At 40.8% G+C, this 144,179-nt stretch overlaps 1 protein-coding gene across 2 annotated transcripts; it reads right to left on the minus strand.

Annotated features, from left to right (window-relative positions):
- Nucleotides 1-696: 696 nt before the first annotated feature.
- On the minus strand, nt 697-120,179 carry NECTIN3 (nectin cell adhesion molecule 3). Of its 2 annotated transcripts, XM_073306147.2 has the most exons (9): nt 119,812-120,179; nt 83,862-84,200; nt 78,131-78,427; nt 74,060-74,177; nt 64,409-64,560; nt 47,831-47,969; nt 38,574-38,658; nt 9,121-9,183; nt 697-8,540 (listed from the first exon to the last, which is right to left on the minus strand). In XM_073306147.2, the coding sequence occupies exons 1-9, from the start codon at nt 119,966-119,968 to the stop codon at nt 8,364-8,366; spliced, it is 1,527 nt and encodes a 508-aa protein (XP_073162248.1). In that variant the 5' UTR covers nt 119,969-120,179; the 3' UTR covers nt 697-8,363. The 2 variants fall into 2 exon arrangements, with proteins under 2 accessions (XP_073162248.1, XP_073162238.1); XM_073306137.1 differs by lacking the exons at nt 697-8,540; nt 9,121-9,183; nt 38,574-38,658; nt 47,831-47,969 and adding an exon at nt 52,090-55,078 and having other exon boundaries at nt 119,812-120,173.
- Nucleotides 120,180-144,179: the final 24,000 nt, after the last annotated feature.

The raw sequence follows: 144,179 nt of genomic DNA on the forward strand, positions 1-144,179 counted from the left end.
CCAGATTTTACCTAACATCAGATTCACTTTTACAGGTGCCTTTCCTAGCAAGCTTTCTTTAGGTAGCCAACCTGCTAAATATGGTTAAGGCAGCCAGTAGCACTCCTTACATGACCATGTGTAACTGACTCCTGGAGGGAGGATGTTCCTCCCTTTCCTTGAGCTCCTACTCCATTTTCTCTGGCTTTCCTTATCACTATATCCAAAAGAGGTGGATCACTTTCGTTTACTAAACATGGTTAGTCAATTGTAGATGTTAAACTAAGGTATTTGCCATGAGGATCTTTGATTTTATTATATGAATGTTAAGCATATTTCTCCAAAATTTACTTGTTATTTTGGGGGCCCAGTTTAAGAAGCCTTAAAGGGGCAGGATTTTCAATAAATGCTGAGTGCCTGCTATCTGAGACTCAAGCCCCCTTCAAGACATCTCAAGACACCATGAAATCATGCATCACTTTTGGAAAAAAAGAATTTAGCTAGCATAGGTGTTGTGTGAGTATAGGCATGTGGGGTCATATATCAAAGAGCAACCCTCCTTGATGAAATTATAGCAAACCTTTGTTTTCTCCTATATGCACATATTTAGGGATTGTTGAATTAAGTCACTACACCTTCTTGTAAAATATAAAAATTCTGCCAATTATTAGATTTGCCATACAGTGAAATATAAGATGAAAACCTTTGTTCTGGATATTTTTATTCAAAACAAGTCTAATACATACACTTCAAAAATGTGCAAAGTAAAGGACTATTTCTTATAGCTTAGGATAGCCTACAAATTCAACAATGTTGTTGTCCTTATTTGTGATCTCAAAATAATACATCTATACTTTTTTTCTGTTCTCTCCAGGTATTCTGAATTTCTCCCCCATGACCTCCCACCCACATTTCTGAGTTGTGTGCTAATACTAAATAGTAACGTAGGCAACATTTCACAACTCAATATTCTAAGCCTCACTGCATGCATTACTGAAATCCTTTTTGCTTGGTACAGGTAAAGTCCTTAATAATGTACCTGCCTAATCATTATACTTGTAAACTCCACATTAGTACACAATTTGCATTACAAAGTTATTTGCAATTTGTATGTCTACGTACCTTGAGCAACCTACTTTAACGCTAATATTTTTCAGAGACTTATTTGCATGTCTATGAACCAGAGTAACAATGGAACATTATGCAATTTAATGGTAAAAGCTAACATAGAAGTGCAGCCTTGTTGATTAAAATCTCCCTTAAAGAAAAAGTTCTGTTTGGCACTTTGATAGAACCCTCGATTTCTAATTTGCAAAACTGAAATCAAAGAACTTCAAAGATGAATCCACATCAGAAGACTATAAGGGTAGTGGATTGTTTCCTGAATATTGTAAGCAAAATGAAAAGGTGTAGGATAAAAAATTATTGCATGTATTCAATTACCCATGACTGAACCAAACTGCTTCAGTAGTAACAGTAAACATGGCAAATATAGCAACAGCTTTGAAACCTGCTGTACTATACATTCAAACTTGCTTTTCCAACCAATAATGAAGTTGATAAAATGAAGGATTTTTTTTTAAAAAATAATATTCATAGCCATTGTACTTAATCTGTTGCACCTGAAATTTCATTCTGTTCTTTTGGTGCTTTGTTGTGTGCTTAAACAGAAAGGATTTTTTTACATTTAGCACTTGAAAACTGCCAGCCACTGAGATTTTCCAGCCAAGGTCTTCCTTTTTCTATTTTACATAAAAAGGAAATAGAGAATAAAAAAAGTTTGCTATTGGCATGGACCCACTCAATGCTTCACAGCAAAGGTTCCCAACTTGTGGCCCATGGAGCATTGGTGGTCTACATACAGTTGCTGCCCGCATGGTTCTGGCTCCTCTGGGTTATTTCCAGCTTTCAAGTTGATTAAGAAAATAGAATAAATAAGATTTTAGTATTACTTTTCCACATAAGCAATTGCTGCCCTGCCATGGTGATGCTATGCCATTATGAATGATATGAAAAGTTGCCACAAAAATCAAATGCCATGACAAAACCACAAAACTCTCCCTGTATTACACGGTCCACAGTATGAAAAAAAATCAGTTTACATATTGTATTGTACTGAGATATGCTGGGTCTCAAGCACAATGACAGTGAAAAGCAAGACAGACTTGATTTGGAAACCACCCTTCTCAGACCCACTACTTTCAGGGCCAGCAATAATCTTTGATCTCAGTCCTTGCACGTACACAACTCCCACCAAAATTTAGAGTTATCCTTGTATGATGCTACCAGATTGGTATCCAAGTGCACTGTAGAGATATGGTGGGGATTGGTGGAGAAGATGACATACTTGTCTGATGCGGAGTGGGGAGGGATTGTTAGAGGACTGTTAATACGCATCTCAGAGGAATCTACACATTAAATTGTTATATGGAATCCACACATTAAGTTGTTATATGGAATCCAGAACCATGATGGAAACATTTTGCTGGCAAATTAGGTAGTTAGTAGAAAGATTAAAGTAAAGTTTCTCCCCAGAAACAAAGCCATGGACCAGTCTATGATCTGATGCTCAGTAGGGCACTGTACTACAACTGACAACAAGAAGTTCACTTCATTGAACAGCCATTGTTATATTGAACAGAATAATATTTTGTTTAAGCCAAAGAAAATGTGTATCTGCATTTTCCACCCTGCTTCCGTGGATTCATTAGTCAGTGCTTTCACTCAAACTTCAGGCATCAATTAATATACCACTTGGATGTTTCTGTTGCCAAGCGGTTGGTAGCTTCCAAAAATAGGATTATCAGGGACTAAGGCTGTCTGAGACGACTAGGGTAGTAAAAATGAGCTTTGTGATCAGATCAACTACACAGATCCTTGAACTCCTGTTTACTGGTTAATAACTCCTAAATTATGCAAATACCGGAGACTTCCTGGATACCATCAAGTTGAGATGCAGAAAACAAGGGAGCAGGTAGAAGTTGGCTGTACTCTCCAGATGCAACGAGATTCACCAGTGCTTATTTTAGGAAGTTCCAGCTCTCAAATGCAGTCAAGTGAGAAATCCTTATTTGAAGCAGCTCTGACAACTTTTAGTAGGATTGTTGGACTTGACTTGGGAGGATCATAGAGACTCAACTGACTCTTTACCAATCCGTATAATGTTATTGCATATGACCCATACTACTGTTTAAGGTAGTTATCAGTATTCTATTGCCCCCTTGCCTCTCAATTATTAGGCAAGTGATGTGCCGTGACTTCTGCTTTTCTACCAAATTATTTGTTCTATTGTTGCATTATCCTCCGATCTTCCCCACCCCCACAACATTGATCAGTTTAATCCATCTGTTGTGTTCTCTGACAAGTAGAATTGTGAGCAGTCTGTGACAGGGCTTGTTCTCTCTTCATCTTTAGTACAATGCCTGGCACACTAGTATCCTGATCCTTTACTTAAGTTCCTAGGTGCTACCCATAACAAACAAACAAAGGTAATTCCTTATTGTTACTATAGAAATTATCTTTTATACCACAAATATTCAGTTTATCCAACTTCACATACATAAAGCATAGAGAAACTTTAAGGGCAACGGCATAACCCCCTTCACCCTCAACTACAATAGTACCCTACTTCACCAATCAGCAAGCCTGCTAGGCTTCTGTAACACACTGGTTATCTTCCTCTCCTTATGTACCCTAAGATTTAGCAGTGGAAGGCTGTGGTGATACTGCATATTACTAACATGAAACAGGCAGTTTATTTACTTCTACACTTTGTCTAATTCTGTAAGTTTTAGCTACATTTTCCCAAATCCTTCCTATGCGGTAACATTTATTTTATTGTTTTTATCTGATTATTCACTAACAGAATGCTACTCAAAATCAACAACAGCCGTAAAGAAAATTCAATTTAATACATTATACCAATGGTAATAAGTAGGCAAATAAATTAATCACAATCCATATGGTAATTAAAAATATGGGGTTAATAGTAACCTAGTATTAGTCAAATGTTATACTAATACTGGTATATTTAGACTATTAAATTGCAATTAAGATCATGAGCATATTGATATAGAGATGTATTTGCACATTTATCAAGTGCTTCACAAATTGAAGTAATCTACCATAAAAGCCCCAGCAAGTGTGAATTAATGAGGTTCACACACAACCTTACATACCAGGTTTTCCAGCTTTCAGTATTTGTTTGATTAGATTTGTTTTTGGTTTTAACATCTATATTCATGAACAAGTGCCTTAAATATCTGTTGCTTATATAAATCCAACTTTCACAAATACTTTGTCAGCCATCTGTCTCATCTGTGTCTTGCATAAAATTTTTCTTTAATTAAGAGTACAGTAGTACAAGAGTACTTCAGCCAGATAACATCCGACAGCAAATATACGTTTTATTTAGGATGTGTTTGAACCACAGCCCTCGATCCAAACACACTTCATCTTTGGGGCAACGGGAATCCAGATCTAACTTTTGCAGCTCTGCTTACGGGGATGAATGTAAAAGGGCAAGTGGTAAAACTTTAGTTATCTAAGCTCATAAATGGACCACTTTTGTTGTGAAATGCATTCCTCTTGTAACTCCATCAGCTTCAGGGTAAGTACACTAGAGACTTGGCCTGTAACAAACAAAACTTCCATTCACATGTATAACGATAATTGTCTTAAGGACAAGATGATGTGGGGGGCACTTTTCCTAGCAGCCTGCGTATCCAAGTAACGCCACTTAGCAATGTATCAGAATTTGTTAGCGGGAGTTAAGGAGGCAGAGACCTCAGTGGCCACAATTCAGTTGGAATCTGCTCCACTGAGTTGTTGGGCAGCATTTGTCACAGCGGCAGCACTGTTTTAACAGTGGATGAGTAGGTGCTGCAGTACATTTTCCTGCACCTGGTTTTATTTCATTATTTTCCTCCAGCACCTCCAACCATGGACTTGAATGTTTAAGTTCTGTCCGAGATGTTATCCCAACTTCTAAAGGGTTATACATTGCAGCAGCTATTTTTTTCCTGTATCGACCTTTTCAATACCGAGTCTCCGTCGGTATGCATTTCCTCTCACATCAGGAGGAAGTCATCAGTAAGTACCCAGCCACTTATTTCCCCCACCCACTAGCTTTGAGATCTACAGCTCAGGAGGGCTTCGTAAACGCAAATTGTTTCTATTCGGACCCTTAAAAGATGCCTGAAGGGGAAACAGATGAAAAGTCACCAACATCCTTTTATGTTCCCAGAACTAAGAGTGGTGAAGACATTCTCTGCCCGTCAAGTTCATGCCTGCTCATTTCGTCCTTGTTCTATTGTCTCCTGGGCCCTCGCGAACTGAAGTTTTAATCAGTGAGAAATGAAGCAACAAGCCACGCTGCTTCATCTGCCATCATGCAAGGCAGAGCGAAAGCACTGGGATCATTGCAGAGAAACAAGTGAGAGAAACTCGCACAGCGAGAATTTTTTTCAACTGAAAACCGCTCTGTGTCTTCTCCCCACTTCTGTTTCTCACCACCACATGTATTCCGCATCTATGCACTGGTGGCAGAACTGCTGCTTTCTCAGGTTTTCCCACTCTTCCCTATTTTTCCAATTGCCACAGTGCATCGCACACAGTATACACGGACATCATATAAACTGGTGTTCAACTCAAAATGCCTGCACTTCAGGCCCCTTACAACAATGCTGGAAGCCAGACAGTCTCCCTACTTCCATCTCTGACAGGCTATACACAAGGGCTGCAAAATGAAAATCCCCCTTCAGTACTTGGAACCAATCTTGCTGCCCTCTTCTGCCACCACAGTTAATTGTTAATGACTCATGTATGAGAACAAAGATGAAAAGTTAATGGGTTACGGGCAAACACACTGGAAACCTTCATTTTTTGGAGAGAATTTTCACTCTAAGCAGACTTTTCATGCTGCATTTCATTGTGATCAATCTCAGCTTTCATTCTGCTGCATTGTCAATGAAATTTCAGTATACCAGTTCCCAGTAGCTATATTCTCAAGGCTTAAATGCAGCCAGAGCCCACCAGAGAGGAGCCCTGGTGCCCTCTTCCCCGGGGAGCTAAAGACCTGAGCCCTGGTGCCCCCATCTCTCCTCAGGGCTAAAGCTCCAAGACTCAGTGCCCTGCAGCTAAAGCCTGGAGCCCGCATGGGGTGTGTGTGTGTGTGTGTGTGTGTGTGTGTGTGTGTGTGTGTAAGGAGGCCCCCTGGGAACTAATCTCAGAATTGAAGCCCTATACATTTTGCTGTGTTGCAAAGCAAGTTGTTACAATGGTAACAATACAAAGAGCATGTTAAGGTGGTAGTTGTTGAGCTGGGAAACCTGACAAACGTATGTTTAGAAAAAAACTAAGAAAACTTTAGGAGAGATAAAGACGCAACTCCTTTTTCAAACCGGTGGCTCAAGGCATGAAGAAACCTTTAGAGTGGGAACCATGCTTTGATTACCACCCAATATGTAACTTTCATTATTTAAACATTCATTTTATGAAAGGCTGGAGATACTACAGTAAAATAAATTACCCGACCATCAACCAGCACTAATTAGTCAGTTACTTATAAAACTCATGTTTTAGATGATTTGCTAGTCACAATTTTAAGGACAGACAATGCATGCCTGTGATTCTGTGCCATATGATTTGCTAATACAGCAGCTAAAAAATACTCCAGTATCTTTGACTGTCTACAAAACCAGCAGTAAATCCATTGTCTGAGACGAGCGTGCACACTTGGAATGAAAATTAGCTCAAGTGGGTAAATGCTCAGGGGGATTACTCTTTTCAAAATGTCCTAGTAAGTTAGCTATGGAATAAATTGTCTAGTGTCTATTGAGACACTTCCTTTGTATTCCAGAACACTCACTCCCCTTTATGCCCTTGTATCCAAGTTAAAGTCTTTAAAGTCATCTGTACTCAGTGTCCCATTTCTTGCCCTGTTAAATTAGACAAATAAAAAAATTCTCAAATTGACCACACAGGCTTATCTGTGCAGGTTCTTTAACTGACAGGAAACTTATTTGTACTCATCAAGAGCACTGCGCCTTTTCAACACAAATTGTATTTGCACACAGGTTTCCACGGTTACCAACACCAGTGCAGTGTCACCTGTGTTATTACTAGCTTGGGCAAGCCATTCACATGCTATTTCACAACACTATTACTCCCATCTGCTCTGGGCAGGGTTAGAAGACAGCGTGAAATTTGCCCACAGCTAGAGTAAAGTTCTTTCCCCCACCCCCATTGCTACTATTGGAATTTATATTGTCAGCAAACAACAGAGTAGATATGGCCCTAGCGAACAGATAGCTTGCTTTTCTTCTGTACTGAGCACCCACAGCTCCTAGGGACCACTGAGAATTAGGTCTTGGTGTCTGGAGTTCTGAGTGGGCAAGATGGGGGTGCACACGTGCGGTTTTTGGGAATGTTTTAAACCAGATAAGAAACAGGTATGATCTGATTCTAGCAGCTAGATTTAGGTTTGGTAGACTGAGTCTGGGGAGGTGTGAACTGGGAGCTAAGGGAAGAAAAAAAAAGAACATGCGACCTGAGACTCATGGCAGAAAAGAATTGAACAGCACTTATGAGGTGGGTAGACAGGCAGTACTGGTCCAGAAAGCACAGTAACAGACCAGCACCTGACTGTTTATTGGAATGGGGAATAGAGGTAATGGGGGAGGGAACCAGAAGCTGTGGTCAAGTTCTGTCAGTATCTCATTAAAATTATTTACCAGTAGTGATGCTTCTGAAGTGTCTTAAAAGATTAAACAAAACCCCACAACCTAGACACAAATTTCTCACTTGACACAAAGGATGTACATTTTCCCTCCAGCTCATCCCTCATTTTTTGTACACAGGAACTGTAATTGTATTAAGCACATTCACTTTGGGGGTGGGCGGGAGGGAAGAGAGAGAGAAATCCCTAAGAATGAATTAGGGAAATAGATTCTAAATTCATTTAACACACATTTGAATTACAGATGAATGGGCTGGCGTTTCTTAAATCTGGTGAGGTTAACACAGGCAGCTGAGGCTCTTCTTCTGGAGGATCCCTTCAGCTATCAACACACACTGGGATTTTAAAAGTACAATACAGATAAGCACTATGCTACTGAAAAAGTAAATCCACAATCAAAGTCACAAATGCAAGAGTTGTTCCAGAAATACGTATCTTTTCTGCCTGCCTATTTCTCACCATCTCTCACCACACACACACAAAGACTATTAATTGGCTCTGTACCTACTTCTTTAGGAACTGCTAAAACACACCGGGGTACGTACTTGTCCTATAATCAACAAGCGTTAAGCTTGCAGACTTCTCAACATTTTAAGTTATCTAACACCAATTTATTCTGTATAAAAATTCACAGCAGGAGAAGCAATCACACATAGTGTTCTCTAGGATTAATGTAGATTCTTCCAGTTCCTGGGTTTTGATGGTACTTGCTGCTCCAATCTTTGTAACATATCTGCTTGTGAACTGGGTACATCTGCTGAAGGTTGTCTTGGCTCAATGGATTTTCATCTTCGTAATTAGGATGCCTGCCATTTACTGATTTCTAAAATTACAAACAACTCCATACATTAAAAAGCATCAACAATTTCATTCTTCAAATACTGCTTCCACAGCACATCACGTGAAGACTAATTACTATCATCAGCACCCACCTTTTATTCTGCCATAAGCCCCTTATAATAGTTTAATGCACTTTCCTTAGTCACTAGTGATTCAATGAAATAACTTACATTACAAAAAGGGGACATGGAAAATATCTTCCAAGAACTTAGATACATTACGACTAAAATCAATTTCCAATTAAAGGAAAACTAACAAAAAAGACTATGAAAAAAGCACAGACATTAAGCCAACGACAAAATGACATGAATGTAAGTATTGGCTTTGGTCTTATTTCCCAGCCATTAACTTTTAGTTCATGCTGTTTGAAACTCAGATGCCACATGGACAGCAATTCAACTTGTTTAATTGTTACTGAATAGGATGGACAAGTAATCTGGAGCTCTTTGTGTCAAAAAAAAAAAAAAAAAGTGAAAAACTCACTGTAAGAACCAAGATCAGTCCACTGATTCTTTAATGAAGGCTCAGTGCTCTGGCTCAATACATATAGTCATATTACTTACTATGTTCTGCAAATTTCCAGCTTCTTTCTCCCTGTATTGGCTTTGCAAAGGGAAGCGTTCTCTCTGCAGGGAACAAAATGATAGTGAAAGTTTACATTGCAATACTGGAGAAAGGTTTGACAAGTGCTTTCTTCAAAGCAATAAAATGAGAGGAAGCATTCTGCCTTGACAAGTGTCTGAATAGAGCATCTTTCAGGAGGAAAAGGAGGTTGACTAGGCTTGCTCAAATGGAGTAATTCAAGGGTACTAACTCAAGCTAACTATTGCAGTGAAGACAGCCCTAATAAGTTTAAAACTCACTGAAGTTCCTTAACTCAGCAAACAACATTTCAGTCTCAGCTTCGTAGTTCACTGGACTTCTGCAGAGGCTAGTCAACCCAGAGGAATCGTATTCATGGCACTCCTGGAAGCCAAGTCATAACAAATTTCCACACACTATAATAGGGATAGAGTGCCACAGAATTTCATACCAATACTTCGCCCTAGGAGAAGGTATTCAAATGTTAACTACTTATAGTAAAAAGGGACTGCTGGTTTTCTGATATTTAACTTTAATCAAACTAGGTAAAAGTGTTGGAGTGAATTAGGAATTGGAGTTCTTTTTAATGGTAAACTCCCAAATCACTCTGGTGCTTCTGAAAATTTTACTTAATGTACACTACACAAAGCAATAAATTTCTTTTGTGACTGCATTTACGAGCCTAACAAAGCAACATTGTTATGGTACTTAGTGATTTGTAAACTAAAACCCCAATATTGAACAGTTTTTCAATTACTCAAGACGCTTTTATTGCACTTAGAGTATTTTACATGGTCAATATCTCCCAGAAGACTATTTAGTTTTGCACATATTTTTTGCATGTGTGCTTTTTTTATTCACAAGTTTGTCACAAGTAAGGCACACGCTCAGTTAGTGATTTCAGATTGATGAATGCATTCCTTTGACCACACAGTCTCATTAGGTAATTAAATCAATTTGCACAACAGTGCTAACAGAATAAATTCCTTAATTTTCTTAACAGGTAGCTATCACAAAAGTGTCCTAGTTTTAAGAAAAGGACAATAGTAGAGAGCAATGAAGACAAGCAGAGGAAGAAAGAGTAAAGAACAAACAGACAACAGAAAGGTAAACAGAAAGAGCCTCTATAGCAAGAATAGGAACTGAACAAGCACAACACATCTGAGGTTTACAAGAGTTTAGGCAGGTATCTATTATCTAGCATACTGTAGGGAAGTCATTAAATCTTACTAACTATATTACAATTACTACTATACAACGAGGCTTAAATTAGAACTATACTAGTTCAAGTCAAGGTATACTGTGATGCTTTATCCTCCCATTTGCTTACTATTACATAAAGTTACACATAACTATTACATAAAATTACATAAAGTGATGCATCCGATGAAGTGAGCTGTAGCTCACGAAAGCTTATGCTCAGATAAATTGGTTAGTCTCTAAGGTGCCACAAGTCCTCCTTTTCTTTTTATAAAGTTACACAGCCAGCAGTAGATCTTGGTTGGTAAACCAGTATCCCCTACATGAAATCATTTATCTATTTGTAAGATCTGACATATTTAAAACTTGTTCATAGGAAGATAACACTATTTCCACACTATATACAATAGACTATCGGATTACTGCAACTATTTCCATCTGATGAGCACCTTAGGTTGAAACAGAAGCTATCTGAACAACTCTCAAATTACATGTAAAGTAAACTCTTAAGAATTCTCTGTGCAGCACAGCATCTAATCTTAATCACACTGGCCTCTTTTCCAAGGAGACCGACTAGAATTGGTAAAAGCTCCTTTATTCACTCTCAGCCTGATGCACCCAAGAGCGTTAAGAGAAATGTATCTAACATCTCTGTACACCAACAGATGTCCAGGTGTTGCAAGGATTGTCTGGGATGGTGGGCAAGAAGTGGTCTGACTATGGGTGTCCTCACAGGTGACAATGTCTGAGAAACTCACTATCAGTATGCCACCACAGGCCCCTTCACAGAACCTCTTGTGTAGCCTCCTTCATCATCCTAAGGTTTTCCCTTTCAAGTTCCCTGTGCCTGGTTTTCCACCAGTTTCTGGGCTAAATACAATCCCTACAACAAATACCAGCAAAAGCTAGCTGTTGAGAGGCTGCCTAAGCACTCTCTTCAGCTTGGTACTCAAATTTGCTAAGGTAGCCCCCGATCACTTGTTAGAGATCGTGATATTTTGGCCTGAAGCCCCAAGTGTTGAGAAGGTATAGCCTGTAGGAAGAGTTGTTTTTCTCCTAGAAATGGGGGCAAGTAAGTTACTCAGGTCAATACACCACTGTTGGATGACATTCTTGTGTTAATACACAGAAATACCATTGATTGCTGTGTTAGACCATTAGCTTGCGAAAGCATTTTGTTCCCATTTGAGTCTGTGGAAAAATTCATATTGACTATAGTACTAAGACTAGGCCCTCAGTTATTGAAGTTTCATCTTGTTTATTTAAAAATGCCTCTTTTCCAAACCCTATCTGAAATTCTCTTATCCAATTAACACCTCTCATTTAAATTATCGTGATAATCATTCCACCGTGGTAACTTGCATAAGGTCTCATTCCCTCTCTTTTCTGAATTCAAATGGAAATAGCCCTTTGCAGGTCATGTGCCAAGTAACCATTTTATGCTACATAACCTAAGATTATCACCCCCCCCTTATTTATACAGCAAAAATTCATATTGCTGTATAAAAGGGATACCATCCTGTACTAGATCTACTTTTGCCATTACAACAGCTTACATCGTCCTCCTGCAAGTTTTAAAAAACAATTATTTAGGACAGCTTAGTCACATGAAATCCATGTAGTTAGGAAATAATGCATTAAACCCCAGCGCTTTCCTGTGATAAATCTGCCATGTGGTGAATTCTAGCTCTCAATTTGGCAAATTTGGACAGCAAGTGCTTTAGGATGGAGATTATGTGCTCTAATGTGTTTTGTGCAACACCAAAGCACACTGCTGGCTCACTTTATTCCATTCCCTTTCCCCTCACATATCTTCCCGTGACTACAGTTCATCTGAGGCAGTCACTCTGCTTCACTTTGCAATCTTCAAGCCCAAAGAGACTTCATAGCACTAACAAACAGTGTTCATAAACTAATCCATCTATTCAGCTAACTCTAGGAAACATGAATTTTGAGAAAGTCAGGCATAGGCTCGTCTCATGCTACATCTACGGTTTGAACTGGGAGTCTGATATCTAGATTGAGGAGACATACCCAGCCCAGAATAGCTCTGATCAAGCTAGCACACTAAAATTAGAGTGTAGACACAGTACCACTGGGATCAAGCCTCTCAAGTACATCCCTAGTGTCTTGGGTAGGTCTGTACTTAGGGAAGCTATCCCCTCCCCACCACCACCGTGGCTACCCTCTATTTTTAGCGTACTAGCTGAGCTAGTTAATGACGATAGGTCTCCTCAAGCTGGGACTGCCACCCGCATCCCCCTCAGCAAAAAGTGCAGACGTACCCTCCTCTTAGATAAAGTTATTGGTTGTGGAGAGATCCAACATATTGACACAGCCCCAACTACTTTAGAATCTGAGTACCCCATCATCTTTAATGTATTTATACGCTCAGCACCTGTGAGGTTAGCCAGTAACTAAAGCAAACCACAACTGAGCGACTTGCCGAAGGTCACACAAAGTCTGTGGCAGAGCAAGGAATTGAACCTGGGTTTCCCAGCATCCGAAACGAGTACATCTAGTCACTGGGCCATCCCTCCTACCTGGTTTAAGAGTCAACCTGGACCCCATTTAGAGACAACTAAGTTCTGTGTGACAGTCTAGTCTCAACGTCCTCCCCATCTTTCCTTTTAAATCAACACTGTAGAAGGGATGGGGGGCCTGGGAGGAGAATAATAGCGGAGATCTCTGCATAATTGTTTTTTGCCTCTGTGTAAACCATGTACTATGCATCCAAACTGCACAGTTGGGTGGTATAAAAATGTCAATGGAAAAACTTCACTGTACTGTTTCAGTAAGTACATTTTTTTTTCCTTTATAAACAAATCCATTTAGAAATATAAATACAGGACCATGCCAGCACCTATGTACTAATGAGAACTCAATACGTACTTGTTCAAAGTAGTACAACTTGCTTATTTCACTAAATTAGGTGAGCTAACCGTGGTACTTTCTGAAAAGCTCACGAGCAGCTGCTTCTGGGTGATGACCATTCTGACATTGTTGCTGACCTTCACACAGAGTAAGGAAGCCTGATATTAAGTAGTAAAATTAGACAGGCCACAGTGCAAGAACCCATGATTTAGGATTTGAGTTTTATCCTAATCCATATTTCAGAGCCAGATTATACATGATGTGTTTGGGGAGGAGTAAGTTTAAATTTCAAGCAGAACCATCCTTCCTAATTTATGAGCAATTTGTCTTTGACAAGTTCTTCTTCTCTCCCCCCATTCAGTGATTGCAGCAACTGGATACCCCTTTTGAAAACAGGATGTTGTCTAGCAACCAGTGAATCTAATCTGTGGCTTTGCTGAAATTTGACTAAGGCAGAGTGTCAGAAGAAAAATTTGTTAGATGATCATTAGCAATAGAGCTCACAAAAACCCTTAAATTTTTTCCCTGTGCAATATTAGGGTCAACAGGAGAAAGTTGTTCACAAGAGAGCAGCGCTTGCCTCATGCCACCACCCCTCCCTGTGAAGCCCTGCTTTACACCACAAATTTGTTTTACACTTTTTTTGACAGCAGTTCATGTGTTTGAAGGTAAACTCTCAGGTTTAGTGATTGATGGCATTTAACTCATTGAGATGGAAAATAAAAATCGATAAAGTTGACACAGATAGAGAAACCCTTATCACCTCTTGGGGAAGATGCCAGAAATTGAGGAGAGGTTGAGAATAAAGGATGGTGTGCGACAAGAACAGGCATCAATATCCTTTTGACTTCCCCACGAAGTTATCTGGCATTAGTTTCTCTAACTGTCTATTATCTACTGAAAATATGATTATGGGTTTGTTTAGATGGATATGAAAACACATTGTTCTCATCAAAAAAGAAAATATAATCATATACAAAATCCAAGTGTGTATGTTGGGGGGAGGGAGCGCTATGCTTCAGACTTTGGTGGAACCACTAGAAAAATTTTCCATGATTCTCATTTATACTGTAGTTTTCCCTGGTGAAGATTTTTTAAAGGCCTCCAAAGCCATATCACACAATGCAGCAGATCACATCACATGACACTGGTCACTCCCTAAAGAGGGTCAGATTGGTTTAGTACTAAAATGGAATATCTCCCTGGAGGCAAACACCTGAAGTAGCTATATTGTGATTCAGCAAGAGACATTGCTTCCTCTTCATCACAGCTGAGCCAGGCTCTAGTGGGTGTTATTGGGTACGGTGCTGTTGGTGATAGTGCTGGCTAAAAAAAAGTCAAAGAAATAAACCTGTTCTTGGTTGAAGAACCATTAAAAATGTGCTTTTCACGAATAGGCACTGAACCAGCAAGAGAGGATGCCATTTTAGATTTGGTATTGGTAAGTAGTGAGGACCTCATAGAAGAGCAACCTTGGTTCAAGTCATCATGAGCTAATTCAGTTTAAACTAAACTAAATGGAAGGACAAACAAAAATAGATCTGGAATTAGGGTCCTTGATATCAAAAAGGCTAACTGTAAAAAATTAAGGGAATTAGTTCAGGAAATGGACTGGACTGAAGAACTCAAGGATCTGAATGTGGAGGAGGCTTGGAATTACTTTAAATCAAAGTTGCAGAAACTATCCGAAGACTGCATCCTAAGCAAGGGGAAAAAATTCACAGGGAAAGGTGGCAGACCAAGTTGGATGAGCAAGCAGGTCATCAAGAGAAAGAAGAAAGCCTGTGAAGAATGGAAGATGGGCTGGATCAGCAAGGAAAGCTACCTCTTGGCATTTAGAAAGTGTAGGAATAAAGTGAGACCTGCCAAAAGCCAAGCAGAGTTAGACCTTGCAAAGGAAAGTAAAGCCAACAGTAAAAGGTTCTATAGCCATAAGGAGAAAAAAAAAAGAAAAGAAAAAGAAAACATGGAAAGAAGAAGTGGGACAACTAAGCATTGAGGATGAGGTAGAGATGAAAGTTAATCTAGCCATGGCCCAAAACCAAAACAAATACTTTGCCTCAGTTTTTTTTATAAGGCAAATGAAGAGTGCAGGAGTAGTGGCTGAGTGGTGAATGGGAACAAGGGTATGGAAGTAGAAATTACCATATTTGAGGAGGAACTCAAACTCTTCGTAATGGGACTTAATCAGTGGCCTGGATAATCTCCATCCAAGAATATTCAAGGAACTGGCACATGAAATAGCTCAATAGCAAGGATTTTTAATAAATCTATAAACTCAGGGGTTGCACTCTATGAATGGAGAATTGCTAATGTAGTTACTCTTTTTAAGAAAGGGGAAAAAAGTAATCTGGGAAACTAGAAGCCTGTAAATTTGACCTCAGTTGTATGCAAGGGTCTTGGAACAAATTTTGAAAGAGAAAAATAGTTAAGGCCAGAGAGGTGAATGGGTAATTGGGATAAAATACAACATGGTTTTACAAAAGAGATTTTTCCAAACCAACCCAATTCCTCTCTTTGAGAATATAACTGATTTTTTTTTTAGACAAAGGAAATGCAGTAGATCTAATCTACCTGGATTTCAGGAAGGCATTTGATACAGTTCCATGTAGGAAATTAGTTAAATTAAAGAAGATGGGGATTAATATGAGAATTCAAAAGTAGATAAGGAAATTGTTAAAGGGGAGACCACAAGAAATCATATTGAAAGGTGAAATGTCAGGCTGGAGGGCATTTACTACTGCAGTTTCTCAGGGTCTGATCTGACACAAAACGTGGGAGTGTGCTAATAAAATGTGTGGATGACACAAAGTTGGCAGTATTGCCAATAAGGAGGAGGACCAGAATGCCATAAAAGATCTGGATGATCTTGTAAACTGAAATAGAAATGGGATGAAATTTAATAGTGCAAAGTCAGACACTTAGGGAATAACAACAAGAATTTTTGCTATAAGCTTACTCCTGGGAGAATTCTGCACCCAAAAAAAAAAAAAAATTCTGCATATTTTAATCAAAACAACAATATAATCACACCAGTTTCAATTATTTTGGTAATTCATTTCAAAATACCCGTCAGCAAGTATGTCTGTAACAATACAGACAAAAAAAGATTCAGGAAATGTTTTTTGACAAATAGATTCCTTACTACACATATTAATACAGAACTCTGAGTAATAATTCATTTAAACTACAATACGGAAACGTATTTCCTGCACCCCTTAGATGCCATGCAAAGGCTTGGGGGAGTCAGGAGTAATGGAGGAGCTGAGGGAGAGGGAAGTAATTGCTGGGAAAGAGCCTGCATGTGAACTTGGAAGGTTGCTGGATATGGGTGGGAGAAGTATGCAACAGGATTTTTTTTTGTGGGGGTGGGGGGAAGAGAGGATTGTTAGGCAGCCTCCCCTATGCAGACCCTGGCTGACCCCTAGCCTCTCTCATTCAGTCAGGAACATCTGTCTCCATACCCATGTGTCCCTGCACCCCAACTCAGCCACCCCACTTCCCCTTTTTACATTTTTTTTTTGTATCAGTAAATTTATCTTCCATAGCCACTATGATCTGAACATTTGACACATGCATCCATGAACATCTCTGAATGAAAAGTACAGTCTGGAACTGCAAATTCAAGTAGTTATTAGTATATAAAGAAGGATGTGGGTGGTTAATGGCATTTTTTTTTTTTTAGTTATTGACCTCTACTGCTGCTATGGTTTCTCATTTTCAACACAAAAGGGAAAGTATGCAATTTGTACCATCATAACTGAGTGATGGAAGCTAACAGTTCTGTCCAACCAACTGCCCTGTATAAAGATTACTGCCTACTTTTATCTCACAGTTTAGAGAACTATGTTCATGAATACAGTGTTCATGAAGAATAGCAGGCATTCAATAAATACATAGGACAATCCCAGATCTATCTGGGCTAAGTCAGTGCAGCTTTGTTGACATGAATGCGGCTAAATCAATTTATGCCAGCTAGAAATCTGTCACACTATGTGCATGGAGAAGGATGAATTGTTTGTAGCAAAATGTGGGTCAAAAAAGCTGAAGTAACACAGCAAATTCATAGTCACTGACAATGGAAAAGGGAGAAGAACAAAACTTGCAGAGAACAAAGCAGCAAGGAAACAGTGGCCAGCAGAGTACACAGGGGAGAGATTGAGCTTGAAAAAAGGAAAGAGCACGCAGAGAAAGTTAAAGAAAAAAATGCTGTTTTGAGAGGAGAATCACAGCCTGCCAGGATGTAGTACAGGAGTTGACATTTGGTGGGGGCAGAATACTATTTACAGGGAAAGAAAATTTAAATGGTTGTAACAGAAGGAATTCCTGTTGTGCTTCTGAACAGGTCATAGTACTGCCACCGGGGAGTCAATAATACTGCCAACTCTGGTTTTGGACTGTTAAGCGTTGGGAGCACTGTAGAAGTGAGACATTCACCTGCTGTCATCATACCTGTGAGTAAACAACTTGTTCAGAGATTCCTGCCTTGCCATCCCAGCTATAGTAAACAATGTCTCAACTTGAGTCCATACAAGGAGGAACATGCTTCATCTTTCCTCCAACACACATCATGTCTTTTGTAAGTGACCGGTATGCAATGTCATGACCATTTTTCTATTATTGCCTTTGTCTTAGATCGTTTCCAACAGGCATTCCTCTGTAATTATGGCTGTACACATTGAAAGAAGCCACTGGGATTCAGAATCAAAAGCATGATGCTGGGAAGACCTTATGCTATAGTAGGAGATAGAAACATGTAAAGGGTTATGCAGAACATGAACAATTATCTAGTTCACAGAAAGCAAATCTACCTATAGTGATGTTCACAAGTAGGGGCACAAAGTTCAATAATGTTAACATCTGTAGTACATAAAAGAAGAATTACATGAGAAATGTAGGTCACCTGTTTACCACAGCAAAGGATGGTAACAAACAGAAAAAAGTTATTTCCTAATCGAACATTATAGGCTACGTAAAGGGTTGAGATCACCTGAAATGTTTTTGAAATGGCAAATGCTGAAAAAGGAACATACTTATGGCTCAGTGTGCAGGTTAGAAAGGAAAATGATTTTTCTGACCAAGAACATGGAAGTTTACTATACATCCAAGTGATGACCTAGCAGGGAACATTACCTAAAAATGGCAGAGTAATGCAAAGGCAGCAGGAAAATGAATAAGGTTATCACATATAGCCACGTGGAACACCACCACGTTTTGAGAAAGGAAAGGAAATTCATACAGTAACAGATTATGGAATGGAAAAATGGTAACATCATCTGGATGAGGCTTTATTACAAGTCTAAGATCTCCAATATTAATGGAAGGAGGATTACATGACAAAGTGCAAAGAAGATGACCATGTGTGGACACACATATGGTGCCTGTATAAACACTGGGAAGATTAAGTGTCTGAAAGGAGACGGGGAAGACTGCAAGGCATGAAGAAGAGCAGCTGCATGAACAGGAATAGAATTTCCAGGATGGTAGAGAAGGAATATTCTCTTCCAAATGTGATCACTATAAGTGTTAGTATACTCTGTATTGCCATATTCTGTGCTATGTCAAGATACAAAAACAAAGTAACCATGTAAGAGAATGCTGGGGAAGAGCTAACTAAAAAGCAAGCAAGGATTCCAAGAGAGCAGCCACTGAAGTTAAATATCTGCTTACAAGGAAGTGTTAAGGATTTCAAAATGATTGTAATCTGAACAGTAATCATCAGCTTCCATGCCTGACTTCTAAAAAAGGGTATGGATAAAACCAAGAGATACAAGGAAGTCAGCCACCAGACCTGGAATGGCACAGTGTTACTCGGTTCATACAAGTGTGTCATGAACAAAACCAGATTACAGTCTCCCTAGCAACAGAAAAATAGGCAATATGAAGCAGTCTCTCACTTCTTTAGAGATGCAAGTACATCACATAAATCTTGAAGAAATTAGAGATACATTCAATATCTAGATAGTCATTAAGTAATATAAGATTAATTAAACTTACATTGTAGAACTGTTGCAGATTGTGTTCATGTAAACTATCGCAGTTTGAGGAGAAAATGTTAAGTGGTGAAGTCTTATTTTTAGGACAACCTATATATACACAAGTACATAGGGAAATGTATGCAGTTGGAAGCCAGAAAGACCTGATAGACTTAATCAACAACTTGTATTGGCATACTGGAACTAGATAATGAAGAGAACCTTATACATCTTACATGTTTTTAGAATCCTCTAATAATTTCCCGCCTGCTGGTATGGGAGAAAATGCAGGTTTGATTACGATGATTTTAACCACTGTGCAGAAAAAAAAAAAAGGGCGGGGAAAGAAGGGGACAATTGAAAAGGTGCCACAAAAACATGACGGATTAGGAAAAATAATTTTTTTGAACTAAGCATTTTAACCCTAGGCGAAAACCTGATGACCAAAACCAGAATATCTTGCAGAAGGATTTGACGCAGAAGCTTTATATCCTTCAGAGTTCCTCGTCAATTACAGGGGACATAGACAACATACATTCTGGGGATGTGGATATCCGCAAACCGTGTCTGCCGATTGGATGCAGATACAAATATTTTATCTGCGCAGCGCTCCAGTTATGGCACTACCTGTTGCACACCTTCACCAACGTGGAGTAATGGTCTTTCCCTGTCTCACCAAGTGGCTCTTCGAGGTGTAGTCCTCATGTCATGGCCAGATCCCAGCTCTTGCTTATGTTCGTAATAGCGTGCAACTGTGTCACATCACACCTTAAAACTGCTTGCATTTGTTCTGCTTCAGGTCAGTCTATATCCCCAACAAGGACAATCTGAACAAATTGGTCTCCGTCCCTCAAAGCATGTTAGTGGAAGTATCTGAACGAGATGTGCTATGGGGGTTCCTTTCGATCATTCCCCTCCCACTCTTACATCAGTTTTGGATGCATCTCTCCTTGGACTGGCAGGTCAACTACAGGATCATACTGTACAGGGCATGTGGACCACCTAGGAGTCCACCCTTCATATCAATGTTCTGGAACTCAGGGTTGTAAGGTACATTAGCCAGCACTTCTTTCCCATGAGAATAGAAGATCAGCATGTTCACATACCAGACAACAGGGCCAGTATGTATTACATAAATTGAAAGCAGGTGGTGGGGAGAGGCCAGTTTAAGGGAGTTAGAGATTTGTTTAGGAGACCCGAAACATTTGAAGTTTGAGGCTAGGTACTGTCTTAACTAGTCCTGCTGGAGACCCTTCCCCCCATCCGCCGCCCATTTTCTGCTTGGAAAATTAACAGCTGAGTGGAAGTTCAGTGATTATAAACACTTTTCCCCCATTGACACTCTCTACTCATTCCTTATCGAAAAAATTCCCTCCAATGTTCCTTATTCACTATCCCCTCTACCAATCCATCCAACTCATTCACTTCCCCTCTCTCCTAGTTGTCTTCTCCTTCCTCTATCTAGGCTCTTCACTCCTTTGGCCAGCAGGATCAGTGGTATACATGAAAAGAATGGAAGTCTACAGATCCTTACACACAGAAAGAAAATGCCTTCTGATGAAGCTGCTCCCAAAGCTATTGGACACTGCTCAAACAGATGCAGTCATACACCACTTCAGACAAACATTACTGGGGATTCGGCAGCTTGATGGCCCTAAACTATGACCCTATTGGCCCTTTCATTACTCCATCTTATTTTTGCTAAGGCTTGAGATGAGCATAACTTTTCTAGGTGATTAAAAGGTACCTTCCTAACACATAGCAGGGAACTACTTTCCTTTTATTGTCACAGAGTTAGTGACAACACTTAAGTTCCACTCAGAAATTGTCTGTTAGATAAATGCCTATTTTTATTGCAAGTATTAATATACCCAGGTATCCTGTTAATTGATTTGGGGCCTTAAAGGTTTACTTTGATTCAAATTTTATTTCCCCATGTTTAAAATTGTGTTTTCTAGGCTTCTAAAATCAGAGATGCTGCAATACATCATTTCTTCAGTCACTTTGCTTAACGCAAGAACAAAAAGAAAAAAAAACCCACCACTTCAAAAGTCCATACCATGTTCTCCCTCATCCATGTTTCTTACACACATGTATACTCTCTCAAATATTCAAATCCTATGATAGCTGCAGTTTCTCCCTCCCCCCACTAATGCCTATCATCTTGTTTCCTAGAATCCATTCTAAATAGGTTTATCCTTATGTCCTTCTTTATCTTTATACAGAAGCACTTACAGGTAGTCATTCTAAAGAACATCAGGGACATTTTAGTATTCCATTATGAAGTCTTTTTGGTTTGTTAATATAGACAGGCCTCTATCTGCATCTCTTTTTCAGATCTATACTGAGGTAACTGGTTTTTCTAAATAGCTCTTTAGACTGAAAAAATATTGTGGTAGCGGCCAATAATTGCCTCTCATCTGATATGAAATTAATTATGATAGTCGGGAATATGACCTATCCTTCATTTTCATTATAAACAGCATTTTGTGACCCTAAACAGAATTGATGCCCCACTATGCTACAGACTTTACCAATATATTGTAGAGGATGGTTTGCTGTACAAAACTGTCTACTGATGCTGCATGTTAACAATTCACTTTGACTTAGACAAATCTCATCCTATTCCTTTTAATTGGTATGATTATAAATTTAGCTATTATATTGCTGTTCTATATTAACAGCAATACAGTAACATTACACTTTACAGCGGTTACTGTTGCGGAATCTAAACTTAATTACCACAAAGTGTTATTTGATCTAATCAGCTTTTCCCTAGGCTGAAATCAGTATTCAGTAACCTAACTTTTTAATGGCAGACACTATAATTTTTAATTAGAAACGTTAAAATAACCTTTATTAAATAATTTGGTAAGAATTTCCATTAGTCAGGTCTCACCAACTACCATGTGTCCCTACTCATGTTCATTAGTATTAAGAATTTGTCCAAAATATTTTTCAGTTATCTGGACTGTTTACTTGCTATTGAAAAGAATTTGCTCCATTATTTGTATCTTTTCTCCTTTTGCCTGTAATCTCAGTCTTTTTAAAGACAAACCTATCTGACAAGATAGTTGGCCTAACATCTGGAGAGAATGCCCAACAGCTTTTAAAGTAAGAGAGTCTTCATAAACCAACTTCAACTGATATTTCTGGGCTTCTTCTCTTCAGTTTAGTGCTTGTTGATGCACAAAGTCTAATACATCCCTCAGAGTGCTCTCAGAGTGCTTAGAATCAGACCATCTACATGTTGCTCGATTTCTGTGGTTAGTCTTGAAAGGGACAATGTGCAATAATCAGTTTTAATTACCCTAGTTACATGGAATTAAATGGTCTCCCCTTCCACAAAAAGTTAGCTATACATTCCTATTCCAGCATGTAGCTGGATGATCACCCCACTCCAGCCCTGAAGGGGTTAAAAGCAGCCCTGGAGAGGGCTGCAGCTGGGAAAAGGGATTAAGAACAGCTAGGGAAAGCTGACTATGTAGCTGACCACAGGTGTGGCTGGCTTAATCAGGGCCCAGCTGGCCCTTATAAGCAGGCTGTGGGCCAGAACCTGGGAGGGGAATCTCACTCTAGTCCTGCAGTGGGAAGGGCTAGCTGCTTGGGAGCAAAGTACCTGAAGCAGAGCAGAGCTGGGGAAGGGCAAAGGGAGCTGGGGAGCTCCAGCCTGGTAAACCCCCAGGCTGCAGGCCTTGTTGAAGGCCTTCAAAAAGGTACTGGGGCTGCAGCTGGGGATAGGCAAAGGCAGCAGGTCCGAACCCCTTGCCAATGATGAGCGGCCATTACAGACTGCAGTCTGCCCCAGTGAGCGGGGGCTTGATGATGACTGGCAGTAGCCACTGAGGCAAGGTGGATTTGGGGGGAGGGGTTCCCAAGGGAGGGGAGACCCAGAGTGTGGGGGTACTGCTTGGGCAGAACCCCAGGGTAAAGGGCACTGAGGTCTGGGAGGAACATAGGGCCAGCAGCAGGCGAGACACCGGCCTGCAGAGGGCGCTCCGTAAGCTGGAAAAGAGCCAATTCCCAGATGACCAGCAGGAGGTGCTGCACTGGTGAGTCTTCACCTCACTACACAGCACGATTGGAGTTTAACAGAAACTATTTGTTTTAGTTGGGTTCTATATCCTATAATTATCCATGTATTACTGTGACACAAGTTAAACCAGAACACAGCCATTCACAGGGCTGCCATAATTAAGTTTTATTCATCAGTAATGCAACAAGATACTTGTAAAACTTCCAGAGCCTACATAAAAAGTATTTCCATCCACTGACCAGCTTGTCGCCCAAAAATAATTCTAAAAAACATATAACTCTGAAAACAAGACCTTCATCTCAGTCTGACTTAAAGATTATAATGCTGTCTAGTACTGTATACAAAAGGGCTAAATAATTTATGAGCAAAGAGGTTCAATTTAATTATACTAAAGTTTTATGTGACCACTAATAGCAAAGTTATTACTCACTCATGTTAAAAAAGTACAAGGACAAACATTAATTCAGACAGTTTTGGTAGTCCTGCTTCTATTTCCAAGCTCTGTTAAGTGGTTAGATGTCTTACTGTTCACATACTTCTTCTTTTCCCACCTCACCTTCAAACCTGCATCCAGATATGCCAGGAGATCAGGACACACTAGATGCGGTTTAATTAGGCTACAACTTTATTCCTAAATGTCAGGGAGTACCCAGCAGATAAAAGTATACCGTGCAGGTAATTCCCTAATCATTTACCCATCCTGATCCCACCCAAGCAGGTGCTGGGACCTCACCACTTGCCTGGTCCAGGTAAAAGAGGGCTTTTCCTGTGCCGACATGGACCTAAATAGTCCTCCATCTCTTCGTGTCATCAGGGGAGGAATGGGTCAGCATCCCCAGGCTGAAGCTGCTGCAGCAGCAAGTCACTCTCTGGCTATCTAGACCTTAAAAGGGCCATACACCTTTTTCTACAAGCCAGACAATGACCCCCCACTGCTTAATGTGTGGTGAGGTCATTTCCTAAGTTTTTGTTTCTAACTATCCCAGTGACAATAAGTAGTCTGGTTTTATTCCCACTTAAAAAATGATACCAATATTATAAGAAGTGCTAGCGTTGTTGCTATTCCACACCATGCATATATTTCTTAATAGGTTGTCTTCACAGGATTTAATCAAATTGGACATTATTTCGGCAGTCACAGCAAGACAGAACCTGACTATGGTATTTTGTAATTAAAGTTAAAGTGAAAATTAAGGCAGTAGAACACTGACCATCACATTCTGTGCACACTTCTGGAAGGGAGAATACTCATTATATAGAAAGCTTCGCTATGCATAAACATAGTACAGCCAAAATTTTGGCTTAGCAAGTTAGCTTTTTAGTCATGAGTATTTCACAACTTCGGCCAGATGTTTGACTACTACCCTCACCCCCAGGGGTAGCTGAATTTCAGTGTTCAGCTGCTGGAAAAAAAAACAAATGAACAGTAGTTGAATAAAAATATGAAGTCAGACTTCAGTTCATTTTTAACTTCCAATCAACATTTCACACCAACTCTCTATCATTAGGTTACTCAGTTAAATTTTATAATTTACTGTTATTTTTTATGCACTGAAATGTTTCAATTTAGTGTTCTGTTTCTAATGAAAAATTGCAACATTTTAAGGTTTACAGTGGGTGCTTTTCAGAAATAAATTTGTTAACAGCAGATGGACCCATTATGCAACTCAAGACCTAAGACACAATGCCTTCAAAATTTAGAGAACATGCAGTCTGAGTTTCATCTTTGTGGCACTGACCCATCATCTTTAATTATAATCAAGGGTGATTTAGTATTTTAAAATTCCAACCACTTAAAATCAGAATACAGTTACTCGAGACATTTGCTTTAGTTAGTAATGTAACATTTAGATGCTGAAGAGCTGGTGCTGATCAAGCAAATGAAAGATTACAGCTTCTTCAGACTGTCAATTCGTAATCCACATCTTTAGAAGTATTTCCATGTAAAGCACACTTTGTGAAGTCTCGTGATTTTCTTTAATCTAGCCTAAAAAGTCCTACTATTAACTTGTTGAGTCTCAGCTAATAGATACTATGCCTTTTGCATTTGTAGCATCTTCATTTGATTCAAGTTCTACATTTAGAATACTCAAATTCAGTCAGTAAACTGTACGAGACTGAATTATTTATCTTTATTAAGTTCAAGGGCCAAGGACAGCATCTAGAAAGAGAAGTAGATTTCCCATCACCCTTCTTAGCAGTCCATTTCTTTTTCAAACAATCCAGAGTGAAGTTAATTTTTTATCTCAATATCACCATTTTCAACATTTAATAGTAGTTAGTGTTAAGTACAAACTGTATAGACCAATATAGAGATATTCTTACATCATTTCTGAAACAGAGGAAAGCACCTGAATACTATTTGATGCATCTGAAATGGCCCAAGTCAAAACCCACTGGCCAATGTCTCAAAAACATCTATCGATTTCTTTGGATGCTTTAGCCCAAAATTGTTTGGTACATTACCTCACCTCTGAAAAAGGAATATATTATGTAGAGGAAGGGGGAAGTATTATGTTTAAGACATTTCTGGTAGCAATTTACCACTCACCCACCCTTGGCTTAATTCTCTTCCCATGGAAGTTAATAATATAATTCAAGATGACTAACAAAGAAAGAGTTAAACAAATGCTTAGTATTTTTATGTCCACCTTCAATCTGAAATATTTGTAAAAGCAAATGTCAAGTAAACATATTTAGGATCATGTACACTGTTTTTAAATATTTTAAAATAATGCCCTAGTAACGATTAGGATCTATACCATTTATTCTGGTCAAAAAGCCTCTCCCTACTTCATTTTGGACACATTTGTTCCTCAGATAGCACAGCATACCTCCAATTCAACTAAAATACTTACTCAGGGAAACGAAGTATAAAATATTCAAGACCACAGGACTAAACTAAGATTAGTGTTCCCTTCATCAAGCTATTGCCAGGATTAGCTGTAAAATGTGCAATACAGCAAACCTGAAACATTATTTAACTAATATTTTGCACTTCTAAAGTACTGTGAAGGTTCTTGTATACATACATGTTTAACTTGCAAGGAGACTTCCATGGTTCTTGGAAAACTAAGTTTGAATAGAGCTTTATATTTCTAATCAGAGCATCCTCTACTTAAAATCAAGAGTTTTAAATCTTAAATAAAACTACAACATGAGTATCAAATAAATCTCAAGATTTTATGTACTGATCAATTCTCAGATTTGAATAGTCAATTTCATTATTTAAACTCAATACAACTTGAGTCAATTAATGGTTATTTGTTATATTAGCTTTAGAAATAACTGTGGCTAGAGAGATTCCATGAAATTAGCCAAGTACTTATTGGATCGTCCATTCTGGTACAAAGTAATATTTTCATTTGAGGGGTTTCTTTTAAACTACTACTTGCACTCCCTTTTATAGAGTAGAGTGATATCACTGTTTCAAGATCTCTTGGGCACTCTCCTCCCAAATGACAGTTTTTCAAGGAAGTTCTGCAGCTTGAGGCTGGGTGCCATATCACACATCTGGGAATACAAGACAACTCTCAACAAGAAGGTTCTTCTTAAATCATATCATTTTACGAGAGATTACGAAAGGAAAGAATCAGCCTCTCTCTTTCTCCACCACTAAAGCCTGGTTCATCTTTCATTTCAGATCAAGTTGGCTCCTCTGAGTTGCTGACATAACTCCAATATGCTTATAAAATGATGATTTTTCTTCTCACACACTGGTGACATCCCCTCTCTGAGCCCCAAACTTCCATATTTTGATTTCAACCATCTTCAGCTGCAAGGTTCTGTTTAACTGCACACTGTTGTCTGTTTTTGCTTTTCCTCTTATTCCATATACTCCTGAACATCTTACTATTCCTCTTATCTCAGTCTCACTTTCTGCTTTGCTCTTACATGCTCTCCTTTTTTGCAGTAGTTCTATTTCATGTATACCCAGCATCTTTACTCACTCTGTCCAATCCACTTTGATGAAGATATCCAAACACAAATCTCCATACGCATTGCCTTTAGAGGCACTTGGGCTTTGGCTTAATCTATGTATCTTGTATAATAGAGTCCTGCATCAGAGAAGACCTCTTTGTCTTATGTATTGATGTGCCAGATACAACTTATAGCCATCTACAATAAGAAATGTTTCACCAAATCCTTGAAAAGAAGAACATTAGGTTCTTAAGTGGCAGTATAGTACTCAACCCACCTTAGACTCGATGGAGATGGAAAATCATAGCCTCTGTAAAAATATTCTTTATAAAACCATGAGTTTCTCTACTTAACATTTCACCAGTAAAGAAAAAGTGATAAATTTAATGACATGTACGTTTACAGTCACATTATTCTGCCTGTCCTACATTATCCTTCATTTCAATGTCGTCATGACTTTAGCAATCTATGTTTCCATTAATACCAGGAATTTGAATTGTAGGGCGTTATTGCATGTGCCTTAGTCTCCATGTTTTTTGCCTGGAGTAATTTGCACATACAAAAAAAAAAAAATCAAGAACTATGTGGAAGTCTGGCTCAAGCGCTATATTCCACGTGAAATTTGGCATTATAATTTTTCAGATGGAGTGACACACTTAATCACTGTATTGAAATAAGAACAAGCAATAGGTTGGAATTCCAGTGTGAGCAAATAGAGAGGCAAGAGTAGTCTCTAAGGTGCCACAAGTACTCCTTTTCTTTTTGCGAATACAGACTAACATGGCTGTTACTCTGAAACATATAATCTGAGTGACATTTTCAAATCTGAAATTTTCAGCATTCAACATCTGCAGAACACTGACTTGTATCCCTGGTCTTTTTAGACCTTGAAACAGCCCTTATCCTTCAGATTATGCAAGGACACACAGGCCATTGATTACTGACTGATTCTTTTAGCATCTCAAGTGTTTTGGGCTAGTGTGCCCAAATAAAAGACATGATTAATCACATCCGATTGGACTGTGTCTACCACTGGACTAAATGTCAGCATAGTTTAGTTCAATTTTATTATTCATACTCTGACTTTAAGGACAGAAGGGACCACTGTGATCATCTAGTCTGACCTCCTGCACGTTGCAGGCACAGAACCTCACCCACCCACTTGTGTAATAGACCTCTAACCTGTGAGTTACTAAAGTTCTCAAATCATGTTTTAAAGATTTCAAGTTACAGAGAATTCACCATTTACACTAGTTTAAACCTGCAAGTGACTCATGCTCCATGCTGCAAAGGAAGGCGAAACCCCCCCAGGGTCTCTGCCAATCTGACCTGGGGGAAAATTCCTTCCTGACCCCAAATGTGGCAATCAGTTAGCCCCTGAGCATGTGGCCAAAGCCCACCAGGCAGATACCTGGGAAAGCATTCTCTGTAGTAACTCGCAGCCTCCCCATCTAGTGTCCCCTCTCCAGCCATTGGGGATTTTTGCTACTGGCAGTTGCCGATGTTCAAGCGTATTTATCCCTCTGATACATTTATAGAAAGCAATAGTTTCTCCTATCAGCCTTCTTTTGGTTAGGCTAAACAAGCCAAGCTCGAGTCATCTCCTAAGGTAGGTTTTCCATTCCTTGGATCATCCTAGTAGCTCTTCTCTGCACCTATTCCAGTTTGAACTGATCTTTAATAAACACGGGAGACCAGAACTGCACACAATGTACTACATGAGGTCTCACCAGTGCCTTCTAGAATGGTACTAACACTTCCCTGTCTTAACTGGAATACCTCATCTGATGCATCCTAGGACTTCATTAGCCTTTTGCATGGCCACATCACACTGTTGATCATAGGATGACTATGAGCGGCCAAACAGACATACGTCTTTCTCCTACTCTGCCACTTTCCACTAAAATCCCCAGCTTATAGGAAAATTCTTGTCGTTAGTCCCTAAATGCATGACCTTGCACTTTTCACTATTAAATTTCATCCCATTTCCATTACTGCAGTTTACAAGGTCATCCAGATCTTCTTGTATGTTATTCTGGTCCTCCTCCATATTGGCAATACCTCCCAACTTTGTGTCATCTGCAAATTTTATTAAATTCTATTATCTTGATTTAGGGCTCGTCTCTACTACCAGGGAGATCGACGCTGCTGCAATTGATGCAGCAGGTGACTATTTAGCAGATCTAGCAAAGACACACTAAATCGATGACAGAGCACTCTCCAGTCAACCCCAGCACTCCAGCTCCCCAAGAAGATTAAGTTAAGTCAACGGGAGAGTGTCTTAGGAAAGTAGACTTACGTTATGTCGACTCCAGCTACATGAATAACGTAGCTGGAGTCGACATAACTTAGGTAGACTTACCCTGGTAGCGAAAACAAGCCCTGAAAGAAGTACAGGCTCAATAAATGCCAGTTATTCACCTGATTTATAGGCAAAATGATAATCCCATGGTTACTCAAGTGCTGCATGACAATTCCTGAAAATGGCATCCTAGGACCAACCAGACTATACATTTTATAGGCTTGTCAGCCTGACATCGATCCCACATAAAGATAATGGAAAGGCTGATATGGGACTCAAACAAACAACTGAAGGCAGACAATGTAATTAATGCAAATCAACATGGGTTTATGGAAAACAGATCCTGTCAAAACTTACCTTTTTTTGGTAAGATTACAAGTTTGATTGATAAAGGTAATAGTGTTGATGTAATATACTTAGACTTCTGTAAGGCATTTTACTTAGTACCACACAACATTTTGATTAAAAAACTAGAATATAGAAAATTAACATGGCACACACATTAAATCAGTGATACTCAATTAGATTGACCTGCAGGCCAATTCGAGAATTTCATGACAAGAGGCAGGCCATTTGTGCAGAAAGCTGACCAAAAAAAACCCCCCAAAACCACAAACTTAGGCTGCCAATAAATGAAGACTGATTGCCACAAACACGGGTGGTAATGTTGATTATAAACTTTATTAAAAGATAAACGTTGCAATCTCTAATGGGAGAGGAGACATTGACGATCTCTGGCAAGCTTTGTGAAGAGTGATTTGTAGGAGGCCAGGGCAACATGAATGCACTGGTGAAGATGCTCATCTGTCAGGCAATCACAGTGTTGGTTTATCATATTTATGGTAGAAAACCCAGATTAGCAGAGAGATGTTGATCCAAGCATCTTTTAAAAAGATAATTACTAGATTCTGGCTATTCTGAAACTGGTCAGCCTACTGAGTCCAGAAATCACAAAGTCCCACTACTCTGAATTTTGCCTTCAAGACATCAGAGCTCTGGAGCCTTACAATTTCTAATTGAAAGGCACCTTCATCAGCTGAATCAAGATTGTTCTTTGCTTCAGAAGGCCAGTGTTCTTTGCTTCAGCAGAGACAACAAAATGCATCACGAACAAATAAAAGCAAATCCTTCAGAATTTTAAAATTCTGAAATCTCATTTTAAAATTTTCGCTCAGATTGTTTAGGAATTCTTGTATCATTTTCACAGACCTTTCATCTGTAGCTACTACGTGCAATGTGGGAAAGTGCAACATCTCTCCTGTCGTCTCCCCGAAAGATTACAAGATTCCTCTGAAAGGCACATACTTTTTCAAACAGATTCCTGACACTGCTTGCATGGCCTTGAAGTTGCAAGTTGAGAAAATTCAAGTGACCAGCAATATGGCACAAAAAGGCTACTTGTGACAGAGGGAACATCATTCATAAATTGCAGGAACTTGCAAGTCTTGTGGTTTGAAAGAAATTCTATTATTTCTTTTTGAAGTACACAAACATCTCTAACACACTCCCCCTCCTTAACCAGAGAAACTAGTCATGCTGCAACAGGTCTCCGTATTCAGCCAAAATGTCTTGTAAAAAAGCTTTAAAAAGACGATGATGCAAGCTAGAAGTTGAGTGTATGTGGTTCACATACACAATGTAATCTAATTACAACACCATTGTTTTTTTTCATGTCCCCAGAAAACTTACTGCACAGAATAGTCTGGTAAATGATGCAGTGAAGTATATTTAATGAAGCATGTATTGCTGCCAAATGTGAAGCAAAGCCCTTCTCTTTCCCTGTCATGGAGGGACATCAGTCTGTAACAAGCAAGTTAACTTTCTCCAGGTCTAAAACTACTATTTTTTTTTTTCAAAAAAATACTTTTACCTTTTCAAAAATTATCTCTTCTGTGGTGTAGGTTTCTAATTGTATTATGCACAAAAATTTTCATAGAAGATCATAAAATCTAAAACAGCGATAGCTGGGCAGTGTCACTTAAATCACTTGATCATCCACTGCAAGAAACCTATATTTGGCATTTTTTTAAATTGGAAAGCAGTGCTCACAACCAATCCTCATAAATTACATCCAATCTTCACACTGCAGTGGAATCAGACAGGGGATCTTGCTTCACATGGTGCACATCATCTTTGCTTTTATCTTCAACAAAAAGCTCTTCCAGCATTTCCAATGTTCACTCTTTCACAAACATCCAGGAAAGGCTCTCCTTTTAACCAGTACCAACATGATCCAAAGAGAAGGAAGTGTTGCTTTTTCTTGTAGATTGGCTGATGCTGTGACAATAAAATTTTAAGTGTGATACAAAGACTTCAGATTTTCCATTTTGTCACATCTCACAACACTGCCAGGAGGATAGGCCACGTTGAAGTTACTGTGGTTTGATTCAAAGTGGTGCCTCATGTTGACAGCCTTACAGACTGATGCAGTCATTTGGCATATTAAAACACAAAGGTTTTGCATTTAAAGGGGGTAGTTTAATAAAGAAAATCTGCTGTCCAGTGTGGATTAAAAGCTTGGTTTTGCTGTTGACTGTGTGACATTTACTCCCAGTTGTGTTGATTTTTGGCTCTAACTAAAAAAAAAAGGACACAATTGTATCGCTATTGTGAGAACTTAAGATCCAGTAACAAATGCTTAATTTGCACTGGGGATGAGCCCTCGCACCTCTGGGCTCCCAGCCAGCATCTGCCATTCCCTGGCTGACCAGCAGCAGCAGCGCACAAGTAAGGGTGGCAATACCCCATGCCACTGTTACTTCCGCCACACTGCTAGCGGTGGCATTGCCTTCTGAGCTGGGCAGTCAGCAAGCAGCTGTTGCTCTCCAGCCGCCCAGCTGGTGCTTAATTTGTCCCAGAGCTGAGCCCCGGCACCTTTTTCATTACAAATTAAGCACTGCCAGTAAGTTACTTACTAAGGAAGTCATAGACAAATGATAGGCAGTGCATCACTGTTCGTGAATGTAATTCTAAACATTTTTTAAGGTGAGCTAGCAGGTCACGCTGGAAGCCTCGGTGGGCCACATCTGGCCCATGAACTTCTCACTGCATATCTCTGTATTAAATGGATTAACAGTAACGGGCTAACTGATAGGTCTCAAAATGTAATTGTAAACAAGGAATTGTTACTAAGCAAGTTGTTTTCAGTGGGATCTGTAGACATCAGTTCTTAGTCCTATGCTATTTAGGATTTTTAATCAATGCTGGAAGAAAAAAAATCACCACTGATGAAATCTGAAATGGCTTGAAAACTGTCGGCGTGGTAAATAATGAAGACAAGTCACTGATATAGAACACTCTAGATCGCTTGGTAACAGGGGTGCAAGAAAATAATATGTATTTTAATATGGCTAAATGTAAATATATACATCTGGCAACAAAGAATTTAGGTGATACTTACAGAATGACTATCCTGGGAAGTAGTGACTCTGAAAAACTTTTGGGCGTCATGGTGGATAAGTCAGCTGAACACGAGCTCCCAGGGTAATAACAGTGGCCAAAAGATGGATCCATCAACAAGGGAATCTCAAGAACGAGTGGAGGGGTTATTTTACTAGTGCACCAGTGCAACTGCTGTGGGAATACAGTGTTCAGTTCTGGTGCCCACAATTCAAGAAGGATGATCAATTGGAGGGGGTTCAGAGAAGAGCCATGAGAAGAATTAAAGGATTAGAAAACATGCCTTATACTTATAGACTCAAGGAGCTCAATCAATTTAGCTTAAGACAGATAAGGTTAAAAGGTGACTTGATTACTGTCTATAAGATGGGGAACAAATATTTAGCAATGGGACTCTTCCATCTAGCACAGAAAATGTAACCTGATCCAATGGCTGGAAATTGAAGACAAATTCAGACTGGAAATAAGGCAAACTTTTAATGGTGAGAGTAATTAACCATTGGAACAATTTACCAAGGGTTGTGATGGATTCTCCATCACTGAATTTTTAATCAAGAGTGGACTTTTTCCTAAATGATATGCTCTCGGAATTATTTTAGGGAAGTTCCATGGCCTGTGCTATACAGGAAGTCAGCCTAGAGGACCACAGCAGTCCCTTCCAGCCTTAGAATCCATAAAGTACTGTGAGATTATGTCTAGCCAGCATATTATAAACTACAGTAGTTGTAGGAGATTGATTACAATACATTGTCCAATAGAAACCCATCAGACGTACTTGATTCAGTAACTGCTCAATTTTTTTCATCTTTCACACTCAAATTAGTCAATTAGTTGAAGTTCAATTTGTGCTTTTCCTGTTTTAAGTAAGCACATATGACAACAGTACTGCTGCTTTTCCAATATTCCCCATAAAAACACCAGGCCTTTTTCTTAATGACCCCTAACAAAAAGTAGAGGCAACAAGTGGTACTAATGTCTTCTGTAGAGCTTGGTAAAGTTTTTTTTTTTTGACAAATAGTTTGTTTGCCAAAAATGCAGTTTTGATCAACCCAAAGCAATTTGTTAATTTGACCAATAGTTGCAGCAAGTTTCTTTTCCCTGAGACCTACAGGCCATTCACAGAATACCCAACGGAGAGAGGTGGTGGCAATGGTCATTCAGTGTGGCAATTAATAGAATCACTCAGCCAGAAACCTGGCATGACTCTGTAGCATTGGATAGATCATTCACCAAGGACGTAGGACACTCATGTTCAAGTCTATGCTCCAATGACTAATTATTATTTATTTACACATAATTACACCTTCACTAGGAGACTCTGACAAAGCCCCCGCCAGACTATTCCATATTCCCCGCCAGACTCCTGCAACAAGGGACAATGAAATTCAATTCCCCCCACCAATTCACATGGGTGAATTGAACCCCATCTCCCACACCATAGGTGAATGTCCTAACCACTGAGCTACAACTTACCAAGGAGGGCAGCAGCACTATGCTCACCTCTGGCCGTTTTGTGAATTTAGCACTTTAAAAATGCCTGAAAATATTAGTTTTGGTTTCAACTAAAGAGATTTCATTTGATTTGATTTCTTTTGGATTCAGTTTTCCTGAACACTCGAGAGGTCGAGGTACCTTGTGTTGTGTGGCTGTTCATGTGGGCTCTCCAACCTAACAGGGATGGATCTGTAATAACGCTCCTGTCCAGAGTGGAAGGGAGAAAAGAGAAGGTGACTCACCTTGTGCAGTAACTGAGGTTCTTCAAGATGGTTGTTCCTGTGGGGGGTGCTCCTCCTCAGGTGTCTGTGCCATTTCAGGCACAGGGAGCACCCACACCTAAGGTGGAGCACCCACAGGAACACTCGAAGAAGGGACTCCCATGCATACCTGATGAGGGTTTGTCCATCACAGCAGAGAAAATACTACTTTGACTGGAAATGTCACCAAGAGGTTCATGGAATGGCAATTTAGAGAATATACTGACTGCAGCTGTGTTTGAAAGCAACAAAGAGAGAGTCTTCTGAATGGGGTGACATAGGTGCATGAGGCCATATGACCTAGGAAAGAGACAGACATGACTTGACCGGTACTCAAAGATTGTTTGGGACGTGAGCGATGATAGTTTTCATGGCTTGGAACCTGTTCTTGGGCAGATATGCTCTTGCAGAGGTAGAATTTGAGGTTGCCCTGATGAAGCCCAGAGGGGGGAGGAGGGTTCCCATTCTGGGTCCGATTGAGGACACATGGTCTTCTCCATGAGATATCTGTGGAGACAAAAGTTCCTGCCCTTCTCAGGTATGGCTAGGGAATGACTGGGAAATACTGCACCTCGCCATGATGTGGACTTCCCCAAGGTAATACAGGCAGTGCTGGTGCTCATCACTGACCAAGAAGAATCGCAGACAGGAAGCAGAGTTTGATGCCTGGAGTCCTGGGCCTAGTCTGACACCCAAACAGGGTATGGGGGTCCCCTCAGGAGACTAACACTAACTGTAAAAACTCTTAAAAATGTTAACTATTTATGAACTAAGTAATTCCTATTTTGTAGAATGAAGCCAAAGCCATGGACGCTGAAGGTTCTCATTTGGTGGTGAGAAGGAACTGGAGAGGCAGTTAGTATGACCTGCCCTTTATTCCCTCAGACAGAGGCATGAGGTGAACCAGAGCACTTGCACAGACCAGTGGATGCTACTTTCAAATTCTCCAGCTCTGAATGCATGGTGCATATGCGTAACCCCACAATGCAATACAATGGGGACTAGCATTTGAAGAAGCAGCACTGCTTTCTCCATTAGGACCTTTAACTTTAAGACAGTGTTTTTAGTTAAAGTTCTTCTATACCTTCATTCCAAACCTCCTCTTCTGCAAAGAAAATTTGCATCTCAATATCTTAGAGATCTTTGAATATGTCAATGAAGTAATGGATAAAGGATAAATGGATAAAATATATTAATTTCAGCTTCCAAATATTCTCTGACAAGATTCCTCATAAGTTACCACAAAAAGTCCACATGGTCATCACATGAGAAAGTAAATTTTGTCATGGTTCAGTAACTGACTAGGAAACAAAGTCAAAAGTAGAATTAAATGGCTGATTTTTCTTATGGTGAAAGATTAACAGTAGAGCGCACCAAGGTTATATACCAAGGCCAAGAGTTTAATATATTTGTTAATAGTCTGGAGTAGGGAGAGAGGCCAGTAATGAGGAAACAAAATTTACAGTTCATATGAAGTTATAGATTAGTGAGAACCACAAAGGACTGAGGATTTTCAGACGGACCTAAACAAGTTAGGTTATTTGGCAGCATGACAGTAGGTGAATGCAATGTCAAAAAATGCAAAGAAAAGCACACTGTATGGAAAAAAAAAATCAAGAATTCTCTTACAATTCCCAAGGGTCTAAATAGACTTAATCTTCTTACGAAAGGGGCACAGATGTCAATGTTGGCCGCTCAATGAAGACCTCTACTAAAGGTAGATACATGGTTTAAAAAAAAAAAAAAGGAAATGGTATCAGGATGCCTAAGGAATAGGATAGCGACTAATACAAAGGTTTTATATAAGAACATTGCATACATCACTTGTGTGGCCTCAACTGAAACAGTGGATGCAGTACTGGCCACCACATCTCAAAGAAAGGTCTATTGCAGAATGCAAAGGGTTTCAGAGAACAGTGGTGAGAATGATCAAGGGCATGCAAAAATATTAGGATTGTTTACCATAGAACTAAAAGGAATAAGAGCAGACATGATAAAATTTAAATAATGAATGGAATAGAGAAGGTAGACAGGGAGGACAGAAGTTCCCAGTCTCATTACACAAGAACAAGTAGACATTTAGCGACACTATTGGACAGCAAATTCAAAATTGAATTAAGGAAATAACTTTTCACACAATCTGTGATTAGATTGTGAAACTGATTGCCTCAAGAAGTTGAGGTCAAGAATGTTCAAATTTTAACAAGGGACTGGACATTTACATCAATAAGAGCATCAGTTTTCATAATTAATACTTTTGCAAGACACTAAGCCTTGATGCTTAAAGCAATCTCTATGAGATATCAGAGTGAGACCGAATTGTGTGTGTATGGGGGGGGGGGGAGCAGGAGGAGAGGGAGAAGAAGTTTTCATCAGGCTTACAATGTTATTGGTCTTACAGTGGTCCATAACTCCATAATTAAGGACTTCACTATTTAACTAGGGTGAAGGAAATGCTGTTTTTTTGCAGAAATTTTCCTTCAGGCAATTCTGAACAAAAACTATAGAATGTGTGAACCAAGTGGCAAATCTGCATTCAGTGTGAAAACTCAGCTTTGTTCCAAAGCTGAAGTCTTCTCCTGGTGCCCAAATCTCCATCACCCTTTTCTTCCCATTTCACCTTAAGTCCCGTTGCTTTTAAACCCAATTCATCTCAGTGATTCTGTGTGAAAGAAAAAACAAAGGTCTAACAGATGCCTTCCCTGCTATTTAAGGTACAAGACAGTCACACAGGTCTTTTTCTCCCCTTAACACATAACTAGAGCCTTAATTATTTCAGGCTATCCCAGCTGCATCTTCTCTCTCTCTCTCATCTCATTGTGGTAAAATGAGCAGTCAATATTCAAATGGTAGTATCTTGTGTATCAAAGTTTTCTTGCTTTATATGGTTAGTAAGTTAAGAGGAAGGAATTACAGAAAAATTTCAGCCCATTGACTGAATTTGCAAAGTATTTTACAAACCTGTATTACAATGGAGCTTGATATGGTAAAGCTTTAACAAAAATTTCATTAAATACTATGGATACTGAAATACTGAACTGAAGCCCAGATTAGAGCACTCCTAATGAATGAAACTCTAGGTAGAGTGAAGTCATTTCTGTTATTGACTTCAATGGGACCAGGATTTCACTCCTGGTCTGAGGTTCAAAATCCACATCCAGCCTCAGTTTTGAGGCTCATAACACCTCTAAATTTTATGAGGGGGTTGGGTATAGTGCATTACATAAAGTTAAATACTAATATTCCCCATTGAGGATGCTTTCAGTAATGAATGTTAAAATTAGTTGTATGTATGTTGCTTAATACAGAACAAACCTTTCTAGTAAATCAACCAAGTCTGACTGACAGCAGAGTTGACTAGTTCAATTATGACAAAGGTACTCAGGGGCCTATACTGCCGCCCCCACTCCCCCAATCACAGAAGCCATCATTGTAAGGCACCTCCGCTACTGAAAGACCATACACTAGGCTAACAGGATGGCCACTCCTGTGGTTCTTCCATGGCAGGGGGCATTATTAATTCATCTGTGTAAGGAAGCTTACACTGACAAACCATTAATACTTCTAACAATGCAGTTCTGTCCCCATCTTTTCAGGTGCACTAAAATATTCTGAAGCATAAAATAATCAACTATCATTTACGAGTTATTTTGCTTTAGAGCAGCTATGGCAGTTGTGTTTAATACATGCCAATTTCAGCAAATTACAGCATTTCCATGTAAAGTTAATATATTATAGAGAAAACAAATAGCTAATTAAAATTAAACCCTTTTAATGCTTTAATACTTCAGTAAAATAGTTGTTTCTTCCACTTAAGTTTAAATCAACATCATGTTGCAAAAATCCAACGTTAGTCAATTCCCGTTACAAGGACCTGTACATATAACACTGAAGTATTCTTGTAAGCAACATAATGTTAGTTAGCACATGCTTATTCTCTGTTTTGAAATGTTAAAATTACTCATTCACCTACCTGAAGCATGACTTCTTTCTGAGATACAGAAAGGGCTCTTTCCTCATATGAAGGTGGTGGTTTGTGTGTGGGTGGAAGATCAATCCTGCATAAAAAGATTATACAGTTTAACTTGGCATATTTGTGAAGACCAAATGAACAGTAACGTCAGTATTCTCCACAGTAATACCTTCACAGAAACGCCCTGGATACATATTCTACAGTTTGTTTCCTCGCACCACTAATAGATCTACAATGAAACTGAGTTTTGTAAACGTAACTTATTGGCAACCACCAATTACATGCACCTTCGTATTCTTTAACTCTACTTATTCTTCCTATGGTATGTGTTCTTTGTAATCAGATTTGCATACGAGATGCTTACTTTGGATAACTGTCTGCAGTACAGAAAAAAAGTACTAATTGAAACAATGGGAATTATTTGATTTCTCTATGTTCAAATTAAAAATATTTTTTTTAAATTATGGGAAAGACTTCAGTGTACTAAGAACCTTAACTATGAATACTCAAATGTTAGGGATATAATTTCTAGCTGAGGCCTAGCCTGACATGAGTAATTAACACACACAGGGAGACCTCATTCTTTGGAAGACAGGATTAGGTAGTAACAATCATTGGACTGAAAACAGGACATATGCACTAAGGTAAGTATATAGGTCAGTAAACTAAAAAGAATATCTGAGCAAACTAACCTAAGAGGGAGAACACAGTGAACTATTTGTTATGACCTACATAAGAGACAAATAAGCTAGGAATGTAGAGATGAGATAAAGAGGAAGCCGAACCATGGACAGAGCATGGACAATACATGCTGTACGGGCACTGGTTCTCGCAAAGTAACCAAGCCAATACACAAATATGTGATGTAATGCATAGTAAATGCAAAGGGATGTGTAATGTATATAAAAGTGAGAGAGTAACTTTGGAGCTGTGAAGTACCCTGCATCCAGCCCCCCGCTTTTGAGTCTTATCAACTCCGCATAGCACTATTGTACGCCAAATAAAAATACCTGAGTGATGAAGTGGAATTGAGTTCTTGGGAAGCTGATGGAGAGAGGTCTGAGGGAATCCCAACATTATCATCCTTAATGAATTTTGTTAGATTTGAGTAAATCTTAAGGTAAGTGCTTACTTTGAAAGTTACCTCTTCTCTTCTGAGAATACCTAATTTGTGAATCTTCATTAATTAAGATAAAGTATTTCCACACAGAAAAGGAGAGAACCAAAAAAGTAAATGTGTTCTCTACATCTGTCTCCAAGTACCGGCATGGAAGGGGAAGTTGGAAGCTGGAGCTCATAATATATACTAAGGAAGACGTGAGTGTGTAGGTGCTAGGCAACTGGAGGAGCTGTTAAATCTTTACTGTCCCAGAACAGCCAAAGTAAACTAGAATGATTTTAACAATGCATTGCAGACCTGAAAAAATAAGACTGAACTACACTTGTTTATATTACTTTTCATTTAACATGTAGTTTAAGGATTCTTTTAGTGATGAAGAGTTAGTCAGTTAAGTCCCATCTGACTAGTACCTCATGGATTTATTTTTGTCCACTTAATATTCATGATGATCCCATGAACTTCAACTGCAGTTAAACATCTGAGCCTAGAGTTTTGTTTTCTATGTTACTGTAGTGTGTAGTTCAATTACGAACAAGTGAAGCAGCACCTAAGAATGAACGTATGATTTAATGCAAATTTTCTATTCTATCCAGATAAACCCTTTGTAGGGACCTTGGATTTTCACTAGATCAATCCTTGGCACTCCCTCCCTCCTCAAAACAGTCTATTTTTTAAACGTTAAACTGAGCACCAAGTAACTGAAGCACTTTTCAAGATTTTGTTCTTTGTGCCTGGGTTAGTTAAGTGTTTTAGTTTTTGATTAAGTATTTCATATGTAATGTTCCTGAGGGGGAAAAAAAATGCCCCTTTTAGTCTGCGTCTAATCAATTCATTTCATTTGAGGTACCCAGATAATTCCTTTAATTCATTGGGACCCAACCTTATTACACAGGAGGGCCTCAAACCTTAGCACAATGTTGTGTGGGCCAAACAGATTATACATATTTTCACAAGATTTAAAGTCACCTGTATTAATTTATATTTTAAGTTCAGCTTGTTTCATATCTACTTAGATAATAACAACCTCTATACAGTATTGTGTATTTACACACTTGTAAAATGATGTAAACATGAGGACAAAACGCTAATGAATCATCTCTTATTGTGCTCAGCAGGCCACGGGCCTTATGAAACGCTCTGGTACACAGTGTACAGCCTGCAGGTTGGGCACCCCTCATTTCATTAGCATCAATTTACATAATATAGCAGTTTAAGACTATATAGATAGCTGATTTAAGTGTTTAATCCACATGAAAGTCAAAGAAATTTAAGTTACATATTTATGTGGTTAAATTTGAGATGGAGAAGTGTAAACTCAAGAATGAGAGACTATGAATTGTTGATTATCATCACATGGTACTTAAAGCATTTAAGTCAAAGAGCAACTTCTGACTTCTTACCACCCTGTTTATGTTAACTTAAATTTCTATTGTTTCCCCTTCAACATGAAATGTAGTTAAACGGCAGAGTTGCAAGACAAGGATTTCCCTTCACTTTTCAGGAAGTCTCTATTTAGTTATATTTATATAAGTCAACTAAGTTGTTTTTAAGTTTCTCTTGTAACAGTGACTTAAAGCATTAAATTAAATTTAGACCTTTACGTACATTTTAGTGGATATTCTCTTTTGTGTAACAAAGACATACATATGTGTATGTTCATTAGAAGTCCTTAATTTAAGTTTGCTTAAACTCTATTTTGTCTTTTAAAGCCTACGTTCTTTTTAAAAAGTTACCTCATACGGGGATACTTTTGTAAGATAGGCCCGTACAATGATTGACATGACTATCAGTCACCTCCTAAAATTTGCTTTCTTAAAAATCCAAAGTCACTAAAGCCCTGGTCTACACTACTAGTTTAGGTCGAATTTAGCAGCGTTAGAGCGATTTAACCCTGTCCACACAACGAAGCCATTTTTGTTGGCTTAAAGGGCTCTTAAAATCAATTTCTGTACTCCTCCCTGACAAGGGGATTAGCACTGAAATCAACATGGCCGGGTCGAATTTGGGGAAGTGTGGATGCAATTCAATGGTATTGGCCTCTGGGACCTATCCCAGCATGCTCCATTGTGACCACTCTGGACAGCACTCAACTTGAATGCACTGGCCAGGTAGACAGGAAAAGCCTTGAAAACTTTTGAATTTCATTCCTGTTTGGCCACTGTGGCAAGCTGATCAGCACAGGTGACCGTTCAGATCTCATCAGCAGAGGTGACCATGGAGTCCCAGAATCGCAAAAGATCTCCAGCATGGACCGAACGGGAGGTACTGGATTTGATCTCTGTATAGGGAGATGAATCTGTGCTATCAGAATTTCCAAAAGACAAAATGCCAAAATATTTGAAAAAAATCTCCAAGGGCATGAAGGACAGAGGCTATCACAGGGAGCAGCAGTGCTGGGTGAAACTTAAGGAGCTCAGGCAAGCCTATCAAAAAACCACAGGGACAAATGCCTGCTCGGGGTCAGAGCCCCAGACACGCCGCTTCTATGACGAGCTGCATGCAATTCTAGGGGGTGCCCCTACAGCTACCCCACACCTGTACGTGGACTCCTGCAAGGGAGCCTCACACAACAGGGATGAGGATTTTGGGGACAAGGAAGATGAGGAGGAGGAGGAGGGGGAGGGTAAAGATAGCACACACCAGGCAAGTGGAGAAACCACTCTCTCTGACAGCCAGGAACTGTTTATCACCCTGAAGCCAATACCATCCCAACCCGGGTTCCCGGACCTTGAAGGCGGAGTGTACCTTTGTAAATAAAATACACCATTTAAAAGCAAGCGTGTTTAATGATTAATTTGCCCTGAAGCCTTGGGATGCATTCGCGGCCAGTACACCTACTCAAAAAGTCTGTTAATGTGGCTGGGGATGGAGCGGAAATCCTCCAGGGACATCTCAATGAAGCTCTTCTGGAGGTACTCCCAAAGCCTTTGCAAAAGGTTTCTGGGGAGGGCAGCCTTATTGCATCCATGGTAGGATGCTTTACCACGGCAGGCCAGTAGCATGTAATTGGGAATCATTGCATTAGAAAGCATGGCAGCATGTGGTCTCGGTGTTTGCTGGCATTCAAGCAACATCTGTTCTTTATCTCTCTGTGTTATCCTCAGAGTAATATCATTTATGGTCACCTGGTTGAAATAGGGGAATTTTATTAAGGGAACGTTCAGAGGACATTCCTGCTGGGCTGTTTGCCTGGGACTGAAAAGAAATCCTCCCCACTGTTAGCCACGCGGTGGGGGGAGGGGTGAAGCGATCATCCCAGAGAATTGTGTGTGTGTGTGTGTGTGGCGGGGGTTAGTTCGGTTTGTGCTGCATGTTAACCTGAAAATATCAGCTCCTCCTTTTAAATGGCCAATGTGTCTTTTTCAATTTTACTCTCTTTTTTTTCCTCCCACAGCTGCAAGTGTTTCAACACTGCAACTAGCATTTCCCTCCCAGAGGCGAGCGCAGATGAGGCAGTGAAAACAAATGCACTCGTGATGAAATGTTCTGAGCTCATGCAGTCCTCCTGCACTAAAAGAGCTCAGCAGAATGCGTGGAGGCAGACAAAGGCAGAATCCAGGCAGCACAAAATGAACGCAAGGACAGGAGGGACGCGCGAGAGGAGAGATAGGTGAAGCAACAGGAGAGGTGGCAGGATGCAAAGCTGAGGCTACTGGAGGATCAAACCGAAATGCTCCGGCATACGGTTGAGCTGCAGGAAAGGCAGCAGGAGCACAGACCACCACTGCAGCCCCTGTGTAATCAACTGCCCGCCTCCCCAAGTTCCATAGCCTCCTCACCCAGATGCCCAAGAATGCGGGGGGGGGGGGGGGGCAGAGGGAGGAACCCAACCACTCCACCCCAGAGGACTGCCTAAGCAACAGAAGGCTGGCATTCAATAAGTTTTGTAGTGCTGTGTGGCCTTGTCCTTCCCTCCTCCCCCACCCCTCCCGGGTTACCTTGGCAGTTATCCCCCTATTTGTGTGACGAATTAATAAAGAATGCATGAATTTGAAACAATGACTTTATTGCCTCTGCAAGCGGTAATCGGGGAGGGGAGGGCGGTTGGCTTACAGGGAAGTAGAGTGAACCAAGGGGGCAGGTTTTCATCAAGGAGAAACAAACAGAACTGTCACACCATAGTCTGGTCAGCCATGAAGCTGGTTTTCAAAGCTTCTCTGATGCGCAGCACACCCTGCTGTGCTCTTCTAACCACCCTGGCATCTGGCTGCGTGTAATCAGCGGCCAGGCGATTTGCCTCAACTTTCCACCCCGCTATAAACATCTCCTCCTTACTCTCACAGATACTGTGGAGCGCACAGCAAGCAGTAATAACAATGGGAATATTGGTTTCACTGAGGTCTAACCTAGTCAGTAAACTGCACCAACACGCTTTTAAACGTTCAAATGCACATTCTACCACCATTCTGCACTTGCTCAGCCTATAGTTGAATAGCTCCTGAATATTGTCCAGGGAGCCTGTGTACAGCTTCATGAGCCATGGCATTAAGGGGTAGGCAGGGTCCCCCAGGATAACTATAGGCATTTCAACATCCCCAACAGTTATTTTCTGGTCTGGAAAGTAAGTCACTTGCTGCAGCTGTTCAGAACTCTGGTCTGTATGAAGATGCGAGCATCATGTACCTTTCTTGGCCATCCCACGCTGATGTTGGTGAAACATCCCTTGTGATCCACCAGTGCTTGCAGCACCATTGAAAAGTACCCCTTTCGGTTTATGTACTGGCTGTCTTGGTGCTCCAGTCCCAAGATAGGGATATGCGTTCCATCTATTGCCCCACCACAGTTAGGAAATCCCATTGCAGCAAAGCCATCCACTATAATCTGCACATTTCCCAGAGTTACTACCCTTGGGTTGGTGATTGCATTAGCTACTTGGATCACAGCAGCCCCCACAGTAGATTTGCCCACTCCAATTGATTCCCGATTGCCTGGTAGCTGTCTGGCATTTCAAGCTTCCAGAGGGCTATCCCCACTCGCTTGTGAACTGTGAGGGCTGCTCTCATCTTGGTATTATTTCGCTTCAGGGCAGGGGAAAGCAAGTCACTAAGTTCCATGAAGGTGCCCTTATACTTGTGAAAGTTTTGCAGCCACTGGGAATCATCCCAGATCTGCAATACTATGCGGTCCCACCAGTCTGTGCTTGTTTCCCGGATCCAGAATCGGCGTTCCATGGCATGAGCCACCAGGATGGCTAAATTGCCTGGGCCCGTGCTTTGAGAGAAGTCTGTGTCCATGTCCTTATCATTCTCATCACTGCACTGCTGTCGCCTCCTCACCTGCTTTTGCAGGTTCTGGTTCTGCATATACTGCATGATAATGCGCAAGGTGCTTACAATGCTCATAACTGCTACAGTGATCTGAGTGGGCTCTATGCTTGCTGTGGTATGGAGTCTGCAGGAGAGCAGACTTGCAGGGGACACAGAGGTTGGATGACCAGTTTTGCAGACCTACTGCACCATCTCCTGCCAGGACACAACAGCTGAGTGGGCCACATGTTTGCCATGGTATGGCGAGACAAGAGCAGCTGAGCAGAGTTGCAGCAGAAGCAGCAGATGACGATGGTCATATAGAGGTTCTGCGGGACCACCAGGAGAGCAGAGTGGCAGCGGTTGTTGGATGACTACTGTTTGTGGACCTACTGCACCCGTTTGATGAAAGCAGTATAGCGCCCACATGGGAAAAAAGGCACAAAACAATTGTCTGCTGTTGCTTTCACGGGGAGAGGGACGACTGACAACATGTATCCAAAACTACCCGCGACAATGTTTTTGACCCATCAGGCATTGGGAGCTCAACACAGAATTTCAATGGGCAGCGGAGTCTGTAGGATAGCTACCCACAGTGCAAAGCTCTGAAAGTCGACGCTAGCCTCGGTACTGTGGACACACTCTGCCAACTTAATGCGCTTAGTGCGGACACACACAAATCGACTGTATAAAATCGCTTTCTAAAAAATCAACTTCTATAAATTTGACCTAATTTTGTAGTGTAGACATACCTTAAGATAGTATTTTGGAGAAAAGGGAAACAGAAAAAAAGGGGGAAAGAGTGACGTGATATTGATCAACATGTAGCTTTCAAGTAATAAAAGCTGCTATTTTTAAATGAGACATTCACCCAAATATTAAGTTAACTTCAATGGGAGGTGGGTACCTAGTTTTCTTAAGCTCCTCCCCCCGCACCTCCCCAAATAATCCAGCTAAAACCTGGCTCTAAGGGCTGGTCTACACTACTGCAGTAAATCGATCTAACTCATGCAACTTCAGTTATGTGAATAATGTAACTGAAGTCAATGTAGTTAGATCCGCTTACTGCAGTGACTACACTGCACTGTGACTTCCCTTACACTTCTCCGGGAGGTGGAGTACACAAATCAATGGGAGAGTGCTCTCCCATCGATTTAGCAGGTCTTCACCAGACCTGATAAATCAACACGCGCTGCATCAATTGCAGCAGTGTCAATCTACCATTAAGTGTAGACATGCCCTAAACGTGCATCTTCTAACCCCAGGCTCTTCCCTGACCGTCAGCTTGCCTGTTATTAAACCCATACATTTAGTCTCATTTGGGACAAATGATAGAATTTCTTACATTTTCATTATAGTTTCAAGCATTAGAATGTTTATCAGGCTTTTTTTTTTTAAACGTTGAAACTGTAATTTACTGTTACCTTATGCTATATACTTCAAAGTCAACAACTTTTTTCCTTACTACTAGTTACCTCTAAGAGGACCTTGTCCCTCCTTTTAGGCTTTGCTAGATTTCTATCAACTCCTAAACCAAAGCTGTTTTTATTATGTCTGAGGTAACAATTGTTAGGTTAACTGGCAACAAATGTTTTAAAAACACTAACAGATTATAGGTTGCTTGAAATACTAAGGTAGTATGCTTATGCAATTTACTTCAACTTACTAAAACAGTGTCCTGAAGCATTTTTTAATCCATTACTGCTTTATCATCTTTAAAAGGAGTTCATGTAAAAAAGCATAGGCAACTAATTTGTGGAGTAGGCATGTCTAACCTTTTTTAAAAGTGAGTTTTTCCAGTACTTGTTTGCTGTAACACTGACGAAGAACTGATTCCCCCCCAAGGTATCTTCAGAGTACCTCGATGTTTAAGGATATGTGTCTATTCAATTACCAGCTATATTTGTTCTATTGAAGGGCACAATCAAATCCTTGTAAGCATTTTTTCCCCCAATTTAGGACTACTTCCAGGACAACTGTTTCACCACCATATGAGCAAAGCTCCCAAGTATATAAGAGCTTGTAAAAATTACTCCAACAACAGGTTGGGCCACATTTTAACCATGTACTAAAATGTCAAGAATATGAAATTTTCAGCCTAAAAGTTGTTTTTTTTCTCATTTCAAGTACATGATCTCAGGGGATGTAGTTTTAATCTTAACTATGACACTGCTCCTTCAGTGCTGTTATTTCAGAGAACATGTAACTGCCACTTGGAGGTGGGGAGGCTTCTTAACTTCAAACTAGGCAACCTTAACTCAACCCCTCCTAGGGATGACAGTTATCACCCTTGAACTGCCATTCTGCACACAATTTTTGCACTTACCTATCTACTACTAGAACAAGTTACTACACTAAACATCCGTAATTTATACTGTTGGAGAAAAAAAACCTGATAAATGAATGTGCAGAAAGGTGACTCAAGGTAAGTTTGAGATTTGTCATTTGCTAGGTAGCTGTGGCAATAGTAAGTTGTATGCTTGTGGGTGGGGGATAAATGTTATTTACTATTAGGTACGTTAGTTCTTTGATTTTTTTATTTGTTGTGTTTTGTGTATGACTAACTGCTTCTCTAGTCTTTCATATTTTAGTTTTAACAGATGTTAAGAGTATTGTGTACTAGGGCACTTTAAAAAATGAAACCCCTTTTTTGCCTTGGAAACAGCTGCGCTTTTCTAGGGGAAAGATACTTAACACACTTGGTTTAACTATGCTTGTTTTTTTGTTTTATAAATCCTGGTGATTCCGCAATGTTCAATTTCTCAACACCACTTTTGGGTTCAGAGACTGACTGTAGTACACACTAAAGTTTTGTTTCTTACCAAGTAACTATAAATACAGCCAAAAACTTCATGCTTATTGCTTCTAATTTAGAAAATTAAGATACTTACACTTTGTCAAGGTAGGATGGCCTTTTTTTCCTTGGAGTCAATAGTACTGTCACAAAGATGGTAATGATAAAGAGAGCAAGAACTGCTCCAATTACAGCCCCCGCTACAGCTACAGAAGATGTCTGCTTAAATGGCACATCTGTAATGTAATGCACCACAGATTATCCTTTTCAGGTATTATTTTGTGATTTCCATCCTCACAAAGCTAGTCATTTAAGCGACATTTTGGAAACTATATCTACTTGCATCATCATGCAAAAGCCATTTTTATAGTGTAAGATGTTCTTTCAAAGTCTTCCTAATCAATGCCAGCTGCCCAGATCTCATTAACTCTACTTAACAAGCTAGTATGTGGATATAAAGAAAAGGCAATTTATGAATAAACTAGCTCTCTATTTTAAGCCTTTGAGATTGATTAATAAAATCAGTGAAGAAAACAATACAGTAACAGCATGCTTTTTATTACTATTTCAAACTTAAAGAGACAGTGCAATATACTCAGGTGACAGCTTTTTAAAAAAAAACTATTGAGAATTGCAAAAACTGGGACCAAGCAAATTAGTTTTAAAGAAAAAAATGAAACAGGCTGCAAAATGCAACATGCAAAAATACTAATAAGTTAACACTTACCAAAACCACACTTAATACCATGTCCTCTCCAAGACCTAACGCTTTTAGAAAGCATTAAGAATTTTCAGTGCATGTCTTATTTTGACCAAGTTTTAACAAACTGCTACTCCACCCAGACTTCTAGAAAATTTCCTTTGAGATTTCAAGTGACCCCCAACAACATTAAAAATAAGTACTTTGTGACAACTGACCATAGCTACATCACCGCTAATTTTAATTTCAAATACTTGAAACCATTGAGTCTGATATAAAAATGTCATAAGTGCTACAGTTGTACTCATCTCCCCCCCAAGTATTTTAAATGTGGTTGGAAGCTTCAAATGGAAGCTTTTTCAGTTGCAAACACCTTGCCTTGTGCAAACCGGTGATTTTGCACAAGTTTGATAATTATTCATCATCCTCACAGTAATCAAATCAAAGGTATCACACAGTTAAAAAACAACTTCCATGGACTTCAGAGGGAAAGGGACAGGAATTCAAAATTTAACAGTAAAATATAGCTAAATGTGAAGTTAAAAAAAGACTTTGTATCCTCTGCTACAGAAATGCTACAGAAATGTCAGGTGGGGGGTTGGTTGTTTTTAATCATGAAAACACGTCCTGTCTCCATCAGCGAGAGTGGATTAATTTCAATCGGCCAGACTACACTCCCCATAGGAAGGTCTTTCCAGTATTCCACACCATAGAATTTTACGGCACAATTTACACTTACAGTGTAGTTAAGGCTATAAAAAAAATAATCTTCTGAGGCAGCTGTATTTTACAGATCATTGTCTCAAGTTTGTCTCCTTATCTCTCACAAAGAGACTGCCAGTCACTTATTTTCTACAAATGATAGGTCACCTCTCTCCATATGCATAAGCCTCATATTATAAAAAAACAACCTATCACACTGAAAGTCACAATGGTACAATCTAGATTAATTTCCTCCCAAGGCATGGGGCTTCATTTTTTACTTCAAGCCTGAGGTTCCCTCTGCTACTTGCCTCTTCTAACCACAAGTGAATTGGGCACATTCATAATATACTAAAAACCAAGTTTAAATGGCAGTATGTCGAGAATGCAACAGAACAGTACTTCAGAAACAGAGCTTGTCAGTTTGATTTTGTTGTTGTGCACAGAGCCAAGCAGCCAACTCACGTGCAGGTACTAATCCATCTGAAGCTGTGGATACCATGCATGCTTTTGAACTTCAACTGTCAAATGCATGAAGCTGTGACAATCTGGCATTTCACATTTTGGCCATCTGCTATCCCACTGGCTTTGTACAGCCTTGGGCAGACTAGGATATGCAAGCTTTCATTCCAGTTTCCCAGACCACCTGTTTAGCTTCAAGCTCTATCGCTATGTAAGACCTGGCTTCATATCCCATATATTATCTGTGTACAATTTCACGCGCTTGCCTGGGAGTGCACACATGGGTGTCTACTGCTTCTAGCTTGTGAACCCCAAACTAAGACACCCTGTTAATCTTTTGCTTCATCCTCATTTTCCTCACCTCTTAGCTATTCAGTCAATACCTACTTTTCATCTCAATTCTGTCCCCTCCTCAGGTTCTCCACCTGTAAAGTCTATGGGTAGCTCAATGACTGACAGGAATAAGTACTCTTTCATACTACAAAAGGATCATTATTTTTATCTCAAGGTTTATCTTAAAAGCTAATTAGAGCCTTGAAGGTTAACAGTTACTCCCCCAACCCAAACTCCCATAGTAAGATACCAGTCTAATGGTTTGGTCCTCATTCACCCATATGAGTGGACTGTCTCTGCAAACTCCAAGGCAATATTCTAAGGCTAAGAGTCTATTTTTAAATGTGCTGTAGAATCAGGCAACAGTGAGACGCAAATTCTAATGGGACTGACAAGCACTCGGATGGAACCAAGGACTTCAGCAAGAGAAAGTAAGATGTTATTGCTGAAATGCTTATCAGACTATAGAATTCTTTGCATAAGAAATTGTAGAGCAACAGTCACCAAGATAAGTATTTTAGCCAGCCCTACATGAAGAGTACCATCTCTAGAAAGCTTGAGGACCCAAGTTGTGTTACGATTCCAGCTTCAGGCACTAAACTTTAAAAACCTCCATACCTCTGATCAATATACTTCACTACTTGAAATTCAAGGTTTGATTGACACCCATGCAGAATTGGCCAGAATAAGGTAGTCTCGGCCAAGAAAGGATAACAGCATAGCCATTAATCGTTTTTAGTTTAGTCTCCTAGCTATTTTTGCTGTCAGTGACAAGATAAAAAACCTAATTATTGAAGATGAACCCTACCAAATTGACATGACTGAACTCATGCCAGAGGTTATCCAGGATATTAGTACAGTGCAGTATGTCAACTTCACAAGCAGTAAGTCTTCAACTATTATCCTTTTTGGAAGAAAGCTATCTGATGGGAAGATTTCCAAAGAGACACTTAACGTGCCTAAAAAATTGTACTGTACATGTCTTGGACTGGGATTTGACCTTCTCCTGGAGTTGGCCTTTCAAGGAGGAATCTGTTTTTTTTTCTCCTCACTGCTTTAAGTTGTCTAGTAAAGATTATAGCCACTGGGGCTGAAAGACTGCAGGTGGAAGGAAAAAAAAAAATACAGGCTACTGCTTTTTAATCCCTTGGAGTAAAAGTAACCATTTGAACGATGTGAATATGACTTCACTGAGGGAGTATTTTTCAGGCTTTGTATATTTGCAGACTTTGTTTCATCTTACACTTTGGCACTACTGGTTCACTAACTGATCCTGCTTTTCTTTAGAGCATCCACAAGCATGTGTCAGATACGTGGAGTGGCTTGTCATGGAGTCATGTTGACCCAGGTGAAGAGAGCAAGTATTGCTTTAATTGCTACTATTACCACACTGAACTCCCTGGTTTTAGTCCCAATCTCTCACAACAACATGGGAGGCAACAGATCAGTGGATAGAGTGGCAGGTAAGGAACCGCTGAATATACAAGACTGGGAAGGTGGTAATCACAGGGTCATCTGCGGTGCTAAGCAAGCTTGTTCCTAGAGCTTCCCTCCATTCTAGACTCAAAACTCCTGGAAAAAATAAAGTGATCTATTTTCCAGGGGATTGTTGGTGGTCAGTGTGCTGATGAGGAATATGTATGGCAGGAGACACCTCCTAAACTGTCTTGTCAGTTTAGTAAAAGAAGGCAGCACGACGAGTCTCAGAGGCAAATCCAGAGTAACAAACTCCATCACATTGGACTGGGCAGAAATTTTGTTGAGTCATAACTTCTGTCAGAATGAGTTATGTCATCCAAGGAACAGCTTTTGCTTACAAGAAGGTAATGTGTCCAAATACTTAATAAACGTTAGACGTTAACTGAAATGAATGAAGTCATTAATTTTAAGTGATTAACATACCGTTAATAAAGGTAGAATTGTCCTTAAATATCAGCCATGCTAATTGCTTAAGTTTCTCTATATGCTATTTTGAAAGGCAGTTAAATATGTAGAAATAATTTTCAAAGCACTAGCGATACTGAAACAATTCTAGTTGAAGGCTGATTGCTGAACGCCATTTCCCCCCAAAAACCTTTACACTTAATGTACATATGTTTGGGTGTGAACTTTAGCTCGTTATTTCATGTCTTTCAAATCAGTTCTGCACACTACCTGTATTCAAGAACTCAATTTAACAGCAGATGTTTATTTCGCACAACAGCATACTTACAGTCAATTCTCTATTTACAGCAAACATACATCAAGTAGGAAACACTGCAACTCTTTTGGAGTCTTAACTCTATCACCAACCTCTTCAGGTTAAAATTTTTAACTCCTCCAAGTTTAATAATTTAAGATGGTGAAGAACACTTAAGAATTTAGGAAATACTCATCTCTAAATCTCAACTTGTTACAAAAACCAAAACCTATAGAAGGCCCAAATAAATTCTCACATGGACATAAGAGAACGTTAACTGTAAACTCTAAGTTAAATTATCTCTCAGAGACAACAAGAAGTTCTATATATAGAATCTGATCCAGTTACTTCAGTGGGCTTTGGAGTGGTCCTTGTGTGTTATGAGAACTCATTTGCATGAGTTTACACCTGAGCACAGACCCCTTTGCTATTGTGCTAAGTTGAGACTTTGGTCAATTAATTTAATACACATCACATAGCTCTCAACTATGAACCTAACTAGCCTTAGGAAACAGTTTTAATCTGTATATGAATTTACTAGTCTACGCTTCATTTTTGAAGACATGCAGTCATTTGGAATCACAGACTACTGTCAAAAGTCTAATGCAGATGCTGTATTTGTTATAAAGCTCTAAATACTCCATCATTTTGCAGTGCTTTTACTATTAAAAGAAACATTCAAAGAAGTAGCCATTAAGTATTCTTAAAATTCTGGTCCAAGCTTGTTAAATCTCCCCTCTCCCCCAAGTTTTTTTCCCATTTCTGGACTTCAACATTAAGGCAAGTTTTCCTGGGTAAGAGAGTTTTTAAACTCATGAATGCATGTCAAGTTGAGAGCTTAAAATATGGATTTCACCACAGAAATTGTAAAAATTAGAGGTGATAAACAGTTAACTGCTGTCAAACTAGATTATCTGAATTAACTTTATTCAGATTCCATTCTATTCATTTGCAAAGCTGAGGTAGTGAACCTACTACTGAATAAGAAGAAAGGTTATTCCAGTTCTTGAAGAAATTGACTTCCAAGCATGCAATTTCATTTCTAGTAACCATCTGCTTCTCCTAGCTACAAGACTGTTTACTGTTTTAGTCAACAGTTCCACTTGTTTATTTGTAACAAAGCAAACCAATGCAATACAAACAAACCCAACTGAGTAATACATACAACTGTTGTTCTGGGGATTCCACAGTGTGCTTGTACAAATTATTTTTCCAACAGCATTAAATAACAATATTTATTACCCTACTTGCTTTATTTTAAATAGCACTTTTTTTACGTTAACCCCTTTTCATAAATATGCATTTTTAAAAAAAGTATGCTCAACTCTTAAAAGCAATGATGTAATCACAAAGCATTGTAAAAATTTGCCCTTTACCTTTTATGTTCTGCACACCATGTTATGCTGTATTCTGCTAGAGTCTTAAACATATATATCTTAGCTAAATTAACTCCTTGTATCATATATCTCTTAGCTAAATTAAATCCTTGTATTTCCCAATCCCCAGTGAAAACTTTCCAGGCATCATCTTATTTCTAGTTGAAAATTCTCTCTTTTTAAGATCGAGAATCAGTTTTTGATCTCACGTGAAGAACAGGACTATAACGGACTAATTCTGTACATAGACTGTAATAGTACTTTTTGAAAATGAACTGTAGTGTAAAAAAAAAATGGTTCTCAAAAATCAGCTACAAGACAAAACTTTCCATATCTTCATTGTTTCTCCTCTAAAACTCCTTCACCAAGAATTCTAACTTTTTCAATGCAACATGTTTTCTTTACAAAGTTACCACTAACTATGCACATCGTATTACAGGAAGGCTCATTAAAACAAAGAGGTATTCATTTTTGTGTAGAAAAGAATATATCTTTGAAAAAACAGATTTAAGCAAATCCATGTTTTTGTATAGTAAAAATTACTTTTAAGAATTGAATTTACCTTCGATAACCTTCAGCTTTGAGACCAATTCACTCGTTTTTGTCTAAAATGTATATATATAAAAAAAACACATGTGCTTAACCAATGTGATCATACGTGATCATAGTCTCAGGTAAACTGTTTTTAAATCACAAAGCCAAGACAGTTGCTTTTTAACTCTAACCTTGTATGGTAACTTTAATTTAGCACTTGGTTCTTACATGTGCAGTAGACGAATAAAGCATTATGCATCAAAATTCCAATATTTTCAAAGACAGTAGTACAGCATTGAAAAATCATAAAGCAGCTCAGATACATTTAACCCAGAATTTTACAATATCAAAAGCTTGAAAATCAACTTCAAAAAGCTTGTTTTTCCTCAAGTAAAAATATAAACAACCTGAAAGTGATCAACTAATGAATGGAACTGTATGAATCAAGTTAAGGTATCAGTGGTTACTACACATACCACTCCTTCCGGGATATTACTGAGCCATCTACATGTGACACAAAGTCTTCTTCATTGTCATCATAACATTCGCCACCCATGTACTTCATTCCCAGTGTTCCTCCTTCATAATAATCCATTGGTCTTTCATATCGTTCTTGGTACCTGTTAATATGGTCTACATTGTTCCATTCTGGTTTGTCTGGGTCTTCTAAATAATCTTTTGATATTAGACTGTTCACTGGATGTTTTATTTCTTTTTTTAGACTGTCAGGGTAAGAATCCACATCATCTGATTGGAGAACATCTATTTGAGACTCTTTTTGCATATCTGATGGTGGAATGTAGTTCTTAGCAAAGTAGTCACCACGGAACGTCCGTCTTCTCCTATAGCAGATAATTCCAACCAAAACACTTACAAGTATCAGAAAGAGAGCCCCACCCACTGCACTAGCGATGATGGTACCCCAACTGTCTTCCTGCATTGCTGGCAAGGTTGATGTTGGAAAATGTATTAGTTTTGGTTCTGTTGCTAAACCTGTGATGCCATCAGTTGAAGGATGCCATGGAACCGTGGGTGGTCGTGTAGTAGTAGTAGGAGGATCTAATGGAAAGAGGAATGGGGTAGACAAGACACAGAAAAGGCAAAGAATGTCAATGCAAGCTAAATCAGTAGAGGGTTTATAAGAAAGCCAAGTTGATGAATATGTAAATATGTGGTTCTCTACTAACAGACAATAGTTTTTCATTCTTAAATTTCTAAGAAGTCTGAGCAATTATAAAGTACTTTTGCAATACAGATTATAGTTTTCCAACTAATTCTGAATTGGCTTCTGTGTATTCATTTTCCGCTATACGATAAGCAGGGTGGGGAACTGCTTTTATGGCACAGAAGCAATCACTGTCAAATTTTAAAGTAACCATTAATTCTCCTGAAAAAATGGAGAAGTTCCTTTCAGTTTATGTAGGTTTTAGAGTTTACTATTTCCAACCAGTTTTATCTCATCCATGGAGGATATTATCTACTGCAAACAAACAAAACAAAACCAACCATTAACCAATTCCTCAACCAAAAGGTAAGAAATGGTTGAAAAATTAATATTGGCGAAGGACAAATAATAGTTCACTTTTAACTTAAACTTTTATTAAATTTTGAAATTTTTCAATGCATTGAAACAAACTCTTAAAGAATGAAAAACTATACATTGTGTGCTAAGTTAGCAGAAAGTAAGCTATTGATTTTAATTATTCTCCCCAAAACATTGGCTGTGTTAATAGAACCTCAACAGCCTAAGTGGGGAATGGTGAAGGAACTCAAAGTTAATTATGTTATGCAGTTCTCTAGTTATGAATTTCCTTTTAAGAGAAGGAAGGATGTCAGTGTAACAATGCAACTTGATATTTGATAATCACTGTTTTAGAAAAATAGTCTACAGAAACCAGTTGAAGAAAGTCACTGAAAATAGTTTTTTGCAATATGTAATAAATAGTACATTTCCAGAATGTCAATTGATTTAACTCTTGTTATTAAGCAAATTTTAATTTTTTTCCCCCTACATTCCCTGTCTCCTTCATAATGGCATACATTCTGAGTTTTATCTTGCTCTCTCAAGAGTATGCACTGAACCATCACTTATAAAATCTGCTACTGGGGTTGTACGAGACCTTTTTTCTTTTGATTTTCGAAGTCAACTGGCGATGTACATGCTTCTATATGTAAGCAGCGCCTGGAGTCATAAGACTGCCTAATATCTGCAAGTGGTTTAAAATGAAGTGACTTCATGATCTCTTAAATTGAAAAATCAAATATACTAAGTATAATTTCTTAAATGCTGTATGAATTAGTAGCTTATCACCAGCTGCAAGCTTAATTCATCCAAGAGTTTTTAAAACTGAAAAATTTTGACTCATGACTTCAGTTTACATTTTAGAGAGATTAAAAAACCTGCTTAGACAATAGATACCCAAGTATCAAGCTATCTTTAACTCATTCTTAACACTGTTTGTTACTAATGAGGCAACTAAACACCAATAGTGAAACTAATGAGACTGGTTAAAGTAGCATTTAAGCTGCTCAGCCTGAAATGGTAGTAACTGAACAAAACTAGAAGTAAGATAGAAGAAAATTCAGTGCCTCTGACAAATGCAATGTTTACAGGCTCTTGTTGAGCAATCTTTTTCAATTTTTTAAAAACAGGTAACACTAACAATTGTGTAGAATTGGTTATAAAATTCTTATACTACATTGAGTAATTTATCTTTTCAATGCACACAATACTTACTGCAATTGATTTCTTCATCTGCATTTCATGTATTGTGTCACGTTATGATTTACTTGTGTTGCCAAGTTCTGTTCAATGTATTTACTGCTAGTTTTGTAAAAAAATCTTTTGAAAGCAACAAACTGTGGCCTATAGTGATTTGTTAACACATCTATATATAAAATTAAGTGAATTTAGGATAAGAAAAGAGAGAAGATGCACTAAAGTAATGAAGGGAATTCAGATTATGATTTTAGTGATCCAGAAGTTCAACCTGAAGTGAAAAAAAAAAGCTTTGTTTCATCCTATAAAGGGAAAAGGATGAACAACCCCAATTTACCAGGATCATCATCCTTAGATTTAAGGGCAGAGACTGAAATCAATTTCCCCCCCAGCCCCCAAATCAAGGCTGACAACTATTTGTTATATTAAAGAAATAAAGGTTAGATTCATATCTACAACACTTCAGATGGCATCAGAACCAGGCAATGGTGGCAAATTCAAGATTTAAGAAATAAAAGCTAGTGCTATAATCCTTCCTTAGTTCTCCTCACCAGAGAGAACTGTTTTCTGAAGTTTCATCCTTTTAATTCTTCCATTTGTGTTCAGAAGTAAGCAATGCTTGCTTCCTGGAAAGCATTTTCCAATTGCCATCAAGTAAAACCAGTGTCAACTGCAGATTTTTTGCTTAAATTGATTTATACAGTGTTAAGCGTTCTAAAAAAATTTCTTATCTGAAAACCTGAACTAGTGAGATTAATTTGAATATGTAATACTGTCGACAAGTTTGTGTTATATTCTACAACCAGACCGTCTAAAAGGATTGCAAGAAGTAGCGATCTTAAAATGTCAATTAGAATAGGATTATTGCCTCAGTTTTCATTTATGTATGTTCAAGTCTCTAGAAAATATAATCCAGAACACTTATTTTGGAGACCTGATAATTCATACTCTTAACAAGCAACAGCTATTAATGCTTCTCTAGTATTTTCTAAAATTGAACTCTGTCTTTAAATGTCCCTTTAAATTTAACTTTTTTTTTAAATAAAGGTACAGTCTTCTTTCCCCCCTGCCCCTTCCTTCCCCAACTACCAAATGTCAAGGCCAGAGTTTCTCCACTGTTGCTGCTATAACAGCTCAAGGCCAAAACTTCCAGAAGCAAGTAGCACTATTGTTTTTTTGTTAGTGAACTTCAGACATCTCATTTCCAGGAAAGTATCTCATACCCAACCCAGTGAAACAGTGTTTCATATTGGGCACCTGAAAATTGACACACACAAATTAGTCCATTTTGACAAAATTTGGCTTAAGACAGCGGCTCTCAACCTTTCCAGACTACTGTACTCCTTTCAAAAGGTCTGATTTGTCTTGCATACCCCAAGTTTCACCTAATTTCAAAACTAACTGCTTACAAAAAATCAGACATAAAATTGCAAAATGCCATAGCACACTATTTATTACTGAGTAATTGCTTGCTTTTTCATTTTTAAAATATTATAAAAGAAATCAGTTGGAATATAAATATTGTACTTGCATTTCAGTGTATAGTATACAGAGCAGCATAAACAAGTCATTGTCTGTATGAAATTTTAGTCTGTACTGACTTTGCTAGGTGTGCTTTATGTAGTCTGTTATAAAACTAGGCAAATATCCAGATGAGTTAATGCATCCCCTGAAAGACCTCTATGTACCCCTGGTTGAGAACTGCTGGCTTAAGAGCTTCTTTAACTTTTATTTCCACTTCATCACATGCTAACTAAGGAAGTAATACAGTTAATTTTATATAAAGCTAATGATCTGCCTCAACCCACTGACTTGTGCTTCTCCTACTTTACAGTCTAGTACCCCAAATAAGCACCTTTCAACTGAATGCTTATAATGGAGTATTAGTTTCTGTTCAATATGTAATTTGTCTTTCAAGAATGAGAAATTTCTGCCCTGATAATTTTCTGTTAGCAGCTTCTCTCCTCATTTAAAATAGATAATGCCTCTCACCTGTAGAATTCTGAAATGATCCAAAAGTTGTTGCTTTAGACTCCAGGATTAAGCTGCACCCTTCAACTCAAGCCACTAGAAGATTTCTTCCAGAGCTGTAGGAACACTCCAACAACCAATTAACAGCAATCAGATGGTAACCTTAAGGTAATTAAGGTTGTCTCTCCAGAAAAAATTCCATTTCTTATTAGACTATCAGGGTGGGCTGAATAAGGAGACAAGCTGCTAACAGAAAGAAGATCATGTAACACTCGTTTCTCATTCTGCTGCATAGCTTCTCTCCTCATAACAAAACAAAAGGTAGTAAGCAGTGATTCAAAGAAATGGGGTGGTGGGCGAGAAGCAAATTTTGAAATGATGATGGACTAGGAAGAAGCACGCTTCCCTCCTACCCACGATATAAAGCAAAAGCTTTATATAGTTTAAGGAATTATCCAGGAACTAACCCAATTGCATCTTCCTACCAAAGGATGCTTCCAATGTAGTTAGCAACTCCGCATTAGAGACTCCGAGGGATATACTTTCTCTGACGTCTAGTTTCTTAGGATCCTATGCTCTGATGGTCGGCCAAGTCTGTTCTGAATTTTCCTGTGCAGCTTGGACTATGACCCAAGGCACTGGAAATCCTTGGGTCAAATCCCTTTGCTAGCACCTGAAATCTCTTATCCTATGTTTGAAGCTTTAGAGTTGCTGCCTTGTGAAGGGGATGCTTACTTCTGTACTTTTGCAACCCATAGCCTCTCAAATTTGCATGACTTACCTCCATGAGTAGGCTGAGAGGGGTTCCATGACCCTGAGAAAGCCTTGCTGCGGAAGAGCTGTGACGTCAGACAGGAGTCAAGACTCCCACCCAGCTTGTCCAACTCAAATCACCACACCCTCCCATTAAAAGGGTTGGTGGCTTACAGCAGCAGGACATAGCTTGCCCTCTGATCTTCCAGAAAAGTCAGACCTCTTAGACTTTGCTCCAGGCTTGCAGAGCTATTCCTAATAGTTGTGGTGGGAGCAGAAGGAACTTGCTAGATAGTTGCTGTACTGGAAAAACCAGAAAACTACACCCTTACTACTATAAGTATCTCTAATCTGAGGGGGGGCGGGGGGGGGGGGGGGGGAGAAGAGAGAGAGACACCGGTGCTAGAAGTTGACAAAAATCAAAAGTGTAAACCAAGTGGATGGGACAAGATGAGTTCCAGCACAAGCTGCATAATTTCTGGTGGCCTGAGTCTAAAGGCAGGTTTCAGTTCTGGACCCTCCAGCAACAGTGGACTGCCTCTGAATTCCAGCTCAAAGGCATTGTTCATTTGTGTGAAGGAGAAGCTGTGCAGCACTAGACATTGTTTCTGCTATGAGCTCTTTACTGTATCTAACCGCAAAAGCAAAAACAAAAAAATGACCCCCTCCCCTCCCCACACACACATTATGGCATTTTAGTGCTAGGTATGTGATCAGGTAAAATTCCTCATCAACTTTAAGCTCATTTTCAAATCCTTTTTATCCTCCTCCATTAGGAAACTGCACAGAAACAGATTAACTTGATGTTCAATTTGGTTTTTACTTTTCTTGTTTATTTATTAAGTTTATTTTTGAATGAAATTCTTAGTTTACAGAAGTTGACAAACAGGACTTAATCGTTCTATTGACAATTGTATCTACCTCAATTTATCTTAGAATGTATATTTGCAATCATATAAATTAGCACCCGAGCAATTTCTTTTAGCTCAACAACCTTGCAAATTTCAGTTTAGATATTACTACTTTTTTTTTTTTTTTTTTTGGACAAGCGACTAAGGTGTCCTTTTCCTTAGCTCACCATCATTATGACTGTTTACCTACAGATTAATGACTGGCTGGCAAGTTTTTCTGACCATTCTTCCAGACTGGTATGCACTGTTGAAATTTTAAAAGTTTTTTTGATAATCAGTTGGAAGCTTTGGACAGGCATATTAAGATAATTGAAATAGCTTAAGATATAAATAGTTAATACTAACTTTTAGTGGAAAAAAGTCTAAGAACCCTTGTTATCTTTGAAATTGAAAAAGGGGAGCAAAGTAATTTTATAATTGCAGTTATTTCACTTTACAAAGACTGCAGCCACATTATGCTCAATGTGTGTTAACAATAGATGCAATCTGTTTGTTAAAAACCATAGTAACTAGTTTTTCAAGATCAACTATATTTAAACGTTCAAATTCTATGTATTATAATCTGTAACAGCAAATAAAATTGCTTTTTAAAATTTACAAAAAAAATTATGAAACAGTACGTATCAATAAGTTTTCCCCTCTTTACAACAGCCCAATTTTAATGGATACTTTTCGTGGTTTCATGTTCACATTTGAAAGAGTCAGAAAACCTATTGTAAGATTTGCTCTTGAGCCTTCTGTAATATGTTTACAAAAGCCAGTAAGTGGAGAGACTGAAAGGGTAACCCTGAAAGGGTAAGATTTTCCATTCTTAAAACAGACACATCAAGCCATGCTTTCAGGTTGGAATTAATTTGTTTTCATGTTGTATTTCTGAATACATTTGTTCCTTCTGGATTTAGCTACTCTTCCCATATATAGACCAAGATACTGTCAATAGTCTATTATAAAAAGTTTTGGGTTTTCTTTGTTTTTTAAATGTTTACTATACTACTGAAGTAACTAATTTCCTAGACCAAGTGGTTCACATGTGGCTTTTTCCCCATAATATCCAGTATTAACTGGTGAAATGTGAGCACAAAAGACAACACTAGACTTAAGTTTAGGACAGCTTAACTGGCCAAGAGGTACTGCTGAACTGCTTTTATTTCAAATATCATTGCACATATCTCGTCATAGTTGAGTTTTGTGTAATTAAATGCTGTGATCATAGACTGATTCACACTTAATGGGGATCATCAAGCAGTTGAAGATTTTGCAACAACTTTGTTTTAGTGTACTGTTTTAAAAAGTTCAAGTTTCATCTTTCCTGCAATGCTGCTAACAGGACAAAAATTTGTATTCATAGAGGAGAGATGTGTAGTGTAAATGAGCTGTTTGTTTTATTGATCAAATGCAAAGATTCACCTGAATAGAAAATCATTTCAATTTTTCAAGAGTTTTCATCTTCAGTAACCTAAAGTGCTATAGGTAATTTTTAAATGTTTTTATGCCATTAAAAGTAGGTTAACAGAAAAGCTTAATAAAAAGTTACTGCAAAAATCATGATCAGAAAGCATCAGTAACTCTAAAATATCAATGCTTTTAATTAAGTGAAAATATTTTCCTTTATATACCTTGTATGTCTAGTTCCAGCTGATTTCTTCTACAAATAGTTAACACGCAACTGAACAGGTTCAAGGATTACTGTTCCCATTCATATATGTTAGGTGTTCTTGTCATCACTGCTGCAGGACTAAAATAGTTCTGAACTACTATTTTAACAAATAACCATCTCTGTTTAAAATGATTTGATTTAAAATACCCAGGAAGCTTTAAAAACCTTAAATAGGTTTTGTAGAGTTTCTCCAAAGCTTCTTAGGGCAGGTAATCATTACCCACCGGATCGGTGGGTAGTGATCTATCAGGGATCAATTTACCGTGTCTCGTCTAGACGCGATAAATCAATCCCCAAACGCGCTGTGCTCCCCTTCGACTCCAGAGGGGATGGGGGAGCGGCATCAGTCGACTCGCCGCCATCCTCACGGCCAGGTAAGTCGACCTATGATACGCCGACTTCAGCTATGCTATTCGCGTAGACCAGAGCTTAGTCAACCTTTACAATTAAGCATTAGCTTTCTTCAGTAACATAAGAGTTCAAAGAACAGGAGTACTTGTGGCACCTTAGAGACTAACCAATTTATTTGAGCAAAAGCTTTTGTGAGCTACTGCTCACTTCATGCATCCGATGAAGTGAGCTGTAGCTCACAAAAGCTTTTGCTCAAATAAATTGGTTAGTCTCTAAGGTGCCACAAGTACTCCTGTTCTTTTTGCAGATACAGACTAACATGGCTGCTACTCTGATAACAATTCAACTAAGACAAAAAAAGCAGAGAATCACAGAACAATTTACAGGTGATTTAACCTCATGAAGATACTGATACTTAGGACAAATTTATTTTTAGGTCACAGAATTGTATATACATACTTATGAACTTCTTCAAGTGTTATTTTCATAGGTTTTTTTTTTTAAACGCGGCAATATTTTGTATAATGTTCATACAATTTTAGTTAAAAATATTGAAATTCCACCTCTGACAGCATTGTTTGAATTCTCCCCAAACCAAGTGAAGGTGTACCGAGTTCAATATTGCTCACCTTTCCCTCCCATTCGATTACAGTCAACCAGCTCTGAGATATACCAGCATGTGCCACACTGCTATGAATTAGTGAAGCCTACTCAAGTAAGTAATTGGTATACAGAGGGTGTGACTTCAAAAGTTTTATCTGTAGATTGTTTGGTGCCATCTTGCTCAATTGCATTCTCCGTTCACAGCATTTAAGAAAGATCATTTTTCTGCCCCAATAGCCAAAGAGGCACTTACTTTACTTCTCACTCTCAGTGGTCTACAGGCTGAATCAGTAGTTTTCCCTAGCTACAATGCCACCAGGATAGTAGCTACTGAGGTACGAATGGATTCAGACCTTACCATGAAGACTGGCCCTCGAGACCGTAGAAAGAATATAATGAATTTATAGTTAATGTTCTGAATGCTGCTACCACCCGTTAATTTTATCAATAGATGCAAATGTTTCAATTAAGTAATTCCATTTAGTTTACCCCCATCGTCATGGTAATATAATAATGTTAGGTCTCAGCTCCACTATTGAGACTACTACATATGATCTTCAATAAGACACGGTACCCTTTCAATATGCTGCTATACTCAAAGGAACATGTACTATGATAATGTGGCACTTCTGTCTGCTCCTGAGATTCTTTACCTTAGCCAGCACTGTAGTAAGTGCTTTCCTGATTTAAATACTAACTGAAAGTCCGCCAACAGCTGTGTCAATACCCCACCCACAAGAGAGCACCACACAGACAGGAAGGGGCAGGAGGAGCAATGTGCTCTCACCACTTCTGCCCCCTGTAATTAGCTTTATGCTTGCTCTGTAGGAGTGTATGAGCAGTGAGAAGTGTCACTGTTATTCTGACTAGCTCACCGGAGGATAAAGGAATAAAACCAGACTCCCTCAGGAAACTGTTTTAAGTTGGGTTTTATAACATTTCTTCCCCTCACCCCCAACACTTCAATTTTATTTAATTCCTTACCAGCTAAAATCTCTTCCATTTGTCAACTGATCTCAAATTAGGTAGCATGGATGTTGTCAATAATGCTGTTTTCATCAGAGGGAGGGAAACACTTGCTCTTAGGCGGTGGCAGAGGTTACTTCCTTATCTTTATTACCATCACTTAGGGCTGGTATATAGTCTCAGACACTACTGTGGTCCTTTTAAGTACTACGATTTATAGACAGCATATGTGACAGAACAATGACATTACCCAACTAGTACTGATACTATTTCAAGGGGCTAATATTTATTTCCATTTGTCCTTCCCAGTTTTATATTTCCTTTAATCAAAGACTGAGTTTTAGGTAACCTGATATATAACATGGCTAAAAAACACCATGTTCAACTAGACACCTAGTCCAATTTCTGACACAGTATTTTAACAAAGCATTTAGGAAGGGAAGGGAGAAACAACTCACCTAATATGTAGATTGTCTTTTGATCACTTCTTTGTCCAAGGGAATTGGTCACCTTACAGACATAAGTCCCAGTATAATTGTAAGTCAATGGACTGTTGAAATGCAGAGTATTATTTGAAGATATTAAACCTTCAGGCCATTGTCCATCCAACCTGAATTAGACAATATTTGGAGGCAGTTTAAGCATGCTCAGAAATTACACAATAAAATTAAATGCAAAATGTATTATCTAAAAAGGTTCCAACTATAATTATTTTATGTTTACAATAGCTTGCTCTGTGGAATGCAATTTCGTTATATTTATTAAAGCCCTTTCAGTTAAAAACCAATGTCAATGTCAAGTCAATTTGTTTATTTTGAGTCTTTTACTCCTGGGAGAATTCTGCCCCACTGCACTTGCGCAGAATTTAAGTCCCCCGTAGATTTCTTTGTTTCCCTGCAGAAAAATGACTTTCTGATGGGGGAAGCAAAGGGAAGCCCTAAGAGCGGTCATGCGACCCTCCCCAGCAGTATGTATCGGGTGCCCAGGGCAGGCAGCAGAGAGGTAAATCACTGTGGGGCACAGGGCAGGACTGGGGAAGACCCAGCTGGTGGCTCCTACCCTGCGCCAGGCTCAGCTGCTAGTCCCGGCTGGGCTAAGGAGGACGGGACTTCCTCTTCCCCTGCATGGTATCTGGGGTCATGTCAGATCCACCCCCAGATTTCTGCCCCCTGCTGTGGGAAGTTCTGCCAATTCCCTCCTCTCCCACTACCGCCCCCCGTACTTCTTGTACCCATCGCTCCTCAGCTGCAGAGGGAGGGATCGCTGTACAAGGAGCTACTCCCCCATCCACCCAACCCCCATGCATCCAGACCCCCTTATTATCCAGAACCCTCCCAACCCTCCCAGAACTAGCCCAACTCCCCCTGCACCTGGACCACCCCAACAACCCACCCACACCCAGATCCCACCCTATGAAGCCCCAACCAGCTGCACCTGGATCCCTATCCTACTGAGCCCCACACCCCCAGCATCTGAAATCACACACTGAGGCCCCCCTCCCCCCCCCCACCCCCCCACCCCCCCACACACACACTGAGCCCCAACCACCTTCACCTGGACCCTCCTGCAGAGTTCCATTAACATTGCACCCAGAACCTTCCAACAAGCCCTGTGCATCCAGATCCCCCCGCACCCAGATCCCCACCTAAGCCTCCAGCACCCAGATAGCCCCACACAGAATCCTCTCAACCCACACCAGGATCCCCCCACACTAATCCCCTCCACACTTGGATCCTGCCTGCCCACACCTGGTGCACCTGGCACATAGGGGCAGGGCCCTGGGGTGTTTCTGGGGCACACTATGTCACAGTTGGGTGAAGCCTCACCGCTGAGTCCATGCCCGGGGGGAAGATGGTGTTGCGGTGGAGTAGCACAGTGATCTTCCATCAGCCAGTGGCCTGTGCTCCCCATGCCATGCTGGAGCCTCCACATTTATTTGACAAATAAAATTTGAATAATTTTAAAATAAATATTGTGTGCAGAATTTCTTGGCGCAGAATGCCCTGAAAAGTAGTCTTTTGTGCTCTTCTGCAGGTTTATAGGCTGTAAACAAATCATCTTCCCTCTTTTGAGGTAAGGATTGATGGACACATTTTTCAAAGACTATTACAAGAATGAGCAATCTTAAAACAGACCAACTTAATCACCAGTTTAGCTCCAAATCATGTCAGTGGAATTAAGTTAAGGAATGATGTGGCCTGAAACTAAAGCAAAGTTCTGTCAAATTTTTAATAAAAAAAAGACTTCTTACTAGTAACAATATGGTTTTACTGACAATAGAACAACTTAACTAATTCAGTCCTTCAAATTGCCATTACTAGAAGTCTGAGAAGCAAAGTCAGGAGAATACATTTGGGCTTAATAAGACCTGAATTTATGTCTCATGATTTATCTGAAAGTTTTGACTAGGGAGCAATATTTTAAGAAAAACTTTGTAGAAACAAAGTTACAAAGCCCAAAGGACCACCTACAGCTCCTTATCTTGTTAGTACAGGCAAGACTGATGCAAGTGGAAATGCCTATCTTCCGCACTGATATCTGTAGAGGAAGAGATAGGGACTACTATCAAGGGCCTACAACTCAAATGTGTGGAGGAGGAAGAGCTGAGTATATTTGCAGCATTCAATGTAGTGCTTAACACTAATTCATTTGTATCTTGAACAGCCTGTATCATTTCACATAGGTATTGCTCTGCCAACTGTTTTTTGTTAATGTGCTGAGAAATTTTCATTTAGGGGCACCTTTAAATGGTCCTTCACCGCTAATTAAGGAATCAGACTGTTTCAGGGCATAGAGGAGTTACAACTAACCAAAAAAGGAGGACAGGAGAGGAGACATTACTTACCTTGTACCGTAACTGGAGTTCTTCAAAAGGTGCCCCCCTCCCCTCCATGCATGCTCCACATCAGGATATGCACACACCCTTGCTCTCTTGATAAGAGTTTTCAGTCAGCAGTGTATGGATCCACATGTGAACCCTAAATACCCTTGTGCCTTGACTCAAGAATATATCAAGAGAGGGGCACACCCAATGCTAGTGCAGTTTCTTCTCAACCACTAATATTTCAAGAAAGGCTCTGAGGCAGAGGGGAAGGACGGTGGGTTGTGGCACACCCTTAGGGACATATGTCTGGAAGAACTCCAGTTACTATACAAGGTAAAGACGGATGAGAGATTACCTGAGTAGCGTCCCTATGGGTGCACCATGTCAGCAGACTCCCATCATGGAGCAGGGTGACGAGGAAGTGGATTCAGTATGGATCACAGTACATCAAAGCCCATGTCGGTTCTGGAGGCAGGCATGAAGGAGTGTAATGCTGGTAAAACATGGGTGACAAAGACCAGGTGGCTGCCCTGCAAATGTCTGAAATGGGTGTATATTTGAAAGGGTCTAGATTGCTCATTCCACCAGGACTCAGTAACTCTCAGGGGAGGAGGGTGGATTAACAAAGAAACTTCGTACCATGAGAGGATGCAACCTACAACACATTTGGACAGACTGAGTCCATATCAGATGTCCCCTTTCATTCTTTCTGCAACAGAGATGAAAAGTCTAGGGAAAACCCAAAAGGGCCTACTGCTGTCAAGGTAAAAGCCAAGAGCTCTTTTAACACCAAGTGTATGGTGGCTCACTTCTTCTCTATAACAGTGAAGCTTGGGGTAAATGCCGGCAGGTTAATCTCTTCTGAATTGCATGTTAAGCAGGAGACTTAGGAAGTAAGTCACCTCATCTTGGTAAAGCACTGTATTTGGTGGGTCTGCCATCAAGGTTCCAAGCTCTTACGCTTCTGGCTGAAGTAATGGTTACGAGGAACAAGATCTTAAGGGTCAAATGAAGGAGGGAACTCCCCATAGGTTCGAATGGAAGTTTCCTCGAAGCGCTGAGAACTCAAGTGAGGTCTCATGCTGGTGTTAGTTCCTGCATAGGAGAGAAGAGGTTGAATAGATTCTTGATACATTTTGCAGTGCAGAACCTTTGTATGGCAAGGTGGTCCTTGCATACCACAAAGCAAAGGAATTGCTTGTGTGAGGGATGAATGGTGATATGGAAACAAGAATCCTGAAGGTTGAAGGAATAAAGACTCCCAGAGAGGGAATTATTGTTCCTAGGGCCATATTCTGAACTATCAGGAGCGGATAGAAGTATTTTAAGTCCTGAGGTCCAGAATTGGTCTCCTCCCCCAACCCCTCATTTTTCTTCTGGACAAGAAAATACCAAGAAGAAAATTCTATCCTGATAAAACAGGATCCTCTCTCTGATGGGACAGGTTCAATTTCCCCCGGAGCCAGGAGGAATTTTTTCCTCTTGTGAGAAGGGTCCTTAGCGAGGAATGGGGTGGTAAGGAGCTGGCCTGGATGGAGAAACCTGTGAAAATTGCTTCTAGGATCCATCTGTCCAAAGTGATGAGCTCCCAGGAAGACAGATAATAGGAGAGAGAATCCCCATAAGGGTACGAGGGGAATAAGTGAAATATAAGTTCTACAGCAAGAAGTAGTTTACCACGGTCAACCAACGGGTTGAAACATACATTTTGAAGATGTCACTGGCTGGGAGGTTGCTGCAGGGGAAGCCATTTTCTTAGGGAATCTGGGTTTCTTCTATGTGTGTGTGCGCGCGGGAGGGTGTTCAGCCATTCTCATGGGCTGGTAGTGGACTGGGCAAAATTGTTGAGCTGTCTGTAACCTGCTGCATTTTCTTTATTCGCAGGTATATAGATGCCTAGAGAACTTAGTGTCACACAGTAGTTCTTCAGAGAATGGAACGACCCATCCAGGTTGTCACTCAACAACTTGAGGGCCCTCAAAATGAAGGTCCTCTATGAGTATTTTGTACCTCCCGGGGAGGCCTGAAGACTACACCCAGGAAGCTTGGCTGCCATAACCATAGAACATTAGATGCAACTGACAATTGCACAAAGCCTGGAGAGATGCCTTGGCAACTGTTTGACCCTCTGTAATGAGAGCCTGAAATTGTTCTCTCTGCTCCTGAGGCACATATTCAATAAGATGAAAATTTTTAATAAACTGAAGTCACATTTAGGTCTGGGCTACACTGGGGGGGTGGGGGGGAAGGTGTTCGAACTAAGATATGCAACTTCAGCTACGCTATTTGTGTAGTTCGACTTACCTGGCCATCCTTACGGTGCCGAGTCAACCCTATTGACTCCGCTTACTCCTCCTGCCAAGGTGGTGTATAGGCATCGATTCGGGGATCGATTCTGTCACATTTCGTCTAGACACGATAGATTGATCACTACCCACCGATTCAGTGGGTAGTGAAGACGTACCCTTAGCCATCAGGGCTTGATAACAGGCCACTCTGAACTACCAGGAGGCCAAGTAGCAGCTCTTACGACCCAGCAGATCCAATCATTTTAGCTCCTTGTCCGATGGCATTGAACAGGACTAATGCTGTCTGTTCCATTCGTTAGCAGCCTTGACCACCAGAGAGCTAAGAGAATAAATACTGAGCCTCTGGGGGGGATGTAATAATTTTTGTAGACCCATCTATATGGAAGTACAACCTATATGAGAGTTCACCACACTCCATTTGCCACGGAACAGAATAAGCAAAGCTTCACAGATAGGCAAGACAATCTTGCCCTGAGGTGAATGTAGGTTATCCAACAAGGAGTTTCAGGAAATCCAAATCTCCTTTACCAAGACTTGCGAGGTGTCTGCTATCCTTTTCATGGATTCTTGAAAGGCCTTAAAGTCACTAGGACAGGATGCTAAGGTATGCATGGCCCTCATCTGATGAGGAGGATTTGCAGGGAGGTGACGTTTCTTCCTCTTCCACTGGTTCCTGCTGTAGAGGATGGGTCTGTGGGGCACAACCTAGATGTACTCGCTGATGTTCCTGAAGCGAATTCTTGAGATAGTACCCTATGTAACAAGGGTTGACATAAGAAGCCCATGGTTCCAGCAAGCGCACTGTGATGAGGCATAAAGGAATAATGCAAGATCCCAACGTTTTCCTTGCTATGGTAACTGGTGTATTTCTTGCTATGAGCTCCTTCTTCAAATGTCAGTTTCTAGGGAGAAGGGCTGGAAGGTGGAGGAATCTCATACAGACACCTGAGTCAGAGGATGTTATCCAAATGGGAAGGAAAATGGTGTAGGTACTGATGGTCAGACTGGTACGGGGCCCAGAAGGAGACCTGCACATGCATAAATATTGGGGTTAGAAAGAAGCTGGTGAGGCAGTTCCACAAAATCTTGTAACAGTACCATTTGAGGTCTCTCTCAAAGAGCCTGCATGGGGAAGGTGTCGGTACCAGAGGGTGAGTCACCATCAAAGAAAAGGAAGGAGGGTAAGAAAGCTCAGAGAAATGAGTTGGTACCAGTGAGGAATGCCTCTCAGTACCTCTCAATAATGGTGATTCGGGCTCTTTGAGGATTCGGACGTCTTTGTGAGATAGGAGCCTGGACAGTAGCAGGACGTCTGGATGTGTTTTCTCAGGAGTAAGCATATGGGCTGGTGCCGGATGCAGCACCAGAATAGGTATGGCACAGTTTGCACTTCTGGCTATGGAAGACTGTACCAATAAGGACTTTGGCTTCATTTTGACATTCGGAGGCAGAGTCAGATGCCAGTGTCAGAAGCTCTCTAAACTGACTTCTAGGTATGCTACTGTAGTCACAGTACTGAAGGAAAGGGAGCCTCAGCAATATGTGTGTTTGGAGAGGAGGTTTCTTGGGACCCAGATCGAGGTGGTGACTTTCCCTTTTTCGTCCGATTCTGGAGAATAGGGTCTTTTCTTGGAAAGTCTGGGGTCTTTGGTCACTGCCGAAGCAGAGCTGGTCAATGGAATCAGTCTATTTGGGGGTGACTCACCACATGGATCTCAAAGTACTGCATAAATAGGAATGTGCGATTTTTCCTACTTCAATTGTTTAGATCGGTTTTTAAATCTTAAACAGACTTTACATTTAGAGGGAATGCAGATTTCTCCCAAGCAGCAGAGAGGGAAGTTCATCACTGCAAGAGAAGGACTTGTGGCACATATGGAAAGGTCTGAAGTCCAGGGTCTTCGGCATATCCCACATGTGGGGCTGGGGAGAGGGGAGGGGGAGAATGGGGACCCAGAGGAAAGAAGGGGTGAACCCTCTCAAAGCATGAACTTGTGCTAAAAAAAACACTAAGAAAAAACTAAAATGAAAAAGGCATAAGAAAGCAAAGGATAGCCAGCTGCATAGTTCAACTACTGGACACAGACTGCTCTGTTGCAAGCCACAGGTAGTTTATTGGGGTATGAGTGTGGCGCAGGCAGTGTACTGATATAGAGCACCCACAGGGACACTACTCGAAGAAGAGTGAAAGAGAGAGAGCGCGAGTGTGTGATTTCCATGAGTAAAGTGTCAACACAGTCTGCCATGCAATGCCACATGCTGCAACTACTTTTCATGAATGATATCCCAAAAATTCAACATGTACAGTGAATGAACATCCTCAGACATTCTTCCACTTGAGATCTTTTTGACTATAGGCCAGTGACTGCTAGCAACTGTAGAAATATTTTATTTCTGCAGCTTAATAGCTATCCTGCTTGCCAATCTCAGTCTTCCCACTATAGGAGTCAAATGGCTAAACATGCACCAATCTGTATTTGTTTATTTTAAGTTATTTCTGATTGTACATGGACTTGTGTCATTTCATTGCAACACCACCACACACTGCCGCAATACACACTCATTTGTCTTCATCTCCCCAGCCAAACAAGGATTCATTTACTTTGTTGTGTACAGATATGTCCACCTACTTCCAGGTTATTAAGATTGCTCAGAATGTTATTACTATTACTGAGAATATAACATATCTCCTTCACCTTAACATTCAGTGGACAAAATGCAAAAATACACTATTCTGCACCAGTTCAATTCTGTATTTCTTCAATAGCATTACTTAGAATTTAAACTAGATTTGAAATCAACTTCAACTGAATTTTTTTTCCTGGGACAAAGAGGCAGATGAGATTCTGCCTTTGCCTTCCCCAAATGCCACTACTTTGTTAATTTTTCAGAAGCAAGTACAAGTAAATACCCCTCACATAACCAAGCTCTCTACCCTTGCATAATAGTGGTCTGACCCTCTGCATTGTAGCCCAGTGTTCTGCCAATAAATTTCTACCTCAACTTTTTAAAGTCAGCATTCTTTTAATGATTAAGTTTCTGCCAAAGAGTTAATTTCAAGAAATTGTAGATGAGCTTGTATACAAATTTCTTGTAATAAAGTTCTCTGCTTTTACAAAAAATGTCACACTTGTCTATACCACATGAGGAATGAAATTAAATCTGGGAATTGGTTTAAGTGTTATGAAAGCCCCTATTACTGAGAAGGTTAAAATATCTTTTAAAACTAGATTAGTTATTTGTCCTTATTACTTTTAACCTGAACCATAACATGTTGGAGAAGAGAAACTGAGCCACCTTGCATGTATCATCAGGAAAAGCAGCTTGTATTGCCTTTGTGATTATGGTTTGATCACTGGTTCAAATGTATATTGTTTCAATGTTGAGCATTTTAGCCAAGCTAAAACTGAATGTAACTGATTTAAATGAAATTTAATTGGGGATTAACTGACAACCACTGTTAGATTTTACTATTTGTATTAGGAGTGGATTTTTTTAATCAACCTGGTTTAAATGTGATCTAATTGAGACTACTTCATTTGATTTGTTTCTTAATTTTTTAATGTAATAGTTGGATAGCATATTTTGTTCTGCGTTTAGGAGGTTCCATTCAAGAAAAACCTTGGTTATATGTTTATTATTATTAACCACGCATTTCAAAATACAATTTTAAAGGGTTTGTCTACACCATGCAGCTTTTAGTGACATTCCTGTGCTGCCAAAAGTCGCACAATGAGTGACTCCTGATGACAAAGCACTGTTCACACTGGCGCTTTTCGTTGGTAAAACTTCTGCTGTTCGGGGTGCATGTCTGTGTTTTAACACTCCTGAATGACACAAGTTTTGCCAATGAAGTTCCAGTGTAGACAAAGACAAAGCTAAAACTATTAGTCTTTTTTCTTTTAACTGATTCAGGAAGCAACTTGAGGATACAAGATGGTACCACAACTGATCTTTAATGATCATGTATCAGTGATTCTCACAGCACTACTACGGTGTATTATATATGCTTAAACACTCACACAAAATAATTTTCTTTGTTTCAGATAGACCGACCAAGTGAAATTACTTTAAGAGGAATAAAGGAAAGTTACACCTTTTTGGGCCATCTATATGCTCCTGGGAGGTGGCTCCCTCCAGGGGAACATACTTAACATGCAAGACTACAGATAGCAGGCAGCAGGACTCACAGTAAAGACATCCAATTCATATGACAATCATGAAATACAGCTTTTATTACACAACAGAAAGACATACAGAGACACCAAATACCAACACAGATTGACTTAAGTTTCGAGTCATGAGGCAAGCCTCTCATGCATCTTATTTGGAAGTAGATACAGTTGGCCTTACTCTTTATTAAGGCATGGTAAATTTGATGATTGAAATGATACTTAAGTGTTTTCCACTCCAATTTTTAATGTAATCAGTTTTATATAATTTTATTCAAATAATATCCAGTCTTTTTACATCTTTGCTTTAAACATGTCCCCAACTCACACGGAGGAGGAAGGCTAGACAACAGGTGCTTGCAATATCTTACACGAAGTCCAAGAAACTCAATATCACAATCACCTGTCAAAGAAGTTATTCCATTTATAAAAATAAATGGATTTATCCTAAAGTATTGGTAACTGTTTAGATTTCAGAGTAACAATAATTCTTTATTTGTACTTTGCCACCCCAGTTGCTACTGTTCCCCTTTCCTTAGGGGCCATCAACTGTATAAGGCCAATGTTTTTCTTTTAAAAGTCCACATGTATGAATCCATGTCTGATGCATCAGTATGGGACATATTTCAATAGCAGTCATTTCTAACCACATATGATGTGCATTAGTCACATACTGGAACCAGACAAGCTAGTAGCAGTGAAAGGGCCTTGTTTCCACTATGTCATTAGCCAGTAACACCCTTCAAAACTCTATTATTAAAATATTAATTTTTCCATTTAAGTTTGATTTTCATGAACACTTACCTGGTCCATGTAAATTCCATGGGCAGTGGATTTGCATCAGCATTACACCGGAGCTGAACATGCTCTCTTCCAATGAACCAGTTTCCATCATACCCAGTTACTGAAACTTCAGGGGCATCTATAAAATATGTGCAATTTCAAAAGCCAGTACTCAAAGTACAATCTTTAAAAGGAGACATGCATTGTTTAGAATGATATATCTATATGTTGTATTTAATTACCAGTATGGCAGTGCTTAATCTCCAATGAATGGTGATAGTACTACCTGGAAAGCTTAGTAAATGACATGTGTCCTTGGGTGGTTGGCATCAGGGGCTTAACATAAAGCAAATCAGTGGGCCTCATAAGTTTTCAGTTTGTTAACTGAAACAAGCCGAGATAACTATAGTCTTTACACCAACAATGCCAATTTTTAGCATAATGCAGTGTTAATTTCAATAGTTAAAATATACCAAATTCTGTTAATTCAAAAAAAATTCATATTACACAGTGGTAAATGATGAATTGCACATACTACCTGAGTAACTTTTGGCTAATGATTTATACTGTAGTAGGTATCTGCACTGTGCCTATGTTAATACTACTTGTCAAACCAACAAGGAACTTTAGTGTATTCTGTGTTTAATTTTGTTTTATTTCTTTTCAAAGGACCCAAAAGACAATAGTGATAATGGCTCCAATCTGAATCCCATCTTCCCAACTTCTTTCAACCCCTCAGTATTAGCAGTCTTGCCCCCAGAATCTCACCCTAACCCAGTTGTAGAAACTGTCTGACAGTTTTAAATATACACTTATTGTAAGCCTTCCACTGGTATGCTTGGGGCAAATTCACAGTATACGGCAACATAATGTAAACATTCAAATATAATTGAAGCACCAGTTGAAAGGGTCTGCTACAGTAAAAAGTTCTATTCCCAGCACACTTAAGTAATTTGAGGTCAGAATTCAGAGTAGGATAGTTGTTCTCAGTCGAGGACAGCAGGCTCAACTACTTCCTCCAAATGCAGGTGGCACAAAGGTTGAAAAGGAGAGCAAGACTTGAAATCTCTCTCTTCAGCCACATTTTTCCACCTCATACATAGTTTAGTGTTATTAATTTATGTTTGAGGCATATTATGGATATTGGTTATTGCTACTGGGCTAGGCCAGAAAGGTTACATTATAGAGACTGGAAATTTCCTGTTATGCCTGTCTCTCTTCAGCTATTGTCATCAATTGTGTTAGGATGCAGCTTCTCTCTCCAGACTGCACACTAATGCAAATGACATGTAGGGAGTAGCAGTTTAAAAACTGGTAGTCTCTCTTAACAGAATTGCCTCAGTATTCAATTAATCTTCATTTTATGTTTACACTTAAAAAAAGTTATGATAATTTCCTTCCTTATTTGTGCATCAGAGCACAGGGCCTGGATGGAGTATTTACAGTTCTCACAACTTGCTTCTTATTCTTATATTTAGGACTACTCCACTAAAACACTCTACTCAGATTCAAGTGTAGAGATTCAGAACTCACTTGAAGACTGTTAGTATACGTTAAAACAAAGCACTAAGCAGAACTGCTTCTCTATTCATGCTCAACACAATTTTATAAGAACACTAAGCAAGTTGTCATGAGTATGAAGTCCAGTAGCTTTTTATAATTTGTTTTGGAAGGTATTAAAGTTTATTCACTTCTAATTAATACTGGGGAAAAGATGTGTAACGTAGTCTAAAGTTCTTTCCAAATTCAATTAGACATTAAAACCAGCCAATCATCCAATACAGACTGTTCTAAAATTATTAAAAGTTCATTGAGTCAATAGAACATACTTGTCTTTCAAAAATGTTCTTTACAATTCTTACACGTTTTTAACAGTGGGTTTACTTGATGGGCTACCGTAAGGTTATGTTCGAGGAGGCTGTGTATTACTTGGAATAGGTCACAATTTTAGTCTTTTAATACCATTTCAAATGTTTCCTGATTCCATGTTAACAATTTTACTACCAATAGCATTCTCAGACCGTAAGTTTATTTATTATGGTATTTCCCAAGATGGCTGAAGGCAAAAATCAATAATTATACTTGTCTCAAGGTCATTCCAGTCCCTAATACACTAAATCGATTACAAGTGGTAACCATAAAAAGCAACAATAGGTTAAAATTTACTGAAAATTCTCTTTTGGTCGTGTGTTTATGTGACCAACTAGTAACTGATGGTAAACATTTATTTTTTTGATACAACAGATTACAGCAAGGGACCGGATGTTCAGTAAGAAGGAGGGAAAGTATCTTTTTGAAATCTTTTCACCACTCAGCTGCTTTTCTGAAGTAGTAATTAAGGTACTCTAACCCATCAATAGATGTAAACTACAAGCTTCTTCTATTCCAAGATCTACATCCTACACTTCCTTTTCCCCATCTCCTGTGCACCCATTAGTGTGTTATAGTTTACGTTTGAAAATGGATGCCTAAAGCTAAATTTTGAATCTGTAGGAACCCATTTTTTCTGGATTTTTGAAAACTCTGGTCATATATTTGATAGCCCAACTTTAGGCATCCATTTTGGGTTATGTGGACTAAAGTTTGTAATAGCACATCAAAATGACAAACAAAGCGTACAATGTAAAGTTTTAAGAAATTCAACTTATTTATGATAAGTTAGAAGTTCCTCTTCAATGGGAAGAAACGGACTGGAATTTATTTCGGGGGCAACTCTTGTCAAAAATCAGCTGGCCACCAGAGCACAGCATTATTACTGGTCAATCTAGGGAGATATGCTAAGGCTATGTCTTCAGTTTGGGGTGTAAAAAGGACTGCACGCCAAGTGCTGAACTTCAATTCCCCTGTGTGGATGCTGTGGGTGTGAACTAAGAGGTTCCTAAATGTAGTCCTGTTTTAAGAACCTCTTAGTTCACACCCACAGTATCCACATGGGGGAGTTGCAGCTCAGCACTTGCTGTTCAATGCGATTCACACTCCCATAATCCAAACTGTAGGGCACTGTAAACAAGCCCTAAATTTGTTAGGGCTTTAATCTGTGACCATCAAGACAAAGTTTTTCAGGTAGCCAGAAGCTCAACAGCAAAGGGCTAGAAAGAGATCTTTTATCGTTTTATCTGTTACTGAACTGAAAATTAAGTAGTACATGTGCCATACTTTTTGCTTGTGATATGCTAACAATAGTAAATATGCAGAATCCAAAACAATCTGGTCATACACAAACTTTTTTGCTGCAAAAAAACAAACACTGCTAACAGATGAAAGCTCTGCATATTTCTACAGCTGAGATAGAAGGTGAAGTTATGAAATTAAAGAATATTCTTACAAGGTAGGCCTTTGGGTCAAATAATGAGGAGGGCTTGGCAATTTATCATCTTCTGTCACTTGTTTCTTTCCAGGACTTCAAGTTTAACAAACCAAAAAAAAAAGAATCTATATTAAAAAAGAAAATAAGACTTCCAAGTGGAAGGATTCTCAAGTTATCCACTCTCTCTAACACTCTCAGTAGTGTAGTGAGTGATCTGGTTAAGCGTAGTTACCCCATAACATTTTTCATCACTGAAGTTCTTTGGGAATATCATGCCTTGTATTATTCCAAGTGTGAAATGGTAACCACCATTTCAGGTATTTTTAAATACTTCAATTCTTGTTATAAGCAAACTCCATTTTCCCATTTAACAAGTCCCTGTAAAGCTGAAGAAGAGGAATTGAATTCTTTCAGCTTAAACATCTGAGTATTAGTCACATTTGTTAAAAAATAAGGGTCCATGAAGAAACATATGAGGAATATAAATGGGAAATTAAATCAAGTTAATTAAAAGTTAAGAGGCAATGCTTCTCAGCAAGTAGGGCAAGTGACTGGGTCTCAGGAGACCTGAGTTCTATTCCCAGCTCGGACAGTGGCCTGCTGCAAGTCCTTGGTCAACTCACTTCACCTCTCCATTGCTCTGTTTCCCCATCCGTGTGATGGGGCAATGACAGTGACCTTCTTTGTACACTGCTTGCACATCTACTGATGGAACGTACTATAAGGCCTAGTTGTAATATGACAGAACAGCTGTAAAAGCAATAGTTAACTTGTTATATACTTACATAATATATCCAATGTGTAAGGATATCTCATCTCCTTTTCCAAAGCTGGATGCCTCACAACACAAGTTATGCGTCTTCCTCTGGCAAATTTGGTGGGTATGAGTTTGTACTGACTGACAACAGTCACAGTTTCATTTGGAAATAAAATAGAACTGGATTCCATTTCTCCAAGACCTCCTTCCCAAGCAACATCTGCAGCAGGTTTTCCAGTGGCTGCTGTACAAATGGCTGCTACGGTCTGATTTTCACCATCTATTAAAGAGTTTGGTCCCTTGGTTAGGCTCACAATGGGTTCAACTATTGAAATAAAAAAAAAGTATAAGTATATTTTCAGTCAAGACAGAAAAAAAAAGTTTCATTAACCTCACTTCATTTCCTGTATGTACATTTTATCCCCAATAGCTTACAACTAACAACTCATTTTCAAGGCTGATTTGTTAACCAGCAGGTAAAGCTGATGACACAATGGATACTTAAAAGTAATCTGAACAATTGACAGCTCTGACACCCCTGTGCTGCACGTTGCCAGGGTGGACTGATTTTAAATCTAAGTGATAGAAGTCAAATTTTAATCAGCAAGCAGGAAACCTTGTTTTAAATCATTTATTTTAATCTAGTTTCACATCTGTACTTGATTTCTCCCCCCACCCCCCCAAGGTAACGGAGACACTCATTTGTTGGTAACCATTAAAACATGTGAACTGAAACTAAATATAGCCTTTCGACTACATTTGGGGAGATTGGTTTTACTAACCAGGAAGAGAGACTATATTTTACACAATTACTTAAGCAATTCTGTAGCTTAACAGACATTTATTCAGGTTTTTTTTTTTTTTTTTAAAACACACACACTTATAGGAATGTATGATGCACTTATTTACAAGTGCACATCTCCAGTGTCGTCTTAGAACCCAAATCTTCTTTGTTGTGTACCTGAAGTGCTATCATCTAGCTAGTTTCATAGATACGGGAGTGGAGTTTTGTTTGTTTAGGTTTTTTGTTTGTTTTTGGTTAAAGAACAAGCAGTACTAAAGATGCTTGCTCCACAAGCTATTAAACAAATCAGACCACGTTATGTCCTTTAGCCTACTTTCTTTGGTAGTTAACAGTGTGGCTTGCAGCATTATGCTCTGGCCATAAAACATTCTTTTTACTAGTCCGAACTAAGCTCTCCTTTTTTTTAAGCATATCTACTGAGACAATCAACATGCAAAAACCCAACATCAGGAAAGACCTGAGATGCCCAAGAATCAATGGCATCAAGGAAGGCTGAACTCGTATACATTAAGGGAAGCCTACGAAGAAATCAAACTTTTAAGTGCAAGGAAATGTAGTCTACTTATGAATGTTAAGCCTGTTACAAATAAGAGATTGATTTCACTCCCATGCTGCAAGGTATTAATGGAGAATATCCAACTGCCCAACATTTTGTGAACTTAGGTGTCCAGAGCATCTCTACTGCAGTTTATATTTAAAAGAAAATAATTCTTACAGTAGTCGGTTTTAACTTAAAAGTCAAGCTATCACTTCTGTCAGAAACTGCTAGGACTGTCAGTACCAGAGAGCTCGGTCCAATGGATGGGAAAGGGGCCTCTCCCACAGCAGGAACAGCAGTTCATCCTCAGGTGTGGGGATATCTCATTGGCCGGTCCATTCTTTGGGGAGTGAACACTGCAGATACAGCAGGCATCTCTCCTCTGATGTTAGGAAAGTCTTTACATCCTGAGTCCATGGGGTGCCCACTGAGACTCCAAAGGGATTTGGGTCAGCATGCTGGCGAGGCAGCAATGATGGAGCTTCCGGAGCTATGCTTGTAGACTGATGCTCTTAAGTGTCCCAGAACCGAGGTCACCACTGGTACACTACCGACAGTTCCTGCTTCTTCTTTGCTTTACCCCCCAGCCAGGGGGGAGCGGGAGGAAGAAAATCAGCTTTGGTTCTGTTGGATCCAAGTGCTGCATCTTACCTGACCTAGTACAGGTAGGGGAGGGAACTAATCTCTTATAAGCAGTCCACTGTGTGGATCTGCTGTTATGCCCATGAGAGTGTTTCTTACTCTTGTGGTGGGGATTGTCCTTAGGCTTCAGTGCCAACAGCTCCACACAATGGCACTTGCTCAGAGGGCACTACATATTAGTCGAGGCCACTGTACAGGGCAATCTACTTGGCCAGGATCCGAGTGCACCAGGGGCCTCATTACCTCTTCTATAAGGAACTTGCAGAGATGGGGCTCACAGGCTACTCTAGTTCTGGGTAGGAAGGCCTTACAGATGCTGCGCTTCACTGAAATGCGTGCCTCACTCAGACAGTAGAGACGCCATTAATACTCGTCGCTAATGGAAAAGGAATGAGCATGTGACAGTTCTTGAAGCCTGGGATCCTTGGCATAGTCCCTAGGTGACAAGCAATTGTGTCCCTTAACCAGGGAGGATGTTTATGATACTGAACTACACTATGAAAATGACAAAAAATTATTTACACATGTGCACCCACATGTGGAAGAACTATTGCTTTTGGGTCTGAAACAGCACATTGCCAAAAAAAGTGAACACCTTTGATAATACATCTCTCTATTTTCCATATGCTTGCATCTTAACAGCAATACGTTCCATCGTAGACATTCAAGAGGTGAAGAAAAGCTACAAGACAACACAACCATGAATAGAATTGCTCAAAGCAGTAAATCTATACAAAATGTATATGGAATTTATTGTTCACAGAGATCAAATAGAGGCCATATATATCTTTTTTACAAGAGAAAACCATTCCTTTTCAATTTATCACTTGTTTTCTAAAATCCCTTACAATTCTAACAGCTTTTAAGCTTTCTGATCCATTGAATACTACTAGATTGGTGACATTTTTTCTTAAGACTACTAAATAGCTCAAGACAAAACTCAATGATTTGGTAAAATCCAGTTCAAGTGAGGCAACTAACATTTCAAGTAGGCAAAACACTTTTGAGGCAGAGATTTCCTCGAGAAAAGTATCAAGACTGAAGCTAGGAACCATCCTGCTCAAGATGAAGCCTACAGGAAACCTTAGGAAGGAAAGAAAGCATGGGAGAGACTTAAATGCCCAATTCTTGAGAGAGGGGTTTGGGGGGCTTACAGTGCAATGTAACCAACTCACCTAACAAATAATAGCAACAAAGCACAATAAATTAAGGCTTAGACAGTAATAGACTATTCTACAGTCCACACAGACAAGGGGAGGAAGGAACCGATCTCAGTAATACATCAAGACTTGATCAGACATTGCATTCCTGATGAACGGATGGTACCTATTGATAACTCATTTTAACACTTTCCCAGGTTAAGAGCAGCAGCTAAAAAAAATTAGCACTTGAGAGAGTCAAGTGCTTTTCACAGCCTGTCTGGAAACTGAAGCAGGATTCCTGACTTTGGAGAAGAGTCCTTTGTCTGACAACACATGGTAATACTTTAACTCCACCAATATTTATGGACATCTCACTTTACTGGTCAAGTCAAAGGTTTCCAAGTTCACATCCCTCAAAAACCTGCCCATCAGCTACAGGTTAAAGTCAAAATGTAGCATGACCTGTATCAGGTCTAAACTCAACACATGTATTGTTCTTCATGTTACTGTAGTCCCAGAGACTTTCTATCCACACATCATCATCTGCCTCATGGGTATTCTACAATGCACCATCTAAGCCATTATCACTGCCTTATCTGTCCTTACAATGACAGTCTGAAGGGCAAACGTCTTCCTGATTGTCCTTACAACAAACAATTGCTTCGTATCCAACTATTTTTCAAGGTGCCCCATTCCTCACCAACAGAGGTCTTCAGCTGACAAGCAATTCTTTTGTACCTTACTTAACACGGAACTCTTTACTCATTCAACCTTTTAACTTAATTCTTTACTGAAGAAAAAAGCTGAGAAACTAGAAACATGTTACTTCAAATCCAAGCTGTAAAAAAACAGCATCACACAATGAAAACAATAGTCCATATTTCACAGAAGCAGTTCTGAGACTTACTGTGCTAGTAGAGTAACTGGGAGACAAATACCAAAAAAAATTAATTCTAGAGCTATGTTACAGTCATTGCCACAAACATGTCCCTTGTGTATTAAAACTAACATTATTGCTGAAAATATTTAAAGATATATATTATTCACCTATTTTCAGGTATTTCTCCATCATATTAATAGTGGTTTCAGAAAAATATTTTTATTTTGCTTAAGTACAGTGGTCTTTTTTACAAAAAAGTTGTTACACCCAAGAGCAAAGTTACTTACAGAATGGAAACAAAAAGAAAAGGAGTACTAGTGGCACCTTAGAGACTAACAAGTTTGAGCATAAGCTTTCATGAGTTTCACCTCACGTTGGTGAGGGTTTGTCTACACTTTTTTCTTCCACGTATGTATCTCTAGGCAGAGTTTTAGTTAAAATTACTAATTTGTAAGTAAACTAATCTCATTTTAACTATTGTTCATGGCATTAATATTAAACAAATAAGAAAACATAAGAATGTGGATTAGTAAGACAAGGCCCCAGTTAAATTTTTACTTCAAGCATTTTAAAATACCCAATTATTTTGGAAAAAAAAATGAGTTACTTCATACTTGCTAGACCGCCCTCCTTAATCCTTTAATGAGCCATTAAGTTTCTTTTTAAAATAGTACACAGCAATTTACTTATTTCACCATCAAAAGCCTTCCTATAGTCATTTAGTAGCTCATCAGATCAATACATCTGAAACGTCCTTAACAGAGCTCCTTTAAATTATATATTGATTTTTCCATTCAAGTCAACAGCTGTGTTTATTATTCAAAATTTCAGGACAAGTTTTGTTAAATTGTTTTTTGCTTTTAGTTGAATTGTTTCAAAAATTTGAGAAGAAAGCTTATAAATAAAAAAGCTTGAAATTTCTCCCATTCATGTGCAGTTTATTTTAAAAATATACTAGAATGTGAACTTTTTTAATTAACTACAATATTTTACCAATTTTTGTCAAACATTTGAAGTAGTAGCAATTTCATCTCAGCCTACTGCAATCCATCAGAGAGACTCTTCACTCAGCAAGCACTGCCCAGTATATTAATTTCATCACTCAATGTTTATTTTCTCCTTCTCGCAGCTAAGGCCCAACTATATTACCTACTTTTTTTTATTATTATTATTTTTAACATACACACTATTCTCATCTTTAGGATTATTTGACAGAGTGCTTGGATTTTCCGATTTAAAATATGTAAATCCTCCCCAAATCACTAAGAATGACTTGGAATCAAAAAGGCTTGTAGCCCTCTCGTGGATGTGGCTACGTCTACCAAAAAACCTTCACGAATCAACTAATACTGCATAACAACACCTGCTCTGTGTTATCTTAAGTCAGCCATGAGGATTGTTAAAGTAAACCTGAGTCAGAAGAATAAGTTATATACTTTTGTAAATCACAGCATTAAAAAACTTGATCACTTCCTTTCGAAGCTGGAGCCCACTAACAATATTTGAAACATTTGTCAAACCCCACTACTGAACTTTCAGTGCACAGTAGGAAGATAAACACAGCCAATCAGTACGTGGCAAGATAGTGTGCTGTAGATTCAGACCCCAGCTTGGCACACATAATGTCTCCATGTAGCCAAGTCCTATGAAGTTTGTTTAGCCTTTTTTTTTTTTTTTTGGGGGGGGGGGGGCGGACGGAATAAAATAGTGGGGTTAAAAAAAATCAAATATAAAATTAAGAAGCAAACATACCCAATACAGTTATAGTTGTTGATGACTGAGCATTTCCTAGTGGGAATGTAACTGCTTTGCATACATATTCTCCTGAATCAGAGAAGCTTATATTGTTTAGGATGATAGTTGCATCAGTGAGTGAGTAGTTCTTAAACGACACTCTTCCTTGGTATTCTCCTTGAACAGAAAATCCATATTCAGGATGATGAACAGCAATGGTCTGTGTACTTTTACCATGTACCTTCTCCCATGAGATTTGTGTTATTGTTTCATTTATTTCAATTATGCATTTCAGGGTGACATTCTTCCCCCAAACTGCTGTTACATGTGGATCAACAACTGGTCCAGCCAAGGCACCTAAAAAAAAAAGAAATGTTATGTTAGTTGAGTTTCATCAAACATGAGTATCAAATCTAAAGACACTTATTCACCTTTAGCTGTAATTCTTGCATTTCATTTAAAACCTTAATTTATTACTCTATTGCATTATACTTCCCTGGAGGCAGGATTTAGGGACTGGTGCACAGAAGTGGACAACCAGCTCCTGGGTTCCCATGCTGAGTAATGTACTCCATTACCAACACTCAACTAGATTTGGCAGAAATTTATTTTTATGTTTTTATAACTGAAGAACTGTGTTTAAACCTTTTAAAAAATAAAGATCAATTTTAATGTTCATATTTGCATGAAATTATGAAGGTGTCACGACAATTATATAATGAATAGATGTTGAAATTCAAACAGTTGAAGTTTTGTAACCATCAAACACACATCGTAAATGTCACGTGTCAAAACAAAATGTAAATATCCTTAAATCAAACTCTAATAAGTTCCTAAACAGCATTGTTCTTACTTTAGCTATCCATAAAATGTAATCATCAACAGGCATATTTTTGTCAGTCTGCGCATCTATGGTGAAATCAATGTTAACCAACATTTACCGATTAAAAAAGAGTGCAAGTGAAATGTCCAATGCCATATGATAAGTCTGTGGCCAAGTCAGACATTTAACTTTTGTCATCCACCAAAAGACTCTTTTCTTTAACTTCTATCTTGTCTAAGGGCATGGCTAACTTGCAGATGTAGAGTGCTTTGAGTTAAACCAGCCTTCGTACAGCACAATAGGGAAAGCGCTGCAATCTGTCCACGCTGACAGCTGTAAGTGCAGTGGCATGGCCACATTAGCAGCTCTTGCAACGGCCACAGAGTAGTGCATTGTGGTAGCTATCCCAGCATGCAAGTGGCTGCAACCTGCTTTTCAAATGGGGTGGGGTGGGGTGTGACAGGGGGAGAGAGCGGGTTTTAGGGGGGGCTGAGAGCATGTCAGCATGCTGTCTTGTAAGTTCAGACAGCAGCAGACCCCGCCCCCCAACACAGCATTCCACACAAATGGCTTGCTTTGTCTTGGAGCAGATAAGCAGCCGGCTGTCAGAAACGGAGCTTTCAACGGGCATATCCGCATTCCTGCGGCGATTCCAAAACAATGACAAGAGTGGCCACTGGACTTAAGGGGATTATGGGATGTTTCCGGAGGCTGATCAGAGTGCAGTAATGCAACACCTCGTTCACACTGACACCTGGGTGTTTCAGCCAAGACGCAGCAAGCGTTAATCTTCTCGCCGAGGTGGAGTACCAGGAGCACTCCATGTACCTGGTACACCTCGTTCACACTGACACCCGGGCGTTTCAGCCAAGGGACACCAAGCATTAATCTTCTCGTGGAGTTGGAGTACGAGGAGCGCTCTAGCCATGGAGTCAGAGCGCTTTACGTGCCTTGCCAGTGCGGATGCGTAGTGAACAAGGGCGCCTGGGACTGCTTTAATGCGCTCTAGCTCATAAGTGTAACCAAGCCCTTAGTGTTCAGGGAAGTGCCTAACAGGCAATAGCCAGTCAGAACTGTTTATGTCTTATCTTGGCGAGAGTCTGTCCTGCTTTCACTCCTCATCCGTTTTCTTCTGCTTAATACTCATCTACACTACTAACTTTCACTCCACCATTTATCAGCACTTAGTCCCAATCCACTGTTTTACAAATTAGCTTCTTTGGGTGTGCCAGACACCTCACTGCTTTTATTAAAAGTTCTACAATACTTACAACTCCATCAAGTGTTCAAGACCAAGACAATTAGTTTTAGAAATTAAGAACAGAGCTCATCCTCAAGGGCCATGCCAAATTTTTGTGTCACTGTACATAGAACAGCGTTCCTTAAATGCAGCCACCAGTGGATTTTTTTTCCAGCCACAACAGCCTACATAGCACAGGTAGGGAATTGGGGAGGCAAAGCAGTGTCCCCTCCCTGTTTCTCTTGAATAGCTGTTACCAACAGCAATGCAATGCATCACCATGGTGTTTGCGCTTGTGGTCGCAGAAGGGATCGGCACCCTTCATCATGCAGACTCCTTGGGAGCTCCAGGCAGCTTCTCTGGAGAGAGGTGGGGCCGCTGTGCATGTCCCTAAAAGCTGATCCAAATTGGCTGGCAGCTCTCGACATACACATCAAAATGACTGAGCCACCTTAGCAGCATTCAAAGTTGAAAAAGGTCTCCGTCATATCTATCTATCCTCTTACAGAAATCGAATGTTCTTTGATAAGGATGAAAGAAAGGAGTAGTGAAATGCTGTCTTGGTTAAGTATAATATTAAACTGCTTTTTATATTGGGAAAGGTAGATGCCTAATGACAGTAATGTGGCACCAGAGTCTTAACATAGCTAATGAGTCATTAAGTTTTAGATCAGAGTAGAAGACTCTTCAAAGGAGAGGTCTTTCAACATAGTTTGAACATCCCTTAGTAACAGAGGACGGAGCCATGACGAACACCACACAGTAACCATTGGTGCCCTTGATGCCTTATCAGAAGCATCAATTGAGACCTGTAGGGAGGTTTTAGCAATTATCTGATTCTCCATAAACAACTCTCCAAGGTGTGATCAAAGTTTATCAACATATTCAAGGCTTGTCTTCACTTACCGGGGGATTGATGCATGGTGATCGATCCACCAGGGGGTCAATTTAGCAGGTCTAGTGAAGACCCGCTAAATCGACTGCTGATCGCTCTCCCATTAGTTACAGTACTCCACCGGAACAAGAAGCATAAGGTAAGTCGACAGGAGAGTTTCTCCTGTTGACCCAGCGCCAACTAGACACAGCAAAAGGTTGACCTAAGCTACATTGACTCCAGCTACATTATTCAAGTAGCTGGAGTTGTGTAGCTTAGGTCGACTGAACCCTGTAGCATAGGCCTGTCCTCAGTAACTCTGCTCCACATAAGGTATCATAAATGTGACAGAAGGCTCTGATAATTCACTATGCCAAATTGAATTGATAATTCACTATGCCACTACCCAACAAATACCATTTTCTTAAAATGTCCAATCTCAACAACTCTTTTGCAGTAGTCCTAAAGAACTTACATTTTGACTTCTCTTGTGCAGTGGTCACCACCAAAGACCCTGGATCAGGATGCATATAGAAATATTCTAAGCCTGTGGAAGGGACTCAATACTTTTTTCCAATTTTCTTGTAGGTGGGCAATATAGACACTGTAGTCTGCCATAATAGTTAGGTTGGTTTTAATAAGGCTTCACTTACAGGAAACGAAAGCCTTTCACAACGATGTATGCCAAGAGTCAAATATTACGTCCTTTTCCTTGAATAGTCTGAACCATGATCTCCAAAGCATCCACCATTCTCCCGACTAAGCCCTGAAATAACCCATAATTATCTGATGAAGAGCCAGAGCCTCATTCTGAGAAAAGAATGGAATATGCTCTGGAATTGTTTCAGAAACTTGTTGCCGATTTATACGTTCATACAGAGACAGATATGGAGAAGAGTCTGTCTCAGTAATATGAACCGATTGCTGTGAATGCTTTTGCATGATCGGTGGATCCTATGGTAAGGAGATCTAACGCTAGAAACCGAAACTGAAGGAGGTTCTGATTTAGGATATGGCCATGGGGACCAGTGAGGCCAAGCAGTTTGTTCATATGGATAAAACAAGTATAGATTTGGGGGGGGGGAGGGGAAGAGAGAGGAAGGAGATTTTGAACTAACATGTTTTTACCCATATCTGATCTGACACACTAATATGTATGGGTCATAAAAAAAGACACTGAAGGGTAAGAGGGTAAAATATTCCAACTCTGAAAAGAGCTTTAAAGAGGAATACCCATGATCTTTATTTTAAGGGGGCAAGGAGCTGCTTGTGTGAACATCTGAGAATTATCCACTGAAAAAGGCCTACCACAACAACACCCAGATGACCTCGAAAGCACTTCCTGATTAACAGAAACTCCTGACAAAGTCAGGTCAGGTTGCATGAAAACTGCCAAATGACTCCATGCTGTACACACTGGTTTCAAGTGGTGCTGCTCCATAAGTTGACCTGGCAATATTAATAATGGCATTAGTAGCTCTACAGCTAGAAGAGCCAGAGCTGACATGTTAAAAGCAGCAACAGCCTCCAGATCCAGGTACAAGCATCAGCTTCTTTGAGTATGCCTGCACTTAAGCAAGTCAGCCCTGTAGGGGCTGTAACTGGCCTGGCACAAAACAAGCTGATGCCGCAGGCAGCTGAGAGAACTGACCCAGTGCCAAGAGCATAGGTGCTAGCAGCAGACGGACAGCTGCAGCAGTGCTCTGCTTGGGTGCAGATAACAGTCAACAAGTTTTCCAAGTTACTTCCTGCCAAAATAAAGAGCCAGTTGCTGCTTTCAGAACACTATTTCTTCCTGGAGATAGAAAGAGGTGAACCAACTGTCTTTTCTTTTCTGAGAAAGTCTTTTGAGGGACTTTTCCTCTGTACTTCAGAGGTGAGCAATGACAGTCACTGTTTGCAGTACAGAGGATGGAACAGGCGGAGCCTGGACATAATGCAGTTGCCAGGACCCTTTTTGACGACTGTCTGGGACTAGGAGATTTTGTCTTCCATTTGGTTCTAAGACTGGCTTCACAGCTTTCTCTAAAATGAACAAATTCATCCTGTTGTCCCTACATTTAGTTGCCCCCTTAGTGACTATTTTACAGTCCTTACTCTTTTTATTTAAACACGTCTCCCGAGTAAACAGTAACAATACCTTGAATGTGAGTCACTAATGGGTTAAACAGCCCCACAGAACTCCCAAAATTTTAAGTCCAGCGGGTTATGTCCCCACATCACACTATGGTGTAAGGCAGCGGTTCTCAACTCTGGTCCACCGCTTGTTCAGGGAAAGCCCCTAGCGGGCCAGGCTGGTTTGTTTACCTGTTGCATTCGCATGTTCGGCTGATCACGGCTCCCACTGGCCGCGGTTCGCCGCTCCAGGCCAATGGGGGCTGAAGAAAGCGGCGTGGGCCGAGGGATGTGCAGGCCCCCACTGGCCTGGAGCGGCGAACCAGAGTTGAGAACCACTGGTTTAAGGCAAACAATAAAACCTAGAGAAAGCTAAAAACTACTTCGCACACACACTACACTTAATACCTAGACTAAATAATTAACCATTTACAAAATAGTAATAAAATATTCAACTAGAAAAATCATAATAAAACGTTTGACAGGAAAAAAGTAAACACTGCTAACTGGGTCTGTCCTACAGTAATTAGCAGTTGAAAGGAACTGAGGATCAGTTAGTCCCTCTACCCTCTTTTTCCCCATGAAGGGGAAGGGGTCAGAGGAAGAGATGTGACCAGTGGACACTGCTGCAAAGAATTCTGATCTTCAATATATGGGGTGCATGCACATCAGAAGTGGAATACATGTCTACCAGTAGTCAAAGCACTTTTTTCATAAGCTATACTACCTTAGTTCACTGCAAAAGCATATTTTCTAATCCTTCATTCTTGCTCTTCTCTAATCCCTCTCCAATTTATTAACAACCTCCTTGATGTGGGCACCGACGTACTGGACATGGTATTCCACTAGTGGTCACACCAGTGCCAACTGTAGAGATAACAGAACGTTCCTACTCCTAATCAACACTCCCCTATTAAGGCCTTTTGGACACTGCTAGCTCATATTCAGCTAATTATTCACCATAATCCCCATGTCTTTCAGACTCAGTGTTTTTCCAAGAATGGAGGACTCCATCCTTGAAATATGGCCTACATTTTCCCCCTCCTACATGGAGGTCTTTACATTTGGCAATACTGAAACCCTGTTTGCTTGTACCACATACATCCTGATGACATGTCCTCTTCATTATTCACCACTCCCACCAATCAAATACAATATTCAACAAGTTTTTGTTTGAAATTCAGAGAGTTCACTTGGTAGTCCATTTCACTTTCCGGTACAACAACACAAGCATAACGCCACGGAATTCTGTTTGCTGACACTGAAGGAAAATATTTAGCCCTTTTAAAATTATCTCTGAAAGGAATTATCTACTTCTGTATATTTTTTAAACAATTTTTAGTTGTTACTTACTTTCAAGAAATAAATTCAGTCACACACTGAATAGCAGGATTAAAAAAACCAAACAAACAAAACGAGAGCCAATTAGTAAGACACTGTTTTGTAACAGTTACACTAGGCCCACTGCCTAATCTTTCAATATCTAAATCAAGAACTGCATCTCAGAAATCTCAAATTCAAGCAAGCACACACCACTCTTTATGAAGATTAAGAAACAGCACAATGATTGGTTAAGACTCGTGTATGCTCTGTTTAACAGGTCTGTTTTGATTCTCTGTAACCGGAAATTTAAAGCACAATGGAATATGTTCTTCTGACATTTTCTAAATAACTGGACAATGCTAAGTTATGCAGCTAACCTCTAATTTTATTATGAGGTAAACGAGTAATGTATAACCACCTTGAAAATGTTAATCATTCAGACAGATGCAAGCAAAGAAGGTTGGGCTCCAGATTGCAAAATTTTACCTTTCTGTTGTGTGCGGTTATCTTTATAGTCAGGGTGCTAGGGTTCCCTCACCACTTTAAACTTTAAAGTACAGATGTGGGGTCCCGCATGAAAGACCCCCTAAGCTTATTTTTACCAGTTTAGGTTAAAAACTTCCAAGGGACAAATGCTTTTTTGTCCTTGGATGGGTACTGCTGTCACTACCAAGTGACAGGTTTCAGAGTAACAGCAGTGTTAGTCAGTATCCGCAAAAAGAAAAGGAGTCCTTGTGGCATGTTAGAGACTAATAAATTTATTTGAGCATAAGCTTTTGTGAGCTACAGCTCACTTCATCGGATGCATTCAGTGAATGAAGTGAGCTGTAGCTCATGAAAGCTTATGTTCAAATAAATTTGTTAGTCTCTAAGGTGCCGCAAGTACTCCTTTTCTTACTACCAAGTGAGTTAGACAAAGATTCAGAAAAAAGGACCACTTTGAGTTCCTGTTGCCTAAAAATATCCCCCTCCATCCCTTCACCTCCTTTCCTGGGGAGGCTTGACAATACATTACCAACCAAATAGGTTAACCAGATATTTAAAAAACAGAACTTTATAATAAAGAAAAAAAAGTAAAAGCACCACCTCTGTAAAATTAGGATGGAAGGTAACTTTACAGGGTAATCAGATTTAAAAGACAGAGGATTCACCTCTATGCAAAACTTTAAAGTTACAAAATAACAGGGATAAACCTCCCTCTTAGCACAGCGAAAATTCACAACTAAAAACAAAAGATAAAAGAGCACGAACAAAGCCTCCCCCCTCTACCCCCCAGATTTGAAAGCATCTTCTTTCCCCATTGGTCCTTTTGGTCAGGTACCAACCATGTTATTTGAGCTTCTTAACCCCTTACAAGTAAGGAGGAATGCGAGGCTACCCTTAGCTGTATGGTTATGACACGCCCCCCAAATCACAGATGGTGCTGGACAGCCTGTACCACACTGGCTGTGATTTCTTCCTGGACCTTTAGGAGAAAACAGAGTTAATAAGACACACGCACCTTTAGATATACTACCGATTATATAAAACTAACAATTTCCACATTTCAAGGACGATTTTAACCAGTTAATTTTGGGAAACTCATGGGAGAGTGCAGCCATCTTGTTAGAAGCTCCTGAAACATGCTGTATTTCAAAATCAAAATTTTGGAGAGCGAAACTCCACCGAAGAAGTTTGTTATTGTCCTTGATGGTATGAAGCCACTTCAGCGCAGCATGGTCCGTTTGAAAGTGGAAACACCTTTCCCAAACATATGAGGGTAGCTTTTCCAGAGCGTACACGATGGCATAGCATTTCTTTTCACTAATTGACCAGTGGCTTTCCCTCTTAGACATTTTTTTTTGCTGAGAAACGTGACAGGATGGAATTTTTGATCCAGTTCTTCCTGCATTAAAATTGCTCCCACACCACGCTTGGATGCATCTATGGTTACTAGGAAAGGTTTGTCAAAGCCTGGGGCCCTTAGCACAGGGTCAGACATGAGTGTTACTTTAAGCTGGTTAAAGGCCTTCTGGCACTTTTTAGTCCACTGAATTGGATTTGGCGGTTTCTTTTTGGTTAGGTCTGTCAGTGGGGCGGCGATTTGGCTGTAGTGCGGTACAAATCGCCTATAATATCCGGCCAAGCCTAAGAAGGATTGGAGCTGGTTCTTTGACTTTAGGACAGGCCACTTTTGGATAGCATTCACTTTGGCCTGTTGGGGGTTGATAGTTCCTTGACCCACCTGGTGTCAAAGGTGGGTCACTCTGTTTAGGCCTATTTGACACTTCTTAGCCGTAACAGTTAGTCCTGCCTCCCTTATGCGCTCAAAGACTTTTTGCAGATGCTCCAGGTGTTTTGCCCATGAATCAGAAAAGATGGCCACATCGTTAAGGTAGGCGACTGCAGATTCTCCCAATCCTGCTAAGAGACCATCTACTAGTGTTTGGAAAGTGGTGGGTGCATTTCACAGCCCAAAAAGGTAGCACATTAAATTCATACAGCCCTACATGGGTGATGAAGGCTGACCTTTCCATGGCGGATTCATCCAGCGGTACTTGCCAGTAACCCTTGGTTAAGTCCAAGGTAAAGATGAACTGGGCACATCCCACTTTCTCTAATATCTCATCTGTGCGTGGCACTGGATAGTTGTTTGGGCGAGTTACAGCATTTAGCTTATGGTAGTCCACGCAAAAGCATATCTCCACATCTGGTTTGGGAACTAGAACCACTGGAGATGCCCATGCACTGTTAGAAGGGCAGATTACACCCATCTGTAGCATGTTCTGGATCTCCCATTTTATAGCAGTTTTGGCTTGAAGAGACACCCGGTAAGGTTGGGGTCTAATTGGGCGAGCATTACCTGTGTTAATGGAGTGGTATGCCCGTTTGGTCTGTCCTGGGGTGGCTGAGAACATCGGTACAAAGCTAGTGCACAGCTCCTTGAGCTGCTGTCACTGCAAAAGTCCGAGGTTCATTGAGAGGCTCACCTCTTCCAAGCCACCATCACTTCCTTCGTAGTAGACACCTTCAGGCCACGCAGCGTCATCTACTCCCTGGGCTGTAAACTTACAAATCTTTAATTCTCTGGAATAAAAGGGCTTTAGAGAATTAATATGGTACACCTTAGGCTTTCGGTTGGAGGTGAGGAATGCTATGAGATAATTAACTCCCAGGCACTCTTGGGCCATGAATGGCCCTTCCCACGATGCTTCCATTTTATGGGCCTGGAGCGTCTTGAAGACCATGACCTGGTCCCCTACTTTGAAGGAACGCTTTCTGGCATGTTTATCATACCAGGCTTTTTGCTCTTCCTGAGCATTTTTTAGGTTTTCTTTAGCAAGAGCTAAAGAGGTTCGGAGAGTGTTTTGTAGGTTGACAAAGTCCAGAAAGTTAGTTCCTGCAAAAGGAGTAAAACCCTCCCATTGCTGCTTCACCAACTGTAATTGCCCTTTAACCTCACGACCATACACAAGTTTAAATGGTGAAAACCCGAAACTGGGATGTGGTACAGCCCTGCAGGCAAACAGCAACTTCTGCAACACTAGGACCCAATCATTGGAAAGCTCATTTACGAATTTACGTATCATGGCCCCCAAAGTTCCATTAAACTTCTCCACCAGGCCATTTGTTTGATGGTGGTAAGGGGTGGCAACTTTGTGGTTCACCCCATGAGCTTCCCACAGGCTTTTCATGGTCCCTGCCAGCAAATTAGTTTCCAAATCTGTAAGGATGTCGGAGGGCCAACCTACCCTGGCAAAAACGTCCACTAGTGCCTGGCACACACTTTTAGCCCTGGTATTGCTTAGAGCTATTGCTTTGGGCCATCGGGTGGCAAAAATCCATGAAAGTCAGTATGTACTGCTTTCCTTTGGGTGTCTCTTTTGGAAAAGGACCCAGAATATCCATAGCTACTTGTTGAAAGGGAACCTTAATGATGGGGAGTGGCTGGAGAGGGGCTTTGACCTGGTCTTGGGGTTCCCCCCCCCCGCACTCATTGGCACACCTCACAAGACCGGACATAGGTAGAAACGTCCTTACCCATTCCCTCCCAGGGGAAGGACTCCCTCAAACCGTCTTTGTTCCTGTTTACCCCAGCATGTCCACTAGTATGATTGTGGGCTAAGCTCAAGAGCTTTACCTGGTACTTAGTTGGAACTACCAACTGTCTCTGAGGATGCCAGTCTTCCTGGTGTCCACCAGAAAGTTTCCTTGTACAGAAGTCCTCTTTCTACAACAAACCTGGATCGATTAGAAGAGCTGAGAGGCGGTGGGTTGCTCCGGGCCACAGTCCAAGCTCTCTGGAGGCTTTCATCTGCTTCCTGCTCGGCCTGGAACTGTTCCCTTGATGCTGGAGACACCAGTTCCTCATTGGATTGTGGACCTGGGCTTGGTCCCTCTGGAAGTGATGCAGGTGATGGGGCTGCATTGACTGTGAACAGCTCTCTGCTGGTGCACTATGTTGGGGTTCAGGCTCCAGCTGAGCCTCTTCCATAGGTTTATCTGCTGCTGCCAGGGCAGGCTCAGTGGTGCCCTCTGGCATTGAAGTTGTAGACGGGGTTGCAAGCACTAGGGTTCTGGTGTTGGTTGCTTTGCCAGTTCCAATTCTGGGGCTGGCTCTGGCTGGTCTCTGCAACTGGATCCACTACTGCTGTTGCAGACGTTGGCATGGGCTCCAGTTCCACCACCTCAGTCTGGGTCTTTGGTAACACAGACGGGGCCCTTATAGAAGGCTCAGGGATAGAGCTAGGTGCGAAGGCTTGCTTAGCCTGGCTGTGGGTGTCGGCAAGTCAAAAAAGTTTGACTTGAAGGTTTGAATCATCACTTGGACCTCTGGGTCGATTAAGTTGGGGTCCACTAAGGATTGGTGGATAGCCGACATTTCTGCACCAGTGTCCCTCCATGCGATAACCTTCTTCCTGCCCACACTCTCAATTTCCCTTCGCTTTGAGGGTATTTGGGAGGCATCTGGGCCGGAGGCATCTGGGCCTGAGGACCTTTGGTGTGACCCCGATGCAATGAACTGTAATCTATTGGGGTTTTGGGGGCCGTTGGCCTTTACATGCCCCCAGCTTGTTACATTTAAAACATCGCCCAGCTGACTGGTCACTGGGGCGGGGTGGGTTGCTGGAGAATGGTGTGGTGGGACGATAAGGTGTCTGGGGTTTTCCTTCGGGTGTAGCTGGGGCCTTGGGCTGCCCCTGGTGGTAGGGTGTAGTCTTGCGGTGTCCCTTCTGGTATCCAGCCAAACTGCAACCAGGGTTGTTCCTCTCTGCTACCTCCACCCGTTTTGTTCCAATTTGCCCCGCCTTTCTGACAGTCTGGGACTGCTCGTATTGATCAGCATAAGAAGCAAGACTTTTTGCTGAGTCCATTTTCTTATCCCATAAACAGTGTTTTACATCATTGGTCATAGTCAGGAACTGCTCCTGGACAACCAAATCACACATCCCTTCAAAGCTAGTTACATCCCTGCCTTTGACCTATTTATTCAACAGATCCTTCATCTGGTTTACATAAGCCACTTTACTTAGTCCAGCCCCTCTCTTAAGGGCTGTAAATTTTACTCTAAGTTTTAGGTGTAATTTGAAACAGTTTCAAAACCAAATCCTTAAATTTACCATAGTTAGAAGCATTCTCAACAGGCATCTTGTTGAATATGTCCAGAGCTCTTCCAGTCAATTTTGCTACCAATGTGGTCATCTTGTGATCATCAGGAATTGCATGGAGGGTGCACAGTCTCTCAAAGATGAGGAAATATTCAGCAATATCACTGGATTCATCGTACTGCGGACAAAGGTGCTCCCATTTGTGGACTTTTGGGAAAGCTGAGTCAGCAGCTGAAGGGTTTTGTTTCTTCAACTCCGTAACAGCCAATCCATGCTCTCTCTCTCTTTCCCTCTCCTCTTGAGTATGCTTCTGGGCCTCCCTAGCTCTCTCATGAGCAGCCTCTTTTCTGGCTGTTCCTACCTCCCAAGCAGCTTTTTTTTTCTGGTCACCTGTGCATCAATCTCCATCTGTCTGAGTTCCAGCTGTCTTTCATGTTCCTTCTGTCTTTCCTCAGCTTCAAATCTGTCTACTTCCAGTTTTTTCTGGAAGTCACTTTCTGTCATCCTAGTCTTTCTGCACTTAGCCTAGCTTAACCCAAGAGCTAGAAAGGAAGGGAGGGGGGGAACCCCACACAGCTTGTGAATTCCCTTGCAGGATTTAACTACTCCACACAGAGGCAGAAGGAAAAAAACCCTCCAGCTGCTCTCAGCTAAAAGAAGAAAAAAAACAAGTCCTTTTACTATCCTGAGGTTTGTGCTTCTGGTTCAAAATGATCCCACCACTCTGCCACCATGTCAGGATTCCCTCCCCACTCTGAACTCCAGGGTACAGATGTAGGGACCCACATGAAAGACCCCCTAAGCTTATTTTTACCAGCTTAGGATTTGTGCCTTGGGGAATTTTTTAACCTTTCTTGTCCTTGGATGGGTACTGCTGCCACCACCAAGTGTGCTAGACAAAAATTCAGGAGAAGGACCACTTTGCGTTCCTGTTCCCTGAAATATCCCCCCCCAAACCTCTTCACCTCCTTTCCTGGGGAGGCTTGAGAATAATCTACCAACCAAATAGGTAAAACAGATTTTTAAACAGAACTTTATAATAAAGAAAAAAAGTAAAAGAAGCACCTCTGTAAAATTAGGACGGAAGGGAACTTTACAGGGTAATCAGATTTAAAAGACAGAGGATTCACCTCTTGGCAAAACTTTAAATTTACAAAAAAAAAAAAAAACCAGGGATAAACCTCCCTCTTAGCACAGGGAAAATTCACAAGCTAAAAAAAAAAATTAATCTAACGTGCCTTGCCTTATTTACTTAATATTGCAAAAAAAAAAAAAAAAAAAAAGTAAGACTCATTTTAGGATAATTTTAGGAAAAGGAGTTTTCTGACCTGATGCTTCTCTGCTTCCTCAGAGAACACACAAACCAAAAGCACAAAAAGTCTTACCACTCACCCCCAGATTTAAAAATATCTTCTTTCCCCATTGGTCCTTTTGATCAGGTGCCAACCAGGTTATTTGAGCTTCTTAACCCCTTACAGGTAAGAAGGAATTCTAGGCTACCCTTAGCTATTTGGTTATGACACAGGGCTACCTGACTTAATAAACCAAATTGAGCTATGCAGTATTATTGTGGTCATGTTGGTCACAGGAAGCTTGTCTCTCACCAACAGAAGTTAATCCAATAAAAGACATTACCTCACCCCTCTTATGTGTCAAGGTGAGCTAGGCCATTTGAGGTCTTTCAATACATAATCTAAACAAACCCCGTCTCCTTAAGGCTGTGCCCATGGCCATAGATCTTGAGCTAATATTCAACAGATCATAAGCTGCTCACAGTAAGTGCTTTGCTTGAATTCGACACACTGACCAGAGTCTTGGCAACCTCCTTTTGCTCCTCTGGTAAACAGCTGTTAAAGGAGCTCAATGGTGTTCCATAATACGTAGTTACAAGACATTGCTGCCTGGTAATTGGTGATACAAAAGACCAAGGAGCTGGAATAGGTCTATCAGAAACATCCAGTTTATGCAATTCCCTGTCCCAGTGAATGGAGTGAAACTGCTACCTCTAAGCAAATTTGTATGTTACAGATACTATCATGGATTTTGCCCAAGGGAGTTGGTACATCTCTATTATTGATGATGATGAAGCTGAGACACAAATTTCCTTGGCTAGATTAAGGAGACCTGAATTAATAGGAAAAGCTAATTTATCTTTTCTGCCACCATAAAATAAGGTGTTAGACAACTCTACTGCAGAGATACCAGTCTGAAGTCAAGGTTGCTCGTCATTCTCCCTAAAATTTCCTCTAACTTTCTTTATTCAGTAGAGCAGAAATGGACTTTGACAATTTGAGGACTAAGTACAACTTTGAATTCTGACGGATGTTATTAAATTGCTTATGATTAAATAACTCCATGTCAGCTGAATCTGCCGTTTGTTGTCAGGGCTGTCTCATGCATCTCCCAGATCCAGAACAACAGAGGTTCATTATATCTTGATTGCTCCCATTCAAATGGAAACACATTGATTCCTTGAGGCTTTAGCTATCCTGTTTTCCCAATCAGACCAAGTCTGTCTGAAAGGGCTGAATTTGGAGAACAAAGTCTAAAAGCAGGAAAACAAAGTCAAGCACTGATGGTAAGTCTTAAAGCAGAGCTTAAGAGGCTCAAAAAAACCTCAGACACAGGAAACTTGGGCAGGTGAGAACAGAGGAACATGCCTTTGTAGCATAGGGTCATTACGTGCAGAACCAGCTGAGGAAGAAGCAAACTGGCTGCACAGAAGAGAACTCTATGATTTGGAGGAACCACTTATCAAAATTGGTCTCTTTGGCTAGGAAGTTATCTAATGTGGTCTCCCCGACGGAACAACTGCTGAGCAGAACACTTCTTAAAGGGAGCCTGCACCCATAAGCCTCCCAACCCTGGTCAGCAGACCCAGTCTTGTGAGGCTCACACTAAACAGGCTAACAATAGCTACGTAGACAGCACTTTGAAGTTGCATCTCAGGCTGGAGCTCAGGCTCTGAAGCCCACTCCTCCTCCGTAGGCTTTCGAGTCTAAGCTCCAGCCCAGGCTGTACCATCTGCACAGCTATTTTTTGTCAAGAAAATGTGAGATTAAAAGCTGAAGGTGGTGTAGTTTCAAAGTTTTGTGCCTGAAAAGAATATTTCACGGTGATATGAAGTAGGAAAGTCAGTCATGACTATTTAAAAGCTATATTTGATAAAACAGTACTCCTATTATTTGTAGCAGGGTCATATCTGTGCGTGGGTAAATGAGAAGGTCTTTTGTATCAAGTGTTAAATTAAAATCTCAAAATTAATTACCTGCTGTTAAACTTGGCTCTACGGTTCAATCTTAGTGATGCTAACAAAACCAACAATTAATTAGAGAAATTACTGTTTATATTCACATTTTACCATCTGCAAGGAATTTAAAGAATTACAAAACATTCACACTGTGTTTGAAAGCTACCATACCACCTTGTAACTTCTTTCTTTCCTTACAATACTGCATTACTTGATAAGTTTAGCCATCTTTAGGAGGACTACGCATGAAAAGTATGAATCCTGTTGATTACACCAGATAACAATGGAAGCACACCTTGTACAGCCTTTTAACTTTCTACACTCCTGTAAAAGGTAGGATTCACAGTCAGTAACTTCCTTTCATATTCTTAATTTTCCATGATGGTCTTAATTTTGAGTTGGCTGTGTATGTTAAAAGTTAAATAAAACAATTTTCTAAGCATAAGTAGGGAAAGGTATTAGAATACTCAGATCCCATGGTTAATAGGATTTCACCACGATATTTCATACTCTGCAAGTCTACTTGAACTTCAGTGGTTTACCTACTTCTCAGACAAATTAAGCACAAGATCTAATGCATACTGAGCACCTAGCACTACAACAAGCAGTGTTTTCTGCACATCTCTCAGAACCCACATTTTAATGAATAACTTTGTAACCTGCCAGGTGGGAGAGAGGGTCAAGTTTCTGCTGTAGACTGAGTAAATATTTTAAATCAATGTCAACTTTGATCAAAATGAGTTATTTTTGGATGCCCCAATTTCCTAAAGATGGATACTTGGTGTTCGCTAGTAATAAGGCCCATACACTGGGCACCAAATTATCACTTGGCACTCTTCAAAGTCTTGGGTTCTGGTCACATTTGTGGCAATTGCTACCAGGTTCTTTGTCTTCATAAAAATTATAATATTCCATCCCATAAACAAAAATACTGGAGCGCATCCTTGTGTTCTGTGATGTACACAACAAGACAAACCAAGGACTCAGTTTCCATCCAGAGGGCTATATGGTGCTATCATCTCGGGGACACACGTCTCAGAGAACCATCGTTACTGCACAAGGCGAGTAGCTTCTTCGAGTAGCGTCCCTATGGGTGTTCAACTGTAGGAGACTCCTGAACAGTTCCTATGACTGGAGGCTGGGACTTCGGAGTAGAGTCTAACAGGTGGCACCAAAATTGGCATCTGCAGCTGAATCCCTCAGGATGGCAGAGTGTTCTGCAAAGGTGTTTGCCGATGCCCAAGTAGCTGTTCCGCAGATTTCTGATACAGGGATACCCTTGGAGAAAGTGACGGACGAGGAGACTGACCTTGTAAAATGCAGGCATATTGAAGAAGGGGGTGTTACATTACACAATTTGTAACCATTTAATACAGCCCAGCACTCACTTAGAGAGTCTCTGAGCCGAAATCGTAGTACCTTTTGACCTGTCTGCAACAGAGAGGAAGAGTCTAAGATTTTCTGAAGGCTCTTATCTTGTCCAAATAGAAGGTCAAGGCTCTCCTCATACGAGTGTATTGAGGATGGCTTCCCTATTATCCTGATGAGGTTTGGGATAAAAGGCTGGAAGCTGAATAACCAGATTTATGTGAAACACGGAAGCCATCTTGGGAGCGAACTTCGGATGTGGTCTAAACACAGCAGCCCACACAAGGGGGCATTTACATTTCCTACAGCCGAGGGAGAGGGAGGAGCTGCTTATCCAGCTCTTCCGGAACAGCCCTATCGCCAAAGAAACTTCTTGCTCAGCTCACAGCTAAGGGCTTTAAGCTTCCTCTGGTGACAGTGGAGCAGAGGCAGTTCATTTTCCTGTTTGCACTCTGCTGTGGTAGGAAACTCAGGAAGCAGCAGAAGCCCTCTCTGCCCTTCCTAAATGGTACTCTGCTCCCTCTGCCCTTGAAAAGGCACCCTTTTACCTGCAGTGGGAGCCGGGCTAGGAATTATAGCCACATGCTGCGAAAGAGCTCATCTGCTGGCTCCCTGCCAAACAGCGGATAGCTGTGGCGTGCAGCAGCCTGATTGGTTGGAAACACCTAATCCTGCCATTCGCCAAAGGTTGAGGGGGGGGGGGCCGCACCCACAAGAGTTGATTTGCAGCTGCCACACCTAAGCACCCACTATTTGTTTCCCGTGGGTGCTCCATCCCTGAAGCACCCACGGAGTCGGCACCTACGCTATGCTCACACCACATGGTGGTAAGGAAGAATTGGAGTGGCGTCAACCCACACTGCCTCTTATATCCTTAGTCTGGAGCATAAGGAGAGTTACCACATGTGTGCAGACCAATGGATGCTGCTTTGAAGAATTTCCTGACTTGGGCACATGGCAAGCATGCATACCTACATGTGTGATATGCATAGGGACAATCACTCAAGGAGGAAAACAGTTGTGTACTGAGGTTTTTTTTTTTAAATCAAAGTTGGAAGTGTTGTGATAAGGTAAGGAACTGCAGGAACATAACGGTCAGTCTCATAGTTTGGGCAGTTTTACACGGCCCTGGAAAAATTTTCTTCCTGTGCCACAAAGTCACTTATACCAACTTTTCACATGTTCACTAATTGTGAGCATCTCATTTCTAGGTGCTGACTTGAGACCCTACGTACTGATTTGCAGAAGGTCTCAGCAACCACAACTACAATCTAAGTTAATGGGAGCTCTTATCCGAACATCCAATATGCTATAAAATTTAATCTGACAAACAAAAACAGGACTTATACATCACAAATTGGGCACCCATAGCAAGAGGTAACTTGTGACAATTTTTGCCTTTATCTGTGGCTCAATTCTGTAACAAGAAGTAATATCACATCACCTTATAAGCACATTGTAAAGACAGTTTCATTGATGCTTGTCAAGCACTCAGATTCAATGAGCAGCCCACAGAAAAGCTCATGAGAAGATTCTCTACTCAGAGCAGGGTTTGAATGATATGCAGTAAATAAAGCAGGGGTCACATATTGAACATAAAATGAATATTCAACAGTTGCTCATTCTGCAACTGAAGGAGGCAGGGATCCTGAGGAAAAAATATGTTCATGTAATTGAACACTATCATAATTTATGTACTCAAGCGGCCCAAGTTATGTTCAAAAGGCAGTCTTAATTCATGTTATTTAATTTGTAAGCACCTCACTTTGCAACAATCTTAACATTTTTAATATTTTGTCTAATATCATTTCATGTAAGAAATATGTCTGACATACCAAGGCAACAAGCTTTCTGACAAAGGTAAATGAAGGGCCCTAGTAAACTAAATAGGAGGCTACTTCGTAATACTTATGTCAAGAAGAGGGTTACTCAATACAGACTAAGGTCTTAATTGTGTTTTTTTTTTCCACCTTAACCTACAATACCAAAAAGACAAAAATACCTAGACCTTGCATAGCACATATCAGTAAGTCTCAAAACATTTATAAGTGAGGTCAGTATCATTATCCCCATTTCAGAGATGAGGAAATGGAGGCAGAGAGATAAAGTGACTTTCCCATGGTCACCCAGCAGGCTAGCAGCAGAACCGGTGATCGGGAACCCTTTGTTTTATAAAATCAAATGGTCACAAAGTATTCAGCTACAGGTTCTTAATTTAAGAGTGAAAATACTTGCATTCTTTGTACAAATGTGACTTATTACATAGAAAAACAAGTCCGTTGCCACACTGGATCAGACCCGAGATTTATCTTTTTTAATATCTCATTTCTGACAGTAGCCAGCACTACGTACTTTAGACAAAAATGTAACCACCACACAGAAGTCAGATAATAATCCATCCCCACACATTACATCTTATATCAATCATTAGTACTTACAGATTGGTTGAAACAGTGAGGCATGACAACATTGGATAGTCTTGTTATCCAAGTAATTTTATCTTTTCTATCTTGCTAAATGCTTCTGAATAGGAACCACACTAGAGCCCCTCCCTGGCCTCTCTTCCTGCTCAGTACATACATAATTTTGTCTGCATTTGTTTTTAGTCCAAAGGCATATACTTTGAGACATTCTTTAGAAGTGACTTGTGCTGTGTGGGGGAAAAGGGGATTCAATTGTCATTAGGCTTCCCTGCTGTAGGAGGGAAATGGGACAAACGAGCTCTACTTTTCTCTACACTCATCCCACAAAAAGTTTTTAAAAAATGTATTTATTTATTTATTTTAATCTTTAATACCAAGTCTTCAGTTTTGTTTTAACAAATGTAATTACCACATTACAGGACATACAACTCCGTGACCAACTGGCTTATTATTTTGTCAGGCTGTAAGGCAGTCTTTAGTTAACATCTACCTTAAACACCTGACTCAGTGTTTGGGTGGCCAATTGGAATACCTCTTTATGAGAGGACTTAGCCTCCAATCACTTTAAGAACGGATATACTGGGTCAGACCGAAGGTCCATCTAGCCCAATATCTTGTCTTCCAACAGTGGCCAATGCCAGGTGCCGCAGAGGGAATGATCAAGTGATCCATTCCCTGTCACTCATTCCCAGATTCTGGCAAACAGAGGCTAGGGACGCCATCCCTGCCCATCCTGGCTAATAGCCATTGATGGACCTATCCTCCATGAATTTATCTAGTTCTTTTCTGAACCCTGTTATAGTCTTGGCCTTTACAACACTTCACTTTATCTAGTTGTCCAGACAAATCAAGGTAGACAAGACTTTAGTTTGTCCATGTTTTTGGCATTTAAAAAGCCCAAGATTGTCATTTTGACATGCTGAAGTAATGGATTTTAATTTATTTTTTTTTTAATATGAAGATCCATTCTCTCCTCTTCCCTCATTCTTGACTCCTGCCCTCTCACCACTTAGAGTATTCATTCTTCTTGTCACTACATTTTATTTCTTGAATAGTTTAAGAGGGAATCTGCCAGCTTCCGCTGACAAAGATACATGTATTTGTGATCTGATTTTTGCTAATAATGGTCTTCTAAACATGTGTTCAAATAATTTTAAAAAAAAATGTAGTCAGTGTATATTTTCCTTTGTTTTCCTCCTGTGTGCTCTGCCTCTGCATAAGCTAAGTTATTACTACCTCATCCTTTTTATTCAGTCCAAGTTTAATCTTTACTTGCCTTCTTTTAGTCCTAACTTTTACCATCTCAAGTAGTAAATAAAGAAAAAAAAGAGACCAAATTATGACTCAAGCATCTGAAAAAGCCCCTCAAAAGATGGTCAAAGTACAGTACTTATGGAGAGACAAATGACTATCGAAGATCAGAAATCAGTCAATTTTTGTTATAGCAAAAAGCTATTAGGAGGACATTGCAAGGTTCTTCACTAGGGTCAGTGTTTGGTATACTAACTGTCTGCTAGAGGAAGTTGACACTGAGGTGACAGAGAATGAAATCGAAGAGTGACCTAACTGAAGTAGAAGAACAGGCAACAGCAGTAGATGAACTTATTCGCTGACAAAAGCGCATTCTAGCTTTCATAGATTCATAGATATTTAGGCCAGAAGGGACCATTATGATCATCTAGTCCGACCTCCTGCACAACGCAGGCCACAGAATTTCACCCACCACTCCTAAAAAAGACCTCACACCTATATCTGTGCTATTGAAGTCCTCAAATTGTAGTTTGAAGACCTCAAGGAGCAGAGAATCCTCCAGCAAGTGACCCGTGCCCCATGCTACAGAGGAAGGCGAAAAACCTCCAGGGCCTTCCAATCTGCCCTGGAGGAAAATTCCTTCCCGACCCCAAATATGGCGATCAGCTAAACCCTGAGCATATGGGCAAGATTCATCAGCCAGATACTACAGAAAATTCTTTCCCGGGTAACTTGGATCTTACCCCATCTAAAAACCCATCACAGGCCATTGGGCCTATTTACCATGAATATTTAATTACCAAAACCATGTTATCCCATCATACCATCTCCTCCATAAACTTATCGAGTTTAATCTTAAAGCAAGATAGATCTTTTGCCCCCACTACTTCCCTCGGAAGGCTATTCCAAAACTTCACTCCTCTGATGGTTAGAAACCTTCGTCTAATTTCTAATCTAAATTTCCTAGTGGCCAGTTTATATCCATTTGTTCTTGTGTCCACATTGGTACTGAGTTTAAATAATTCCTCTCCCTCTCTGGTATTTATCCCTCTGATATATTTATAGAGAGCAATCATATCTCCCCTTTCAATGAGTCTTACCCTGTTCTATACTAAAAAAGTTCAATTCATTTCAATTAAGAGTCATTGTCATAGGCTCAATCAAGACCTGCTAACATGCAGCCTCAGTCTAAAAAGCTCAAGTGTTAGGATGCAAAAGAATATCGAACATACGATCATATGTACATAACTAATTCCTGGTTACCTTCCAAGGCAGGAGGTAGCAGAAATCAAAGAGATTCAGAAATTGTTATGAAAATTAAAGGCATGAAAATGCTTCCATATTAACAGGGTTTGTTAAGATGGGAACATTTTATCTTTGAGGGGGGAGGGAGATAGGATAAACATATGAAATATTTAACAGTGTACAAGGTATGCCAGGCACACTTAATTCTATTACACTTGTATTTTGAGAGGGTGGACTTTCATTGTGTTTATCGGCAGTTCATTTAAATCTGGTACAAAAACTTTTTCACACAATCGCTTGTGCAACTCATTGTCCCAAGGCACTAAGGCAAGTGGTTTCTTAGCAAAAACCAGCCATTAATATTTATATGCTAACTAGAATCACTGGAGTTTCAATAGCAAGATTGACCTCAAATCAACTGAGATTTAATAAAATGTTGTAACTGAGCATCAACAGGGCTCTATACTTTTGTTCCTCCATGTATATACTGGCCTCTAATGGGAATTACAAAGCAGCTTACCCTTCATGGTCAGTTTACTCCATGACTGGCTACTTCAGGCTCTCTCCGATCTTTCTGAAAAGAAGCTTGTACAGAGCCAGACTCTAGGCTAGCAGCTACAATACTGTAGATGGGGCATACCCTTCAAGTTCACCGTCACTTGCTAAGTAGCCATGAGGCTGACACTTGATGGAAGGAACACATCTATGTTGAAACACCCAGTGGACATCCCAATCCTATTCTTACCCCAACATATCAGAACTCAACACCTTCCTGTGATTTTCCATGAAACAGTGTCAGATTTTCATTTCTGCTTCATGTTTTCACTTATTTTCCCTTTCTATAGGTATGTTTTGTTTTTGTTTTTCTAAAGGCCAAATTTATTCACTCCTACAGTTGATCAAATACAACTCGAGGTCTGGCTCTGCATTTTTATTCACTGTCACAGAACCCAGCCCCATATCTTATTTACTCTGGTGTTTTGCTCACTTGGATTTGTTCAGCTACATTTAAATTCTGTAAAGCAACCACCAGTCATATTTTACCTCCCAGAACTTACTCCGCTGTCATCAGAAAGGAAATATTAGGGCTTTACATCTCTTTGAAATAGTCATGTCTCAGAGGGTTAAGCACCCATACTCCCTTGATCAAGGAAGAATGCAGCCTGTTGATCGAAGGGGAAACACGTCTGGTTAAGCAATTATAAACCCCCATTTCTTCTATCCCCTCAAAGCAACATCAGCTGAGAACCACCAGAAAAAGAATCCTGGACCTAAGACATTTTTATTCTTGAAGGCATGCGAGAGCTCACTTAGACTGAGAGTGCTGCTTATTGCCACCCAGTGAGCTCCCCAGGACTACTTCACTGCTACATCGCTAATTCCTCCAACATCATTATCCTCAGATGGGAGGGGTGCAAATTCCAGTGTGTATTCGCACTTACCTAAGGCTATCCATCTTAGGCTACAGTAGTAGCCATGTTCACCTCCTAAGTACTTTCTACTACCCTTCTACTAACGCATCATCTTTCACTTGCCAGCTGGGATGAGACTACTGTGTCAGAGGAGTGGGGGGAGAAAAGAAAGCTCTATGGGAAAGCATCTCAGAAGCAGCTGAACCCAATTATTTTTCCCCCTAAGACCAAGACTCAAATACTACAATTTCTATAGAGCCTCCAGAATTAACCTACAGAGCAAGGAGTTCCTCCTCTCCCCAGTAACAGCTACTGCAAAACCATTCATCTAAAGCATGCCCATTTTGCAAATTCAATTTATTCAATTTAAGGGAACGAACTCCGATTTTCATGGAATTCTTTGGAAGGTTCCAGACCTAGAGAGTAAAGAACAGGCACTGTGTACTTAGTACCCACTAAGACAGACTCTCTCCTTGTTCCTAGTACCATGAGGTATTTGAACTCATAGGAAGTAACATTAACCACCATCTTTGATTAATGCCACTGTATAATCCCTGATGCCATTCTATCACATTAGAGTTACTGTAGAGTTACTGCCTGGCAGATTAAATTTCTGCCTCACTTTCTGCTATTGATTTAGGATCTCTCACACCTTCTTCCACACCAAGCTAAAAAAAAGTCTTTCAGCAACATTACAGTTCTAGGAAAATCATTGGCTTCACACTTTGGCTTTAAGATATAGCCATCTTCTGGCATTCAAGAATTTCGCCCCAATTTCTTTACTTGGGTGATCAAATCCCTTAACTAATGATGACCGTTAACCCATTTGAGGAATTCTAAGCCTGTTGGCTCCCTTTGTTCAGGCTATGGAAATGCAGTTTTTTAACCAGCTGAGGACAGCTGTTTCTGCAGCACCAAGCACCTCAGCCCAAACTATGTACTTTTTGTTGCAGACACATCCCTTATTACATCCAGCTGTTATCCAGAATCAACTCTCAGCTTTGCAGGACCAGGTGTCATAGTTTCAACTCTAGTGAGTTTAAAGTTTGACTTCAATCGTTTAAAAAAAGCCTTAGACTCCTATTTGAGAACTCTCAGCCACACATCCTTGAAACAAGATCACTAAAAACCATCACCTTACCTCTAAATTTGGCAGAAGTCTTACCTCTTGCAGAGATGCCAACCTTGTGCTGAGACTTTTAGGGATGTTTATGAAACCAATTAGGGAGGTTGTTTGGACTCACAGCAAGTGTCATGTCCCCATCCTGCCCTCCTTCCGGAAAAACTCTTCCCAATACTCCTCTCTCTCCCCTCCCCCCCCAAAGAAACCACAATCTTCCTTCCTTGTCTACATCTGGTGGGCCTGGGCCAACTGGGACCCCCCTCATTGCATCCTTCACCCCCAAAAGAGGAAGGTGGAGGACTGGCCCTAGGAAAGCTACCCACATATGCGCACAGGGCACTTAATTACCTTGACCAGTGCCAGGCCTTGATCTCTTTCCCAGGATACCTCCTCCCTCCCCTCCAACTACTTCTCCATTATACTTCCATTATGGTAGGGTACTGACTTCTCAACCCCCTTCTCAATAGAGGCCATTGGCTTCCCACAGCCCCCATTGGCCTGCAGCGGCAAATCGCGGCCAGTGGGAGTCGCAATCGGCCAAAATTGCGGACGTGGCAGGTAAACAAACTGGCCCGGCCCGCCAGGGGCTTTCCCTGAACAAGCGGCATCCCAAGTTTGGGAAACACTGATTATATTTAGCAGCTGTATAAGTTTTATAAGTTTTACACTCACAGGTAGTGAAATTTGTTGTTTTTTAAACCATCCATTGTAAATTCCAATTGCCAGAGTCTTCATTCTGGCATACTTTTTCCTCCATTTTTAGTCCAGCAGTCTCAGCTGCCTTCTTAACTTGTTTTAATTTTAATTTCTGATGTCTATCCCAGAGAAGCTTCCACTCCCTCCAAGATTAGTAGGAAATTTTTCTCTCCGATGTAGTATTTCTAGAGTTATTCTCATGCCATCTCTGAGAAAGCTAGAGGAATAGCTTCCCCGTGGCATGACTTTTTTCAGCTTGGCACCATCACATTAAACTAAAATGTGCCCGATTGTGCTAATTACATTTAGTGTAATTATCCTGTTGCATCATTTAACTCCAAAAAATTATCTTCAATGGCAAAAGTATACATTCCCACCTTGCCTCTTGTAGTCTACAAGGTACATCACCTTCCCCCCAGCCTACCTTCACAGTCACCATGGGACATACTACTGTCAGCAAAAATCAAGTGCTCGGCTTTATAATTCTTCTCCATCATTTGTTCACTTTGGTAACCAGCAGAATTTAGCCTTAGCTCTGTGCTGAGGGCCACAGCACAGCTCCTTCTTGCAAGAGGGTCTGTACTCGTTCTCCTATTACCATCAAATACTAACACAGTTTTTATTGAAGCTCATCAGGTTGGCCACACTGATCCCATGAAGGAACAGGATCTAGCACAAATATTTGGCCATGCAATTGTCCCAGCCCTTTGACTGCAGCTCTAGACTACTCCAATTTAGGGCTCATCTCCTTCGGTTTCTCTTCAGCAATCAGTCACTTCTGAACCTTAACCAGTTTTTAATTTAACACTGTATTTAAGTAATATACATTTAATTTAACACTATATATAACAAATTCAGTGTAAGACTGATTCTGGGGCTGAAGATCTCATCTTCTTCCACCTGCTATTGAGAAGGGGTTGAGAAGTCAATAACCTACCATAATCAGGGAATACCAGGGTTGGAAGGGGCCTCAGGAGGTCATCTAGTCCAACCCCCCTGCTCAAAGCAGGGCCAATCTCTAATTTTTGCTGCAGATCCCTAAATGGCCCCCTCAAGGATTGAACTCACAGCCCTGGGTTTTGCAGGTCAATGCTCAAACCACTGAGCTATCCCTCCCCCCAAAAAGTTTTTCCCCCCAGATGAGACTCGAACCCACAATCCCTGGCTTAACATCCATCTGACATGGAAGGAAGGTAGAGAACCCAAGCAAAGTAAATCATACCCATCTCCTGAATTCCTTTGTTTCCAAAGAGAGTCCCCCCACCCGCCAGCTTCTTGAACATTTTCCTGTACAAACTTCCACTGGCTGCGTAGACTTCATCTGTTTTGTATTCTTTACCATACCTGCCATGTATCAAGGGAGGAAGTGTTTTATTGTTTGTTTTTCCACCTAAGTTCTTTCACTACTAGTTGCACTATAGCGCCACTGCTTTCTTGAAGGTGACTTACACTTTCAGAAGCTCAGATTGCTACACCAGTTGGATCACTATTACAACATCATCAAGTATTATTTTCCTTTTATTCTTTGTTTTTTTATTTTAAAGACTGCCTATTGAATTCACTTGTTCACTGATTCTGTGACAATAGTTTATTCATACATTTAAAAACTTCCATCCTTTCTCTAGGTTGTTCACTTTGAGTAAAAACACATCCATGCAGGTATTACATTCTTCTGTGTAACAAACTCCATTTTCAATTTCTAGTCAATAACGCAACGGTTCTTATCTACTTCCGAGAAACTTATCAATATTTTTTACTTAACTCACCACTGTTTGAGTTAGTGAGATGACCTGTAAATTTTTCTGTTCTATTTGCTTATCTGGTCAAGCCATTAAGGCCTCAGGCCATTAGGGAAGAGTCAATGCAGCTTTTGAAAAGGGAAGTCAGACCTCACCAATCTATTAGATTTCTTTGAGGGTGTCAACAAGCATGTGGAGAAGGGTGGTCCAGTTAATATAGTGTATCTGGAATTTCAGAAAGATTCTGACAAGGTCCCTCACCAAAGGCTCTTAAGTAACTAAATAGTCATGGGATAACAGGGAAGGTCCTCTCATAGATCAGTAACCGGTTAAAAGACAAAAAACAAATGGTAGGAATAAATGGTCAGTTTTCACAATAGAAAGGAGGTAAATACAGGGATCTGTGCTAATCGACATTCATTAATTATCTAAAAAATGGAGTGAACAGCGAGGTGGCAAAGTGCGTAGATGATACAGAATTACTCAAGACAGTAAAGTCCAAAGCTGACTGCAAAGAGTTACAGGGGGATCTAACTAAACTGGGTGCCTGAACAAAATGGCAGATGAAATTCAACACTGGTAAGTACACAGTAATGCACAGTGGAAAAAATAATCCCAACTACATATATAGGATGGGTCCTGAATTATCTGCTACTACTCAGAAAGATCTTTGAGTCATCGCAGAGAGTACTCTGAAAACTTCAGCTCACTGAGCAGCAGCAATCAAAAAGGCTAACAGAACTATTAGGAAAGAGACCAAAAATATCCTGCCACAATACAAAACCATGGTACACCCAAACCTTGAATACTGTGTCTAGTTCTAGCTGTCCCATGTCAAGAAGGATATAGTGGAACTGGACAAGGTTCGGAGAAGGGCAACAATGATTTTCAAGGTTGTGGAACAGCTTCCAGACAAGGAAAGTCTAAAAAGATTAGGGCTCTTCATCTTAGAAGAAAGGCCACCAAGCGGGAGGAGGCATATGATAAAGTTCTGTAAAATCATCAGTGGTGTGGAAAAAGTGAATAGAGAAGAGTCATTTACCCTTTCCCAAAATACAAAACCAGAGGTTATTTGATGACATTAATGGACAGCAGATTTAACCTAACACACAATTTGCCTGCGGAACTCAATGCCACAGGATGTTGGAGGTGAGAAGTATAACTGGGTTCAAAGGAGAATTCATCAATGGCTGTTAGCCAAGATGGTCAGGGATGCAATCCCATGCTCAGAGTGACCCTAACCTCTATCAGAAGCCAGAAGGGGAAAACAGAAGATCACTCCAACTACCCGGTTCTTTACACTCCCCTGAGCTCTGGTACCAGCCACTGTTGGAGACAGGATACTGGGCTAGATGAACCACTGATTTGACCCAGTGTGGCAGTTCTTATGTTCTAAATGTAGTTTCTTGTAGAGGAGTCAACTTGGGCATTTTCTTTTCCTTAGATTTCTGCCAATTCACAGACAGTCAAGTTTCTGACACCATCTTATTTATTTCTTACCAGGTTTAGGGCACATTAACTCACATCTGCCGACAGCAGTGTTTTTACCTGATGTTCTAACTTACCTGGTGGCGACTGGACAGACTGACAATATCCTGAACAAATTTTATTAATTAAGCCTATCTTAATTGCATTCAATAAAGTTTTATTGAATTAAGATTAATACTTTTGGGGTACATTGTATTAAAAATGCAATTGATATGCACTGATGCTGCAGACATACCTTCTTTAGTAGGGAGGGGGGATACTAATATTCTTCCTCCATTATCAACACTTTGAAGACACTGTTCTAGAAAGATACGCATGTACTAGTTCAAGCTGGATTCTCTAAGGACCAGCATGACCCCCGGTACATAAAAGCCCCAATCCTTAGCACAGGGTTGGAAGGACGGGGTGCTTGTTCTGAGCTCAAGCTGTAATGAACTTGTGGAATCCTCCTTTGGTGTGGATTTGAAAGTCCTGTCTTGCCAAATCCATGTTAGGTTTAAATCTGGTAAGCTTATTAACATGCATGTAGGTTCATTTTTTGTCACACGTTTTCTCTGTTAAGCTTTTTATTTTAAGACTAAAGTAGGCTTGCATAGGAAACACTGTGTGGTACCTTCCAACTGTAGCAATTACACTTATTGGCTATCTCTAAAGAGAAAGCAAGCAGGTGGCCATTAACGACCAGTCTGTGCTGGGAAATACACAATGAAGGCAAGAAACAGTGTTGCCTGAAAATATCCTAGTTAGGAGGAAGAGGGATACATCTCTCCATCCAAGAGGGGCAACAGCTGCAGAACTGGAAGCCTGAGAGTGGATGCCAGTGCTGGGCCATTAAAGGGAAATACAGGTGCAGCTGCCCTGAACTGTGACAGTGGCGACTATCAGAGACAGGAAACCTGACTAGATGAGCCTTGGCTGTGATCCAGTATTTGAATTAACATGTTCCTATGTCAATATATCTCAGCAGTAGCCATCATCTTATTCATGGTTGGAAGTTATCCCTCATGTTTCTCTACTTCCTTTCAGGCCCTCTACACAACTCCATCTGCTTTTTCTGTTAGCAGTAACAAACAGGTAGACCTAGTCACACTCTCCTTCTTAGATTACCTGTCAAACTATTTTAGCAATAATAGAAAGAGCCAGGAGGTTCTGAAATACCCGAATTTAGAAAACTGATTTAATCTAACACTAGAGTTTGCCTTAGTCTACTGGCTTCAGTTTTACTAGCTTTTCAATGGAAATCAAGTAATGTCAAACTCTGTATCATAAATATAAAGGGAAGGGTAAACACCTTTAAAATCCCTCCTGGCCAGAGGAAAAACCCTTTCACCTGTAAAGCGTTAAGAAACTAGGATAACCTCGCTGGCATCTGACCAAAATGACCAATGAAGAGACAAGACACTTTCAAAAGCTGGGGGGGGGGGGGGGGGGACAAAGCCTCTCTGTCTGCGTGATGCTTTTGCCAGGGACAGAACAGGAATGGAGTCTTAGAACTTAGTAAGTAATCTAGCTAGATATGCGTTAGATTCTGATTTCTTTAAATGGCTGAGAAAATAAGCTGTGCTGAATGGAATGGATATTCCTGTTTTTGTGTCTTTTTGTAACTTAAGGTTTTGCCTAGAGGGATTCTCTATGTTTTGAATCTAATTACCCTGTAAGGTATTCACCATCCTGATTTTACAGAGGTGATTCTTTTTACTTTTTCTTCTATTAAAATTTTTCTTTTAAGAAACTGAATGCTTTTTCATTGTTCTTAAGATCCAAGGGTTTGGGTCTGTGGTCACCTGTGCAAATTAGTGAGGATTTTTATCAAGCCTTCCCCAGAAAAAAGGGGGTAAGATTTGGGAGGATTTTTGGGGGTTCCCAGACTCGTTCCCAGTAACCGGTGTTAGATGTTTGGTGGTGGCAGCGGAAGTCCAAGGGCAAAAAGGTAAAATAGTTTGTACCTTGGGGAAGTTTTAACCTAAGCTGGTAAAAGTAAGCTAAGGAGGTTTTCATGCCGGTCCCCACATCTGTACCCTAGAGTTCAGAGTGGGGAAGGAAGCTTGACACTCTGTATGACCAGTCTGCTGATAATTTTGGTAGACAAAAAACACAACAGAAGTTTATGAACACACTGTAGCCTCTTCCTCCCATTTCCTTGTTCTTCCCCACACACTTGCACTTCAATTTCAACAATCCAACCTATTTAACCATTCTTCTTTTTAAAAGTTTCACTATACTCTCAAGTTGATATGCCAATCTTTCCTTTAAGGAATATAAATCTTTTCACCACCAACTTAAACTCAACCCCCGCTCGGAGATATTTCTTGTCAAGCTTCAGTAAAAAGCAAAAAAGATTTTAAACTACTGTTTCAAGAAGAAAGCTTTTTTAAAAAAACAAACAAACCAGACATACAATATTTCCTTGGGGCTATCTTGCATTTAAAACGGCATACTTTATTATATTGTTTCCATTCACCACACTTTTGTTTATGTAGCTCTCTGCTTCAATTTGCAGTTTTACACACCACAGATCTAAGAAGAGAAAGAAAGTAAGGAAGCAGTCATTAGTTTACACTTATGAGTAGAACTGCTTTACGACATGGGCAGTACAGCGGCACAAGTACAGCTGTAGTACCTGTAGTGTAGATGTGCCTTCAGAACTTCACTACAGCACCACGACAGACATTAACGGTAAGCAATGCAACAGCGTTGGGTGTTCAGGCAAGTTATGGATCAATAAGCATCAATAACGGAGGTTCTACTGTATAGCTGGAAAAGCAGCATTAAATAAAAACCAAAGGTGCTGCTAGTCTTTTTTTCCCACATACATCCTCTTCCCAGGAGGGTTAGTATTCTGCTTGACAGAAGGTCAATGACAGAAGGTCCATACCCCTTGATCATAATGTTCTCTTCCATAAGGGCTCAGAACTTTTAAGGCTCTCTCTGGTTACATACCAGAAAGTTTCACTTTTCACTATAGCAGTGTATATCACATGGTATTTTTCTTTATTATTTCCCATTATTGCTAGGACTGGTGAAATAATGCACTGGTGGTAACAATGTGAGACCCAGGGCATGTTTACAGTACAAATTTAAGCTGACCTACCTTAGGTCAACTTACAGCCACTGTAATAATTACTGTGGTGGTTCATCTCCTCACTACCCTCCTTCTGTCGGTGGTGCACTTCCATCAACTTAAGAGGAGCAGTGGGGGGGTCAGACTGCCCTGGGGCCCCCAACCTGCCCTGGGGTCAGAACCCACACCTGGCTTTCTTGTCAATTTCATGGCTCCCTAGAGGAGCCATGAAATTGACAAGAAAAACAGCCAACAGCAAATGTTAATAACCCACAGTGTCTACATGGACACTGCGTCCCCCTAACTACACTGACATAAGCCTTACTCCTCTCATGGAGCTGAAGTTATGATGTGGTGTAGTGCAGCACTTACATTGGCAGGAGCAAGGCTGTTGTATAGATACACGTAATTAGGTTGATGTAAGCTGCTTTACATAGACTTAACTCTGTAGTGTAGAGCAGGTCCCAGAGTAGACCTGGGCTCTGACTGTGACACCAACATGCCCAAACAAGCTCTGGCAGAAAGACTATATCTGTGTCTGACCATTTTCTCAATGTTAGAGCAAAGAGGGTCATATGTGGTTTCTACCAAAAGAAAAGAACTAGTTGATTGTCTTTGTTCTTGTAAGATGTTAGTACATGAAGTATGGTGTTCCAAATCCACTGGGAGTGAAACTTATCACCTGAGAAGGGGAAGTCACAGGGTTGACCCAATCCACAGAGGAACAACGGACCTCAAACAAAGAAGAGAGTTTTGTTTATGGTCTAAAAAAAAAGATGAAACCTTGAGCATACTCCAAGACCAGCAAACCTAGGAGAGTTCTCAGAAATCAGGACCCCTTGGGGCAAGAAACAATGATATGTGACTGTAAGAAATGAAGGGGCACAAGTGATGATCTATTACAGGAGAAGGAACTCTGCCTGCATGACCCTCACAAGAACTGAATCCCAGATTTTGGAAATGGACAAGTACTTCAAGGAATGACCTGTGAGTGAGAGATACTAACAAGTTACCTTATAAGACAGGAAAATAAATATAAGCTATAGATTGTACGTTGTATTTCCATTTACCTACAACCTTATGTTTCCAAATACTTGCTTTTACGCAAATCTTTCTCTCTGATAAACTTCAGTCTGTTTTTACTATAAATCTGTCTAAGCTCCTTGTGCTGAGGAAAGCATGAACCGAGGTGTACCGCTTTCTCTGAGGCAGCAAACCTGGACACCTGCAGTGCACACTGAAAGCAAAGGAGTGGGCACTCAAGTGTACCAAAGTGAGGGATGTATATTGCTAACCTGCACTGGGAAAAAGCGAGGGCCGTGAAGCCTAAGGTTAGCTATAACAGGAAAGGTTTACTCTGGTGGGCACAAATACGTTTCTCTCATGCCCAGGAAGTGTCACTCTCGTACCCGGCAGCATTAAAGCATCGTGGTGGTAGCAGCAGAGGAAGAGATAAGAAATCATGCAAGTGGGCAATTTTAGCCAAAGATTTAGTACAGACAGTTTAAGAACTGTTTGTTGAGAGAAAGCAAAATGCTGTTGAAAAATCACTAAATATTTTCCTTGTGCTTCAGGCTTCTACCTACATCTATACAAGACACCTACACAATACTGTAGAAGTTTTTGATCAGGCTGAAAACATTGCACTACATAAAGCAGGCATTCCAACTTTTTGACAAGCCTTGTGTTGTTTAAGTGTAATGAAACGGATAATGGAATTCAATGTAGTTTACATAGATCAAAAGTCTTCCAGAAACAACAGAGATTTTAGCCATCCAGTTTATCAAGGCTAGGAAAGCATGCCTTTTACCACTTGCAATATGGTTATTAGGTAACTATAACCCAAGAAATGTATTACAGTACTAGGCTTGATAATTAAAAGTTTGACCACCAGTTTACCACTGATTCAGTCTGCTACTGTCTAATTGCACTTGTGTAAGATGTGGGGATATTGATAAATGACCAGTGCCAAGTAGTTTCCTCTTTAGAAGCCACAGAACCTTCTGACATACAGCAATAGAGACACCAGTTCTTGAACTGCTTCCCCAAAAAACAACTTATTTTATTCATGAGACACCCAGGAAAAACATACAAGAGCTCCATAGGTCTTGTATTCCTTTTACTCTAACATACGTTACAGATTTGCAATATTTAGAGCTGCCCCTCAGGGCTCTAAATGGAGCCGATTAACACCAAACCCAGTTTGATTCAACTCATCAGTTTCAGGGAAACACTTCTACAAGATTTACAGCAGAGACACGACCTAGCTGAAGTAGCATCTTTTAGGTGGGAAGGATAGCTCAGTGGTTTGAGCATTGGCCTGCTAAACCCAGGGTTGTGAGTTCAATCCTTGAGGGGGCCATTTAGGGGATCTGGGGCAAAAACTGGGGATTGGTCCTGCTTTGAGCAGGGGGTTGAGCATCTCCTGAGGTTCCTTCCAGCCCTGATATTGTATGATTGAACTTTTGTGACATTTTCTGTAGTGAGAGAGACTTTCCAACTACGTGCTATTGGCAGCATTAGCATTCCACTCTGGGCTCCACAAAAGACACTGCCACACCCACCTTGTCTCTTATAACCGTGTTGGTCCCTACTGTGTTTGCAACCCCTCCTCACTACAGTACAGGTATGGTGCATGAGATCCCAACTGATTTTTATTCTTTTGTCTCAGTCTAGAGAAAAGAAGTTGTTGGCATATAGCTCAGCATGAAGTTTTATATTTTAATCAATATCTTTTAACGAATAATAAGTAAAATATGGTTGTCTTGAGAGTCCCTTCAGCCAAGTATAAAACATGGTAACTATGTGTGATTATCAGGCAATTTTCTAGTTAAGAAAAACATGTCTGTAAACGTACACAAAAGTGGTAACTGTAGTTCTGACATCTAATTTTCAAATCTATTTGTTCAGTGTAATAATTACAGTAGATCAGCTGAATTTTAGTTGTCTAACAACTTCCAACCCAAAGGTCAGAAAAAGAAAGACAGTCCACAAAGATTTGATGCTGTACTCTGGAAGTGATTTCTGCATGCCACACACCAAATGAAAGCTCTGCTTAACCACTTGCAACTCCACTAATTCTGTAGCACTTCTAGATCATACAGTACTTCATATATGTGCCAGCAAGACCATATATCACCTGGACTTAACTCAGTTACCTAATTCTGCACAACCCAAGCTGTTAAATCAAATGCTGCACATTTAACTTTTGCACCAAACTCAAAAAATAACCGTCTCCTGGACAGATGAAATTAAGCCCGTTAGCCATTCACACACTATCATCTCCCAATTCAAAGCAAAACAAAGCTGTGCTCACGATCAGCGTGACTGAGCCCAAGAAAACCTCATCTTGCAAAGAACAGAAAGCAGTAAAGTACGGTGGACGATTATCCAGAGCTCTGAGTCTGAGCGCGTCCACGTTCTCTGCGATTCCAATTGTTATTACCCCACCCTTGTGAAGCACACTTTGTGATAGTCTGCCCCCTCAGGCAATGATGCAGCAGTTCGCACTTCCAGCAGCAGCGCTCTCCTTCCCTCCCTGCAAGGGCATCTCGCTGAATACAAAAACGCTGCCGCAACGCACTCTCGCGGCACACTGCTCCCAGGCGCTGTATGAAACCCACCTCCAAGAGGGTGCACAGCGAGCGATAAGAAGCAGCCGAGGCCTCGTTAGGTACTTGGTACTGCGCTGGAAAGTGACATTAATTGCTGCTGCGTTCATTTCTTTTTTGTAACGAACATCAAGTCCACTTTCCTCCTGTATCCCCGCATAACGCCTAATGCGAGCAGGCTGTACCCCCTTTCTTTTTCAAGAAGACATTGAGTAGTTTCAACCATACTGCCGACCCAGCTACCCTCCGCAAGAGCAGAGTTGCGGGGGGGAGTGTAAATCTTCCCCACAGGGCCACATCAAACTACAGGTGGGGCCCCGTGCTTTAAGTCCCCACTCACAGGATCAGCCTCAGCAGGCGTGAAGGGGACGTGCGACCGCTTCGGAGGGGGCAAAACACGCTTTCCCGGCAGGGAGGGAGTCTGAACAAGTACACCCCGCAAAGCCACTACCCCTGCTAGCACACGCGGGGGAGCGTTCAAGCGACAGCATCACAAGCCAAGGAACATTTCTACCCCTCTAAGAGACACCGCCGCACACGTGCGGAAAACCCACCCCCTGGGCTCCCGCAACACGCCCGGCTGCGTGCGCTGCACCGCTAGCTCCTATGTCTCCAGCCGAGGGGCGAGAGGATCATCAACAGTCCCCCGGGCAGACCCCAAGCTGGTCGGTATCAACTCTCGCCGTATCGGGGGCGGGGCGGGGGAGCGCGGGGAGAGGAAGGACCCTAGACCCACAAATAGCGCCCAGCCCCCGGGCAGTGATTTATAGACCCACGTGCTGAGAGCTGGGCGGCTGCAGTTACGCCGCTTTACGCGGAGTCAACGCGGCTCCAGCCACCAGCTGTTCCGAACCGGAGTCTCCGTTTTTGGAAGAGGGGGAGGTTTGCTGGAGCCTCCCTCGCCAGCTGGCGCCGGGCCAGGCTCCAGCCCCAGGGAAGACACCCCGGCTGCGCCCCGCCCGCAGTAACGGTCCCGCCGCCGCGACAAGTGGAATCTAAACACACCCCGCGCCCAGCAACCGCGCCCCGGCCGCGGCGACCCCGGGAGCGGGAGCAGCGGGAGCAGCGGGCCGGGCACCCCCCCTCCCCGCACCCTCCTGAGCACACGGGGGGCTCTCACCAGGCGGGCTCTTCCCGTCACACACACACACACACCCCCGCCGGGAGCCAGCCTCCCCCCACCCCCCGATTCACCCGCAGCCGCCCCGCTCCCTCTGGGGTCCGTCCCCCGCCCCGGCTCGCGCCCCGCCCCGCGGCCGCAAAAACTTTCGCCGAACTCCGGCAACCGCCCCGGCCCCGCCCGCAGCCCGGCCCCGCCCGAGGGAAAGTTTCACTTACCGCAGCAGAGGAGCAGCCCCAGCCCCAGCAGCCCCGGGCCGGGCAGCGCCGGGGGCCGCCGGGGAGGGGAGGAGGCAGCGTCCGCGGTGGCGGCAGCGGGAAGTTCCCCGCTGGCGGGAGGAGCCGGCGGGGGAGCGGCCGCCGGGGTCCCCGCCATGCTCCGGACTCGGCTCCCAGCCGCCGCCGCTACGATCCCAGCCCAGCCTGCCCCGACCAGCCGCCGCCGCCTCCCCGCGCCGGGTCTGTGTGTCACTGAGCGGGGAGGCGCAGCGCCCTCCTCGGAACGGGCCGCACCACCCCGCTGGGGGGGGGGGGAGCTGCTCGCTCCTACCCCCTCTTTCTTCCCGGGACAAACCGTCTCGCTTCCCCCCCCCCCCCCCGTCCCTCCAATGCGCCCGCCTACACCAGGGGCGGCGCAGCCCCTACCGGCCAAAGGACTCACCCCGGGAGCTGGGGGTGTCACGGTGCCCTCCCCCCCCCGGGGGCTTATTGGTATGTCCCATCCCGCCCCTCCCCTCTCCTCCCCCTCCCCACTTTCCGCCGCCGGAGGAGGGTTGGGGGAAATCAGTGCTACTCACTCGCCCGCTGACTGGAGCGGTCCCTCCGTCCCTCCCTGCGATTCCTTCCTACCCTGCCTCCGTCCTTCCCCCGCTGCCCCTCTCCCTCTCCTCCCGGCTCGGCTTTTCTTCTCCGCCTCTTCTGCCTTCTCTCTCCCCCCGGTCACCCTGCCTCCGGGCCGCCCCCTCCTTCTTCCGACCTTTCCGCCTTACTTCCCCCCCAAGTTATCCGGCGGCGTGGCGAGCCCCTCATGTTAGGGGGCGGGAGGGCGGCTTTAGCCACCCATTGTGAAAGTCCCCCCCCCGCCCCCCAGCCTACACTCAGGAGGACTCTCGAGCGGGGGGCAGCCTGTGTTTCCCCTGTGCGGGGATTCCCTAGGTGAGGCGCTGAGAGACACACAGGCACACCCAGAAACGCAGCAAGACACGGAAAAAAGTGTACTGTGCAGAGCTTCTTCCACGGATCAGCTGTGGGACCACAGGGCTCCCTCATGACCAAGTCCTGACGTGGCTCCAAGTAATCCACCTGAGCTCAGGTTTCAGAGTAACAGCCGTGTTAGTCTGTCTTCGCAAAAAGAAAAGGAGTACTTGTGGCACCTTAGAGACTAACCAATTTATTTGAGCATGAGCTTTCGTGAACTACAGCTCACTTCATCGGATGCATACTGTGGAAACTGCAGAAGACATTATATACACAGAGACTATGAAACAATACCTCCTCCCACCCTACTCTCCTGCTGGTAATAGCTTATCTAAAGTGATCATCAAGTTGGGCCATTTCCAGCAGAAATCCAGGTTTTCTCACCCTCCGCCCCCTCACACAAATTCACTCTCCTGCTGGTGCTGGTGATCCACCTGAGCTCAGCAGCCCAACCGTGCAGCAAGTGACCCCTCCTGCTAAGAAATGTGTTTTCTCTTTGGAAATGCTTCTAGAAGCTGGCATAAAAATGCTGTGGATTAACAGTGTTTTCAGTTATTTTGGAAAAAAGGGAGAAAGACAGGAAAAAAGGACGTAGTCCCTATGACAAAGTTAGGTGCTGGCTGCTTACTGGATCAACAAATACTTATTTCTGTGGTACATTACTGTCTTTTGATTATGCCAGTCTGGTCTTGACAGCTTTATGTTCTATATGTCAGAAAAGATACACAATGGGCAGCAGCAGTGCAAACTTCCATACACTTCTCCATCAATATGTCTAAACTTTTATTGAGGGCAACACTTCTAGAGGTGAGAGGATAATTTATTTCCCTTCTCCATTCTTCACTTGGCATCTCTGCTGAGAATACCAACCAGGGTACAAATCTGTACCAGCTGTAAGGGTTGTTTTGTGATGCACCTGTCCTCCACAAAGTGGTCTGAGACTAAACTCATTTCACACAGTCCATCAAAGACATCATATGATAACAAGTTTCATTCATTGCTGCTCTGGGGAAACAAATTAGAACTGGCATCAGTGAAGGGCATTGTATCATGTTTCCAGTCCTCTTTGCCATCTAGATCTCTTAACAAGTAATGTCTTTGAGGAGATGCCTGTGGCTTAAAGATGAAGTAATGATATTTATAAACTGTGAAATATGAACAACTCTTATGTTCCTCACATGGATGCTATGGCTACTTTTAAAATTTTGGCGCTATTATTTGCTTTCATGGGCCAGATCCTGCAAGATTTTGAGTAATTCCTGCTGGGTGCTAGTAGTAACCTGTTGACTTCGGTGGAAATGAAAGGGCTCATCACCTCTTATATTTGGATCCTTTGAGAAAAAGTACTGACAACAGAAAATTATTATGTAGTCTTTACATATGAGGTACAGAAAAGTTTAAGGATGAACCTAATGATTGATGATTTAATCATTAGAGGACCACCATATGTTTTTATTATGCCTTGTAATAAATAAAAATTCACAAAGCTAAATAAACCTTATAATGTAGAAACATTCAGATCATTAGGGTCCCTTCTTCAGGAATCTGTATTTTTGGTGTCAGATTAATATGCATTATTAATTATTAGTCCAATGAAAGTATCATTTTATATATCCTGTCAATTTTTCACAACTTCTTATTCAGTTAGTTATTTTTACTAACTACAAGCTAATCACAATTTCCCCTTTAGTCTTAAACCATATAACTTTTCCAACCATTGTTGAATTTTATATATTATGTATTATTTGATTATCAGATATACGTTTCACTATATCTATTTAACACATTTGTAGTGCTTCTATCCCATATATGTGTGCACCAAAAAAAAAACAACCCTAGGAACAGGCACAAATGGAGAAAATCCATGGTCTTTGCCTTAAGCCTGAAAGCAATACACACAGAACTCCTGGGGGCTGATTCTGGCAGTGCATAGGGGTCATAAAGGGGATGCAACCACTGGGGCAGAACTCCCTCTGCACAGAAGTTGGTTAAGACCACCTAATGTTTTCCTATGCAACCTCCTCAACCCCTCATAGCCCCCAAAGTAGAATACATGTTGGGGCATGGGGTAAGAAGGAGGGTGTCAGGAGCAGAAGGCAGAGTATCTGTAGCACTAAGTGCTGGTGAGATTCTTGGCTGCGGCACAGCTCATAAGTTGCCTGACTAAGGCTGCTATACATTAGAGCAGACACCACTCAACCTAGAACCCAGGCAGTACAAAGGTGGCAGTGCAAAGGCTGTACCTTCTGTGCCTTGGTACAGAATTTGTCCCATTGATTTGAATGTAATTTCTGTATACAGGGAAATAGGTGTGGTGCCTGATTCAGATAAAAATACTGGCGTTTATGATATACAGGTTGAGAGTCCAGTTTCGATGAGGTCTGCATTTGTTTTCTTCATCTGTTTCTGGTGGATTGCCACTGAAAGTCTTCATGGAAAATACAACAAGGCTTTCATAAACGTATAAGCACCTATGCTGTTGAGAATTCTGGTGGAAACATTTCTATCATTTGATTTTCTAGTAGAGGTTAGATACAGGCTCTACATCATGTACAAGACTGAGTAACATTAGTTAGTGATGGAGCTGAACCATCATGTTTCTCTAAAACCTACTCATGGGTTAAGTTTATCACACACTCAGAAAACTGTGTTCATCCAGTCTTCAGCTCCATTGAATGTTCACTAATTAACAGGCCTCACTAATTTGTAACTGAAAAACAAAACAAAGATCAGGCAAAGAGTCGCTAGAGGCAAATTATTAGCAACAATGGACATTCTGCATTCAATAACATTTTTGTGTGTAAATTAGCATAACTGATGGGGGTCATTGTTAAACTTTAAAAAATTTCATCATTTTACTTCTCTAGGACATATCCTCAGGGGATGTAAAGCTGTGCCCATGCTGTTTTAATTTACAACAAAGTTGAGTGGATAAGACTCAGGAGAGCTCAGGTACAGTGGGGAACACGTGCAAATAAAATTGCAGCCTATTTCATTAAAAATAAAATGAATTTAAAAAAGAATGTCAGTGTTAGCCTAGCTCTATTCTAAACTTTAGGGCCTGATTCTTCACTGTGTTACTCCAGTTTTATGACACTGTAATTGCATTGAAATATGTGTAATCCATTACTGCAGTAAAATTGGAGTAATGCCAGCTGTGAATTAGGCACACATTGTCTGATTCTTATTTACACTAAGGGCTCTTCTACAAGGAAATTGACTGGAATGGCTATAGCAGAATGATTGTACTGCTATAGCTTTGCCTGTGTAACTCCTTGTGTTCAGAGCTGGCACTAGGCATAAGCAGACTAAGCAATTGCTTAGGGCAGTGGCTCTCAACCTTTCCAGTCTACTGTACCCCTTTCAAGAGTCTCATTTGTCTTGTGTATCCCCATGTTTCATGTCACTTAAAAACTTACAAAATCAGACATAAAAATACAAAAGTGTCACAGCATACTATTACTGAAAAATTGCTTACTTTCTCATTTTTATCATATAATTATAAAATAAATCAATTTGAATATAAATATTGTACTTACCTTTCAGTATATAATATACAGAGCAGTATAAACAAATAATTGTCTATGAAATTTTAGTTTGTGCTGACTTTGCTAGTGCTTTTTATGTAGTCTATTGTAAAACTAGGCAAATAGCTAGATGAGTTGATGTACCCCCTGGAAGACCCCTGAGTACCCGAGGTGTACACGTACCCCGGTTGAGAACCACTGGTTTAGGCCCCCAAGCTGCTCAAGGGGGCGCCCTCCTATTAGTATGTGTTGTGGGAGGGGCATAATATTCCTGCTTAGGGCCCCCAGTGGGCCACCACCGGCACTGCCCATGGTATAGTTTATTGTTCTTGTATAATTTTATAATGTTATCTCCATTCTGGTATAATTACTCAGTTTCCTGGGGTGTTAAGGCTCCTTTACACTTTCCTTGGTCAGTGTAAAAGGGACCTTAAAGTTACATTTAGTAATTACACTTACACCCACTTTAAGGCCCTCTTACTCTGCTAGAAAGGTGTAATGAGGCAGTAGTGTAACTGAGAAAGTATTCTTTAATATTTAGTATGCCATTTGTGACAACTGCTATCAAATTGCAAACTGCAAACAATTTTCATTTTTTTACATTCCAAAATAACAAAATAGGTTAAGTCTTATTAAAATAAAATTTTATGCCTATTGTGCCTCTCAAGGCCCTTCACAAAAACAAGTGAGTATGTCCATACTGGCCAAGGAAATTTTGTCATATTTCAATAGAAATGGAGCTAGCCAGTAGGTAACATCTTCTAGTGCCAAATTCATCCCTGTTGTAATCAAATGCCACAGGACTTAATTTAGTCCTTAGATTTTTAGAACATCACTAAAGGTGAATTATTCAGAATAATTCCTTTTACACAGTGTAGTAGTTGACATCTGTAAGGCCTACTGGCTCAATCCATATACATCTGTTGGTCTTGGCATATTGTTAAATACATATATTTTTTAAAAGTTGGAGGTTGTCCAGTTTAAAACAATCTTTGAGCTCTAAACATTCAGAATACTGTACTTTATTTCAAAACAATTTCCAGTATTTATTTTTTACAATTTCTAGTTGTCGTGTTCCCCTTCCAGCCCCCCCTCCATTTCCCACCCTCTACTCCCCTCAAAAAAGAAACTAGCTTAATTAGGATTGGGGGTTACTGGCAGGTGTTTTGTCCTTAGACTTTAACCCTTTTAGTCATTTGAAAACAAAGTTCTGAAGCAGTGTGAAATTAGCTTATATGCATAACATTGATGTGACAGCACAAATTCCAGTTGGAATGAAGGGCTATTCACTTCAAGGGGAATTTGTAAATAGATTTGTGACAGCACAATGTGCTTTTTTGAAAACTCTAGCTCCCACTCTAATGGATGTGACAGTAGCGGCCTGGCAAAGTTCATGCATCACCACAATGATGACATTTAAACAAACAAACAAAAAAGAATGCCTCTTTCCACATAAAAACAATGAGGAGTCCTGGTGGCACCTTAGAGACTAACAAATTTATTTTGGCATAAGCTTTTGTGGGATATAACCTACTTCATCAAATGCATGTAGTGGAAAATACAGTACGCAGGTATAACAATACAGCACATGAAAAGATGGCAGTTGCCTTACCAAGTGGGGGGGCAATGCGAAAGAGGCCAATTCAATTAGGGTGGATGTGGCCCATTCCCAACAGTTGTCAAGAAGGGGTGAATATCAACAGAGGGAAAATTACGTTTTGTAGTGCTAACGAGACCAATTCAATCAAAGTGGATGTGGTCCATTCCCAGCAGTGGACAAGAAGGTGTGAGTATCAACAGAGGGAAAATTATTTTTGTAGTGACCCAGCCACTCCCAGTCTTTATTCAGGCCTAATTTGATGATGTTATCATGGTGAAGATGACCCGTTTTATTGTTATTTCAATGAAAGACTATCCCTTTAAGGAGAAATCTGAAGGCCCATTCACTACTTTTTACAATAACTAGAATACAATTAGAAAACTATGGTTCCCTGGCACACATAATGGCCTACTTGTCATAGTTTATGCAATATCTTTTCTTTGTCCCAGTAGATTCCTCAAAGTTACCTTTGTATAATGTAATGTAGATAGTGACGACAATAACCCTAACAGTACATTTCATAGCCATGGTCAGAAGTACATATGATCTACACCCTCAAAAGACAGAGATTCCCATAGTTTCAGCCAAATAGTTTTAAGAATCACAGACAATTAATTAAATTTCTTTCACATGTCTAACAAACAAAAATAAAAAGCAGGAAAATGGAACAGTTTCCAATTAGATCTTTCTGATTGCCCTTTATCACACGGAGAAAGGGAACACAAACAGTGAGGATTCTTCTTGAAAGAATGATTACAAATCATATAATACTTCCCGGGTCTTCTTTCTGCTTTGCTTCCCTTTACCATAGCCTATCTCCTTCTCTTTCTTTAACCATTTATTTATAATTGTGACATTGTTACATCAATAAATAAATATTGATTAAGCTCATGTCTTACAAAGAAAACAATACATATAAAATCATATAAGGTAAATATTTTGTCTTTAAAATACTCATATTTCAGGTACAAGCTATCAATACTTAAGAACTAAAAGAAAAAGAAAGAGAAGGACAGTACAATTTATTTTGTTCACTTACATGCTTCAAAAACATATAAGTGCAGTTGTACAATAATAATAATAATTAATAAAACAATTTGCCAGATCCTCAGCTGTGGCTGAGAAGTACTTGGTTGCAACTGAGGAATGGTTCAAAGGCACATTTTGCACTCCACTTTGCAGCTGGTGGTTCTTAACTAGTACCAGCTGCCAACAACCCTAAGGTGCAGTTCTAGCAGTTGGGGATTGCTGGGGCATCCCTACACCACAGATTTTTACCTAGCCAATGCCCTCTGCACGAGCTGCAGGGAGGGGGCAGTGTAGGAATCTCTATGGCATCACTGCAACAACTGAGGATGGATTCATTATGGAGGAGAGACCCAGTGGGGTGGTATCTTCAAGGTTTAGGGTTTTTTTTTCATCTTTAAGCAGCACAAAATGGCTGGAGGCCAGGATGTCTCAGGATCAGGATCATTATGATAGTCGTGAAATTCATAACAGTATGCTTGCTGCTTCAATAAATGTTCAATGACAAAAGGAAAACAGTATTAAACCTGCTCTTCAGGGGATCAAAAAGTTCACATACTGAGCCACAAAGAAAAAGTGATCCAAATGAGATTACAGTTTTATAACATGTATATACATTTCAGAATAATCTTCCAAGTCTCTTTACTAACCTGATTCCCCTCTTAGAAATGAAGATTGGTTTCTGTGAAGTTACTCCTGCTTTTTGCTTTTGTGAGAGCAGAATTAGGCTCAGTATCTTTCTGTGCAGCTTGCCTTAATTCTATTTGTCCTTTGTTTACACTTCCTCGCTTTATTTTCACAACTATTTCCCTTTCAGTCTTTTAATTATCAAAGTGTTTATTTTCCATTTTTAGAAATGAGAAAATTTTGGCTAGATTTTGACCCTTGGCCCCTGTACCATCTTATTATTTTGCTCTCCTCTGCTTTCCCTCTGTCTAATGGTCCATTGCTTGTTAGGTACAGCAGGGATTCCACAGTATGATGGAGTGGAGTAGACTGACATAAAAATTGTGCCTGCATGTATCCTAGGAATGTGGCTTGAAACTATAATGTGTAAAAGACACATCATCAAAGTCAGGTCACTAGGTGAATACACCAACATACTATATACCTTCTGCGCTCATCCATGTTTTGTACTTGAAGGCCATATTAACTTCTGTGACTTCAAAACGGTGTATAACACCAAAGCATGCTCATAGTTCAGTAAAAAAATCACAGTTCAGTAAGAAAAAAATGTAGCTTTATTATAATTGTACATTTCTCCAGTTATAGATTGGAATAAATTGGAGTTTCTATTATTAAATTTTTGAACTATAAAAATTAGCCCTAGGCTGGAGCAAAGTCAAAGTTTCATCCTGGGAATTAACTTTCTATCAAATTTTTAATTTTTCAGTTTGATTATTTTAAGAGTGCATGAGTGCAAAAAAAGAAATGTTGGAAGTTTATTAAATGTTTATTTTTGCACTCACGCATATGTATATGCGGTCAGAATTTTTCCCTTCCATTTTAAATATGACAAATGAGTAGCCTATAATGTGGTCTATTTGCTTCTGATATTCTGAAAACATTTTTAAAAGTAAAGGAAAGTTGTTAAAATGTAAAAACTGGTCACTACACACAGGCAGTATTTCTTTTTTATAGAGATTTTTAATAGAAGTTTTCCTTAGGCAGTTTATAAATTCTCTAAAGACTTGTCTATGCACAAACTTGCATCGTTTAAAAACAAAGTGTGTTTTTAAACCAAGTGAATTAAACTGGTGCAAATTTGTGTGTAGAAATTAGTCTTGAAGTTTAAGGGCTTGTCTACACTTGTATCACTTTAACTATACTGGTATAGATAAACTGATGCAACCTTCCTAGTGTGAATGCAGTTTTGCTGGTATCAAGATGCTTATACCAGTATAGATTATTCCTGTAAGGGAAGGAGAATATGCTGTATGAGTGCAAGGTACTTTTATAGCAATAAAAAGTGTCCACATTAAGGGATGTACCCATATAACTATTTCAGTAAGAAATCAGACTCCAAACAAAATAGTCATACCAGTACAAAAACCGTGTGTAGACAAGGACTAAGACTAGGGTATTTCAATTGACCCTAATCCATTAAAAATGGATTACTAATTCATTAAAAACAGATCAAACTAATCAAAGATAAACCACTGAAATCAGAAGTGTCTACATATATACTTGCACTAAAACACACCTTGTATGTGTGGACTGCTTTCCTCTGCTGGTGGAACATCAGACTTGCTTGTAATACCATGTTACTCTCCCGTGACTGCAGCAAGGATAGAGGCCCCAATTTGGCAAGGAATTTAAGCAGAGGTGTAACTTTAAGAATGGGGAAATCTCACTGAAATCAATGGGAGCACTCCCCTGCTTGAAGTTATGTACCTTGCTCAAAAAGAACAATAAGCTAAAATACTATTAAACAACATGAATGTTTCACAGGTTACTAGTAGTGCCTCAGAAATGTCCTTCAGCAGCAAATTCCAAGGGCTGATTGCATATTTCATTAAGGTATTTTTTGTCTGTTCATTTCTATTCTACCAAACTCAACAGCATGTCACCTGGGATCAACACAGCAGTAGTTGTTTTTATTTTAGTCTCTGTAATTCTGTTTCAGTATATCCACCCCATCCTTACTCCTAAGCATATGGTATCTCTTATTTTACACTGTGGATTCAGGAAAGCATTATCAGCCTTAAATCTGAATCTCCTGACTTTAGACGGTTCTATGCCAATCTTAACATTTTTCCTCATTCATTTCACTTTTGTACTCAGAAGTGCCCTGTTAAAGTCTGCTCTGCAGTGAGAGAGAGAGATTTTTTTTTCTGAAAAAGAACTTACAACTCATCCACACCGCTGGGGTTTCTGTGAAAGAAAAACAATGAAACACAATAATTCACACTTTGTATGTGAAAAAAAATGGCCTGTGTTTATTTATTTATCCTCTGTGGTTGTTCTGAGTATAATGGGTGAAATAACAAGCACAACTGAGAAAAATAGTTGTGTTGAAAAAACCCCCAGAAATGAATCCTTTCTTTTATATAAATATGCATAACATTTTATTTATGGATCATATAATCCCAAATATTGCTGTATCTCTCTTTCCCCACATATAGTCACTCTAAATAAAAATTACACACACACAAAGCAGTGACATAGACACTGGATAAATTGCCAAGTCATGTAATAAATGATGTTTATCATACACATTTGACCATCTCCCCCAAAGCTTATTCCTATACCCCAAGCCCTAGAGCAGCTCAAAAAGCAGCCATTATAAAAAGTTAAATTATCAGAACATCTCCTTTTTACTCACAGCATTTGGAATCTCCCCACACCCAAAAATTTACTCAGCCGTTAGAGGCAGGAATAGCAGTATTCAGCCCTGTATCAGTGACAGCTTTAAGTTCTTAAGTTCAGATAACATTTGACACTGCAGGGTAAAAACAGGGGGCTTGATTCTCTGCTGCCCTGTACCATGCTGTGGAGAGCATTAGGGAATATGCTGCATTTATATTATTTTAGGTTTGAGATATATGGTAAATATGTATTTGGAGGGGAGATAGTGGTTTGAAACCTGAAGACTCTTAGCCAGCCCAGAATGTGGGGGGAAGCCCATTGGGAGAGGGATTAGGGAGACTTGCCAGCTGGAGGTGGTTTGGGATACTCTTGCTGAAGTTACCAAGAAAAGTCTTTTCAGACCCCAGAGACTAGTCTATAAAGGATGATTGAGGTCCAGGCTGCAGAAAGGGTGGATCCAACTGAGAGAACATCAGACTCTGTGGTTTACGAAAAGGAAGCCTGAAGTTTGATTTTCCAGGGCTTTAAAAGGACAGTGAGCAACAGCAGATGATTGATACCATAGTCATTCATAGATTTTAATTGTATGTAATAAATTACAAATTCATTAACTCAGTCTGGAGTGGAGCTGCGATGAATGGGGATTTCTTCGGTGTCCTTTGAAGAATACCCACCACCCCTATCAGAAGACCCTCCTTCCTTGTAACAATGGAGCAGATGGAGGCATTCCCTGAGGTAAAAGTACCAAGTCAGAAGCTTCGTGGTGGTAACAGGTAACCAAGACCATGTCACAGAAAATCTGCGGTTGTGACACTTGGGCAGCCATTTATGGTCATGCGATATGGGTGTAAAATGCTATCATTCTGCCCTGGTAGTATTTTATAGCAACTTTGCACTGGCATAAAGGACTACACATAAGGTCAAGATTTTGTATCAGTTATTTCTAGTAAAAGTCACAGACAGATCATGGCCAATAAAAAAGAATTCACAGAAGCCCAAGCCTCCCCAACATGGGGCTGAAGCCTAGTCCCATGACTAAGGAGCTGGGAGCTGACAGCCAAAGCCATGCTTCCTGCCCAAGGGAGCTGACAGCTGGAGCCCCGCTGCCAGTGACAGACAGTCAAAGCCCTGAAGTTGCAGAGGTCACAAAAATTCACGGAATCTGTGACCTCCATGACCGACTTGTAGCCTTAACTATACACAAAGCAGGACAAAGGAGAATCAAAGCTAGGACCTTTATTTATTTATTTATTTATTTGGAAAGAAGAGAGATTTCATATTCCCATGGAAGACACATCATTGCTTCTATCCCTGGATGCCCAAGGTATTGAACTTTAAAAATGTTTATGTATTGAACGCCTATTTTAGGTCAATGTTGGAGGTGTTTTAAATTTATGAACTATATATTTTTCTCTCCGAGAGTCTACTGTCAAACACATGGTAACTAAGGCAGCAGCTGTAGAGATACAAAAAATAGTCCCAAAACCGTTATTTTTAAATTACCTAAAATGTTTCAAAAAGACATTTTGTTTTTTTGTAAAATCCATGGAGAACCCATGATGATCAAATGTTTTACAAAGGTTTGACTGACATGAGTTTGGAATGACCTGCTTTCATGACTTCATGAACAATTTGGCAATTCCCATCCACTTCAATAGGGTCCTCCAAAATGAATGTCAGCACAGAAATTGACCCAAATGGTTTATCCTTCTTCAGTGACAACTAGAAAACCAGCCATATGGTGAAAGCACAAACAGTTCCACTGGAACACATAGAGATAGAATAGTTTCACACTTGGATAAACACAAAAATAGTTGAATCAATTTTGCTCAGACTCTCCATGGGTAAGCGGGTAAAACTGATATCAAAGGTCCAGTCCTATATTCCTTAGCTATAATTAGGTCACAAAATGAGGATAATCCAAAGTAACTACCATCTGATGGCCATTCGTTAGCTGCATGAATGTGTCAGTAGTCTCAATCCAATTTCTCATGCTTATGAATCCCCATCACTAAAAAGGGCCTGAGATATGATGGTGATGGGTGCTGATGTAAAAATCAGTCCAAGAAAACATATTATGTCTCTTACTTTGTCTCTCTAATGTAAAATTCTAGACAGACAGACATAACACCACTAAAATTAACATGAACTGATATTCCTCTTGGTAGTCTTAGTAGAGGAAAGAGAACGAATTGGCATGGCAAGACAACTGTCCTTTCACCTCCAGAGATAGTTCTTGCAGAAAGGATTTAGACCAGGAGTTCTCAAACTGTGGGTCAGGACCCAAAGTGGGTTGCAACCCAGTTTTATGGGGTCTCCAGGGCTGGCATCAGACTTGCTGGGGCCTGGGGCTGCAGCCCAAGCCCCACTACCCGGGGTCGAAGCCTAAACTCAAGGACTTCCGCCCTGGGTGGCGGGGCTCAAGTTACAGGTCCCCTGCCTGGGGCTTAAGCTCTTGGGCTTTGGCCCCCTGCCTGGGGTGGTGGGGCTTGGTCTTTGGCTTTGGGCCCCGTGCATGGGGCAGTGGGTCTCAGGCAGGCTCAGGCTTTGGTCCCCCCTCCTGGGGTTGTGTAGTAATTTTTGTTGTCAGACAAGGTTCACAGTGTAACGAAGTTTGAGAACCCCTGCTTTAGACGTAACAGCTGGGCTGTATGAGGAAGGGTAGCAGTGTCAGTCTCTTCATTATGCCTGTTCTGTGAATAAACAGAAGACATTACTTTCTATTACTGTATGTGTGAAATAAGTGGAAAATATTATAAATAATGAACAGTGCAACTGTTTTATAGAAGAAAAAATGCTACGGTCATTAATTCAATCTATGATATGCAGAAATTTATAGAAAAGCTTTAAATATTTATATGCCTTTCTCCATTAATACATAAGTGTATCTTTTAACAGTTAAGGGCACAGAGTTAGAAGCGAGACAGTAATTTATGGTTTTATAGTTAAGCATTGCAAGAGGAATATTTCTTGGTTTTTAAATGAAATAGGGTTCTGACTGTAGCCTAGACATCGTTCTGTGTGATCCACATATATAGTAGCTGTGACTTCGTTTATCTTATACCCTAATCCTGTAACGACATATGCATGTGTTTAACTTTATACACAGAATAGTCTCATTGACTACAACAGGACTACTCATGCATGTAAAGTTAAGCATGTGTGTAACTCTTAACAGAAATGAGGCCTTCACCTGCCCTACTGTCTATTGTTGCTGCTCCATTTTAGGGCATGCATCCATTATAATTGGAGTGTTTAGTCACAACTATAGGAGCTAATATGCTGCCTAAGCATTTCCTCTCTATATCACTGTTCTGAGTCATTCATAACTCCCTAAAGTTTTCACCTATCAGAATGAAATTTTCCACACCCCAATACGATTTTTTTTTTATTTTTAGAGAGAGAGGGAGAGGACAAGGCAAATTAAGATCATATTGGGAAGATAAAATTCATTTCTTACTTGAAAGAATGAGAGATAGTCCAGTCTATGAAGTCAAAGCAGATGGAAAAGGATCTATTAGAGTTCTTCATCGCCTTTCCTTGTGACTCCTTACTGTTGGATATAACACCACCCTCTCTAAACCACCACAGAGGAAGACATAGAGAACAAGGAAAAATAGTACAAAGAGATCAAAATGAGGACAAGAATTTAGGCTCCAGTGATTCTGATGCTGAGAGTGAAGATCAACTACATTATGTAATGATAGTGGATACTGTCCATGGCTGAGAAGCTCTGAATCCAGAGAAAGAAACATTTTATGTATGGCTGGAAAATATGAATGTTACTGATCTGGTAAACTTGGTAAGTGCTGATAGGACTGGTGTGTTATTTTTGACAACCACTGAAAAACATGAATGCCAAAATAAGGCCATAGAACCTGAAACCATAATTTTGCACAAGTGCATGTAATAGAGCACATGAGGGCAGATTATCATCATTCACTGGCATTCAAAGTTGTCCAGCTAGAGAGAGGAGATCCCCAAAGACATTGACTTATGAATATTGAGGGTATGTCTACATTGCAATTAAACACCAGCTGCTGGCCCATGTGAGCTGACTTGGGCTCGTGGGGCTTGGACTCTGGGTCTGTTTAATTGCAGTGTAGATGTTCAGGCTCATGCTGGAGCCCTGGCTAAGGGACCCCACAATGCGGGAGGGTCCCAGAATCCAGGCTTCAGACCACGCCCAAACATCTACATAGCCATTTTTAGCCTCACAGCTAGTCAACTGACCTGAGCCACCATTGGCTGTGCCATGAGTTTTTTATTCCAGTGTAGACGTGCCCTTAGGGTCACCTACTTATCAGTGTTTAATCCAATTTTTGGACTGGTGAATGCACCATGGGGTTATCCTCCAGTCTGGTAAATGTCATACCAAATACCTTTTTCTGTATCTTATTGTGCATTCTATTCAAGACTGTTATAATCCTGGTAAATTAAGTGATATTGACTTATGCTAAGAGTTTGGTCTAAATCAAGTGTTTTATAGCTCTGGATGATTTGTTATTATGTTTATTTAGAAGCTGTGTTTCTCAATAGCTTGCCATATTGCCAATGACTTTGAATGACCATATAGGAACCATTATTTAATAAAATGTTAATATCATTGGGAATTTAAACTGTTCTGTTGGCCATTGAGTTGCCACAATTGTCACAGACACTGAGCATACAATATACTGAAGAGAAATGCAGACATTTCCATCCTTTGTTAGCACAGCTTATGAAAGAAAAGAGAAACAAAGACGCACCTGAAAACAACTGTTATGAGCTTGTGAAATTTGTGGACAGATGAATGGACTGAATGTTATAATTTGTTAATAGAAATGTTGGGATATTACACTTATGAGGGGGAAGTGTAGCACTCATAAGTAAATGCCCGGGTTATATTTACCTATGTCCTGTCCCTGTAAAGAATGGGGGTACGGCTGAAGATGTCAAAGGTCACAGCTCTGGATGGAGGAGTGTGGATGGGGCAACAGAATTTATGCCATCTGAAAGGACGCAGCAACAATGGGGTTTGTGCAAACGGCATTTGTCTGTGTTTGGATTCTAAGGTTAATAAAACTCCCATTTTAAAACTGTCTCTAGTCAGAGAGTGTAACCTATACATCTTATAAGGTGGGCAGAAAGGGTCTGTAATTTTGTGGCCGAATTCTCCTGTTGACCTGCCCTTTTAGAAAATGTTAGACGTAGTAAAGTAGTGCTAGTGTAAGTGGGAGCGGAATTTGGAGCATTGTCTTCTGTTTAGATTGTGAGTAAATGTGAAAGTGATACACTGACCCACCATTAAGTATTCCATCTACCACCGTGCAGAGCACAGGAGTTCCCAGTGCAAAATACTCTCACTTAGGTGACATTTTACTAGTGTTCATGCCCTGTGTTGGCCCTCTGAATTGAGCTGAATGTCACCTTTTGGTAATTAAGACTATTAAGTAATATTTACATTACTACTGTTAGGTATAATTGTTTTGGAATTGTCCATGTAAACCCCTTCAAAAATAAAAATGACTCTTTATCCCTTTGGGTTCCCAATAATGAATTGGAGTTTCCACATACCAACCTTTTCACATTTGTGTGGAAGGAAACCTGCAGGGATTAGTCCTAATACCTTAAAGCTAAACAAATACTTACTAAGCCATTCTGCCATCATTTCATGGCCAAAACTAAGTACAAGGTGCCTGCTGATTGTGGCAAATATAAGAACAATGTTAGTCTGCTAATTTCTGCCTTGTTTTCCAATGTACCACAGACTCTTCTTTTATGGTGATTTTGTGCGTATTGCCTCCGAGATGAAGTATGCCATTTTAAGTCATTTATGACTTCTTCATTTCTTGTAGTTTTTTCATTTCCCAATCTAATATTCAATTTCCTTGCTGAGGACTCGGTCCATGACAAACTTGAAGTTTTAAAAGGCAGTTGTTATGTTTTCTGAGGGCAAAAATGCATCTGGAGTCCAACTTTTGGAGCTGGAAAGAGATAGAGGCAAAGCTGGTTCCACCCCATGCAATGTGCCAGTGGAGAATTAGACTGAGGGCCTTCAGGATGGAGGGATTATAAAGAGGTCCAGTTCCTTTCTCCATGCAAGTCTTGTCCAGTCTGGTCCTCCTAGAAAAGTCTCATCTTGGTTCACCTTGGTTGCCATAGCAGTTTCCCTTCAAGTATATTGGGTACCAATCAATCTCCTGGCAGAGTCTCTCTTGCTGCTTTACCACATGGCAAGCTCCATCTTTCTGCAGGTCTCCCCACTTTAGGGTGATTGATCCAGACTGAAACTTGCAATGCAGATGTCTTTAAACACTAATAACTTATAAACAATGTAATTTCAAAACGCGCACTCCTGCCACTGGAAATTGTTTTTTTGAGTACCTTGCATGTGAATCTTACCTGACAGTTCACTAGGTTACTTTTTTTCCCATTTACAGGTGGTACCAATGATATTAAAACATTTGTTATGGGGTCTTATATCCCTTCCGATGTATGAATGTTTAATGTTTTGGTGTTTTATGTGAGTAAAAATTACTAGCCACATTATAAAAAGCTATGGGAGCCGTGTCATAAATAAAGGGAAGGGTAAACCCCTTTGAAATCCCTCCTGGCCAGGGGAAAGCTCCTCTCACCTGTAAAGGGTTAAGAAGCTAAAGGTAACCTCACTGGCACCTGACCAAAATGACCAATGAGGAGACAAGATACTTTCAAAAGCTGGGAGGAGGGAGAGAAACAAAGGGTCTGTGTCTGTCTGTAGTCGTCTTGGCCGGGGACAGAACAGGAATGGAGTCTTAGAACTTTTAGTAAGTAATCTAGCTAGGTATGTGTTAGATTATGATTTCTTTAAATGGCTGAGAAAAGAATTGTGCTGAATAGAATAACTATTTCTGTCTGTGTATCTTTTTTGTAACTTAAGGTTTTGCCTAGAGGGGTTCTCTATGTTTTTGAATCTAATTACCCTGTAAGATATCTACCATCCTGATTTTACAGGGGGGATTTCTTTATTTCTATTTACTTCTATTTTTTATTAAAAGTCTTCTTGTAAAACACTGAATGCTTTTTCATTGTTCTCAGATCCAAGGGTTTGGGTCTGTGGTCACCTATGCAAATTGGTGAGGCTTTTTATCCAACATTTCCCAGGAAAGGGGGGGTGCAAGTGTTGGGAGGATTGTTCAGTGTTCTTAAGATCCAAGGGTCTGGGTCTGTAGTCACCTAGGCAAATTGGTGAGGCTGTTTACCAAACCTTGTCCAGGAAGTGGGGTGCAAGGTTTTGGGAAGTATTTTGGGGGGAAGGACGCGTCCAAACAGTTCTTCCCCAGTAACCAGTATTAGTTTGGTGGTGGTAGCGGCCAGTCCAAGGATAACAGGGGTAATATTTTGTACCTTGGGGAAGTTTTGACCTAAGCTGGTAAAGATAAGCTTAGGAGGTTTTTCATGCAGGTCCCCACATCTGTACCCTAGAGTTCAGAGTGGGGGAGGAACCGTGACATGGTGGCACAGCGGTGGGATTAACCTGAAATCATTTTGAGATCCAGTTGAGATTTTTTGAACTAGAAATACAGATTTTAAAAAGGAATTTTTAGGAAGTCCAGGAAGCAGCTTTGAAACTGAAAGCAGCTTGGTTTCTCTCTGCTTTGTGGCCAAGCAGAGACAAAAGGGGATTATCTTGTGAATTGCAGGTTTTCTTTGCCTGGAGGCAGGGTACTTAACTCCTGCAGGGAAATTCACAGTCTTCCAACCCAGAGGTTTTTTTTTTTCTTTTCTTCCTAAAAGTAAATAGGGGGTGTGTGCTCTACCCATTTGCCTGGAGACAAAAGTGGCAGGGTTTTTTTTTAGGATTTTGATTTTTTTTTGTTTTACAAGGAGCACAGGTTTGAAAAGAATTTTTTTTTCTTTGGGCTGGGTAAGCAGGTTTCCAAGTAGTTGGAGGTTTTTTGCTTTAATTTGGGCCCAGAGCAGAGACAAGGGAATTGTCTTTTTCTGTAGGCTGACAATCACTATCAGAGAATAGGTATTCTATTCCAGCACAGCAAAATTTTACAGCCAAGTTTTGTTTGTTTATTTCTAAACCTCGGGTGTAAAGTTAGTTAAAAACAGAGAGGTTAGAATGGCCAAATCCTCGGCTCGACTACAGCTGGAATTAGCCAAATTTCAGGCTGAGGAAAAACAAAGGGAACATGAAAGACAGATAGAACTCATGCGGCTGGAGAAGGAGGTACAGGAGGCTGCCCACAAGAGGGAAATGGAGGCAAGGAAGCATGTGGAGGAGATGGAGAGGATAAAGGCCCAGCAGAATATACCAACAAACCCTAGCAATCCTTCTCCAGGTACCACTTCCCATCCCAGAAAGTTCCCCACCTACAAGGCAGGTGATGATACTGAGGCCTTCTTAGAAAACTTCGAAAGGGCCTGCCTTGGGTACAACATCTCTACTGACCAATACATGGTAGAGCTGAGGCCGCAGCTCAGTGGACCCTTAGCTGAGGTGGCAGCTGAAATGCCTAGAGAACATATGAACAAGTATGAACTGTTTAAATCCAAGGCGAGAGTCAGAATGGGGATAACACCCGAGCAGTCTCGTCGGAGGTTCCGAGCCCTAAGGTGGAAACCAGACATGTCATTTACCCGACATGCCTACCACATTGTGAAACATTGGGATGCCTGGATATCAGGAGCAAGTGTTGAATCTCCAGTAAATTTGCCCTTCCTAATGCAAATGGAACAATTTTTAGAGGGTGTTCCTGAGGAAATAGAAAGATACATCCTAGATGGGAAACCCAAAACTGTAATCGAGGCAGGAGAGATTGGAGCCAGATGGGTGGAGGTGGCAGAGAAGAAGAAAATTGGTCGCAGTTGGAGCGGAGAGCAGAAGGGACCACCCCAGACCACACCCTATTACCGGGGGCCGCCCAAAGCCCCACCTACCTCCCAAAGAACCCTCCAGACCCCTTATCGTCCCACCACCCCGTTCTCCAGCAACCCACCTCGCCCCGGTGACCCGTCAGCTGGACGATGTTTTAAATGTAACGAGCTGGGGCATGTAAAGGCCAACTGCCCCAAGAACCCCAACAGATTACAGTTCATTGCACCGGAATCACACCAGAGGTCCACAGGCCCAGATACCTCCCAGATACCCTTGGAGCGGAGGGAAACTGTGAGTGTGGGCGGGAAGAAGGTCACCGCGTGGAGGGACACCGGAGCACAAGTGTCAGCTATCCATGCTTCCTTAGTGGACCCCAATTTAATCAACCCAGAGATCCAAGTGACGATTCAACCCTTCAAGTCCAACTCTTTCAATTTGCCTACAGCCAAGTTGCCTGTCCAGTACAAGGGCTGGTCAGGAATGTGGACTTTTGCAGTCTATGATGATTATCCCATCCCCATGCTGTTGGGGGAAGACTTGGCCAATCATGTGAAGCAGGCCAAGAGGGTGGGAACAGTCACCCGCAGCCAGGCTAAACAAGCCGTGAGGCCTAGCTCTGTTCCGGAAACTTCTATCAGAACCCGGTCAGAGGTGATGGACCCGGACCCCAGGCCAATGTCTGCAACAGCAGTAGTGGATCCAGTCCCAGAGACCCAGACGGAACCAGTCCCAGAACCGGAACCAGCCGAACAACCAACACCAGACCCCGTGTCAGCACTGAATCCAGTACTTGCAACCTCAACACCAGAGGGCCCCACTGAACCTGAACTGGCAGCAGCCGATAACCCTACCCAAGAGGCTCAGCCGGAGCCTGAATCCCAACATAGTGCACCAGCGGAGAGCGGTTCACAGTCAACAGAAGCAGCTCCATCCTCTATATCGCTTCCAGAGGGACCAAGCCTAGGTCCACAATCCAATGAGGAACTGATGTCTCCAGCATCAAGGGAACAGTTCCAGACTGAACAGGAAGCAGATGAAAGCCTCCAGAGAGCGTGGACGGCGGCACAGAGCAACCCACCGCCTCTCAGCTCTTCTAATCGATCCAGGTTTGTTGTAGAAAGAGGACTTTTATACAAGGAAACTCTTTCTGGGGGACACCAGGAAGACTGGCATCCTCAGAGACAGTTGGTAGTTCCAACTAAATACCGGGCCAAGCTCTTGAGCTTAGCCCATGATCACCCTAGTGGCCATGCTGGGGTGAACAGGACCAAAGACCGTTTGGGGGGGTCATTCCACTGGGAGGGAATGGGCAAGGATGTTTCTACCTATGTCCAGTCTTGTGAGGTGTGCCAAAGAGTGGGAAAACCCCAAGACCAGGTCAAAGCTCCTCTCCAGCCACTCCCCATCATTGAAGTTCCATTTCAGCGAGTAGCTGTGGATATTCTGGGTCCTTTTCCGAAAAAGACTCCCAGAGGAAAGCAGTACATACTGACTTTCATGGATTTTGCCACCCGATGGCCGGAAGCAGTAGCTCTAAGCAACACCAGGGCTAAAAGTGTGTGCCAGGCACTAGCAGACATTTTTGCCAGGGTAGGTTGGCCCTCCGACATCCTCACAGATGCAGGGACTAATTTCCTGGCAGGAACTATGAAAAACCTTTGGGAAGCTCATGGGGTAAATCACTTGGTTGCCACTCCTTACCATCATCAAACAAATGGCATGGTGGAGAAGTTTAATGGAACTTTGGGGGCCATGATACGTAAATTCGTAAATGAGCACTCCAATGATTGGGACCTAGTATTGCAGCAGTTGCTCTTTGCCTACAGAGCTGTACCACATCCCAGTTTAGGGTTTTCCCCATTTGAACTTGTATATGGCCGTGAGGTTAAGGGGCCATTGCAGTTGGTGAAGCAGCAATGGGAGGGATTTACACCTTCTCCAGGAACTAACATTCTGGACTTTGTAACCAACCTACAAAACACCCTCCGAACCTCTTTAGCCCTTGCTAGAGAAAACTTACAGGATGCTCAAAAAGAGCAAAAAGCCTGGTATGATAAACATGCCAGAGAGCATTCCTTCAAAGTAGGAGACCAGGTCATGGTCTTAAAGGCGCTCCAGGCCCATAAAATGGAAGCATCGTGGGAAGGGCCATTCATGGTCCAGGAGCGCCTGGGAGCTGTTAATTATCTCATAGCATTCCCCACCTCCAACCGAAAGCCTAAGGTGTATCATATTAATTCTCTAAAGCCCTTTTATTCCAGAGAATTAAAGGTTTGTCAGTTTACAGCCCAGGGAGGAGACGACGCTGAGTGGCCTGAAGGTGTCTATTACGAAGGGAAATGTGCTGGTGGTGTGGAAGAGGTGAACCTCTCCATGACCCTCGGGCGTATGCAGCGACAGCAGATCCAGGAGCTGTGCACTAGCTACGCGCCAACGTTCTCAGCCACCCCAGGACTGACTGAACGGGCATACCACTCCATTGACACAGGTAATGCTCACCCAATTAGGGTCCAACCTTACCGGGTGTCTCCTCAAGCTAAAACTGCTATAGAACGGGAGATCCAGGATATGTTACAGATGGGTGTAATCCGCCCCTCTGAAAGTGCATGGGCATCTCCAGTGGTTCTAGTTCCCAAACCAGATGGGGAAATACGTTTTTGCGTGGACTACCGTAAGCTAAATGCTGTAACTCGCCCAGACAACTATCCAATGCCACGCACTGATGAACTATTAGAGAAACTGGGACGGGCCCAGTTCATCTCTACCTTGGACTTAACCAAGGGGTACTGGCAGGTACCGCTAGATGAATCTGCCAAGGAAAGTTCAGCCTTCATCACACATCTCGGGCTGTATGAATTTAATGTACTCCCTTTCGGGCTGCAAAATGCACCCGCCACTTTCCAAAGACTTGTAGATGGTCTCCTAGCGGGATTAGGAGAATATGCAGTCGCCTACCTTGACGATGTGGCCATATTTTCGGATTCCTGGGCAGACCACCTGGAACATCTACAAAAAGTCCTTGAGCGCATAAGGGAGGCAGGACTAACTGTTAAGGCTAAGAAGCGTCAAATAGGCCTAAACAGAGTGACTTACCTTGGACACCAGGTGGGTCAAGGAACTATCAGCCCCCTTCAGGCCAAAGTGGATGCTATCCAAAAGTGGCCTGTCCCAAAGTCAAAGAAACAAGTTCAATCCTTCTTAGGCTTGGCCGGTTATTATAGACGATTTGTACCGCACTACAGCCAAATCGCTGCCCCACTGACAGACCTAACCAAAAAGAAACAGCCAAATGCTGTTCAGTGGACCGGAAAGTGTCAGAAGGCCTTTAACAAGCTTAAAGCGACACTCATGTCTGACCCTGTACTAAGGGCCCCAGACTTTGACAAACCGTTCCTAGTAACCACAGATGCATCCGAGCGTGGTGTGGGAGCAGTTTTAATGCAGAAAGGACCTGATCAAGAATTCCACCCTGTAGTGTTTCTCAGCAAAAAACTGTCTGAGAGGGAAAGCAACTGGTCAGTCACTGAAAAAGAATGTTATGCCATTGTCTACGCTCTGGAAAAGCTACGCCCATATGTTTGGGGACGGCGTTTCCACCTGCAAACCGACCATGCTGCACTAAAGTGGCTTCACACCGTCAAAGAAACTAACAAAAAACTTCTTCGGTGGAGTTTAGCTCTCCAAGATTTTGATTTCGACATCCAACACATCTCAGGAGCTTCTAACAAAGTGGCTGATGCACTCTCCCGTGAAAGTTTCCCAGAATCAACTGGTTAAAATCGTCCTTGAGATGTGGAAAATATTGTTAGTCTTTATGTACTTGGTAGTATATTTAGAGATGCATGTGTCTTATTAACTCTGTTTTCCTAGAGCTCCAGGAAGAAATCCCAGCCAGTGTTTCACCCTAGCTGAGATTTGGGGGGCGTGTCATAAATAAAGGGAAGGGTAAACCCCTTTGAAATCCCTCCTGGCCAGGGGAAAGCTCCTCTCACCTATAAAGGGTTAAGAAGCTAAAGGTAACCTCGCTGGCACCTGACCAAAATGACCAATGAGGAGACAAGATACTTTCAAAAGCTGGGAGGAGGGAGAGAAACAAAGGGTCTGTGTCTGTCTGTAGTCGTCTTGGCCGGGGACAGAACAGGAATGGAGTCTTAGAACTTTTAGTAAGTAATCTAGCTAGGTATGTGTTAGATTATGATTTCTTTAAATGGCTGAGAAAAGAATTGTGCTGAATAGAATAACTATTTCTGTCTGTGTATCTTTTTTGTAACTTAAGGTTTTGCCTAGAGGGGTTCTCTATGTTTTTGAATCTAATTACCCTGTAAGATATCTACCATCCTGATTTTACAGGGGGGATTTCTTTATTTCTATTTACTTCTATTTTTTATTAAAAGTCTTCTTGTAAAACACTGAATGCTTTTTCATTGTTCTCAGATCCAAGGGTTTGGGTCTGTGGTCACCTATGCAAATTGGTGAGGCTTTTTATCCAACATTTCCCAGGAAAGGGGGGGTGCAAGTGTTGGGAGGATTGTTCAGTGTTCTTAAGATCCAAGGGTCTGGGTCTGTAGTCACCTAGGCAAATTGGTGAGGCTGATTACCAAACCTTGTCCAGGAAGTGGGGTGCAAGGTTTTGGGAAGTATTTTGGGGGGAAGGACGCGTCCAAACAGCTCTTCCCCAGTAACCAGTATTAGTTTGGTGGTGGTAGCGGCCAGTCCAAGGATAACGGGGGTAATATTTTGTACCTTGGGGAAGTTTTGACCTAAGCTGGTAAAGATAAGCTTAGGAGGTTTTTCATGCAGGTCCCCACATCTGTACCCTAGAGTTCAGAGTGGGGGAGGAACCGTGACAAGCCGTGATCCATTGATTTGTCAGTTGTGGACTGGATTACTGTAATTCACTGTATCTGCAGCTGAATGTGCAGACAGTGCGTCGAATTCAGGTGATGGAAGATGTGGCTGCCTGCCCCCAGCACGGTTTAGACTACTGTGAACACAACCAGTCCATGCTCCTGTTCTTCCACTGGCTCCCAGTTTGTTTCCAATGTCAGCTGAAGGCCTTGATTCTTATCTCCAAAGCAAT

The sequence above is a fragment of the Lepidochelys kempii genome, chromosome 1 (genome assembly GCF_965140285.1).
Source record: "Lepidochelys kempii isolate rLepKem1 chromosome 1, rLepKem1.hap1, whole genome shotgun sequence".
Taxonomy (NCBI): domain Eukaryota; kingdom Metazoa; phylum Chordata; order Testudines; family Cheloniidae; genus Lepidochelys; species Lepidochelys kempii.

What these genes read in the sequence shown, in the direction of transcription:
- NECTIN3 (XM_073306137.1), bottom strand. Translation starts at nt 119,968, where the DNA reads ATGGCGGGGACCCCGGCGGCCGCTCCCCCGCCGGCTCCTCCCGCCAGC. An exon ending in AACAACTATAACTGTATTGG is followed by an intron (nt 78,428 to 83,861) that starts GTATGTTTGCTT and finishes TTATTTCAATAG; the next exon opens with TTGAACCCATTGTGAGCCTA. An exon ending in TTACACATTGGATATATTAT is followed by an intron (nt 74,178 to 78,130) that starts GTAAGTATATAA and finishes CATATTTTATAG; the next exon opens with ATGCCCCTGAAGTTTCAGTA.